Source organism: Lontra canadensis, unplaced genomic scaffold (assembly GCF_010015895.1).
Source record: "Lontra canadensis isolate GAN:19392208 unplaced genomic scaffold, GSC_riverotter_1.0 scaffold71, whole genome shotgun sequence".
Taxonomy (NCBI): Eukaryota; Metazoa; Chordata; class Mammalia; order Carnivora; family Mustelidae; genus Lontra; species Lontra canadensis.
In genome coordinates, this window is record NW_022631065.1 from 760,412 (window position 1) to 882,307 (window position 121,896).

The 121,896-nt window shown below is 38.7% G+C and overlaps 2 protein-coding genes and 1 long non-coding RNA gene across 3 annotated transcripts; 2 read left to right on the forward strand and 1 right to left on the reverse strand.

The window, feature by feature from the left end:
- Window positions 1-4,288: 4,288 nt before the first annotated feature.
- RNF103 (ring finger protein 103) lies at window positions 4,289-25,726 on the forward strand. The gene is made up of 4 exons (XM_032880622.1): window positions 4,289-5,041; window positions 7,362-7,501; window positions 17,149-17,264; window positions 23,709-25,726. The coding sequence occupies exons 1-4, from the start codon at window positions 4,816-4,818 to the stop codon at window positions 25,282-25,284; spliced, it is 2,058 nt and encodes a 685-aa protein (XP_032736513.1). The 5' UTR covers window positions 4,289-4,815; the 3' UTR covers window positions 25,285-25,726.
- Window positions 25,727-59,836: 34,110 nt separating this feature from the next.
- Window positions 59,837-62,009, reverse strand: LOC116881094. Its single transcript, XR_004385346.1, has 3 exons — window positions 61,981-62,009; window positions 61,430-61,629; window positions 59,837-60,299 (listed from the first exon to the last, which is right to left on the reverse strand). It is a non-coding gene; the product is annotated as an uncharacterized LOC116881094 (long non-coding RNA).
- A 54-nt stretch (window positions 62,010-62,063) lies between these two features.
- Window positions 62,064-121,582, forward strand: CHMP3 (charged multivesicular body protein 3). The gene is made up of 6 exons (XM_032880623.1): window positions 62,064-62,243; window positions 79,943-80,003; window positions 94,691-94,870; window positions 116,677-116,798; window positions 119,741-119,855; window positions 120,984-121,582. The coding sequence occupies exons 1-6, from the start codon at window positions 62,199-62,201 to the stop codon at window positions 121,124-121,126; spliced, it is 666 nt and encodes a 221-aa protein (XP_032736514.1). The 5' UTR covers window positions 62,064-62,198; the 3' UTR covers window positions 121,127-121,582.
- The last annotated feature ends 314 nt before the right edge of the window (window positions 121,583-121,896 follow it).

Here is a 121,896-nt window from a genome sequence, read left to right on the forward strand (position 1 = left end):
AAATTAATTCTTCATTTTAAATTAAATACAAGCAGGCTTCCAGTTATAGAATGAAGTCACAAGAATAAAAGGCAGAGCACAGGGAGTATAGTCAATGATATTATAATAGTGTTGTATGGTGACAGATGGTAGCTACACTTGTGGTGAGCATAGCATAACGTGCACAGAAGCTGAGTTACTATGTTGAATACCTGAAACTAATGGTTGTGTGTCAACTATATTCAAATACAAAAATTTTTAAATTATTTTTTAAAGATTTTATTTATTTATTTGAGAGAGAGAGAGAGAGCATGAGCAGGTTGAGGGGCAGAGGGAGAAGCAGACTCCCTGCTGAGCTGGGAGCCCCAAGCAGGGCTTGATCCTGGGACTCTGGAATCATGACCTAAGCCAAAGGCAGATGCTTAACCAACTGAGCCACCGAGGCACCCCTCAAATACAAAATTTTTAAAAAATAAATGAAAGTTATAAAAGAAAACAAATGATGAAATATATTCATTGAAACCCATAAAACCAGGAACTAGCTTCTATTTTTTTCTATATTTTCATTTGTACTTCTAAATAGATTCTGCACTTTATATTACTTTAGAGAACTTGTATCTGTATTTTTCGTGTATTTCTGCTATTAGGTCTATAAGAGGTCTATATATTTTTTTTAATTTTTAAAAAATATTCAATTTTGGAAAGTTTCCCCTTCTAGACTTCAAATAACCTGGCAACAAGATCCTGTTTGACTTCTTCTTAGTAACAAAGCTCGGTGATTTGTCGTAAATATTGCTTGAATAAAGGAATGAATGCAAAATACCTACCTACCTACATATAAGCAATATGTCTGTTTCGAAGCACTTTTTACACTCACTGCCTCATTTAATTCTTACAACTACTTCATGAGATAAACATAGCATCCCATTTAGCAGATGAGAAAAATGAGGTTCAGACAGATATTGTGATTTTCTAACAAGGTGATATAGCTAGTAGATACTAGGTGACACTGGACCAGGCCCACTAAAGATGGTTCCCATATTTTTGTCACAATATCAAATGATAAGGATTTATGTCATCCCACAAATAAACAGAATCTGAGAAGCAAAATCAAGAACTCAGGTTAATAGCATGGCTATTAGAGAAACAGATTATGAAAACCAATGAATAATTCAAACATCCTTCTGTCAGACTGGTCTTTGAACAGAAATTATAATTAGTCTGCCCAGTTAGGCATCGTGGAAACTGAAATCACCCTTATGGAGAGACAGCCCACCCCTCAGAGTCTCAGAGGATAAATCCCTGCTGCAAACCTCCAGACCAGCGAAGCAGTCTTTTTTTTTTTTTTTTTTTAAGATTTTATTTATTTATTTGACAGAGAGAGATCACAAGTAGATGGAGAGGCAGGCAGAGAGACAGAGAGAGAGAGAGGGAAGCAGGCTCCCTGCTGAGCAGAGAGCCCTATGCGGGACTCGATCCCAGGACCCTGAGATCATGACCTGAGCCAAAGGCAGCAGCTTAACCCACTGAGCCACCCAGGCACCCCCAGGGAAGCAGTCTTAATGGTTGTTTTATTTTTTAAAACATATCTTAAAATTATAAAAATAATGCATGATTATTTCAGAAAAAAATAATGAAATAGAGATAAAACACGAAATTAAAGAATTTCAATTATCCAAATCCCATCATCTAAAAATGAACGTGGTTTACATTTCAGTGTATATATATCTCTACCTTTGTCTAATACTAACACAAAAAATAGGATCATATGATCCAAAATTCTTAGTAACCTGCTTTCCTCCTTCAAACACTCTCTCTTTTGGACATAGGTTCATGTCTACAATCATTTGTCTATATGGTTCTTAGTAGCTGCCTAGTAGCTCACCACTTAGATTACTGTATTTGACTAGTCTTCTCTTGCTAGATATTTGGGTTGCTTGTTCTTACTTTTTTCCTATTATTAATAATTAATAATTTTTTTCTATTATTTTCTATTTTTTCTATTATTATTCTTTTACAGCAACAACAAAACTCTGCACACACATCTCTGTGCACATGTCCAATTATTTCCTCAGGATAACTTCCCTGAAGTGGGATTACTGGGCCAATCATCATGTATTTCAGGGCACCTTCTAACTCCTATTGTATATTGCCCTCTTGGAAAGTTGTACATCCTATTGAAAAAGGATGTAATGCCTGTACCACTGTATCCCACCAACCCTGTTCATTCTTTGATCAGTGCTGTTATCTTTTCTCAGAGCTTAACCAGGAGAGAACAAGGCAAGGGGGTTGAGATCCCAGGCAGTTGAAACAAAAAGAAATGCCAAAAAGAGTTCTTTACTTCCTTCTTTGGAGTCCCTCCCACACTCTAGTATTTTTCCAGTTTGAAACTCTAGCCTGGATGGTTCCCTCCTCAGCTCACAGTCCAACTTTCCCCACCTGTCCCTCTTTTATATTATTTGATTTGGGGTCAGTCTCTCTTTACTAATGAGTACATTGCTTTGAGATGAGGGTTCACCTTACATGTCAAGGTTTGGACAGCAATATTGCCCAGTCACAGGGTCACCTTTACATGCCTAAGGATTCTGAAATTTCAGAAACAATCTTGTTAGAATGAACTGTTTAATATAGCCTCCCATGTTGATCTGCCAGCCATGGAAACAAAGCCACATTGAAGCTAGTTAAGATGCAGGAGCAGAGGCCTAGAGCAGGGTATACATTCTTACATCTGCTCCTCTGATTCTTCCTGCCTGCTCCCTTGGGCCCATCCCTTCCCACTTTCTCCTCCACTTGCTGGCCACTGAAGTACCTTTGTGGGCTTTGTTTTAAAGGGGTGCTGTTCTGAGGCTACATTCTCATGGTCCATTTTTTTGGTTTCCATTTCTCATTTGCTCCATGATGGAAGATTACACCTTCATTCTTCCTAAAACTACTCCCTCTCCCCTCCCTGGTTCAGGACATTTGACGGCTTTGCAGCTTTGCACAATTCCTGGGTCTTTTCTTTCCTGATCAAGGGAGCTGGTAGAAGCCAGCCTCCTCAGTTTAATTATGCAACCTCTTTCTCCCTCAAGACTGGCACAGGGTTTGACAGAAAAGAGTATGCTCCACGGAGGTTAAATACAGAACTGGATAGTGCATAGTCACCCACATCACTCACTTTATATATGTTTCTCTTGCTAGCAGTGGCCACACTCAGGAAAGGTAACAAAAGAAAGACATGTAAACTTTGCACAAGGACATATCAACACTCAGCAGTGTTTGTCCTGGGAACTCACCCGGTTTTTAACACCCCTAACATTGAAGAGGGGGAGGAAAAATTATAACAGGAGGAACAAATGGGCCTGGTTCTAACTCCCGTTTTGGCCAAACCTCCTCCAATACACGTTGAGCACAAACTACATTCTCACTCGAGAAACGGAAAGTCATTGTTTTCTACCCTCTCAAACGACAGGGCCCCAATTTTTCCACTGCACCAGGACCTAGCATGAACGTACTCATCTAGTTTTACTGATTTTAAGAGGATCATTAACTGCCCTATTTGTACGAAAAATACACAAAGTGACAGAGTCCAAAGTCCAACCCTTAGCCCAAAATCATGTGCTGAACATCTTCAGGGCAAAAGGAAAGAGTGAAGAAGGCACTGGACAGGCAACTTTGGGAGCTGTTCTGAAGCCCAACCGAGGTTGCGGGCCCGCACGGCTTTCCAGACCCCTGCTTTAGCCGCCCGCTTCCCCCTGCACGCCCACTTCTCCTCAACGCGGCCCGGGCGAGCTCTCCATCGTGGCCCCGCCCCGGCCCCGCCCGAGGCCCCGCCCCGCCGCCGACGTCAGTTGTTATGTCTCGGCCCGGGCCGCGGCCCCTGCTGATCCTCAGCTCCCGAGGCGACCGCCGCGGCCTCGCGAGGTGGCGGGGGCGTCGGGGACGGCGGCCGAGACCCGCGCCGCCCATCTGAGCGGGGCGGGCGCTCCGAGGCCAGGAAGCCGCCCCAGGGCCGCCCGGGGAGCCGTCTCAGGCCTGTTTTTGCTTTTCTTCTTCAGGACCGTCGGCCCTCGCGCCCTATTTCTCTCTGCAGAGACCGCGACGCCCCCTCCCGGGCCGGGCCGCGGTGCCCGCCCGCCTGAAAGGCGCCGCCCGCCGGCGTGAGAGAACCTGGAGCCGCTGCCGCGGTGCTCGCCGCGCCTTTTGCGGATCCTGGGTAGCCGGCGGGGCCTGGGGCCTGGGCTTCGGGCGCGGCGCTGCGGCGGCCGCTCCTCCCCGAGCTGGGCCCGGGGCCTGGCCGGGCGGAGCGCCGCGCCCTCCTGACCAGCCGCCGCCCGCCGCCGGTCGGCCCCAACCGCCTCCCGGGCTCGCCGCCCCTCCAGCCCCGGCCTCCCGCCAGAACCCCGCTTCCCTTGTGGATCTGAAAGATTTGGGGGGGCCTCCTCCCTCCCCTTGAGATTACGGTGCTGGAAGGCCGACCCGCCACCTCGGTCAGTGCCCCCCACCCGGGTAACGTCCCTCGTTTTGTTCCTCCCCGCCGGCCCTCCCGCGTCCCGCTCCTTTCGGTGTTTGACTGATGGGCTTTTTCTAGTTTTTTCCCTTTTATTCTCATCTCCTGACTGGCAGGCCCCGCGCGAGGCTCTGCGCCTGGGCCCCTCCTCCTTTTTTCCTCACCCCAGCACCGGGAGCCAGACCCCCAGCCCCGCGGCCGGCGATGGCGCGACAGTGAGGGCGGCGAGGCCGGACCACGCTGGGACAGTGCCCGCGCCCCGGCGGGCGTGAGCACACACTCCCCCGCTCTGCGCCCCTCTTTTTCGTCTTCCGAGCTCTCTGTAAAGAGAGAAGACGCAGGGAAAGATGTGGCTGAAGCTATTCTTCCTGCTCCTCTATTTTCTGGTCCTGTTCGTCCTGGCCAGGTTTTTTGAGGCCATTGTGTGGTATGAAACTGGCATCTTGGCCACCCAGCTGGTGGATCCGGTGGCGCTGAGCTTCAAGAAGCTGAAGACCATTCTGGAGTGCCGGGGGTTGGGATATTCAGGGCTACCGGAGAAGAAGGATGTCCGGGAGCTGGTGGAGAAGTCAGGCGAGTATCGGACGCCCCTCCACCGGGTGGAGGGGGTGACTTGGGCTTCCTCGTACTTGCTGTTTCCTCCAGAATGAGACATTACCTGGAAGGGTTAAGCCGACTACTCCGAGAGCTGTCCAGGTTTTCTACCAAAAAAAAAGTGAATCCAGTTTTGAGAAGAGGTCAGGAATTATTTGCCCGGGTGTTGCTGTGTCTTTTTAAGCTTTGTTTTTTAAATAACAGATATAAGTGCAAGTTCTTAACATTGTTTACTGAGAAGCAATTTTTTTAAAATTAGGGAATGTCACCCAGTTGCAGACAAACTAGAAAGCATTATTTGTCGGTTTAAATTCATAGGGATATAAGAAAAGGAAAAACCCCAAAACGTTGTCTGTAGATAGCAGTATTTGTCAGGATAGTAATCATAGCATAATGACAGGAGGAAAAAATGTTGGAATCCTTAATATGAAAGAGGCATTTAGGGCTAAGATTTAAATTTTAAATCATGAGTTTATAGAGTAAGCATTAATTGTATACAGTATTAGCTTTTCATACTTTATGGTGAAAATAAAGTGAATATGTTTTGTGAATGCCTACCTTGTTTTGTTTTGGAAGAGTTTATATTTCTGTCAGTGTTTAAAGAAATCTTTATGTTTTGGATGTAAACTTTTATTTTTCGTTTTAGAAGTCGGATACAGCTGCATCAACTTAAATGGATTGAGAAATAGAATGGAAATAGCTAAGAGAATATTTATTTAACATCTTAAGCAGTGCATTGTCAGTGACTGTGGGTTTGGGGGTAGGATTGAATGAGAAATATGGTTAATTTTTTTTTCACCCCTGGACAAAATATATCTTTGTTTAGGTAAATGTCTAGAAGGGGAATGCACTGTAACTTGAGAAAGACATTCTGGGTTGCTGTAGGAAGCAGTTGAAACTGATGGTTATCTTTACTGTTGTTTCAAATATATCTGTCTGCTGTGTCCTTTACAACACAGTTTTTTTTCTTTATTTAGTACCCTGTAGCCATTAAGAATACTAACTCCAGACGACTTTAGCACTATATATTTTCAGGTTGAGGGTTGTCAAATTTGTATCTCACTACTGGAGTAGAGGAGGGAACCCTCTGTAGATGTGATGCCCTTTTTTTTTTTTTTTAAGAAAACGTAAAACCCATTTTTTTCCCTTGCCTCTTGTTTACTCACTAGTTTATGGTGACTTCTACCACAGGGGTGGGGGATGGGAAATGGAGTAAAGTAGATCTCTAATAAATGAATTTTCTAGGTTTAGAAGTATCAGAACTACCAAAGCCCAATTATTTTTCATGGTAAAAAAACTTAGTAACACTTTTTTCTTTTGACTTTTATTTAGTGTTGCTTCCTTTGGGCCTAAAAATACTTGTCACTGTGGGTATACGAGGAATGCACATATCATTTAAAGAATACACACAGCTCACAACAATATGACTAGGATCACACATTTTATAGCAGAGAGGTCTTGGTGTAGTAATTTAACTTTATAATTTAAATGTTTGTTGTAAATGATTTTGCTGCAGTCGTGCTTGTTTTTACATTAAGGCAAAAATTAAAGTAATTTGACAGTAGTGTTTACTTTTTATTTGATGACACAAGTTCTCAATTTACACTGTAAATTTGAGTATTAATGTGGAGTTTTTTTTCTTACAGGTAATATTTTGTATCTAACCTTTAAGTCTTAAAAGCCTTATGCTATTTTAAGCAAGTGATAATGGCAAACTCTGCAAACCCATTTCTAAATCTTGTAAGTCAGAAGTATATAAATCATACTGTTTAAAAAATTATTTGAAGCCCAGCATGTTACACACAAAACTAAATAATACCGTGATGGCTTTTTGGACTTAGCAGGAAATTAAGTAATTTCCTAACAGGTTATGTGATGACCCCACTAGAATATAAGCTCCATGAGAAGGTGGATTTTTGTCTGTTCATTTTTGCCTGACACTAGTAGGTTCTTATGACATATTTACTGAGTGAATCTTAAATGGGTATATTCAGGTTCTACTTTTCTTTTTTATAGACTGAGATGAAAGTGCTGTGATAAGATTTTTAACAGTGTAAAATGGAATTAATTATTGAAGTTGGGAATGTGGATTTTTTTTTTTTTTAAGATTTTATTTATTTGAGGGAGAAGAAGCACAAGCAAGGGGAGAGGCAAAGGGAGAGCGAGAGAAGCAGACTACACTGACCTGGAAGCTCGTGACCTGAGCCCGAGGCAGACGTTTAACCACTGAGCCACCCAGGTGCCCTGGGAATGTAGAATTTTTTAGATCTAACTGGTGTTATTTTTTTCATTTCTTCAGGTGACTTGATGGAAGGTGAGCTCTATTCTGCCCTCAAGGAAGAAGAAGCATCTGAATCCGTTTCTAGTACCAATTTCAGTGGTGAAATGCACTTCTATGAGCTTGTAGAAGACACAAAGGATGGCATCTGGCTGGTTCAGGTATAAGAAACAGTGATAGAAGTAAAATTATTTTTTACCAGAATAGTATTCACTAGCCAGCTAGTGACACTTCTGTGTACCTGTGTCATTTTTCTTAAATATAAGTCAGCCCTCATAGGGAGGCTCCAGTGACCTCTTAAAAGAGGTTTTGCAGACCAAGGAAAATGAAAATTGAAGAGTGGGGAGAGAAAGCTTTGGGAAAACAGAGTTGACAAATCCATTGTAGTTGTTGGATCTTCATTAAAGTAAGAAACACACAGATATATTCCTTTTGTTGAGCTATTTGCACTGTTTCAGTTTTGGTTAACAGTTTTTAATTCAGTGATCCAAGCGGTTTTTGTATCTAAAGGAAGAACCTAGAAATCAAAGTAAGAAAATCCTTCTATTGGGGAAATAGACAACTTTGTGACTATAGAGGATGAGATATTATGGGGAATGGTGGGGAGTGCTCATTACTCAGCTTGTGAAATTGATGAAATGATCATTTTAAACCCTAAACTCTTGTGATATCAAAACTGTGAAATTTAATTAGCATATTAGAGCTATGTAGAGCTATGAAGGGCCTAAAAAATAGTCTTTCATGCTTCACAGAGTGTGCTTTATATATCACTCATGGTAAATGAGTGGGCATACATTATCATTTATGGATTTTAATGCAAATTAGTAAAGTCAGTATTATATTGAACATGTAATTTCATAAATATTATTTAGGGCAAGGCTAAAGTTAAATTTTTAAAAATATAAGATCACTTAAAGTAAAATACCAAATAAATTAACAGCATGATTTTGGCTAAAATTATGATTATTGAATCAGGATCAAATCCCAGGGCCCCAGATTTCTTGTCTAGTACTCTTGTCATTTCACTCTGGGGTTGGCTGAGTTTGATTCACAGTATAAAAATCAAAATCGGGGCACCTGGGTGGCTCAGTGGGTTAAAGCCTCTGCCTTCGGCTCAGGTCATGATCCCAGGGTTCTGGGATCGAGCCCCACATCGGGCTCTCTGCTCAGTGGGGAGCCTGCTTCCTCCTCTCTCTCTCTCTGCCTGCCTCTCTGCCTACTTGTGATCTCTGTCTGTCAAATAAATAACTAAATAAAATCTTAAAAAAAAAAATAAAATAAAATCAAAATCGCTTCTTCATATTTCTTTCTGAGGACAGTAATGTCAAAACACAGTAAAAAAAAAGCTAGGAGTTCAGAAACCTTAGATGCAGATCTGGTCCTGTCGTAGATTTGCAATATAATTAAGGATAGACAGATTTTGTCTTTTACCTAGCCTCAAATAAAACATATACATGTAAAGAGAATTGGAATAATACTGTGGTCCATGGAGTTAAAGATTAAAGAGTTGAGGTTTGGGAATTCTTCGGGTGATTACATAAGCTATTCATCACTTTCCTTGACATGCAGTCTTTCTATTGTGTTTGACCTTTTACCTGTCAAATAATCTAATTCTGTAATTTTTAAATTCAGCAAAGGGAGAACCTGGGAGGTTATGGGTGTAGTCTGTGCATTATCCATCAAATTCTAGTTTATTTCTCTGTCAATTAATTGTATTTGAAAAATAAACTAGCATCTCTAAAGCTTTAATTTATAAGTAAATACTTATTCCATTTCCTTTCCCAGATATTTATATCTGATGGTCTGATCAAGAAAGACTTGTTGGCTTTGATAATTTTTAATTTTATTTACTGATACTGATTTGAATAGCCTGTCCCATTTATCTGTATTCTCTATCTAAATGTTTCTCCATACGTTGAGTGATCCCATAAAGATGAATGATAAATAGATGCTGAACACCTTCCAAACTTGAAAAAGCCATGTCAAAGTTCAAATATTCTTTTGGTATATAGGATTCTGCCTATAGACAATGAACATATTCTGGTTCACTAATTAACATATGTTCTAGACTTATAAATGATCTACTGTTTTTTAATGTTCTTTTTTTTTTTCAAAGACTTTTTAAAAGAAGTTTTTATTTACTTATTTGAGAGAGAGAAAGACCATGCACAAGCAGGGGAGACTGGGCAGAAGGAAAGGGAGAAGCAGGCTCCAGGCTGAGCAGGGAGCCCAATGTGGGACTGGTTCCCAGGACCCTGAGAGTTACCTGAGCCAAAGGCACACACTTAACCCACTGAGCCACCCAGGCACCCTCACTGCTCTTTAATGTTAATTAAAGATAACCGTCGGGTGGGGGGGGGCGCCTGGGTGGCTCAGTGGGTTAAGCCTCTGCCTTCAGCTCAGGTCATGGTCTCAGGGTCCTGGGATCAAGCCCCACATCAGGCTCTCTGCTGAGCAGGGAGCCTGCTTCCCCTCTCTCTCTGCCTGTCTCTCTGCCTACTTGCGATCTCTCTCTCTGTCAAATAAATAAAATCTTGGGACGCCTGGGTGGCTCAGTTGGTTAAGCGGCTGCCTTCGGCTCAGGTCATGATCCCAGCGTCCTGGGATCGAGTCCCACATCAGGCTCCTTGCTCGGCAGGGAGCCTGCTTTTCCCTCTGCTTCTGCCTCTGTCTGCCTGTGCTCTGTCTGCCTGTGCTCGCTCACTCTCTCTCCCTCTGTCTCTGACAAATAAAATAAATAAATAAATAAATAAAAAATAAATAAATAAATAAAATCTTGAGGGGGAAAAAAAAAAAGATAACCATGGGGGCGCCAGGGTAACTCAGTTGGTTAAGCTTCTGACTCTTGGTTTCAGTTCAGGTCATGATCTCACAGTTGTGGAATCAAGCCCCTCATGTGAGCGTGGAGCCTGCTTCACATTCTCTCTCCCTCTCCTCCTCTGCCCCTTCTTCTGCTTGCGTGCTCTCTCTCTCTCTCTCTCAAATAAATAAATAAAATCTAAAAAATAATAATAAAGATAAACATAAATTAAACTCTGTTAATAGGTGACAAAATTCAACTAGTTTATTTAGCAGTTAGTTGTATGCCAGGCCCTGGAGATATACCAGGAACATACATCAGGCTAAGTCCTTGCTTTCTCAGGCACCTCACATTCCAGTTGGGAGAGGTATGTAGTAAATAAGTAAATATTTAATATAGCATCAAGTTAGTGGAAAATGCTAAGAAGAAGAAGAATGAGATAGAGAGTGGCAAAAAATTCTGATAAAGGGACACCTGAATGAAATGTAGAACAAATAATGAATGATAGTGAATGTTAGCATTATAAATTCTAATCTCTAAATTATTTTCCTCTAAAATATTTTTTAAACCTCATAAGGTATTAGTAGTTGAAAAATGACTCCTAAGGAAAATGGAATGTATTTATGTGGTTTTCCATGTGTTAATGATAGTAGGACATACATTTAATTTTTCTAATGATGTTCAGGGTTTACACTGATCACCAGTGTCTGGCTTGTGTCCCTTGGTGCCAGTCGCTTACATCTGTCAGATGGCTGGCTTGGGTTAGAAGAATAATCTCTGGCAGGACAACTGAGAAGATTGAGATTGAAACCCTGTCTTCTGGCATTCTGAAGTCACCAGCTAAGCTAATTAGCACAAACGTTGGTTTAAGCTCTTAAAAGAGGGCTGTTGGTTTTTTGTTTTTAAATTGAAAATGTCTGCTAGAAACAAGATAAGTATTCTCTCGGTTGCTTGTCATTCTTTCAGCTCAGGTCATATTTATGATAACTTTAAAAAATTATCTTCTTAGTGATTTGAATTATTCGTTTCTATTTACTTTAAAAGAACCTGACTAATATCAGTTTGCTTTGTCATTTTTTTTTAAATTTTTGATCATGCATAGATCCTGGCCAGTTCAGTCCTCCTTAGATTGCTTTTATTTTAGGTATGCTGTGTAAGAAATATTTAAGCATATCAGAGTTCTTTCCTTTCCTCCCATTTTTCTAATATTATTCTTTACTCCCATGAGTTGTGGTTTTCTTTTGCATTTATTGAGAAAAAAATGTAGCTAGATGGCATATAACTGATAATAAACACTTTAGATTTATAAATCATGTCATTGAAAGGATGTCTGGATTTGCTTATTTAGGGAAAATGTAACTTTAATAAATGGGTATATGACTTAGCTATTCTATCACATGGTCATTTCATTTTTCTGGAATAGATTAGTAATCTGGGTTGATTATAGATTATAGATTGGTAATCTATGTTGATTATCTTTTTTGGTGGCACCACATGTGGAATTGTGATACTACACAAGAAAAATTGAATTTGTATAGTTTATTTAATTCTTCCTGTATTTCTTATAATTTGTATCTTATGTGCAATTCATGCTTTTATTTTCTGCATGATACATGTTAATGGCCTTTTTATTTTTCTCTTCTTAATTGTTTAAGATGTATTAAGGCTCATGAATTATCCTTACATTGAACCAGAGTATTAGGATTCTCCTTTTCATGTCAAGCTTTTCCATGTCTGTCCTGTATTCTCTGTAATATGAGGTGAAAAGAAAAGAACTAATTTTAGTTTTCCAGGCAGCAACACATATGGGACATCTTTATCATCAATATACTATGTAACCCATGGAACAACTGAGTCCTCTTTTTTTCTAACAGTTCTTTGTAACATTCTGAGCTTTCCTACTTTGTTCCTAACCTCAGCTCATATCTCTCATCAGTTATTTATCTCTTCGTGTTGTGGATTCTTTGGTTTTTACCACCACCCAATCTTCTGAGCGTCACAAATTAAAGATAGTTACTTTTTTTTTTTTTTTTCCCCTGTTCAGAAAACACTTAGGCAGATGGAACAGTGGCTAGGCTTCTGAAATGGAAAAGTTAGCATGCTCTGTGGGTTTTATGGGTTCATCCTTATCTTAACATTTCTATTTCTCCTTTCTCAGCTTGTTCGAAGAAGGACTGTGATATTTGTTCCCTACTGGCTTTATCCCCAACATAAGGAATTTAACGTCACTAGAATTGAGGTAGCAGTGAAAAAAATCATGTGATTTAAAGTAAAGCTTTGGGTCAATATTTGCTGAAGTATTATGTTACTATATTTCAGATTTGGCTAAAAAGAGTTAATAGCTGTCTTAAAACTTGTTTAGCTTTGTTCTAGACAATCGTTTTTTCCATGGAGAGTCTAACCTATTAATAAATAAATAAAAGTAAGTGTCTTTCTTGACACTACCCTAAAGGTAAAATACATGGTAAGCCATTTTATCATTTATTTTATACTGGTGAAAAACTTTTACTTTTGTTTACTCGTAAAGAAAGCTAATTGGGATGCCAAAGAAATCATTAAATGCCATTTAATTTTGTTTCTGTCAATCAATCACTCATCCTCACTTTTAATGATCTTACATAAAATTTGCATATATTTATTTAAGTTGGGCTATGATTTTGAAACTAGAAACTCCCCATTAGTAATGAAATATAGGGGGACACCTGGGTGGCTCAACTGGTTTAAACATCTGCCTTCGGCTCAGTTCACAGTACCACAGTCCTGGAATTGAGTCCTGCATGGGGTCGGGGAGGTGGGGTGGGGGGAAACCTTGCTCAGCGGGGAGCCTGCTTCTTCCTCTGCCTCCTGCTCCCCACTGCTTGTGCTTTGTCTTTCTCCCTCTCTCTCTTTCTCTGACAAATAAATTAAAAAATCTTTAAAAAAAAATAATGAAATACTGACAGATGCAGAAAATATCATAGCCCAGCATTCCTGTTCTGTGGAGTTTTGTTATTTAATTTAACCTAGATTTATATGGCAGATGTTCTGATTAGTAATAAAACCCACCTCTAAAAATTAGGCAAAAGTATATGGGTTTTTTTCTTATACAAATGTAACACCTGTAATACAGGAGGAAGGGAATAGACGATAACCTGAGGTGCAGTTTTTCTTTGAAAGTTTAACCGGACCACACTAGGTTGACATCAGAGAATATGGGCGGTTAGCATCACACATTATCCAACAGAGTTCCATGCATGGTGTGCTGGAGCCAGCTTATACTGCTTCATGAAGGGTGATTGTTAACATCTCTTCCCAGCTCCATGTTCAGAGATAACATGTTGGGAAATTGAAATCACCATATGGTAGTATTTATACCAAGGAAATCAACAAGTAATAGAAATAAGAAGTTCCTTTTTCTTTTGGAGAGCTAGTTATTAAATGTCTACCAGCAAACCACTGGTTTCATCCATTCATCTAACCATGTAACGAATATTTTTTGAAATTAATATGAGCCAACTGAACCTTGGGATTAGCACTGAGGGTACAAAAGTGAATAAACTATAGCCTGTGCCTTAAGACAGCTTAGAGTTTGGTTTACTAAAATGTGTAGACCAGTAAAAATCTTAGTATATGATTATCTTTCAGCTGAGTTAAATGGCCCGTGATGATGCTCGCATTTTAGGAGATCCTAAAGAACTCTAATAGACTGTGAAGTGGAACCTAGGAAAATTGTGGTGATTTTTTTCCTGGAAAAAGCGCATATATGTATAAATATATATATATATATATATATATATATACACACACACACACACACACATATATATATATATATAATTTTTTAAGGGTTTTATTTATTTGACAGAGAGCACAAGTAGGCAGAGCAGCAGGCAGAAGGAGAGGGGGAAGCAGGCTCTCTGCTGAGCAGTGAGCCCAATGCGGGGTTCAATCCCAATACCCTGGGACCATGACCTGAGTCAAAGGCAGCCACTTAACTGACTGACCCACCCAGGCACCCCTGGAAAAAGTGTATTTTTAAATTCATTGAATTGAAAGTCCTCATATCTGACTGGGGTCCAAAACATTAATATACAATTGCATAGCAAGGTACTGTTTGTGCTAATGTTTGTCCAGAAAATATTCCAGATGATAGGTTGCTAGGGAAGGGACTTATAACACATACCAAAAACTTGGTGGCTTTAGAGAACTTTAGTCAGATATAAAAGAATGAAGTTACTAAGCTGTAAAAAGCTGAAATAATTTAGGTCAGCATACATGTTTAATGAGTACCCAAATGAATTAGACACTGTACTAGCTGCAGGAAATGCAATGGTGAGCAAGTGTAGGGATGCCAGTTAGAGAGGCAGATACCTAGGGAAGAAAGAGGGTAAGATTCCTTCACTTCCAGCTTATGCTACCAACTCTGTTCCAGACTTGGAACTCAGGCTGCACTTTGATCTAGTTTTTTTCTAGTCCTGAAAATATTTCCCGCAGAGAACACAACATCTTTCCTGAACTGCCAAGGAATATGTCTCTACTTTTAATAAGACCAGCAATGTGAGTGCCACTCAGAATCATCATGCATACTTTTTGATATGAGCTGTAAGTTGGGAACTCTTACTGGTGTGACACAGTAGTAATAGGCCTAGAGTATTTGTTAGTGCCATGTGACTCAGCCAGGTGGGTTATTTTGTGAAAATATTAAAATTTTTAATGGTGATTTAATTCAACTTCTATAAAATTTAATTTATGCCAAACCTTAAGTTTTATAATAGAACTATATAGGACATTGAACAGAGCAATTTCTAATTGCATAACTATAACTTCAGAGTTAAATAAAATGCTTTCATGCGATGAATGCCTACAGGAGTTTTCATTTTTGTGTGGCCCTCTGTGTTAGGGATGATTAAACTCTGCAAAAGCAGGTGTGGGTATAGCTTGCTGAATAAATAAGGCCCTGGGGTTACACATTGTCATGTACCTGCTCAGATGTTCCTACCTCTGATCACAAACTTGTGTTGTCTATGCTGTAACCAGCAGTGCCTGCCAATGACCCCCTCTCATTCCTACTTCCTTTCCTAGAATTGAGCTCTTAGAAGTCTGAAAGATACTTGTACAGTGGTCAGGATATTCACTGAAAGATGCCCCTAGATTTAGGGCCATACCTTACATTGATTAAAACAACCTCTTAATCAACCCCTTGATGCAATGTCATTATAAACACTGACCTGAAATGTTTGGGTCATTTGCAGCCTTGATCAGGAAATGGGAGTGAAAAGAAGTTCTTTACGAGTTATTTTTAGAAGTAGGGAGTAGGGTGGTATATGATTGCATGGAGACTTCTTAAACCTTCTTAGTAATCTGAAAAATAAGTTCGTGATTTCTTTGATTACTTGTTGGAAAGAAGAGCTACCATATTGACTCTTGAGTAGTAGGGGGAAAAGGAAAAGAAATGCCTGCCCTGCTTTTTCTCCTGATTATTCAGATAAAATGTATCCAAACCTTTTGGACCGTGGAAAAATGAAAACTAGGGATTTAGTGGGTAACATAACTGGCATGAACCTCCTCAGAAAGAGCTTTCATGTCCTCAGATTACCCTTTTTCTGCTTACCTCCACCATCTGAGCATTTGAATAAATAATTCATGTCTCCCTCAACAAGACCTCTATTTTTACTAAAAAGCACATTATAACCATTTGTTTAATGCTCTAAATTGTGTATATGTTTGTGTATTTATGAAGCATCAGAGTTACTACAAAATGTTATGTATAGCATGTAAGTCTCTGTAGATGTGGGGATGATAGTAGCAATGGTGTAGGGCAGGGATTAGTGGACATAAAGTGAATTTCAAGTCACTTGCCACTACCACGTGCTCTTTCTGCTGCCCTTTGTTAGGCTTCCCAGCAAAGAGGCTACAATGAGGTAGCTATACCACTCTTGTGTCTCCCAGGGGTATATATTGGCACTCATTTCACTCATGCACCTGGGATTTCATTTACTGGAGGCATTGTGAACATGAAAATGGCCCTTCCTCCTAGAAAGGACCCCCGAGTATTGTGTTGTAATTTTGAATTAGATAACATCAGTTACATAGCCTTTGTAAAAATAAACTTGGCCTATATACCCTAGGTTTAAAATAAATCAAACAGATGGTTTTGTGAAGACTAGAGACATTTTGACTTTCCTTTAAGTTCCTATTTGTTTTTGTGTTTTTGTTTTTACATGTAATTTTGTTTTTTATTGGTGTGTCTGTTGAAGTCCTGCCTTCATTCAAAGCAGAAAGATTAGGGAATAAAAGGAAAAGGTGTTAAGGATTAGAAAGTCTTAAGAAGCCATGACTCATTTTGGAGGTTAATTTATTAGAGTTTTTTCTTTTTCCTTCTTTTCTTTTTTTAAAAACCTCTTTTACTTCTCCCAGTCTTAACTTGTGTTTAAAAGCTATTTGGAAATTTGAAGTAGAGGTTCAAGAGTGTAGAATTCATTATGATAATTTTTTTTATGTTAGAACCTTTTCATGATTGTTAAAGAAAAAGCTGTAGAAGTAATAGTATTGGTTTAGTTAAAGCATAGTTTAATAGAAAGCATATGTTTGACTCTCGGATCCTTAATAACACTTTAAAAAAGTGAAATTTGGACTCATTGAACCCACATATGGTAATTTCTAGTAAGCTTTATTTGGATTATTGTTTAAAATTTTTGGAGCAGAGAAATGCCTCCAAAGGCCATTTACTTCCTGTGTAACTTATTTCTAGAGAATAGACCTGCAGGGTGAAGAATGTGGCTAGCTTTTTAATATGGTTTTGATTCCCCTTCTATGTAACTGCCACAGAGTGTGGAAATTTAATGCACTGTATTCAGTGTTTTAAGCCTTGTCCGCTGGACAGTTGTTCTTTCTACAAGAATTGCAGTGATGATGTAATTGGGAACAGAATCTTTTTGCAAAAGATAAAAGTGTATTATAGATAGTAAGTGGTTAGTTTGATTTCATTTTAGGTAATTAAAGTTTCTGTTTTTCTTTATGGGCAAACAGGTCATAGCAAATGACAGAAGTCCCTTGGTTGGTAAAATCCACTGGGAGAAAATGGTGAAAAAGGTGTCAAGATTTGGAATACGAACAGGCACTTTTAATTGTTCCAGTGACCCCAGGTGAGTTGATTAGGCGTTTCTTAGAATTTGAGTTCTGACCAGAATTGTCTTAACTAATGAAGACAATGATAGGAGAAGCCTATTCGAACTAAAAGCTAAGTATAATGTTTCGCGCACTCTTAGTTATACTGGTGCTTGATTAATGGTGTTTGATAAACTGGCAGCTATTTACCTTCTTTCCGAGGTGACTTTCTCTATCACATTCTTCTATATTCTTTCTAGTGGGGGTGACTCAAGACTATGTCTTCAGTCCTTTTAGTTTCACTTTTCTTCCCAAAAAGACTACAGCACATTTACAACTTTGTACTGATTGAAATCTTTTGTCATAATTCTAACCTCTAGTTTGCATGAGGATGCTCATTTCCATCTGCCCTACTCCTACATGTGTCCTTTTCCCTACACTGTCCAAATTCAGATTCATCCTTTTTTTCTTTCATCTGGCATGTACCCTTTCTACCTTTCCTTTTACTGTTGTGTTTTGTTTTGTTTTCCCATTTTCTCAGACAAGAATCCTTGCAGGCATTTCTCTTTTTTCTTTTGTCGTCGTCTACAGTATTTTATCTGTTGTGTTATTTCTTGTTTCATTATTAAATTATTTCTTTGAAATACTTTTTATTTTGGGGCACCTGGGTGGCTCAGTGGGTTAAAGCCTCTGCCTTCAGCTCAGGTCATGATCCCAGGGTCCTGGGATCAAGCACCGCATAAGGCTCTCTGCTCAGCAGGGAGCCTGTTTCCTCCTCTTTCTGCCTGCTGCTCTGTCTACTTGTGATCTCTGTCTGTCAAATAAATAAATGAATGAAATCTTTAAAAAAAAATTTTTTTAAGAAATGCTTTTTATATCAACTTCTAGTGCCATCGTTTTAACTTTTACATATACTCATTCATTTAATTACTCTTTCAGTAAATATTTAATAAAAGATTATCATGTACACCATGTTCTGTTTAGTGCTGAGGATGGGACGTATGGTGTGTATGTAGAAAACCCCACAACATTGGGTAGTTTCTAAAGTAAGTAATAGATCTAATTTATCTATGTCCCTTATATGTGGCCCCAGTGAGAAGCCCGTTAGCTGTAGAAAACCCTTCAATACTACTGTATTATACTACTCAGATTTTCCTTTCTTCTTTAAATCCATGTTTGCTTCATTTTACCTCAAGATTGTTTTGCTTATTGGTATTATAGGGTGTGATCCACACCCTAAGGTGTAGAGTCCCCCAAAGAACTAGATATAAGAAAAAAAGTTGTATCTCCTAATTCACAGTCTCCTCATCTACCCACAAAATTTGCATTCTCAAAAAAAAAAATTTTTGCATTCTCATCTTCACCACAGAATCTTGATCATATCTAATGTCTTTTGTTGAAATGTCCAGAACAGCCCTAGTGTTAATGTTCTAATGAAAAGGAAATTGTTGTTATTTTTGTCCTTTATTTATCAAAGACAATTGCATTTGGTCTGATCTCATCATTCCCAAATAGTCTCTGAGTGAAAGATCTTTCTCCCCCGTACTAGTGATTGCTATACCAGAACAAATGAAAGTACCAATATTTTGATTTTTTTTTTTTCAGGTAATCCCAAAAGTCAGTATCACTATTGTTTTTTTAATATTTTATTTATTTGACAGAGATCACAAGTAGGCAGAGAGGCAGGCAGAGAGAGAGGAAGAAGCAGGCTCCCCGCGGAGCAGAGAGCCTGAAGTGGGGCTCGATCCCAGGACCCTGGGACCATGACCTGAGCCGAAGGCAGAGGCTTTAACCCACTGAGCCACCCAGGTGCTCCCAGTATCACTGTTTTTCAAAAAATATTCAGAATTGATTGTAAAAAATCCATGAGCTAATTAATACATTTCAACACTGTAACTTATAAATATATTAGAAAATATAAAGGTTAAACATATAGTCTAATATAAATTGTTATATAACATTAAGAACTCAAAAATAAACCAAGCACAACAGAAAATGATAATCTATTAATATGAAAAACTGAAGGAAACAGTAGTATTTGACTTTTTTGGTGTAATCTTATAAAGCAGAATGCATCAGAAGTATCATAATTGAGTCTAACAGGTTTTAATGCAACTTTTTCTAGCTTTTCTTTGGAAAAACTCTGAGTCTGTACTAGCTGAAGAATGGTAAAGAGATAGTAAAAGCAACCTCCATATATTTTTCTCTAAATCCTTCATCTTCAAATAATCTCACCTCTTATTTATGATAGAACAGATCATTTTTTAGAAAATTTGCTTTTTTTGTTGATTGCAACTATTTTTTGTTATTAAAACACTTTTCGGGGCACCTGGGTGGCTCAGTCAGTTAAGCGTCTGACTTGTTATTTCCATTCAGGTCATAATCTCATGGGTCATGAGATCAAGCCCCGTGATGGGCTCTGTGCTCAATGCAGAGTCGGCTTGGAATTCTCTGCCTCTCCCTCTCCTCCTTCTCTTCCCTCTGCTCATGCATGTATGGTTCATCCAAAGGTGAAGGTTTTGATGCATAGTTACTCTTCAGTTTCTTTTTTTTTTAAGATTTTTTTTTTTTTTTTTTTTTTTACGGGGAGAGAGATCACAAGTAGGGGGGGGGGGGGGGGGGGGAGGTAGCAGGCTCCCTGCTGAGCAGAGAGCCCGATGTGGGACTCGATCCTAGGACCCTGAGATCATGACCTGAACTGAAGGCAGAGGCTTTAAACCACTGAGTCATCCAGGCACCCCTACTCATCAGTTTCAATATTGTCATATTCATATTTCCTTTTATTGGGAAGGTCTTACAACCAGAGTAACAACTATTATTGCCATAAAAGCTGTGCTTAGTCAGGATCATTTTTTTTTCTCCTTTGGAGGATTTTGGAGATACAGAAGAATAAAATAGATATGGAAAAGTGTGTTCAGAATGTCAATGCAGGGGTGCCTGGGTGTCTCAGTCTGTTAAGTGTCCACCTGTTGATCTCAGTTCAGGTCTTGATCTCAGGGTCGTGAGTTCAGGCCCTGCACTGGGCTCCATGTTGGGCGTGGAGCCTACTTTAAAAAAAAAAGGAATGTATAACTGGGCAGGGAATAGTGTTTTTCAGCAAGTGTTTTAATCATATGTTGAATAATTGAGTCATCATCTTCATTTCAGATTTTTATAGACACCAAGCTCTCTGCTCCACTATTTGTATTGGTTTCTTTACTGGAGTTCCTTCTCTGGGGTGGTCTCAGGGCACCCTCTTCTGATGTGCTGGTCCCATTGGATAGCAGTACTTTCCTGACCTTGTTAGCTGCCCTAAGAATATTCAGGGCCACCACCTTCGGGCAGCACCTGACTCTGTTGGGCAGCAGTTTTAATTTCTGTGTTCACATACTCAACTTACCTCTCATTCCCCAATCAAGCAATATAGCTTACAGGGCTAAAAAACCCTCTGTTAACATTTATTCTCTTGTCTTTTCTTGAAGAAAGTAGAAAACAAGGTGGGGTATGTCTTTGAGGGGTTGGAGAGATGGGAGATAGTAAAGAGCAGATGGAGAACATTGAAATTGCAGTAGCTGAAAGGCAAGTGGGTCAGGAGGGCTTATGGTGAGAGTGAAAGGGTAGAGGGCCGGTGGAATAAGCAGAGAAGGGAAAGTGAAGGGGAGATTGGAGAGCAGGCCTGCAAGGTCAGTGAGGCCAATGACCTCATCTGAAGAAACCACATTACATAAACAGAAACACTAAGGTTTCTTTTTAAGTACTGAATGTCACACAAGAAACTGGAATAACAAACTAACCATGTTTTCTATCATTTTTAGTCTTCAAATTCTCTAAGAGATCTCAAAAGGCTTACTTGAAGAACTAGAGGTTATTTTTATGGTATTATCAATCAGGAAGGTTAAATCTTAAAGCCATCACCCAACTGTGAACTGAAAAGAAAGCACGTGATACATTTTTTTTTTTACATGAAGAAATGTATTCACTAAGACCTTCTTTGCCTATTTTATACAGTAAGGTTTCCTGTCAGAAAATTGGCATTTAATTTATGGCACAACTCAGTAGCCAATATTCTCTGAGGTAGTTATAGAAAGATTAAAAAGAATGACCATGAGTAGAAATGTGTCATCACAAGTATCATATGAAATTTAAAAATTAAAGCTACTTAAAGATATTTAAGATGTAAATAAGGCAATTATCTATTTGACTTATTGCTTTTGGGGTGGAGGGTAAAAATAGAATTCATGTCAATGAATTATTACTTTGCATTATACAAATACAGGGTTAAGAGATACAGGATATTTTCTTTGTAGGAATTCATAATTCTAGAACCATTTCACTTAAAGCAGTATTGATATTAGTGGAATCTGTATTGTTAAGGAAGTGAATCAACTCAACAAGAAGCTGAATCATGGTCTGTGATTCTGAGTCACCCAGGTAGTTTCTCAGAGTCATTACTAACCTTGTGTTTATGATATAACATACTCTTTTCATTTATCTGAAGTTATATCACAAAATTCCTGAGATACAACTAATTTATTATCAATACAAAACCATATGACCTATGTTGAGACTTTCAGTCTGATCATATAAATGTTAGTGTGCTTATTTCAATAAAATATAATCCATGCTGGGGCACCTGGCTGGCTTAGTCAGAGGAGCATGTGACTCTTGGATCTCAAGGTCCTGAGTTTGAACCCCATATTGAGTGTAGAGATTACTTAAATAAAACTTAAAATGTGTGTGTGTGTGTACACACATGATGAAGCATACACACACACACACACACACACACACATAATCCATGTTTACTAAGTAAAGCGTAACACTTAGGATTTTATTATTTTTTTTAAAAGATTTTATTTATTTATTTGACAGAGAGATCACAAGCAGGCAGAGAGGCAAGCAGAGAGAGGGGGAAGCAGGCTCCCCACTGAGCAGAGAGCCCAATGTGGGGTTCGATCCCAGGGCCCTGAGATCATGACCTGAGCCGAAGGCAGAGGCTTAACCCACTGAGCCACCCAGGTGTCCTGATTTTATGATTTGTATATCAATATTTTAAATAGCAAAATAAGAGGTTAAATATTCATTACTATCCATTTACAAATCTGTAATGAAAAAAATGTACTTGCTTGGTAGATTTTCTTTTTTCCAACTTTATTGAGTTAAATTTACATATCATAAAACTTCACATGGTAGGTTTTTGGGGAAAAAAAATACTTTTTTTAAAAAATGGGAAATGCTGCACCTACAATCTCTCCACTGTCCTACAACAACTGTTTTTGTTTTTCAGTATTTCCTTTCATTTCTCATCTAGTTTTTTAGGGGGAAGGTGATGTCACAAATAGCAAGAACTTATCCATTTCCAAAAGGATTGGAGTCATGACCACACTGGTTAAATCTAACAAATGGGGGTGCCTGGGTGGCTGTCAGTTAAGCATCTGCCTTTAGCTCAGGGTATGATCCCGGGGTACTGGGATTGAACCCCGCATCAGGCTCCCTGCTCAGTGGAGAGCCTACTTCTCCCTCTGTCCCTCACCCCACTCATGTTCTCTCTTGCTCTCACTCTCTCAAGAAAGAAAAAAATCTTTAAAAAAAAAAAATAAATGATTTAAATTTAGTTAAATTCTTCTATACTTACTCATCCTCTAACTGAATCTCTTCTTAATCTGAAAATTTACTTTGTTTCATCTGCATTAAATACTCCTCTTCATGATCTTCATTAAAGGGATGAAAGAGTACAAGAAAGTATGGGACTTGCTCCTTCTTAGGTGAGCTTTTGTATGAATTGCTTTTTATCATGCCCATGTGTGTCAGGTATCGGGTGGGTGCTTGGGTTAATAAGTGGGTAGAGCTTGGCTCCTATCCTCAAGGAGCTTGCATTCAAGTCGGGGACTTGGCATGTAGGATAATCTGTTCTCTCTTCTTTGCCCATCTGAATCTAACCACCTTCAAGACCTCATTCAGTTCCCAAACCTTTCATGACATCTTCACCAGCTCAAACTCTCAGTGATACTCCTTTATTTTTACCTTATTTAGTAATTGAATATATACGGTTTTATACTTCTGTTTTGTTTCCTTATTAGGATTTTAAATTCCTTGTGAACAAGAATTATTTTCCTATTTTTTTGATCTTATAAGCACATAATGAAGTAGTAGGCACATAAAAGATGCTGAAGTATTTACTGATATCCTTGACTAAAGCCTTTTCTTAAAAAAAAAAAAAAAAAGAAACAGATATGAAACAAAACTACAAAAAGAGAGCTTGCTTTTGTTCTTGTATGACTGCCAGGTATTTTTTGATTATTGAAAATAATCAAAATATTGAATTGAAAATATTGAAAAGCACTGCCAGGCTTTTGATTATTCGGAGGTTATTTGGTTTTGGGGAGAGAGTATCTTTCAGTGCCAAAGAAGTTCATTCGGGGAAAATAAATTGTGCAACAGTGAAGATGAGCAGCTAGCTCATCCGTGAGCCCACCTTTCACTTAAAGTTTACTCTCTTACAGATACTGCAGGAGAAGAGGCTGGGTACGATCCACACTCATTATGTCTGTCCCACAAACAAGCACTTCTAAGGGGAAAGTCATGCTTAAAGAATATAGCGGACGCAAAATTGAAGTAGAGCACATTTTTAAGTGGATAACTGCTCACGCAGCTTCTCGGATCAAAACCATTTATAATGCTGAACATTTGAAAGAAGAATGGAATAAAAGTGATCAGTATTGGGTAAAAATATACCTATTTGCAAACCTTGACCAACCCCCAGCTTTCTTCTCTGCACTAAGTATAAAGTTTACTGGAAGAGTTGAGTTTATTTTTGTTAATGTGGAAAATTGGGACAATAAGAGTTACATGACAGATATTGGTGTATATAACATGCCATCATACATTCTTAGAACTCCTGAAGGAATTTACAGATACGGAAACCACACAGGTGAATTTATATCCCTTCAGGCCATGGATTCATTTTTGCGCTCATTGCAACCTGAAGTAAATGATCTGTTTGTTTTGAGCTTGGTTCTAGTTAATCTTATGGCGTGGATGGACTTATTTATCACACAAGGAGCAACCATAAAGCGATTTGTGGTTCTCATAAGCACTTTAGGGACATACAATTCTCTATTAATTATTTCCTGGCTACCTGTGTTGGGCTTTTTACAGCTCCCTTACTTAGATAGCTTTTATGAATATAGCTTAAAATTGTTGCGATATTCCAATACAACCACACTGGCTTCATGGGTGAGGGCAGACTGGATGTTCTATTCTTCACACCCAGCCCTGTTTCTCAGTACGTACCTTGGACATGGTTTACTAATCGATTACTTTGAGAAGAAGAGACGGCGCAACAACAACAATGATGAAGTCAATGCCAATAACTTAGAATGGTTATCAAGTCTGTGGGACTGGTACACCAGCTACCTCTTCCACCCGATTGCTTCTTTTCAGAACTTTCCTATAGAATCTGATTGGGACGAAGACCCTGACTTATTCTTGGAGCGGTTAGCTTTCCCTGACCTTTGGCTTCACCCTCTGATACCAACTGATTACATAAAAAATTTGCCAATGTGGCGATTTAAATGTCTTGGAGTCCAGTCTGAAGAGGAAATGTCGGAGGGTTCTCAAGATAATGAAAATGACTCAGACAGCGAGAGCACAGACACTTTTAGCAGTGAAAAGGAAGTATTTGAAGATAAGCAAAGCATAGTTCACAATTCTCCAGGAAGAGCAAGTCACTGTGATGCTGAGGCTTGTTCATGTGCCAATAAATATTGTCAGACCAGCCCATATGAAAGGAAGGGGAGGTCATATGGATCATATAATACTAATGAAGATATGGAACCTGATTGGTTAACTTGGCCTGCTGATATGCTGCACTGTACTGAATGTGTTGTTTGCCTAGAGAATTTTGAAGATGGATGTTTGCTAATGGGGTTGCCTTGTGGTCATGTGTTCCATCAGAATTGCATTGTGATGTGGTTGGCTGGAGGCCGACACTGTTGCCCTGTTTGCCGGTGGCCTTCTTATAAAAAAAAGCAGCCATATGCACAACACCAGCCCTTGTCAAATGATGTCCCATCTTAACTATGTGCAATTTGTCCTTTATAAGCTTTGAGTATCTTACAGCTTGCCTTTTTAATGTTAGTCACAATGTTTTTGTGGTTTGAAATTTAGTTTAATGTTAGTGCAGTGACAGGAAATACACATTATGCTAATGTTGATGACAATTACTTGGTTGCCTTGTGTGTCAATTGAATGCATACTTAATTGTAAAAATTTTTATTTACAACATTGGAAATTCAGAAGTTAATGTTTTTTGTAAGCACAAAAGAAGTATGATAGAAATTTATCCTAGCAAGACTTTACAAGGTAGGATCAAATTCTAATGGAACTGAGGCAGTTTCTTATCCTAAATGTTTCCTCCCTTTTTACAATCTCTGTCCAGCACCTCTTGGTTAAATAATGTATGCTCTGAGACATGAAATTAAAACAGACCTATGAAATAAATTATTTTAAAACCAGAAGATTATAGCTTTTCCAATGTTAAATTGTTTTGATGAGGTGGCTGAATGCTATAGGTGTTTTGCTAGTTTGTTAATTTTACAGGTAAGTCAAACATGATCCTTGACTCATGAGGAAAAACAAAAAGATGAATTAAGTTGCCAATACTAGCCAGAGGTGGCATTAATCAGCCTCTTAGCTTGGTTAGCTTTGATGGAGAAGAATTTCATGGTGGGCTTTTTTTTTTTTTTTTTTTAAGTATTAAGTCATTTATGAGTAGTATATTCATCTAAGTAAAATCAACTATAGCATATTAGCCACACATTGATTACTTATGTTTTTCCTGACTTTGATTTTTAAAAATTACAAAACTACAGAAAAATTGGAAACCATACAATGAGCATCCATTTTTCTAATTCACAAAGTATATTTTGTTACCTTTGCTTTATCTTCTCTATGTGTATATTTATCTTTTTTCTTTCTTTTCTCTGAATGTTTTTTGTTTGTTTATTGCTGATCCCTTTGAAAATAAATGTTAGTCATCTTAGTACTGCTTTACCACTGAATATATCACCATGTGTCTCCTAAGAACAAGAATTTTTTACCTAACCACTGTACCATTATCACATCCAAGATGTTTATTAACATTGACTCAGTAATACTTAATATATAATCCCTACTTCCCACTTGCTCCCAAAATATCCTTTATATCTTTATATGCTTTTGTTTTATTTTTGTTGTGAACCTCACACAAGGTTCATGAATTGGGTTTGGTCTTCTTCCTTTCATGTTCTCTCTAGAGCAGTTCCCTGCCCTTTTTTTTTTTTTTTTAAAGTAGTCTTCCCTGATAAATTTTTGAAGAGTAAAAGCTAGTTAGTTGGCTTATAAAATGTTCTACATTCTGGATTTGTCTGTTTCCTCATGATTAGATTTAAATTAAACAATATTGCCTGGGTGATATGTACCTCCCATTTGTATGTCATCAGTAGACACTTTGTATTAGTTTATCCCATTACTGGTGAAGCTAAATTTGGTTAAAGTAGTATCTATCCATTGTAAGATACTTTTTCACTTAAGAGGGAACCTGTGAGGCTATGTGAATATCCAGTTTTTTAAAAAATTAATTCCAGTGTAGTTAATGTTTAGTGTTATGTTAGTAACCCAAAGTTTTTAACACCCACTGATGATTATTAGTCTAAATCAGGTATTAAATAGGAGTTGTACCATGGGAATTTTTTCTTTTTTTTTTTTTTTAAGATTGGTTGATTTATTTTAGAGAGTGAGCGAGAGTGGGGGCGATGAGGTGGGATTAGGAGGGGCAGAAGGAGAGAGAGAATCTCAAGCAGACTCCCCGCTAAGCATGGAATCTGATTCAGGGCTCAGTCCTACGACCTTGAGATCATGACCTGAGCTGAAATCTAGAGTCAGATACTCAACTGACTAAGCCAGCCAGGTACCCCATAACATGGGGATTTTCTTTTCCTTTTTTTTTTTTTTTTTAAGATTTTATTTATTTGACAGAGATCACAAGTAGGTGGAGAGGCAGACAGAGAGGAGGAAGCAGGCTCCCTGCTCAGAGAGAGCTCGATGCGGGGCTCAATCCCAGGACCCCGAGATCATGACCTGAGCCGAAGGCAGAGGCCTTAACCCACTGAGCCACCCAGGCACCCCAACATGGGGATTTTGTAATTGCATCCTTTATTCTACATTTTTTAGGTGGCATTTGTGTGTGTGTATGTATGAAAAACAGCTATTTTTCCATTTTTCTTTCTCACATACTTTGAATATTACTGGACTTACTTTCTTTTTATAGTCAGTTTGTAAATATTCATTGTTCTTTTCTATTTCCAAATCATCCCAAATCTGGTAAGTGGGAGCTCCTCTAGGCCACTCTTCTGTGCTATTGATATATCCCTTTTAATCTTGAAGCACTTGCTTGCTTTTTGACCAAAGGTGTTCCAGACTCATTTTGTATTTTCCCTGGCCCAGCGCTGAGATCAGGTCTGAGTTTCATGGTGCACTTTTAAAATCTTTTCTTGACTGTCCTCCAAAATGGTAAGAAAATGTAATTTTCTTATTCTGAATTACTGCGGGGTTATTAGCAGAAACTTTTTTTTCTCCTTCATGGTAGACTGAACCTAATTTTCATACGTTAATGACAATATTAAGGACCAGCTATTACTTAATGTTTGGGAGCTCTTTTTATTTTATTTTATTTTTTAAAATATTTATTTATTTGACAGAGAGAGATCACAACTAGGCAGAGAGGCAGGCAGAGAGAGAGGGGGAAGCAGGATCTTTGCTGAGCAGAGAGCCCGATGCAGGGCTCGATCCCAGGACCCTGAGATCATGACCTGAGCCAAAGGCAGAGGCTTAACCCACTGAGCCACCCAGGTGCCCCTGGGAGCTCTTTTTAAATAAAAATGCAAACATTGCTCCTTGTGCTTTTAATTTTCCTTTTGAAAAAAAGGTAATCATGTTATTGTAAATGTTAGTGTTTCTTAGAGTTCTGCCATTGGTCCACTGTTCTTTCTTGTTTTCAGTGGATGTCCCCAGTCTACATTTCCAGACAAAGGCCCCTCCCCAGACCTCCAGTTTTGTATTCAGCCATCTGCTGAACAGCCTCTCCTGGATGCTTTTCAGTACTTAGTAAAACAGCTTTTCATTGTGTCTCCTACCCCCAGTCCTCTTAGGGTCCTGATTTCAGTTAGTGGGTCATAGACCTATAATATTGTCCCATTATGAGATGTACACAAAAGCATAGACATTTTTAAAAACAATTAAAATTTCTTTAGCTTCCTAGGGCACATCATACTTTGGAGACTACTACCCTAGAAGATAAACCAATCTCCTTAAAATCAGCTTTCAAGGCCCTTCATGATCTTCCTGCCTGACTTCTTAGAGACATCACCATACTCTGGGCTGTTTATCTCTCCAGGCCCACGCTCTAGCTTTTCTCAGCTTGCTGCTTTGTTCTCAACCTCTGCCTAATGTTCTCCACACCTTCTCTCGTTTGTCTGGCTAGATCCCACTTCATCCAGAATTTCTATACCCTCCTACCTATCTTCCTCGCCCCCAGGCTTATAAAGAGATAAAGATGTCTTTACACTGAAAGCTCAGCCAGCTGAAAGCTCAGCCAGCTGTCCTCTTACTCAAGTGATCAAACTTAGTATCACCAACAGTGGAGCAGATTGATATGTGCCCTTCTTCTAATCTCAGTGATACTTGCCCTTTCTTGATATGTGCCCTTATATCCCACTGATACCTTGCACACATCTGTCATACTTAACTGCATTGTGTTGAAACTATGCATGTGCCTCTTTTGGGTGAACTACTTTAAGGTAGCACCTGTGCACTATTCATCTAAATATCAACAGGGCAGGGCATAAAATAAACATACATTTAGAATGTTAGACATACAGTAAAAACAATACAATGAAGTTGAGGAGGAAATAATTGCCAGAAGATCAGATCTCCAGGGAAGCTTAACTCTTCCCTTAATTGTTAAGCATAGCAAATAGTGCTTTTTGTCAGATTTTCCTGGAGGCAGTGAATTGAAGGAAATAGTCAAGGTTGACTCTACACTTGAACTGTGTTTAAAAAGAAAGTTTGAATTCATAGAGCTACCTATTGAATTTAAAGAACTAAATTTTCCAAGTATGTGGGCTTTGTGGTTACTGAACTCTGGTTAACTGTATAGTAGGATACATGATTGTGTTCTGTTCAAAAGTTTTTTCTACAGTCTTCTCTCATGTTTTTGTGTAAGTCTGCTTTAAGGATAAGAGATCCTTGAGGGCAGGAGTAATGCTATAATCTACTGTTTAGCCTTAACATGTCAGACCCAGAGTTGATAGTCAGTAGGTAATTATTGGCTTGAATTTTAAAAATCTATTTTAATTTGGCCCTTTACCAAACTTTTTATCACCCATCTAGTATAGGTAGAAAAGATAAATTATATTTTTATTAGTACTGACAAAGACATCAGTATTTATGGCCTGCTCCAAGACAAAAAAAAATCTTATTTTTTTTCTTTTTTAAAATTTTTGTAGTCCCATACTTCTTTTCATCTCTAGAATATTTGGGAACCTGAAGATTATTTATGTGCTCTTTCTTCTTGCTCCCACATTTTCCCCCTTGGCCATTTTATTGTTACTTTAAAAACTATCCAAGGGACAAAAGGTAGCAGAGGTGAAGTGTTGGGTCCTTTTTGCTACTGGATTTGGTTAAAATTTAGAGACGAGAAAAAAAAAATAGAGAAGAGAGTGCCTGGGTCGCTCAGTTGTTAAGCGTCTGCCTTGGATTGGGTCATGATCCCAAGGTCCTGAGATTGAGTCTCATGTCGGGCTCCTTGCTCAGTGGGGAGCCTGCTTCTTCCTCTCCCACTTCCCCTGCTTGTGTCCCCTCTCTCGCTGTGTCTCTTTCTGTCAAATAGATAAATAAAATCTTTAAAAATAAAATTTAGAGAAGAAAGAATGGAAATTTCATTGTTAAAATGACATTTTGAATCATCTGTGTTATAATCATTCTATTCTGGTTCTTGTTGCAAAAATTTATACCGATTAATGATCAATTTAGACAATCTCTTTGCTTAATTTTTTGTGCCATCTTCTCAGCCAAAGTTTTTTTTTTTCAGCCAAAGTTTTTATTGACCTGTATATAATAGATCATTTTACTTAATAATATCCATGTGCAACAGGTAGATGAGAAGGAATCCCTGCTTAATAGGTGGTCGAAATTCAGAACAACCAAGATAGTTAAAGATGTGACTAGGACACAGCTTCCAGATCTGAATGTCTTCAGGGCCCAGTGAAACATTTTGAGAAGGAGTGGTGGGGGCAACAGTGTGTGTGTGTGTGTGTGTGTGTGTTTTTAAAAGATGACATCAGCCAGTCAAAGCTGTGGTGGCTTCTTTAAAACCTCTGGATAAGATTCTATCTTGTTCAAGGCCATTGTTTCACTAAGAAATAAGTGCATCTGTGGAAAAGACAATAGGAACAGTCTTTTGTCAAATTTACATTATCCTTTATGCTGATGCTAAATTGCATACTTGTTACTGTCAAGTTCTCTTAGTTTATGTGATGATGGATTAAAAGGTGCTTTATATTATATGCTAAACAAATAGGGCTTGAATATTCTCATATACAGTCTGTTTTAAAACACACTCTTAGAATTGATAATACCTAAGTGAATTTATGACATATTTATCTAATAACAAAAATAAGCTTAAAAGTAGAGAGGCACCCAAACAGATGTCAAAGATCAGGTACTACCTGTTTTCTTTTTTTGTTTGTTTTTTAATTTATTTTTCTAACTTTATTGAGATAAAACTGACATATAACATTGTGTAAGTTTAAGGTGTACAACGTGTTGACTTAATAGATAAATATATTACAGTTTAATGGCCATGGTATCATTAGCTAACGCCTCCATCACATCGCATAATTATTTCTAGTAACATTTAAGATCCACTCTCTTAGCAACTTCCAAGTGAATAAATACAATATTTTTAACTATAATCACAATGCTGTGTGTTAGAGCCCCAAAACTTACACATCTACTAACTGAAGTGTGTACTCTGTTTTTTCTTTTAAGATTTTATTTAATTATTTGACAGAGAGAGAACACAAGCAAGGGGAGTGGCAGGCAGAGGGAGACGCAGACTCCCTATGGAGCCTGATGTGGGGCTCGATTGTAGGACCCTGGGATCATGACCTGAGCCAAAGGCAGATGCTTAAGCAACTGAGCCACCCAGGTGCCCCAGTCTGTACTCTTTGACAAGCATCTCCCCATTTCCCCCACCCTCCAGTCACTGATAACCACCATTCTACTTTCTGTTTCTATGAGTTTGGCCTTTTTGTTCTCTTTTGGGTTTTTTTCCCCCTTTTTTTGTAGATTCCACATGTAAGTGATATTGTATAGTTTTTGTCTGACTTATTTCATTTAGCATAATGCCCTCAAGAACCATCCATGTTGTCATTAATGGTAAGATTTCCTTGTTTCTTGTAGCTGAATAATATTCCATTATGGTATATACAATGTAGGGGTACAAATATGGTGGTATATATACCATATTTTTAGCCATATACCCATTGATGGACACTTAGTGTTTTCTTTCTTTTTTTTTTTTTAAGATTTTATTTATTTGTCAGAGAGAGAGAGGGAGAGAGAGCGAGCACAGGCAGACAGAATGGCAGGCAGAGGCAGAGGGAGAAGCAGGCTCCCTGCCGAGCAAGGAGCCCGATGTGGGACTCGATCCCAGGACGCTGGGATCATGACCTGAGCCGAAGGCAGCTGCTTAACCAACTGAGCCACCCAGGCATCCCGACACTTAGTGTTTTCTTAAAGCATCTACTGAATGAAGAGTCACACAGATGCTTACTCAGAATTTATTCTTACTTTACACAGAATTTGAATGAGTGTGGTGATTTAGCTTCCCAATCTATAGAACAGAAGCTACACAGATAGAGATTTTGGAAGGCTGCTATGCTCACCAGTGTACCCCCAACGCTAACAGATAGAGACTTAGAAGTAGGAGGTGGAGCCTGCTAGAGGCAGGGCAGGCAAAGAAGTCATAGTTACAATAGTTTGACAGAGGTTAAAGGTATTAAGAAACAAACAAACAAACAAACAAAAAAACAGTAGTTTGTGGCCAGTAAGTACAATGTCAGTTTCCTGAATTTCACTATCTCACTGACAGTGATTCTGTGTTCATCCAGAAAAACATTTTACCAGTGCCATTTGCAGAAGAAGTCAGGAAAATTCATTTTATTATATTCAAAATAGTTTTAAAAATAGATATTATTTATCTAGTCACTGTCACTACTGTTGGTAAAATTCTATGAGCTCTTCTCATTTGGGAATGTACTTTGAGACCATCGTCTATTTGTTGATGAAGTGGGGTCTGGTGACATATTTCCACATGGATAACTTACTTGGGGTTTTATGAAGTCCTTGCACAAAAACAAAATAGTTGGATTTCAGACCAGTAAAACAGGAGTTAGAATTCTGGTATCTTCAGGACCGCTTTTGTTTTTATTATTTAAATGCTCCCCATTTAGTTTTACTTAATTCCTGAGTCAAGTGGCTAAAACAGTAGGTTTCTGGAACAAAATGCCTCAAGCTGACTCCCAGCTTTGTTGCCAGAGGCTTGGGTTAGAGACCCCTCCTGCCAAACACAGAAATATTTTGGGCTTTTAAAACAGTATCGTTCAAATTATTTGTTAGTATTGAACATGGTGGACTGTGACCAAACTTGATGTATATTGCTTTGCTTTAAAAGCACTTTAACTTGTGTTATGAGAAGGAAAAATAAGAGTGTCATTCTTTTTTTTTTTTTTAAGATTTTATTTATTTGACAGAGAGACCACACAAGTAGGCAGAGCAGCAGGCAGAGGGAGAGGGAGAAGCACACTGTCGTCTGAGCAAGGAGCCTGATGCAGGACTCAATCCCAGGATCCTGGGAAGACGACCTGAGCTGAAGGCAGCTGCTCAACCGACTGAGCCACCCAGGTGCCCCAGAAGAGTGTCATTCTTAACAGTTTTCCTGTTTAAAATAATAGAATCTGAGTGCCAGAAGCAAATGTAAAAGCTGTTTTGTCCAATCTTCTACCTTAGTTTAGGTTGTGAATGTCCCTGTCAAGAATAGATTGGCACACTCATCATCTAACAAAAGGCATGCTACATTTGCAAAAATCTATAAACAGTCCACCTGCCAGGATCCACAGAAAAGCATGCAGTTACCTGGCAATATAGCCGTAACAGGTGCTGAATGCTCAGATTTGGATACATTCCGTGTCACCATGGGAAGGAGAATGAAATCTGTTAAAAAAAAAAAAAAAAAAAAAACCTAGTTCTAATATAACCTCACTCTGAAATATATTGTGATATCTACATCTATTCATCAAAATGGCACATATTTAATCAGGATTTTTATTTAGAAAGAAACCTGTGAACTTTTAAGGTATTAAAGCCCAACCTCATGAGTCCAGCGACCAACTCATCCAGTTACCCTGAATTATCTCCAAAACAGGGAAAAGGCGACATGAGATCAGCTTTCTTCTACTTCCGCTGAGCGTATTCTCTGCTATTACCAAATCAGGGCAGATCTACACAGACTGCTGTATATTCATGACTGTGGAAACATTGAGCGGTAAAAGACAGTTACAGCATGATATGCACCAGACTGGGTTATATAGAAATTGGAGAAAGGACCCTTCATTTCAGAGCTTTCTGACGGCTAAAAAAGACTACAGAAATTCATTTAGTTATGTTCTCTTAATGGTAAGGAGGAATATATGTAATTAACCCATTCTGGGAAAATACATGCATTGTATTTAGAATCTGTAACAGAGACCTAGAGTTTATTCAAACGGCTTGGAGTTCTTGGTCCAGAAGAATGTGGTGACAGCTGTAGGAAGCTTGTTTATCCGACAATTAGTACATAGTCTGAGTGCAGGACAGGTGTTTTCTGAAATAATATTCCTATATGGTGAACCATAGGTAGGAACCAGAAAAGACTTTTGTGCCTCATAACATTAGTGATCAACTAAAAAGGGGAGAAGTAGGACAAGAGAAGGATGGAACAAATGGACGGTACCTTCACCATCTATTTCTTCTTTAACCACTTCTAGTCATCCAAGGAAAATGCTTTCTATTTTCCATTTAGTTGAAGTTTTTACTGAAAGGCAATACATCTCCACAAAAGTATATAAACATTAAATGTGAGGTTATTAATTTCTCACAAACTCAAAACTCACATAACCCATCACCCAGATCAAGAAACAGCAATTGTCACATCCCAGAAACATTCCTTGGTTCCCTCTTTGTCACAACTTCCACACACCTTCCCAAATTTAATCTCTACAACAATGTCTTAAATCCTAGGGTAGTTTTGCTTATTCTTGAATGTTATGTAAATGGAATCCTATAGTATGTCGTATTTTGCATATAGTTTCTTTCATTCAAAATTGTATTTATGAGGTTCATGTCTTATGTAGAGCAGTCATTCATGCATTTTCATTACTGTGTCGTGTTCTATCATCTGAACGTACCAGTTTATCCTTTGTATCATAATAAACATCTAACTTATTTCCATTTTTTGACCATTGCAAATAGTACTGCTATGAAAAATCTTGTACGTATCTTTGGTTCACATTTTTGTTGAGGATAGAATTTTTTTTAAGGTTTTATTTATTTATTTGAGAGAGAGAAAGTGTGAGCACAAGAAGGGGGAGCGGCAAGCAGAGGGAGAGTGAGAAGCAGGCTCTTTGCTGAGCAAGGAGCCCGATACGGGACTCGATGCCAAGACCCTGGAATCAGGACCTGAATTGAAGGCAGACACTTAAGCGACTGCACTACCCAGGCGTTCCTGGGCATAGAATTTCTGAGTTACTATGCCTATGTTCAATTTTGGTAGATACTGGCAGTTTTCTAAAGTAGGTGATCGATTTGATGTTATAATTTTTTTCATTTCTGAAGTTCTGATGGGTATATATAGATATTTCTCTGTGATTTTAATTTGCATTTTTCCAGCAACTAATGAGGCTGAGACCCTTGTCCTATGTTTACTGGCCATTTGGATTACCTCTTTTTTGAAATCTTTTGCCCATTTTTCTATTGGGTTGCTATTGGCCTTTTTTGTTAAAATTATAGGAGTTCCTCATATATTCCTTTTTAAAAAATATTTTATTTATTTATTTGACAGAGAGAGATCACAAGTAGGCAGAGAGGCAGGCAGAGAGAGAGAGAGAGAAGCAGGCTCCCTGCTAAGCAGAAAAGCCCAATGTAGGACTCGATCCCAGGACCCTGAGATCACGACCTGAGCCAAAGGCAGCAGCTTAACCCACTGAGCCACCCAGGCACCCAAGTTCCTCATATATTCTGGATATAAGTTCTTTTTCAAATATATGCATTGCAGATATTTTCTCTCAGTCTGTGGCTTTCCTTTTGGGAAGAAGGAGGGGATTTTTTTTTTTACGTTGTTTTTGGTTTTTGTTTGTTTGCTTGTTTTTTAAGATTTTATTCATTTATTTGAGAGAGAGTGAGTGCTCAAGCAAGGAGGAGGGGCAGGAGAGGGAGAAGCAAGCTCCCCTTGGAGCAAGATTGCAGGACACAATCCCAGGACCCTGAGATCATGACTGAAGCCAAAGGCAGACGCTTAACTGACTGAGCCACCCAGGCACCCCTAAACCATTTTTTTCCTCAGAAAATTGCCTAGGTGGCTCGGTTAGTTAGACATCCAACTCTTGGTCTTAGCTCAGATCTTGGTCTTGGGGTTGTGAGTTCAAGTCCTGTTCTGGGCTCTATGCAAGGTGTGGAGCCTACTAAAAAAGAATTTTTTTTTAAATCACACACAAAAATGTAAAGATTCATATAATGAATTCCCATGTATCCCAATTTCAACAAGTCTCAACTCATGGCCAATCACATTTCAGCAATTATCTGCGATAGAAGTCACTCTCTTGCATTGCCCTCATCTCTCCTTTTGTTTTCATTATTAACCCTTTAGGCCTTTATTTCTTTATTCAACATTCATTTCTTTATTTTTCGTAACTATTTGGATTAATCCCAATTGAATTTTTAAAAAGATTTTGTTTATTTGAGAGAGAGAGAGAGAGAGAGAGAGAGCATGAGAAAGAGCAGTGGGGGGTAGGAGGGTGGAGCAAAGGGAGAGGGACAAGCAAATTCCATGCTGAGCATGGAGCCCCAGGAGGGGCTCAGTCCCACAACTCAGATCACGGCCTGAGCAGAAATCAGGAGTCTGGGACTTAACTGTCTGAGCCACCCACACAGCCCCCATTGAATTAATAATTAAATCTGATTAATGCATTTTTGTACTTACAGTACTTTCTGCATATGGTGACTTTATTCACCACTCCCTCCTTGAAATTCCTTTCGCTCAGGTTTCTCTGGTACTACTCTACCTGATTTTCCTCCTACTTCTTGGATCCTTTTTTAAAATAATTTCCTTCCTGGGATGGTCCTCCCTTGCTCCATCAGAGTCATTGTTCCTCTAGAGTTCTGTTCCAGTTCTCAATTCATTTGGGCGATTTCATCGATATTCATGTCCTTGCCTCCTACTCATAGGCTGACCGCTTTGGAGTCCACATCTCCAGTTCAGATCACTCTACTCCATACCAGGTCCCCATATGGAGCTATCTGCTGGGCATTTCACTTGGATGACCCATACGCATTCATGCCAGACTTGCTGATTGTTGTTCTCCCCCTCCCTGCTATCCATTCTCCCATTCTTCCATTATACTAGAATTTTAGCTGAATAAATTCCTAGCTATCAACTATATTTCTCAGCCCACATTGTAGTTAGGTGTGACCAGTGTGACTAATTCTTAACAGTACAATGTAAGCAAAAGTGATACACGCCACTTCTGGATCTTGACTTAAAATATTGGGTATATGTGTTATCACTTTCTCTTTTCTACTTCTAACCTGCCAGGTATGGTGACAGCCGATGCAACCTTGGAAGTTAGGTGAGATAATTACACGGAGATGCCTCACCAGCCTGGGTTCCTGAATGACCTCAAACAGAGCTACCTGGCTATAGAGATTACTAGAATCTTCCACAAAACAAACTTCCATTTAATTTAAGTCATTGCATTTTGAGGCCTTTCTGTGACAACAGATTAACCTTTAACTATGACAGCAACCCAGTCACAACATATCCAAAATTTGCTGATCATCATTTCACCTAAATATCCTATGTCTATAGTTCCAGCATGCATAAAGTCTCCTGCAGTTACCTAGTCAGTGTTCCTCTCTCAATCGTTTTTCCTAGGTGCAGTTCCTACTACTTCTTAAAATAACTCAGGATTTCTACTCCTGACCATGATGCAGTAACTGGTACTGGACTGGTCTTCTTACCATAACTATAAATCCAGACAAAAATACATGAGCAATTGTTTCGGGGCAGTGGACAACAGGGAATATGAGGCTGAGATTGCTGAGAGGAGGGAAACAGACAGGGTAAAGCCCCTGATTACTCGGCTCTCTGCACAGGGCAATTTCTTGACTACTTTCCACAGAATTCAAGTCCAAGAAATGCACAATAAGCAGTTCCACTGAGATTCAACTATGATGTTGTGTCTACAGTTCTTTTTTTGTATTGCTGTATTAATTAGTATTATATGAATATATCACAATTTGGACATTTATTTCCAGTTTTTGCCATTATGAATAAAGCAACTTTGAATATTATACATGTCTTTTAATGGACAAACACTTATGTTGAGTATATAATAAACCATGGAATTGCTATATCATAAAGTTAATATATATAGTAGCTTTAGTGGCTACTGCTAAAGAATTTTCCAAACTAGATGTACCAACGTATACTTTAACCAGCAGTTTATGAGTCCCCATGTTTTTTCCAGCACTTGGCATTGTCAGTGCTTTTAATGTTAACCATTCTTGTGGGGATATAGTAGTATTTAATTATGGTTTTAATTTTTATCTCGCTGATGAATCATGAAGTGGATCATCTTTTCATAATCTCAATAGCAATTTGAAGATTCTCTTACGAAGTGTCTATTCAAGTATTTTGCTCATTAAAAAATTGGGATGTGTCTATTGTTATTAATATGTAAGTGTCCTTTATATATGCTAGATATGAGTGTTTTTATTTTGAAAATATTAAGCAGTTTTTGGCTTCCCTTTTCACCCTCATCTTTTGATGAATAAAAGTTCTTAATGTTAAAAAATCCAATTTAATAATTGTTTTATAGTTGTTTAAAATTTGTGTTCTGTTTAAGTCATCTTTGCCTACCCCAAAGTCATGAAGATATTTTCCTATGTTTTGTTCTAGCAGCTTTACTTTTTTACCTATCATATTTTAGTCTATGGCTCCCTCTGAAATGAATTTGGCATGAGGTAGGGACCAAAGATCTTTTTTTGTTCTTTTTCTTATGGAGATCTAAATTGACCTTGTGGAATTTAATGGAAAGAATATAATTTTCCTTGATGAATTGTGGTGGTGTTTGTTATAAACCAGGTTCTGCTACTGGGTTCTCTATTCTGTTCCATTAATCTCTATAATAATTTTACACCAACACCTCACAACATTAGTTATTAGAATTTTATAATACTGTTGATATCAGGTAGCATAAATCTTCCAATGTCAGTATTTTGCATTTCCACATAAACTTTTCAAATTGGCTTATCAAAATTCACTGCAACAAACCCTTCTAGGTTTTGGGATTGCATTAAGTCTATAGATCACTTTGGTGGTGAACTGATGTCTTTACAATACTGAGTTCTATTTCATGAATATGGGATATATCTCCATTTATTTAGATATTCTTTAATTTATATCAGCAGTGTTTTGTAGTTTCCTATAAAGGGGTCTCGTATATTTTCATTCAATTTATTCCTACTTGACTGACTTTTTGTGACATTGTAAATAATAGTGTTTTTTTATAAAATTTTTTAAGTTTTTATTTAAAGTCCAGTTAGTTAACATATAGTATATGAGCTTCAGAGGTACAATTTAGTGATTCAACACTTACATACAACACCTGGTGCTTACAACATCACAAGTGCACTCCTTAATCCCCATCACCTACTTAACCCATCTCCCCACTGACCTCTCCTCTGGTAACCATCAGTGTGCTCTCTATAGTTAAGAGCTGGTTTGCCTCTCACTATTTTTTCCCCATGCTCATTTGTTTTTCTTAAGTTCCACATGTGAGTGAAATCATATTGTATTTGTCTTTCCTTGAGTGACTTATTTCATTTAGCATAATGCTGTCTTGCTCCATCCCACGTCATTGTCAATGGCAAGATTTCATTTTTTGTATTGTTGAGTAATACTCCATTGTATTTATATGCCACATCTTCTTTATTCATTCATCAGTCAGTGGACAGTTAGGCTCTTTCCACAATTTGGCTAGTGTAGATAATGCTGCTATAAACATTGGGGTGCGTGTATCCCTTTGAATTAGTATTTTTGTGTTCTTTGGGTAAATACCTAGTAGTGCAATTACTGGATTGTAAGGTAGTTCTATTTTTAACTTTTCAAGGCAACTCCACCTTGTTTTCCAGAATGGCTGCATGAGTTTGCCTTCCCACCAACAGTGCAGGAGGGTTCTCCTTTCTCCACATCCTCACCAACCCCTGCTGCTTCTTGTGTTGTTGACATTAGCTCTTCTAACAGGTGTGAGGTGATACCTGATTATAGTTTTGATTTGTATTTTCCTGATAATGAGTGATGTTGAGCATATTTTCATGTGTCTGTTGGCCATCTGTATGTCTTCTTTGGAAAAATGTCTGTTCATGTCTTTTGCCCATTTTTCAATTGGATTATTTACTTTTTAGGTGTTGAGTTTTATAAGGTTATATACTTTGAATACTAACCCTTTATCAGACATATCATTTGAAAATATCTTCTCCCATTCTGTAGGTTGCCTTTTAGTTTTGTTGATTGTTTCCTTTCTGTGCAGAATTTTTTTTTTTTTTTACATAATCCCAACAGTTTAGTTTTGCTTTTGTTTCCCTTGCCCCAAGAGACATACCTAGCAAGAAGTTGCTAGGGCCAACAAATTTTATTCTTTAATTGTTGATTGTATACAGAAAGAATGTATTTTTGTAGTTAGCTTTTTTCAAGGCAAGAATTGTGTTAAACCTGTATATTTATGTGGAGAACACTGATATCTTTACCACATTGTGTTTCCAATCTGTGAACATTGTGTGCATCTCCATTTTATTTAGATCTTTGATTCTTTCATGATTCTGTCAGTGTTATCTAATTTTCAGCATGCAAGTCCTATACATGTTTTGTTAGATTTAAACTTAAGTATTTCATTTTTTGAGTGATTGTAAAGGGCATTGTATTTTTAATTTTGGTGTCCATATGTTCACCACTAGTATATAGAAATATCATGTAAAATATTTTTTGTACATTTGTCTTTTATTCTGTGACCTTACTGAAATCTCTTTTAGTTCTTTAGAGGTTTTTGGTAGATTTCTTGAAATTTCTAAATAAGCAATTATGTCATCTGTAAATAACAGTTTAATTTCTCCCTTTCTGATTTGTATGTCTCTTATTTGTTTTTCTTATCTTATTGCAGTGGTTAAAACTTTCAGCACTAAATTGAATAAGAGTGGTGAAAGTGGACATCACAGTCTTAGGGGAAAGTATTCAATCTTTCACCATTATATTTAATGTTAATAGGATGCCGGGGTGGCTCACTTGGTTAAGCATCTGACTTCTGCTCAGGTCATGATCTCAGGCTCCTGGGCTCAAGCCCCATGCCAAGTTCTATCCTCAGCCAGGAGTCTGCTTGTCCGTCTCTCTCTGCCCCTCCCCCTGCTCATGCACTCTGTCTTTCTCTCAAATAAATTAATAAAGCCTTTTAAAAAGTAAATTTAATGTTAGCTGCAGGGGTTTTTGTAAATGATTTTTATCAAGTTGAAGAACTTCCCCTGCTACTATTTTTTGAAAGTTTATTTATTTATTTAGTCACAAATGGATATTGAACTTTGTCAAAATTTTTTTCTGCATTCAGTGATATGGTCATGTGATTTTTTTCTTTTTTAGCCTGTTATGGTAGATTATACTGATTAATTTTCAAATACTGAACCAGTCCCCCCCAATCTTTGGAATAAACCCCTCGGTCATGATGTTTAATCTTCTTACATATTCCTGAATTATCTTTGCTGTATTTTGTTAAGAGTTTTTGTGTTTATATTCATGAGAGATATTGATCACTAGTTTTCTTATTTTATACTTTTTTTTTTTTTTTTGGTCTGGATTTGGCATGAGGATAATACTACCTGCATAAAATGAACTGGGACATTTGCTCCCTTCTATTTTCTAGGAGAGCTTTTGTATAGTTGGTGTTAATTATTCTTTCTTTTTTTCTTGTTTCCTTTTTTAAATTGAAGTATAGTTGACAACCAATGCTTACATTAGTTTCAGGCATACAACATAGTGATTCCACAACTCTATTCAACATCTTATGCTCACCACAAGTGTAGCTACCATCTGTCACCTTACACCACTATTACAGTACCACTAACTATATTCCCTATGCTGTACCTTTCATCCTCATGAATTATTCATTCTACGACTGGAAGCCTGAACCTCCCATTCCCTTTCACTCATTTTGCTACTCTTGGCAACCATCAGTTTACTCTCTGTATTTATGCATCAATCTTTGCACTAAATATTCTTCAAGCATTCGATAGAATTCTCCAGTTTATCCATCTGAGGCCAGAAATATCTTTTGGGGGAAAAATCCTTTTATATAGATTTTTTGTATTTATTTGGTAATTGTTTTTAAATTATGATTCAGTTTTCTTAATTGAATATTACATCATTCTACCTTGAATACTATCTATCATATTATCCATTTCATGTTAGGTGAGTTGTGGTAACATTTGTTTTTCTGGAAATTGGTCCATTTCATCCCTTGTTAGCTCTTTGGTGTCTGTAAGTCCTGTATTGATATTCTACTTCATTCCTGATATTGGTCATTTGTGTTCTCTCTTTTTAAATTTTTACATATTTTTTTCTAGAAGTCTGTCAATTTTGTTTGTATTTTCAAAGAACCAGCTCTGTTTCATTAATTTCCTCTATTACTTTTCTATTTTCAATTTCATTGATTTCTGTTTTTTATTTTGTCCCTCCTTCTGCTTTAGGTTTACTTAGCTCTTCTTTTTTTATATTCTCAAGGTGGAAACTTAGATTATTGATCAAACTTTTCTTCTTTTTTAATGGTACATTTAATGCAATAAATTTTCCTTTCAATAATGATTTAGCTGTGTCCCACAAACATTGTTATGTTGTATTTTCTTTTCTTTTATTAAAGATTTTATTTATTCATTTGAGAGAGGGCGAGAGACAGAGAGAACACAAGCAGGGAGAGAGGCAGAAGAGGAGGGAGACACAGACTCCTCACTGAGATGGGAGCACAATGTTGGGGCTTGCCAGGACCTGGAGGTCATGACCTGAGCTGAAGGTAGACTCTTAATGACTGAGCCACCCAGACACCCCAATATGTTGTATTTTCATTTTCATTCTATTCAAATGCATTTTTTAATTTCTCTTGAAACTTTCTCTTTGTTCCATTAATTATTTAGAAGTGTGTTGTTTAGTTTCAATGTGTTTGGAGGATTTTTCTGTTCTTGATTTCTAGTTTGATTCCACTGTTGCTAGAGAACATACTTGGTATGATTTCACTTATTTTAAATTTCTTGAGATTTACTTTATGGCCCATGATATTGTCTCCCTTGATATGTGGTCTGTAGGCACTTGAAAAGAGTATGCATTCTGTTGTGTGTCGAGTGTTCTATAAATGTCATTTAGATCCTATCCAGTTGGTTGATGATGTTCTTCATCATGAGGTCCTTGTTGATTTTCTTAGTTGTTCTATCAGTTGTTGAGACAGTGGTATTGAAATCTCAAACTCTAATTGTGTATTTGTCTGTTTCTTTATTTCTGTTCTATCAATTTTTATTTCCCATTTTTTTCACTTCTGTTGTTGGTGTGTACACATTTGGGATTGCCATGTCTTCTTGTTGGATTGACACTTTTATCATGGTATAGTGTACATCTTTGTTTCTGGTGAATTTATTTGATCTTAGGTGTAAATCTTCTGATAATTTAGCCACTCCTGCTTTCTTTTGATTAATGTTTGCATGAAATAACTTTGCCATTCTTTACTTTCATTCTGCCTATATCATTTTATTTGAACTGAGTTTATTGTACTGACATATAGTTGTATTTTTTAATCCTTTCTATCAATCTCTTTTAATTGTATTTAGACCATGACATTTAATATAATTCTCGATATGCTCAGACTGAGTCTGATTGTTTTTATTTTATTTTGTTTGTTCTCTCTGTTTTCTTTTCCTCTCGTCCCATGGATTACTTGAACATTTTTTTTAGAATTCCATTTTGATATATCTATACTGTTTTTTTAAAAACTGCTTTACTGAAACAGAATTCACATACTACATGATTTGTTCATTTAAAAATTTTCACAATATTTAATGTTCACCATAATAAGCATAGTTATCATTTGTCACCATACATTATTACAGTATTATTCACTCTATTTTCTATGTTGTACTTTTCATCTCCATATGCACAATTCAATAACTTTTACTACATTCACAAAGTTGTGCAACCATCACCACTATATAATTCCAGAACACTTTCATTACTCCAAAAAGAATGCCCATACCTATTAGCAATCACATTCCATTCTGCATTTTTCCTATCTCCTGGAAACCACTGATCTATGTTCTCTCACTATGGATTTGCTTATTCTATGCGAAATTATGTGTCCTTTGGCTTTGGTACAGTGTTTTCAATTTTTCCTCCACATTGTAGCATGAATCAGTATTTCATTCCTTTTTTATGACCAAATAATATCTAATTACATGGATAATATATTTTATGTATCCATTTGCCAGTTGATGGACATTTAGGTTAATTCTACTTTTTGACTATTATGAACAATGCTGCTATGAGTATCTGTGTACAAGTTCTTATGTGGAATATATTTTCATTTTGATATGTATGTTTCTATAGTAGAATTGCTAAATCATATGGTATCATACTTCTTGTGGAACTGCCAAACTGCATCATTTTACATTCCCACTGTCAGCATATGAGAGATCCAGTTCTTTGTATCCTCAATAACACTTTGTCTTTTTTTTTTTTTTAATTATAGCCATTCAAGTGTGTTTGAAGTCATCTCACTGTGGTTTTGATGTTCATTTCCCTGATGGCCAATATCTCTATGGTATTTTTTAGTGTACTTCTTTGTATAGTTTTTTAGTGGCTGCTCTAGGTATTACATTATATGTATATAACTTATCACGGTCTACCAGTGTCACCATTTTACCAGTTCAAGTAAAGTATAAAAACCTTATTTCTTGGGGCGCCTGGGTGGCTCTGTTGGTTAAGCATCTGCCTTCGGCTCAGGTTGTGATCCCAGGGTCCTGGGATTAAGCCCCATATCAGGCTCCCTGCTCAGCGGGAGGCCTGCTTCTCTCTCTGCCTGCTGCTCCCCCTACTTGTGAGCGTGCGCTTTCTCTCTTTCTCACTATCAAATAAATAAATAAAATCTTTTTAAAAAACCACCTTATTTCTCTTTAGATCTCTTTTCCTTCCCCCATTTATAATATAATTATCTTAAGTATTTCCTCTACCTTTATTTAGAATCACATTAGGCAATATTACAATTTTTGCTTCAATCACTGAACACAGTTTAGAAAACTCAAAAGGAGAGCAAAAGCCCATTGTATTCAATCCATATTTTTGCCTAGTCTGTTCTTTTTTGCTCCCTAATGTTCTTAGATTCCTTCTTTTATTGTTTTATTCCTATTTAGAAAATATCTTTTCTTGAGGCACCTGAGTGGCTCAGCCAGTTAAGCATCTGTCTTCGGCTCAGGTCATGATCTCAGGGTGCTGGGATCAAACCCTGTGTCCAGCCCTGCATCCAACCCCACACCAGGCTCCCTGCTTTGCAGGGGAGTCTACTTCTCCCTTTCCCTCTGCCCCCACCTCGTGTGCTCACTTGCTCTCTTTTTTTCTCTCTCAAATAAATAAAATCTTAAAAAAAAAACAAAACCATTTTTTCTTTTAAGATAGTTTTCTGGGGACACAGTCTCTTAGTTTTCCTTCAACTGAAAATGTCTTCATTTCCCCTTCATTCTGAAGAATATTATCTTGGGATATAAGAGTCTGACGATTTGGGAGGAGTCAAGATGGCAGAGAAGTAGCAGGCTGAGACTACATCAGGTAGCAGGAGATCAGCTATATAGCTTATCTAAACATTGCAAACACCTACAAATCCAATGGGAGATCGAAGAGAAGAAGAATAGCAATTCTAGAAACAGAAAATCAACCACTTTCTGAAAGGTAGGACTGGCGGAGAAGTGAATCCAAAGCGACGGGAAGATAGACCACAGGGGGAGGGGCCGGCTCCCGGCAAGGGGCAGAGCAATGGAGCACTAAATCAGGATTTTTAAAAGTCTGTTCCGCTGAGAGACATCACACCAGAGGCTAAACGGGGGTGAAACCCATGTGGGGTCAGCGTGGCCCCACGTCCCGCAGGGTCACAGAAGGATCGGGGGTGGCTGAGTGTCACAGAGCTCGCAGGTATTAGAACGGGGAAGCTGGCTACAGAGACAGAGCCGAAGAGTGAGCTCTCAGCTCAGGGTTACCTTGAACTGGTTGCAGGCTGGATGAGCTCGGAGTGCGGCCAGAGGCCAGGGAGACAGGATTGATTGGGCGCTATTCTCTGAGGGCACACTGAGGAGTGGGGCCCCGAGCTTTTGGCTCCTCCAGGCTGGAGACAGGGATGCTGCCATTTTCATTCCAGTCCTCCAGAACACTATGGAAAGCATTCAGGGAACAGAAGTTCCTGAAAGGAAACCCAAGCGGATTACTCAGCCCGGCCCCTGGTAAGGGTGGTGCAATTCCGCCTAGGGCAAAGACACTTGAAAATCACTACAACAGGCCCCTCCCCAAGTAGATCAACAAGAAATCCAGCCAGGACCAAGTTCACCTACCAAGGAGTGCAGGTTCAATACCAAGGAGAGGAGCAGAATTCCAGAGGAGGAGAAAGCAAAGCACGGACCTCATGGCTTTCTCCCCATGATACTTTAGTCTTGCAGTTAATTTAATTTTTTTTTCAATTTTTTTTCTTTCTTCTGCGAAATTTTTTTTTAACTTTTACCTTTTTCTTTTTTAATGTTCTTTAACTAGTTTATCTAATATATATGTTTTTTACCTTTTTATATTTTTTCTTTATTTGTTTTCTTTTTTTAATTGTTTTTTTTTTTCTGAACCTCTTTTTATCCCCTTATTCCCCCCATGATTTGGGGTCTCCTCTGATTTGGTTAAAGTGTATTTTCCTGGGGTCTTTGCCACCCTTTTAGTATTTTACTTGCTCCTTCATATACTTTTATCTGGACAAAATGACAAGGTGGAAAAGTTAACCACAAAAAAAAAAGAACAAGAGGCAGTACCGAAGGCTAGGGACCTAATCAATACAGACATTGGTAATATGTCAGATCTAGAGTTCAGAATGACGATTCTCAAGGTTCTAGCCGGGCTCAAAAAAGGCATGGAAGATATTAGAGAAACCCTCTCGGGAGATATAAAAGCCCTTTCTGGAGAAATAAAAGAACTAAAATCTAACCAAGTTGAAATTTAAAAAAGCTATTAATGAGGTGCAATAAAAAATGGAGGTTCTCACTGCTAGGATAAATGAGGCAGAAGAAAGAATTAGCAATATAGAAGACCAAATGACAGAGAATAAAGAAGCCGAGCAAAAGAGGGACAAACAGCTACTGGACCACGAGGGCAGAATTCGAGAGATAAGTGACACCATAAGATGAAACAACATTAGAATAATTGGGATTCCAGAAGAAGAAGAAAGAGAGAGGGGAGCAGAAGGTATATTGGAGAGAATTATTGAGAGAATTTCCCTAATATGGCAAAGGGAACAAGCATCAAAATCCAGGAGGTGCAGAGAACCACCCTCAAAATCAACAATAGGTCCACACCCCGTCACCTAATAGTAAAATTTATAAGTCTTAGTGACAAAGAGAAAATCCTGAAAGCAGCCCGGGAAAAGAAGTCTGTAACATATAATGGTAAAAATATTAGATTGGCAGCAGACTTATCCACAGAGACCTGGCAGGCCAGAAAGAGCTGGCATGATATATTCAGAGCACTAAACGAGAAAAACATGCAGCCAGGAATACTATATCCAGCTAGGCTATCATTGAAAATAGAAGGAGAGATAAAAATCTTCCAGGACAAACAAAAACTGAAAGAATTTGCAAACACCAAACCAGCTCTACAGGAAATATTGAAAGGGGTCCTCTAAGCAAAGAGAGAGCCTAAAAGTAGTAGATCAGAAAGGAACAGAGACAATATACAGTAACAGTCACCTTACAGGCAATATAATGGCACTAAATTCATATCTCTCAATAGTTACCCTGAATGTTAATGGGCTAAATGCCCCAATCAAAAGACACAGGGTATCAGAATGGATAAAAAAACAAAACCCATCCATATGTTGCCTACAAGAAACTCATTTTAAACCCGAAGACACCTTCAGATTTAAAGTGAGGGGGTGGAAAACAATTTACCATGCTAATGAACAACACAAGAAAGCAGGAGTGACAATCCTTATATCAGATCAATTAGATTTTAAGCCAAAGACTATAATAAGAGATGAGGAAGGACACTATATCTTACTCAAAGGATCTGTCCAACAAGAAAATCTAACAGTTGTAAATATCTATGCCCCTAACGTGGGAGCAGCCAACTATATAAACCAATTAATAACAAAATCAAAGAAACACATCAACAATAATACAATAATAGTAGGGGACTTTAACACTCCCCTCACTGAAATGGACAGATCATCCAAGCAAAAGATCAACAAGGAAATAAAGGCCTTAAATGACACACTGGATCAGATGGACATTACAGATATATTCAGGACATTTCACCCCAAAGCAACAGAATACACATTCTTCTCTAGTGCACATGGAACATTCTCCAGAATAGATCACATCCTCGGTCATAAATCAGGTCTCAACCGGTATCAAAAGATTGGGATCACTCCCTGCATATTTTCAGACCACAATGCTCTGAAGCTAGAACTCAATCACAAGAGGAAAATTGGAAAGTACCCAAATACATGGAGACTAAACAGCATCCTTCTAAAGAATGAATGGGTCAGGGGCGCCTGGGTGGCTCAGTGGGTTAAAGCCTCTGCCTTCAGCTCAGGTCATGATCCCAGAGTCCTGGGATCGAGCCCCGCATCTGGCTCACTGCTCAGCAGGGAGCCTGCTTCCTCCTTTCTCTCTCTCTGCCTGCCTCTCTGCCTACTTGTGATCTCTGTCTGTTAAATAAATAAATAAAATCTTTAAAAAAAAAAAAAAAGAATGAATGGGTCAACCAGAAAATTAAAGAAGAATTGAAAAAAAATTCATGGAAACAAATGATAATGAAAACACAACGGTTCAAAATCTGTGGGACACAACAAAGGCAGTTCTGAGAGGAAAATATGTAGCGGTACAAGTCTTTCTTAAGAAAGGTCTCAGGTACACAACCTAACCCTACACCTGAAGGAGCTGGAGAAAGCACAAGAAATAAACCCTAAACCCAGCAGGAGAAGAGAAATCATAAAGATCAGAGCAGAAATCAATGAAATAGAAACCAAAAAAACAATAGAACAAATCAATGAAACTAGGAGCTGGTTCTTTGAAAGAATTAATAAGATTGATAACCCCCTGGCCAGACTTATCAAAAAGAAAAGAGAAAGGACCCAAATAAATAAAATCATGAATGAAAGAGGAGAGATCACAAATAACACCAAAGAAATACAGACAATTATAAGAACATATTATGAGCAACTCTATGCCAACAAATTTGACAATCTGGAAGAAATGGATGCATTCCTAGAGACATATAAACTACCACAACTGAACCAGGAAGAAATAGAAAGCCTGAACAGACCCATAACCAGTAAGGAGATTGAAACAGTCATCAAAAATCTCCAAACAAACAAAAGCCCAGGGCCAGACGGCTTCCCGGGGGAATTCTACCAAACATTTAAAGAAGAACTAATTCCTATTCTCCTGAAAACTGTTCCAAAAAATAGAAATGAAAGGAAAACTTCCAAACTCATTTTATGAGGCCAGCATCACCTTGATCCCAAAACCGGACAAGGATCCCATCAAAAAAGAGAACGACAGACCAATATCCTTGATGAACACAGATGCGAAAATTCTCACCAAAATACTAGCCAATAGGATTCAACAGTACATTAAAAGGATTATTCACCACGACCAAGTGGGATTTATTCCAGGGCTGCAAGGTTGGTTCAACATCTGCAAATCAATCAATGTGATACAACACATTAATAAAAGAAAGAACAAGAACCATATGATACTCTCCATAGATGCTGAAAAAGCATTTGACAAAGTACAGCATCCCTTCCTGATCAAAACTCTTCAAAGTGTAGGGATAGAGGGCACATACCTCAATATTATCAAAGCCATCTATGAAAAACCCACCGCAAATATCATTCTCAATGGAGAAAAACTGAAAGCTTTTCCGCTAAGGTCAGGAACACGGCAGGGATGTCCGTTATCACCACTGCTATTCAACATAGTACTAGAAGTCTTAGCCTCAGCAATCTGACAACAAAAAGAAATTAAAGGCATCCAAATCGGCAAAGAAGAAGTCAAACTATCACTCTTTGCAGATGATATGATACTATATGTGGAAAACCCAAAAGACTCCACTCCAAAACTGCTAGAACTTGTACAGGAATTCAATAAAGTGTCAGGATATAAAATCGATGCACAGAAATCAGTTGCATTTCTCTACACCAACAACAAGACAGAAGAAAGAGAAATTAAGGAGTCAATCCCATTTACAATTGCACCCAAAACTATAAGACACCTAGGAATAAACCTAACCAAAGAGGCTAAGAATCTATACTCAGAAAACTATAAAGTACTCATGAAAGAAATTGAGGAAGACACAAAGAAATGGAAAAATGTTCCATGCTCCTGGATTGGAAGAACAAATGTTGTGAAAATGTCTATGCTACCTAAAGCAATCTACACATTTAATGCAATTCCTATCAAAATACCATCCATCTTTTTCAAAGAAATGGAACAAATAATCCTAAAATTCATATGGAACCAGAAAAGACCTCGAATAGCCAAAGGAATATTGAAAAAGAAAGCCAAAGTTGGTGGCATCACAATTCCGGACTTCAAGCTCTATTACAAAGCTGTCATCATCAAGACAGCATGGTATTGGCACAAAAACAGACACATAGATCAATGGAACAGAATAGAGAGCCCAGAAATAGACCCTCAACTCTATGGTCAACTAATCTTCGACAAAGCAGGAAAGAATGTCCAATGGAAAAAAGACAGCCTCTTCAATAAATGGTGTTGGGAAAATTGGACAGCCACATGCAGAAAAATGAAATTGGACCATTTCCTTACACCACACATGGAAATAGACTCAAAATGGATGAAAGACCTCAATGTGAGAAAGGAATCCATCAAAATCCTTGAGGAGAACACAGGCAGCAACCTCTTCGACCTCAGCCACAGCAACATCTTCCTAGGAACATCGCCAAAGGCAAGGGAAGCAAGGGCAAAAATGAACTATTGGGATTTCATCAAGATCAAAAGCTTTTGCACAGCAAAGGAAACAGTTAACAAAACCAAAAGACAACTGACAGAATGGGAGATGATATTTGCAAATGACATATCAGACAAAGGGCTAGTGTCCAAAATCTATAAAGAACTTAGCAAACTCAACACCCAAAGAACAAATAATCCAATCAAGAAATGGGCAGAAGACATGAACAGACATTTCTGCAAAGAAGACATCCGGATGGCCAACAGACACATGAAAAAGTGCTCCACATCACTCGGCATCAGGGAAATACGAATCAAAACCACAATGAGATATCACTTCACATCACTCAGAATGGCTAAAATTAATAAGTCAGGAAATGACAGATGCTGGCAAGGATGCTGAGAAAGGGGAACCCTCCTACACTGTTGGTGGGAATGCTAGCTGGTGCAATCACTCTGGAAAACAGCATGGAGGTTCCTCAAAATGTTGAAAATAGAACTACCCTATGACCCAGAAATTGCACTACTGGGTATTTACCCTAAAGTTACAAACGTAGTGATCCGAAGGGGCACGTGCACCGGAATGTTTATAGCAGCAACGTCTACAATAGCTAAACTATGGAAAGAACCTGGATGTCCATCAACAGACGAATGGATAAAGAAGATGTGGTATATATACACAATGGAATACTATGCAGCCATCAAAAGAAATGAAATCTTGCCATTTGCGATGACGTGGATGGAACTAGAGGGTATCATGCTTAGCGAAATAAGTCAATTGGAGAAAGACAACTATTATATGATCTCCTTGATATGAGGAAGTGGAGATGCAACATGGGGGGTTACAGGGGTAGGAGAAGAGTAAATGAAACAAGATGGGATTGGGAGGGAGACAAACCATAAGTGACTCTTAATTTCACAAAACAAACTGAAGGTTGTTGGGGGAAGGGGGTTTGGGGGGGGTTTGGACATTGGGGAGGGTATGTGCTATGGTGAGTGCTGTGAAGTGTGTAAACCTGGTGATTCACAGACCTGTACCCTTGGGGATAAAAATACATTGTATGTTTATAAAAAAATAAATAAATAAAAATAAATTTAAGATTCTGACAATTCTTTTCTTCTAGTACTTGAGAAATATTGTGCTACTTCCTTTTATCTCCCATGGTTTGATAAGAGATCCACTGCCATTTGAATTGTTTATCCCAGATTGGTAAGATGCCATTTTTCTTTGGCTGCTTTTGAGATGTTTTTAGTTTTCAAAAGTTGAATCTACCATTCATCTTGAGGTATATTTCTTTGTATCTTTCTTGGGGTTTGCTCAGTCTCTCAAATCTGCAAGTTTATGTTCCTTGCCAATTTGGAGTTTTCAGTAATTATTTCTTTTCTTTTCCTTGGCCATTATTTCTTTAAGTACTTTTTCAGTCCTGATATATTTCTTTTCCTCCATGAATCTGATGACATAAATGCTTTATCTTTTGTTACAGTCCCACAGGTCTCTGAGGTACTATTCATTCTTTTTCCGTTTATTTTCTGTCATTCAGATTGGGTACTGGCTTATTGTTCTATCTTCCATTTCACTGATTCTTTCTTCTGTCTTCTCCATTGTGTTGTTGAGCCTACCAAATGAACTTTTTAATTTTAGTTATTGTGTTTTTTAATTCTAAAATTTCCCTTTGGTTCTTCTTTGTGTGTTCCTTTTTTCCTGTGATTTTTTAAATTTGCTTCAGTCATGTTTTAAGTCACTTGTTGAAGCATTTTAAAAATCACAAAATTTAAAAATCTTTATTAAGTAATTTGAACATTTTTGTTATCTCATTCTTAGCATCTATATTACGTTTATTGGGACTGCCACAACAAATGACCACAAACTAGGTGGCTTAAAACAACAGACATTTATTCTCTCATATTTCTTCAGAAATTAAATGAAATTAAAATTTAGTGAAATTAAATTAAATTGAAATTAAAGTGAAATCAAGGCTGAAATCCAGGTTTTTGGCAGAGCCATACTTGCCTCTTTGAGCTTTTGCTTCCTCTAGCTTTTGATAGTTCAGTGTTCAGTGTTTCTTGACTTACAGGTACCCACTCCCGTCTCTGCCTCTGTCTCCACATGGTTTTCTCTACTATGTGCCTCTGTCCAAATTTCTCTCTTCTTAAAGGACATCAGTTTTATTGTATTTAAGACCCAACTTTATCCCATATAATCTTTACTCAATTTAATTTATGTGCAAAGACCCTATTTTTTTTTTAAGACCCTATTTTCAAATAAGGTAAAACTCAAAGTTTCCAGGGGACATGAATTTTTGGGAGACACTGTTCAACTTAGTAAAGCATATATTGATTTTATTTTTCAAATTTTTTTAAAGATTTTATTTATTTATTTTTGAGAGAGAGAGAGAGAGAGACCATGAGAGGGGAGAGGTCAGAGGGAGAAGCAGACTACCCCCTAAGCAGGGAGCCTGAAGCAGGACTCGATCCTGGGATTCAGGATCATGACCTGAGCCAAAGGCAGTTGCCCAACCAACTGAGCCACCCAGGTGCCCCGATTTTATTTTTCATTTAGTTTGAGATGATCTTGATTCTTGGTATGATGAGTGATTTTCACTTGAAACCTGGACATTTCCCATTATGTTCTGAGATACTGCATCTTATTTAAACCTGTTTCTGCTATTCTTTTCTGCAGCCGTTTTGGTAGGAAAAGTGGAGGCACCACCTCATTACCTACAAGTGAAGGTAGAAGTCCAAGTTCCCTACTTAGCCTTCAGTGAGACATGAGAGGTATTCCTCTTTTTTATTTTTATTTTTGTTTTAGTTTTTTTAAAAAAATTCATTTGTTTAAGTAATCTCTACACCCCACATGGGTCTTGAACTCATGAGCCTGACTGAGATCAAAAGTCACATACTCTTCCATCTGAGCCAGCCAGGGACCCTGAGAAGCATTCCTCCTAAATGCTAAGTAGAGATAAGAGTTCCAGTTCTCCACCGACACTATGGTGAGGGTCATCTCAGTATCACAGGGTGATGGTGAAAGTCTTGAGTCTCTATTAGGTCTCCTCTAACACCATCCCAGTGGGGAGAGGAAAGGTTGTCTTGTGACTACCTGGTGTGGTAGGAGTCCAGGCTCCCCAATTTCCATTAAGATTTATTCTTTGACTTACGAATTACTTGGAAATATATTTTCACATTTCAAAAATAATTTAAATTTCGTTTTGTGTCATTGATTTTTAACCCAGTTGAAATGTGGTCATATAGTGGGGTGTGTATCAGGATGGGTTCTTCATTTGTCTTATATTCTAGTACACAGTCAATTTTGTTAAACCTTTGATATGTGATAACTTGTTTTGTCTGTTGTATACAAAATGTGACAATTAGATTACCAATTCATGTCTTTCTTTTATGTCTTCTCTGTCTTTATCAAATGTTTGTCTTCCTGATCTATCAGTTATTGAAAAAAAAGTTCAGATTTCCCCTTATGATAGTGGGTTTAGGTATTTCTCTATGAAATTGTCAGTTCTTGGGGTCCCTGGGTGGCTCAGTCAGTTGGGTGACTGCCTTCAGCTCAGGTCATGATCCCAGGACCCTGGAATAGTGCCCCATGTTGGGATCCTTGCTCAGGGGAGAGTCTGCTTCTCCCTCTGCCGCTCTTTTTTTTTTTTTTTTTAAGATTATATAATTAGCTTCCTGGTGGATTGAAATTTGTACATTATAAACTTCTTTGTACATAAAAAGCTATTTTGCCATAAAATAATATAGCTATAACAGCTTTGTTTGGGTTCATAATTGCCTGGTAAATATGTTTGTGTAGGTCTTTCTTCCATTTTTTAAAAATTTTATGTTGCATTTGTGTCCCTTTTAAGTAGCTTAAGCCTAAATGTAAAAAAACCTAGTCTGGAATCTCTTTTCAATGGTGAGTTTAGTGCATTTCATTATGAATACTGATATGTCTTTATTTCTATCATTGTCTTTTGTGCCTCCTACTTTTCCCAACTTTTCTGTCTCCTTTTCTACCTTATTTTTTTTTTAAGGATTTTAATTATCTGAGAGAGAGACTGAGAATGTATGAGTGTGAGGAAGGGTGGAGGGAGAGGGAGAAACAGACTTCCTAGTGAGCAGGGAGCCTGATGTGGAGCTCAAATCCAGGAATCCGAGATCATGACCTAAGCCAAAGTAGGACACTTAACTGAACTGAGCCACCCAGGCATCTCTCTACCTTATTTAGATTAATATTCTTCTTTTTTTACAAAAGATTTTTTTTATTTATTTAAGAGAGAGAGAGTGTGTGAGAGAAAGCACAAGTGCAGTGAAGGACAGAGTAAGAGGGAGAGGAAAAGCATACTCCCTGCTGAGCAGGGAGCCTGCCATGAGTCTTGATTCCAGGACCCGAGGATCATGACCTGAGCCGAAGGCAGCCGCTTAACTGACTGAGCCACCCAGGCACCCCTAGATTAATATTCTTAATTTTATTTTTTACTCTACTATTTTGGAAATACTGCTTTTATTTTAGTGATTATCCTTAAAATTCTAACAAATTTACTTAATATTTAAAATTATTCAATATCTTTACTCCTTCCCAAAGAATATTAAATTATATCTTATTTTCATTATCTCACTGTTATGGGGAAATAAGGGAAGATGTGTAACTCCCCTATGATCATTTTAATTCCAATGACTTCCCACCCATTTATTTCATATTATTGTTGTAGAATGACTTAGTTTTACTCTTTTAATCTCCCCAAATTCAATATTATTATTGTTTATTCAATCAACTCTTTTCAGATTGACCACAGTATTCACTAAATTATTTGTTATCGTTTTTCTTGTATCTAAGGCCTTCCTTTTAAGATCAACACTATTATCTGTAAAGCACATTCTTTAGATTTTTGTTTAGTGTTGATCTATCCATTTGTGGATTTTTTTTTGGTCTGTTAAAGCCATTTTTACTCCCAAAGATGTCTTTATTTTGCCCCCATTTGGGAATGATAATTTAGCAGGTTATACAATTACAAGTTAACAGTTAAGTCCCCATAAAGTTCTCAACAGTTTAAATTAGGAACAGTTTAATTAATTAAATTAGGAACAGTTTAATTTATTATCTAGGCCTAGGATTTGCAACACAAAGGAAGTACTGTTTATTTAAACCCACAGAAAGGCAGCCTTATAATTATAGTTTCTCAAGGAAGCCTTCTAATTTTATTTTTTCACCAGATATGTGGCCTGAGACAAACATTTTCTTCTTAATCCTCTTTGTCAGCAGATAGATTTCTCTCGTAGTCTGTCCTTTTACTGGGAGTGAAGTCTGGGAGGCTCTTCTCTTCAGGGAGTCTCAATTTTGCTTTACCATTTCCCACCCTTTAAAGCCTTGCCTCCTATTCCTCTGTGCAATCATTAAAACCAAGCATACTATTTGATTTCATTATGTGACATCAAGAAGAGAGAAAACTAATCTATGGAGATACAAGTCAGAATAATGATTATCTTTGGTAGGTACTGACTGGAGATAGGCATGATAGAGCCTTCTAAGATTTTGGAAATGTTTTAAATGTTGATCTATATAGTAGTATATGTAAAACTACATAGTTAGTAGTAAGACTACTTACTATGTAGTTTTACATACACTTATGTAAAAATTTACATATACATATGTAAAAAATTTTACATATACATATGTAAAAATTCAACAGAAAAATTAAACAGATCATACACTTAAGATCTGTGCACTTTACCATCTATAAGCTATGTAGAATTTTTAAAAACACAAACACAAGGTTCTAAGTTTCTGTTATTGGCAGATATTACCAATTTCTCTTACTTTTTTGGAGATCAACCATGCACATAAAATAGTTCTGGTTATATTTTAACAAGACTCTGTGTTTGTATCTAGTTTTTCAGAATATTCAGCCTAGCATCATGTTGAATGTGTGAGTCACATGCTACTCTTTCAATTCTGATATTCTGATACTATTTTTGGCAACTTTAGTAAAGTATCACTTAAATATTCCAGCTGGATCTGCCAAAGTTCAGGCTTTGTCTCTGCTATGCTGTGTGGAAGTAAGAAAAGTCATGTGAGTCTCCCATGAGAATATTAATGGTGGAGATGGTACTTTAGAGGGCAATATGTGGTGGCCGTAGTAATTACTGTGATTTCCTAGGGAAAGTACATCCTTCAGGCTAGACTCAGGCTTCAGATATCTACTTACCCCTTCCAAGTGGAAACTGTCCCTACTCTTGGGCCACTCAGGGAGGATAGAAGTCTATTTTGAAAGGATTCAGCTAAACATTTTCCACCCCTCTATCCCCTTCTCTCTTCTCCAAAGTTGAGAATTCATGTATAAATGAATTTGTATCCTTTCAAAAGATATGTTGAAGTCCTAACCTCCAGTATCTCAGAATGTGATCTTATTTGGAAATAGGATCATTGTAGATATAATTAGTTAGGACTAGGTCGTGGGGGATTTGGGTGGGTCCATAATGTGGCTGGTTTAGTTATAAGAAGAGGAAGAGAAACACAGAGGGAACATTGCTATTGACTGAATTGTGTCATCCTTTAAAATGCATTTGTGCCCAATGTGTTGGCATTTGGAGATGGAACCCTTGGGAGATAATTAGGTTTAGATGAGATTATGAGGGTAGGGACCTCATGATGAACTTAGTACCCTCATTAGAGAGGGAGATACCACAACTTGCTCTCTCTACTATGTAAGGACATGGCAAGAAGTCCAAACCAGGAATAGATCTCTCTCTAGAACCTGACCATGCTGGTACTTATCTCAGACTCCCAGCCTCCAGAGCTGTGAGAAAATAAATTTCTGTTGTTTAAGTTGTCAAATTTATGGTATCCTGTTATGGCAGCCCAAGCTGACTCATATAAACACCATGTAATGACAGAAGCAGAGATTGGAGTAATGCACCTACAAGCCAAGGAATTCCAATGATTGATAGCCATCAGCAGAACCTAGGGAAAGGAAAGGACAGATTCTATCCATAGTCTCAGATGAAGCATGGCTGTGCTGACACCTTGATTTTGGATTTCTAGTCTCCAGAACAGTGAGAGAATGAATTTCTGTTGTTTTAAACCACCTGTTTTGGTGTACTCTGTTAGAGCAGCCCTGGGAAACCAGTACAGGGTAATCGCAGGGTTGGTGGAGGAATGCTGGAAATCGGCAGATGACTCAAAGTCTTTCTTAGCCTTCTCTCAAGTCATAAGCTGTGGCTAGGAGCCCCTGAGATCTGAAGATTAGCCTGAAATTTAGATAGACCCATCCCCAAATTATTATATAAGGCATGGAAAGGAATTCAATTTTCCATAGATAAGTTTCCATCTAACATTTTCAGAATCCATCTGTTATATAAAACGAAGTGTATTTTGGTTTTATTAGGCCAAAATTCCTGCTAGGAATTGGGTTGTGATTTTCTTGCACAAAACATTTCATTTAACAGTCTACCTGGTGAATGGGGAGCAGTTGTGAGCTACAATGCTCTGTACGATGGGAAATATTGCAAAATGAGCAAGGACAAACTGGGGAATGGAGGAAAAACAGTTCTTTCTATTTTTTGTTCAGGGAAATTTTTTTTTCAGGGAAATATTTAAAGCCTCAGGCATTGCAGTACCTTTCAAGTGAGGGATATGCATCTATTTATAATATTTTTCAGGGATCAGGAGAACGCACATAAAACCTTTGAAATTGTGTGTGAATAAACGTCTTTGTGAACATATGGCAAGGGAGTGTGATCCTGTTAAACACTTGCTGTGTTTGGCAGGAGCAGAGAGCTAGAATGCCTGCTCACTTAGTTCTTCCCACCCCCTCAGATGTGAGTCTTAGCAGGTGGGAGGATCTGGTGCATGCTTCCTGAGGTCCATGCATGAAGGACAAACTATAGCTATAGCCAGTTTTGTCTAGTGCCAAAGCAATATCAGGACACATGTAGAGGGTATTTTGCTTCAACGGTGGAGCCTGGAAAATGTGTGGAAGATGCACGGTGCCCTTTTAGTTACTGAGGAAAACTGCATTGGTGTTTTACAGGGCTCTCTCAGTAGCTATGGACTCTGCATTTCAGTTAGATGCCACATGCCCAGTCCAGCCTTCCTCCACACTCTCTTTGGCCTCTCCACCCTTGATAACCAGCTTTAAAACAAGTGCAGCTTTAGGAATTGAAGTGCCTGTGGCCCAAAACCCACCCCCAGACCTGGGAAGGCTCGTAGGCACATGCTGTTTCTTTTGTACTGGATATTTCTCATACCTCTGCTGGCTCACCCTTCAAGGCTCACTTGTATATGACCTTCAGGGATGACTCACTAACCATCGTGTTCTTCTTAGGGTCAGAATTTTGTGCATTTGTAGTTATTCACTTAATTTTATGGATCACCATTGTTTAATACCTGTCCTCACCAGATTGTATGAGGTTCTTTTTTGTTCACTCTAGTTTTCCTAGAGCCTATAGAATGTTTGACCCATAGTAGGCATTTGATAAATATTGTTGAATCAACGGAAGTTCAGTATCTTTCTACATGAAAATTTGCTACCTTATAGTTCATTCAAAAAGAAAGAAAAAGAAGAGGAGTGATATGGTGAAGGAAACTTTAAAAACATGTCTGCAGGGGCGCCTGGGTGGCTCAGCGGGTTAAAGCCTCTGCCTTCGGCTCAGGTCATGATCCCAGGGTCCTGGGATGGAGCCCCACATTGGGCTCTCTGCTCAGCAGGGAGCCTGCTTCCCTTCTTCTCTCTCTGCCTACCTGTGATCTCTATCAAATAAATAAAACCTTAAAAAAAAATGTCTGCAGATTTCTCATTTTCAAAGAGTTCCTTCACATTAAGAAAAAAAAAAAAGGAGGAAAGGAAAGAAGGAAAACAACTCAATGGAAAATGGGCAAAGGATAAAAGAATTTAATTAACAGAATTTCAGATAGCTAATAAATATACAAAAAGATGCTCACCTAGACTAGTAATCCTAGAAATGAAAATTAAGAACAATATTTTATACCCTCAGATTGGCAAAAGTGCAAAATATTGATTAACATTTCTTGTTAGCAAGGGTTTAGGGAATAGGATGCTCTCATACACCGTTGGTAGTTCAAAACTGTGCAACCTGTATGGAGAACATTGGTTGTATTTTTAAAATTTAAACTATGTCTACATTTATTATTTAATAGGGAAAATTTGGAAAGCACTTGACCTCATACAATAGTGAAATGATTTTAAAAATTTAGTGCATTCCTGCCACAGAATTCCTTAGCTATAAATATTAACAGCAATGAAAATCTATGTAAAATATTTTTTTAAAAAGAGATTGCAGTGGCACATGGGTGGCTCAGTCTTTGGGCATCTGACTTCTGGTCGGGTCATGGTTCTGGAATCCTGGGATGGAGTCCCCCATGGGGCTTCCTGCTCGGTGGGAGGCCTGCTTCTCCCTCTCCCACTCCTCCTGCTTGTGTTCCCAATCTCGATGTGTCTCTCTCTGTCAAATAAATCAATAAAATCATTTTTAAAACAAGGACATTGCAAAACAATACATGTAATATGATCCCAACTGAGTAAAAATATATAAAAGCATATGCTCTGAAGGAAAAGATCTCAAATGATTCACACTATGTATACTTATATTTTTTTAAAGATTTTATTTATCTATTTGAGAAAGAGAGTAAGAGAGAGGACATGAGCAGGGAAAGGGAGAAAGAGAAGCAGACTCCCCACTGAGCTTGATCCCAGGACTCGGGGATCATGACCTGAGCAGAAGGCAGACACTTAAACAACTGAGCCACCCAGGTGTCCTTATAATTACAATAACTTAATTATAAGGTCCTTTGAGAACTTTTCCCCTGAGTAACTAAGAATGGGATTTTAATGTTTTCAATGAACCTGTACTGCTATTTTTAAAAGAACTTTAAGTATGATTGACATAAACTACACGTATTCAAAGTATCCATTTGTTTTGACATTGTATACATCTGTGAAACCATCACCACAATTAAGAGAATATCCATCACCCCCAAAAGCTTCCTTATGTGTCCCTGTAGTCTGTCCTTACTGACTCTTCCTAAACTAACCCGTCTCCTAGCAACTACTGAGCTACTTTCTGTCACTATAGACTAGTTTGCATTTTTTAGAATGCTATATAAATGTAATCTTACAGTACTACTCTTTTTTTTTTCTGGCTTCTTTCAGCATAATTATTTTGAGATTCATCCATGTTGTCACGTGTATCAATGGTTTATTCATTTTTAGTGCTGAGTAGTATTCCATTGCATGGGTCTATCACAACTGATTTATCCATTCATCTTTCGATGGACATTTGGACTAGTTCTGGCTTTTGGCTATTACAAATAAAGGTGCTACGAACAGCCATTTATGTTTTTGTAAAAGACCTATGCTTTACCTCCACTAACTAGCAGTGGAATGGCATAAGTTAGGTGTATGTTTAGCATTTAATAAGTTGCCAAAACCTTCCCAAAATGGTTGTACCATTTTACATTCCCACGAGAGACGGAGTATGGAGTTGTGGGCACTAAATGAGTGGTCCCTTCACCAAGACCTTTGGTAATGACAGCAACCATCAGCTCACTGCACAGGTTCAATCAGCTTACCAGGCTAAAATGAGTCTGGTCCTTTTTAATCACAGATACCTTTGAGAATTTGATTAAGGTCATGGTCCATGCGGCGCACAGGACGACACACACACAAATGCCAGGCAGGAATCATCCACGTGGGAAATGACGATGGCTTGAACATTGTGACACTGTGACGGCGGGAGTTCGAACACATTGAGAAGTTACCATTGTTGAGACTTGATAAGAGGAGGAGAGAAGATAATGCCCAGGTTAGAAAGATTAGGTGATGGGGGCGACAACACAGGGTAGGAGTAGGTCTAGAGGGAGGAAGAAGCGGTCATTTCTGGCTTTCTGCATGTGATGTGCCTAGGAGATACACGCCGTTCGCAAAGTGGTTGTAACTGGACCTCGTCCAGGCGGAGATACAGATTTCTGTGCAACAACATACAGGTTTAGCGGAAGTATGAGGAGCAGCTGCAATCACCACGTGTAGCTAATAAATTCGTATCTTCAAAAAAAAAAAAAAATCACTTCCACACCTGGCTAAAACACGCCTAACTCGTCGGAAGGATCTACAAATCCCCTACCAGAAGATGCGCAACAACACCGATCTTTCTGACGAAACCCCGCCCAGCTCAATTCTGCGCATGCGCCGGACGCGTGCGCAAGACCCTCCCTGCGGCCGCTCCTTTTTCTGGGAGTCTGGGTTCCTTCCCTATCGCCTGCCCCGCCCAGGCGGCTGCCCGTGACCTGCCGGGGCGCAGGGAACGGAAAGCCGGAAGGGGCAAGACGAGTTCGGTTCGCCATGGGGCTGTTTGGGAAAACCCAGGAGAAGCCGCCCAAAGAGCTGGTAAGGGATACGGGGATGGCAAAAGAGTCGGGGGATTTGCGTGGGGCGTAGTGGAGTTCGTAAGCGACTGGCCACTCTCCCTCCCCGCTGGCCGCGTTCCGCTCGGCCCCCATTTCCGGGGCCTTCCACTCCACCGAGGGGCCAGAGGAGGAATCTCTAAGGAGGCGGCTGTGGCTAAAGAAAGCCCTGCTCCGTCAGAAATCCACAGAGGGGCCGAGGGCCGGATAAAGAGTTTCGGAGCCCCGGCACCGGGCGCGGAGGTAGCCTGGCGGTCCTGGCCGCTGGAAAGCCTTTCCCCTGCGCGCGTTGGTACGTCCCGCCCGGAACCTTTCCCTGGCCGACGCCCCGCCCCTAATGCCAGCCTCCAGACAGTTGGCAGACCTGCCCGTAGCCCGAGAGTTGTCCCCAGGGAGCCCTGCCACCGCCGCCCCTTCCCTCTAACCTGCTGTGTTAAGTGGGAGGGTCTCCTTCCTTTTTCCTCTTTCCCTGCGCTACAACATGATGTTGACTGCAGGCACGTTAATTATAGTAAGGACCCGACTAGTGGGAATGGTACTAAAGCTAACTCAGGACCTGGCTTCGAATTCAGCCTCTACCTGTAAACTGAGATAATGGTGTAGTGTAGCGGTTCAGTGCCCCGCAGAGTCAGTTTTCCTGTTTGAATCCTGGTTCCCCAGGATTGTCATCTGAGGAAAGTTCATTTCTTTGTGCCTTAGTTTTGTCGAGTAGAAATGATGAAAGTTTCACTTCAGAGTCATGGAAGATGAAAAAAAAAAACTGTAAAGTTTTGTTAAGTTTTTTAGTAGTGCTAGTTAGGGTTAATTCTTTTTATTAACTGAAGACTGCAGACCAGCCTCGTCAGCATCACCTGGCAGCTAGTTAGAAATCTGAGGCCCTGCACAAGAGCTTTTTAACCATAATTTGAATTCTAACAAGATCTTCACTGATTTTTGTGAACGCTAAAGTTTGAGAAGCATTGCTTTACAACACCCAGTACAAATTTACCCATAATGAAGGGGAAAAAAAAACCCAAAATCCTGTATTTAATTAATGATCTTACCTGTGCAGCTTTTGCAGGCATGTTTTTAACCCACTGAGCCATCCAGGCGCCCCTGCGGGCATGTTTTTAAAAAGCAATGTCCTACATCATGAAGTTGCTTACACATAATGTGTGTTAATGATGGTTATATTTGTTAACCATAGGTCCTAGAACACTACATGCTCTATAAATGTTAATTTCTGTAGGCAACTTACTCAGTTTTACTCCCTGGTAAAATAAGAATTGTGGAGCTGAAATAGGTAAGAGCGTGTGACATTTTGTAAGCTGTAGAGCATTCTACAGATGCACATTTTGTAGTGTGTGTGTATTCAAAGATGCTGTTATTGTAGAAGTGTATTTTTGATGTTAGGGAAAGATTATTTTCCTCCAGTGTTTGACCTTAGCTTTGCCATTCATAAAACAAGATTCTGGGAAAACCGTTCCATTACTGTTTAAACTGATCTTTTGTATATATGTTTCTTGTATAACACTTGGGGTATTTTTAAATGCTAAGAACATGTCAGAATACCTTCCAGTATGGCATCCTACCTAGGAAAGTGAGTCAACAACCAGAACATTTTAGGGTTTATGCATGAGATTGGTTTTTAAAATAATGCCGGTCAGGGGGCACCTAGTGGCACAGTCAGTTGGGCATCCAGCTTGGTTTCTGCTCAGATTGTGATCTTGTGGGTCATGAAATCGAGCCTCATGCAGGACTCTGCTCTCCGTGTGGAGTTGTCTTGGGTTTCTCTGTGCTTGGGTTTCTCTCTCCCTCTACTCTCTCTCTCTCTCATAAATAAATATATCTTTAAAAAAAATATATGCCCACCAGTGGGATTTCACTAAAGATGAAATAAACACCGAAGGAATGTATCATCTAGCAAGTAAGATAAGCATTTCAAGAACAAGTCTGGATTGGGTACTATATAAACGGTTACAGGAGCTCAGAGGTTGGAGTGATCACTCCCAGACTGGGATGTTCAGAAATGATTTGGCCCTTTACTATCATTTTTTCCACACATCACCTTCCTATGAATTGTTCTTGACTATTTATAGGATTTTTAGTATTATTTAATTGGTGGTCAAATATTCCTAAAGCCAATGGTCTTAAGATGAACAGTGTTTCAAGGGATATATCAAGGAGACATTATAGCTACTTAAGGAGCCTTACAGACAAAAGTTATTGCCCCCAGGCATCCCTGATGCATTGATGGAGACTTTTTAGTGGTGAAACTTGTTCTACCTTAAAGTGCCCATTTGATGAGTAGATTGGGCCTGCTAAGGATGAAGGAGCCTTGTAATTTAGTTAGAAACCTGTGACTATGTTGTGATGGGAATCAAGAGGACATGAGATTGTGTTGGAAAGAGATTTTTCTGTTGGACTTAAGGTACTGCTGGAAAATTGTGCTATCCTTACACAGGGATTTCGCTGATTTACCCTTTGGATAGAGTAGTACAGTCAAGGCATCAGAATTCCTAAATCCTATGACTAACTTATATCCTTAAACTAAGTCTCATGGTTGTGGGTTGTTGTCAGAAAAAAAGGATGAGACAGGGAGATGAAGAGAAGGGTTGTTTTACTTAGTTCATACAATAAACATTTATTGAGATATTTTCATGTGTATTGGGTTGGATACCAGGTTTTCAAAATAAGACACTGGATTACAACATCAAAGAATAACAAGTTTACTGGGGGAGACTGGCATGTGAATAAATACTCTTATTTTAGAGTAAATAAGGGCAATGATGTAAGTGTATACAAGATCTGTGATATCACAGTGGGGAGAGTGATTAACTGTTCATTGCGGGGAAGAAGACCTGATCAGGGAGGGTTTCTAGATCTTATCACAAGATCAGATGGATGATTAGAAAAGAGGGGGCATCCCAAGGAAAGTAAACTGCATGTGCAAGGCATGGAAGTGTGGAACATAGATTGGAGGAACCAGAAAGAACTCAGGTGTGGTTAGAGGATGAAATAACTGAATGGGATGCAGGGGGAAGTGATGGCAGTGTCAAATATAAAATTGCAGAGGTAGATAGAGGGTAGATTAGCAAAATCCTGTGAGTCATACCCACTAGAGATGGGAGCATTCAGAATAGTGGTTTGGAGCAAGAATTGGAGGGAAGAGAATTAGGTATGGGGGTCAGTTTGTGGTCCAGGTGAGAGATGAAGCTGGTCTTAACCAGTAGTGGAAATATGGGGATAGAGAGGATGGATTTTAGAAATATTTAGGATGTGGTCGGAATTTGCTGATCTACTGGGTGTGGAGTAAGAGTGCAAAGCTGTCTTAGGGTTGAGTGGAGGTGAGTTTAAACAGCAACCCATTATTCCCCTCAGTTTGTTACCATGAACTGAAAATAGGAGAATTCAGGAAGACAGCAGGTTTAATGGGATACTGATGGTGGAGGGGAAGGAACCACAGTGTCCAGTTTTGGAGAGAATTCAGGATATCAAGGAAAACAGAGAAAAGGTTATCCTGGGAGAATATTTTTCTACTTGTGTCCGCTCAGCAAAATTGTAAGCTTCTTGAGAGCAAGTATCATGTTTTTATCATTCACTGAGTCAGCGTAGTGTTGAATTCCCTTAACAAGAGTAAGGTGCCTATCAGATATTTGCTTGATGAACAGAAGTAGAGGTAATGAGAGAACAGTTACATATTTGAAGTACAGCCCACTTGTCCTTTTGTATATCCATCTGACAGTGATCACAGTAGGCACATTTTGACCTAAGTTCAGTTATTTGTTCCTTTTGGTGAATTTCTAGTTATATGTATGTTTTAAATCTTGAAGAATATACAGAATCCCAGTTTACAGACATCACCTTTAGGAAGAGGTGCTAGGAAGCTAAGGGTCAAAAGTAGGGGGGAACTTAGTTTTCACTATATATACATATATATATATGTATATATATGCCTGTTTTAGTTTGCTCAGGCTGCTGTAACAAAATATTATTGACTACACTAGATAGCTTATACCCAATAGAAACTTATTTCTCACAGTTCTGGAAACTAAGAAGTCTTAAGACCAAGGTACCCAGCGATTCAGTGTCTGGTGAGGACATGATTCTTAATTATAGATGGCTGTCTTTTCACTGTGTCTTCATGGCAGAAGGAGGAATCAGGCTTTCTGGGGTTGCTTTTCTAAGGTCACTAAACTCATTCATGAGGGCTTGGCACTCATGACCCAGTCACTTCCATAAGGCCTGGTATCCAAATACTATCACATTGGGGATTAGGTTTTAATATAGGAATTTTGGGGAGACATAAACATTCTGTCTGTAGCAGTGTGATTAGAATCTCCTAGCCTGGGACCTGGAATCAGCCATTTCTCTAAGGAGCACTGGTTTCTTTTAGAGGGAATGGTATTTAGAAACCAAAATTTAGGTGTTTATGGTACTTAATGCTACTGGAGTGTTCTTGCTTCTAGGCCTTTTAATTGGACAGAACTAAGAAATCATCCTTTAAAAAACACATGAGGTGATTAGAGACAAGGTTGTTTGGAACCAGCCCTTCTGCCAAATAGAACTAGAAGAGCTAGATAAAAAGCCTAACTATTTGTAATCACTTAAAATTATCAAAGCAGTGAAGAATTGCAAAATCAAAATCCCAGAAAAAAAGGAAAGCTCGATTACATGAGCCCAGTCATTTGGGACCACTTTCCCACTAAAGAGATCCTCTAATTCCTAATGCAGTGGTTAAGAAACTGAGAATTTGAGTGGAGTTCTTCACAGACCCTATGGTTAGATATAGTTCCAAGATTAGAGTTCAGGGCATACCAGTGATAATATGATTCAGGTAAATTCCCAAGGCTTTTGGTTGGGTCTCTGAGAAGGGTACACTTGAGCAGTGGCAGTGAGCTGGGAGTAAAATGGCTTTCACAAAGACTGAAGTCCGGTTTCAAATTTCTGATTGCATTCATTAAGTTTAATTAAAAACCAATTGCCAATGCCCTTAGGCTAGGTGTTTGCCAAAAGCAAATATAAGTCTTCTCTGGAAGGAGATAACATTATCCAGAGACAAATTATCTTGTGGATTTTTCATATAGTGTGCAGAATTCAGGAAAAAAAATTGACTCATAGGAAATCTCTATTCTGAATGTCTTTATATATTCTGGATACCAACTTTTTATAAATGCTTTTTATTTGTAACCATTTATGTGGTAAGATCTCCAAATTTGTGGTCTTTTTCCTTTCTTTAAATAGTGTCTTATGATGAATAAAAATTCTTAATTTCAATGTAGTTAAAAATCAGTCTTTAACAATTACTGATTTTTTTTTTAAGATTTATTTATTTGTCAGAGAGCGAGAGAGTGCACGCACACGCGAGTGCGCCCTCATGAGGGAGCAAGCACAAGCAGGGGAAGTGGCAGGCAGAGGAAGAAGCAGGCTCACCTCTGAGCAGAGAGCCTGATGCAGGACTCCATCCCAGGACCTTGGGATCATGACCTGAGCCAAAGACAGACGCTTACCCAACTGAGCCACCCATCGGTCCCTGATTTTTGCTGCTTATTTAAGAAACCCTTTCCTAAATCTAAAATCATAAAAGGTACTCTCCTGTACTGTCTTTTTAGAGTAACACAGTTTTGCACTCTGTATTTAAATTATCAGTCCATCTGGGATTAATTTCAGTGATGGATGGTAACAGAATTCAATAATTTTGTTTTTCATTTATTTGGCTTACTGTTCATCTCTACACTGTTATTGGAAAATGCCCTCTTATTTCCTGTGCCTAGTTTGCTTGGCATGTTGTAGACTCTATGAATGAACTTGTATAAAGTGTTTTCTTGATAATGTGAAACTGTAGATTCCTCTTGGTTTTCATAGCCTATTGTCTACAGATGGATTTGTTTAATACTGTGTTCATTTTTTAATTTTCACCTTTACTTATCGATTATAAATACTTTTCATTTATTATTAAAATAATACCGGTACTAAAACGTTAATTTCCTTTTTATCTATTTTCAATTTCCTGTTTTTGTAGTGATCTTTACAGTTCTAAGACTTGTTTGATACATTTTCTTGAGCTGTTTGTCTTGGACTAATAGAACATTACCCTAATAGAACATTAGAATCACCTAGAGAGTTTAAGTCTATCATTTGGGCTCTACTACTAGCCCAGTTAAGTTGGTATTAGTTGCCCAGGTGACTTCTATATACAGTCAGGTGGAGAATCACTGGGGTATGGCTGGATAATTTTGGTTGTTTCCATTTCTCCCTAGGTATGTTTTTCTTTTGCAAAATCTCTTTTGATTTTTAAAGTTACTTTTTTTCTTTTTCACAAGATTTTATGAAACTTTGACATATAAAAACATATATAGAAAGTTTCTTTAGATTTTTCATTGTTACTAATCGCTGAAATTTTATGCCCCTTCACAACGCATATTCCATGCAATTGAATTCAACATAAGTTATTGAGCATCTGCTTTGTGCCAGACATTGTGCAAAGGCTAAGTGAATAAGAAAAGATCTTTGACCTTCTGGAGTGGACAGTCTGTAAGTAATTATAATATACAATTGTATACAAATATATAATATACAAAATATACAGGTATATATATATATACAAGTTCAGAAAACATGTTCTTTAACTATTTTTCTGACTATTGCTAACATTTGGGGAAAGAAATATTTTCTGGTGGTCATGTGAAATTGTTCTATCAGCTAGTTGCCACCTTCTTCTTCTTTAAAGATCTTATTTGTCAGAGAGCACATGCAGTGGAAGCAGCAAGCAGAGGGAGAAACAGGCTTCCCGCAGAGCAAGAAGCCCAATGTGTGACTTGATCCCAGGATCCTGGAATTGTGACCTGAGCTGAAGACCAACACTTAGCTGACTAAGCCACCCATGTGTCCCTAGTTAGCACCTTCTACATAGTTATTAAATTGTTCCAATTCACGCCTCAGTGCTTCTAGTTATCAAAATACTTCAAGTATAAATATAGGGTATAATTTATTATATTAAGATGTTATTAAAATGAAAATTGAGCTTAATCAGCATTATCTGCAAGATTTGAATTTAGACCATTTAAAAATGAGTTTGTTTCAGTTAATTATAAAAAAAATCTACTTTCAGGGGTGCCTGGGTGGCTCAGTCATTAAGTGTCTGCCTTCAGCTCAGGTTATGATCCCAGGGCTCTAGGATCAAGCCCCACATTGGGCTCCCTGAAAGCCTGCTTCTCTCTCTCCCACTCTCCCTGCTTATGTTTCCTCTCTCGCTGTGTCTCTTTCTCTGTCAAATGAATAAATAAAATCTTTTTTTTTTTTTAAATCTACTTTCAGTCCACAAGAGCCAAAATATGGAAAGACCCTAGGTGTCCATCAAAGATGAATGGTTAAAGATGTGGGATATATACACAATGGAATATTATGCAGTCATCAAAAATGAAATTTCCCCATTTGCAACAACATGGATGGAACTAGAGGGTATTAGGCTAAGCGATATAAGTCATTCGGCAAAAGACAATTACCATATCTTACTGATAAGAGGAATTTGAGAAATAAGAGAATCATCAGGCAAGGGAGGGAAAAATGAAACAAGACGAAAGGAGAGGGAGACAAACCATAAGAGACTCTTAACCTAAGGAAACAAACTGAGGGTTGCTGGAGTGAGGGAGGTGGGAGGAATGGGGTACTTGGGTGATGAACAGTGGGGAGGGTTTGTGCTGTGGTAGTTGCGTGAATTGTGTAAGACTGATGAATCATAGACCCGTACCCCTGAAACAATAAATTATATGTTAATTTTTAAAAATCTACTTTCATGTATATAGTTGAGTATATTTATGTGGGTCAAATTCTAGGACTCCATTCTGTTCTACTGATCTGTGTGTTTGGTCCTTGGCTGATATTATTCTGTTGAGTACTGTACCTTTATAGTAAGTCTTAAAGTTTGATCGTGGGAATCCCTCAGCTTTGTTTTTCTTCACTGTTATGTTGGCTATTCTTGGTCATTTGTCTTTACATATAGATTTTGGAATTTCTTTGTTGATACCTATAATTATAGATGGTGGTAATTTTTGATAGGGATTGCATTGAATCTGCAGAACTTGAGAAGAATTGATGCCTTAATGTTGAGTCTTCCAGTCCATGAACATGGACTGGTCTCTCCATTTATATCTTCTTTGATTTCTTTCATCAGCAATTTATAGTTTTCCAGTAGATCTTATCTATACATATTGTTTGATTTATACTTGATTGGTTTTTTTGTTTGGTTGGTGCTGTTGTAAAGGCTCCCCCCACACCAAATTTCAGATTCTAGTTATTACTGGTATATTGGAAAACAGTCAACTTTCATATATTTACATTTTGTCTTACAAATTTGCTATACTTTTTAGAACTGGGAGGTTTCTATCTTTTTTTTTTTTAATATTAATGATTCTTAGGGATTTTTTTCCCCCATAGAAAACAATGTCCTCTGTTTAAAAAAAAAAAAAAAAAAAGGCTGTTTAATTGCTTTCTTCCCAATCTGTATGCCTTTTATTTCTTTTGCATGTCTTACTGTATTAGCGGGGACTTCACTACAGTGTTGAATAGGAGTAGAGGCTTTGTTCCAACCTTAGGGTGAAAGCTTCTAATTTTCTACCATTACTTATGATGTTAGGTGTAATTGGAGGGGCTGCAATTTTTTTTTTTTTTAAGATTTATTTAGAGAGCAAGCACAAGTGGGAGGGGCAGAGGGAGAGAGAGTCTTAAGCAGACTTCACGCTGAGGACAGAGCCTGATGCAGAGCTTGATCTCATGACTCTGATATGATCTGAGCCAAAACCAAGAGTTGTATCCTTAACTGACTGTGCCACCCAGGTGCCCTGGGGGGTTGTGATTTTTTAAATTATTATTAAATTGAGGGGGTTTTCCTTCATTCAGGTTTGCTGTGAGTTTTTATTGTGAGTAGGTGTTGGATCTTGTCAGATTTTCTTTGTCAATTCTTATGATTTGTCAATTCTTATGATTTTTCGTATTTAGCTTACTGATGTGTGGTGGATTACAGTGATCGATTGTTGAATTTTAAACCAGCCTTCCATACCTGGAATAAATTGTACTTGATAATTATAAACTAAGGTTTATAATTATTTTTATATATTTTTGCATTCAATTTGCTAACATTTTGTAGAGGGCTTTTACATCTGTGTTCATGAACAATACTAACTATTTTGTACTTTTCCTTTCTTGTAATGTCTTTGGGTTTGGTATTAGGATAATGCTGGTCTCATAGAAATGAGTTAAACTCCCTGCTCAGTGGAGAGCCTGCCTCTCTCTCTCTCTCTGCCTGCAGCTCTGCCTACTTGTGATCTCTGTCTGTCAAATAAATAAATAAAATTTTATTTTATTTTATTATTTTTAAAAAATTTTAATTGAAATATAGTTGATATGCAATAAGTTTTAGTTATACAACTTAGAGATCAGTGATTGTATAAATTATGAACATCAGTAATAAATGTTTTATAATATTATTGACTGAATTCTCTGTTGAACTTTCATTCCCTTGACTCATTTATTTTATAATTGGAAGTTTGTATCTCTTAATCCCCTTCACCCATTTTGCCCATCCTCCCACTTCTCTTTCGTTTCTCTCTTTTTTGTTATTTTTTTGTGTTTGTTTTTTAGATCATCTATATAAATGAAACCATGTGATACTTGTTTTTCTTTGGCTTATTTCATTTAGGAGAGTACCCTCTAGGTCCATTCTTGTCACAAATGACAAGATTTCATTCCTCTTTACAGCTGAGTAATTGTGTGTGTGTGTGTGTGTGTGTGTGTGTGTGTGTGTGTGTATATCTTCTTTATTCATTTATTTATAGACAGACACTTAGGTTGCTTCCATATCTTTGCTGTTGTAAAGAGTGCTACAATAAACATGGGGTGTATGTATCTTTCTGAATTAGAGTTTTCATTTTCTTCTGGTAAATACCCAGAAGTAGAATTACTGGGTTGTATGGTAGTTCTGTTTTTAATTTTTTGAGGAAACTCCATACGGTTTTCCATAGCAGTTGGTCCAGTTTACATTCCCGCCAGAATGTGTGAGCACTTTGTTTTCTCCACATCCTCACCAATGCTTGTTTCTTGTCTTTTTGATGTTATCCATTCTGACTAGTATGAGGTAATACCTCATTGTGGTTTCGATTTGCATTTCCCTAATGATTGGTCATGTTGAACATCTTTTCATGTGTCTTTTGATCATCTGTAGGTCTTCTTTGGAAAAATTCTATTTAAGTCTTCTGCCTGTTAATCAAATTGTGTTTCTGGTGTTGAGTTATAGGAGTTCCTTATATATTTTGCATATTAACCCTTATTGGATATATCCTTTGCAAATATTTTCTCCCACTCGGTTGCCTTTCCATCTTATTGATGGTTTCCTTCATGGTGCAGAAGCTTTCTAGTTCAGTATCATCCTAATGATTTATTTTTGCTTTTGTTTCCCTTGCCTGAGAAAAATATTGCTGTAGTTGATGTCCAAGAGATTACTGCCTAAAATTTTCTTTTAGGAGTTTTATGGTCTCACATTTAGGCCTTTATCCATTTCGGGTTTATTTTTGTGAATGGTGTAAAGAAGTAGGCCGATTTCATTCATTGACATGTAGCTGTCCAGTTTTCCCAGCACCATTTATTGAAGAGATTGTGTTTTCTCCATTTTATATTCTTGCCTCCTTTGTCATAGATTAACTGGCCATATATGCTTGGGTTTTATTTTGAATTCTCACTTCTGTTCCACTGATCTATTTTTCTACCAATGCCATATTGTTACTACATATAACTTTGTGATATATTTTTAAATTGGGATTATGATACCTTGAGCTTCTTTCTCAAGTTTGCTTTGACCATTCAGAGTCTTTTGTGGTTGCATACAAGTTTTAGCATTAGTTCTTGTTCTGTGAAAAATGATGTTGGTATTTTGGTAGGAATTGCATTGAATTTGTGAGTTGCTTTGGGTAACATGGACATTTTAACAGTATTCTTCCAATCCAGAACCTGATATTTTCTTTATTCATTTTTTAAAAATTTTTTTGAAATAGATTATATTTGTACATACTGTAAAATTCAAAAGGCAGCAAGGTATATCTTTATGTATACTGAAAACTAAATCTGGGGCACCTGGGTGGCTCAGTGGGTTAAAGCCTCTGCCTTCAGCTCGGGTCATGATCTCAGGGTCCTGAGATCGAGCCCCGCATAGGGCTTTCTGCTCAGTGGGGAGCCTGCCTCCCCCTCTCTCTCTGCCTGCCTCTCTGCCTACTAATAAATAAATAAAATCTTAAAAATAAAAAATAAGTCTTTCACTCTTGTTCACAAATTATTCAGTTTCCAACCCTGAAAGCAGCCTAATTTCTTATGGAGTCTCCCAATGATAGTCTATAATATATGAACATATAAATATCTCTGTCTTTCCCTTTTTCCACCTCTTTTCCTCCCCTTCTCTGTTCCTTCTCTTTCTCCTTTCCCTCTTTATCCCTCTTTCTCTAACATATATGTCATACTGTAAATGCCCTTTATATTGCTGTTTTCCTTTATATTTCGGGAGTTAATTCCATGGGTAGTCCTCATTGCATTGCTTTTTTTCTTTTTAGTTAGAGCATAATGTCAGTTTATGGAAATTCTCTAATATGTTTAGTGTTCTATTGATATGTTAGGTAGTTTCTAGTCTTTTGCTACTATGAACAGTGCAACGGTGCATTTTTACAAAAGTCATTTCACCATTGTCATCTAATGTATTGGATTGAGTACTCACCCCTTGAATATGAGCAGTTAAGCACTGTAATGAGAAACTTTGAAACAAGTTTTTTTTGTTTTTTTTGTTTTTTAATTTAAGATTCATTTGTTTTAGGGAGAAAGTGTATGCACACGGCGCGGGAGCGGGAGGCGGACAGAGGGACAAGGAGAGAGAAACGCAAGTTGACTCTACGCTGAGCATAGAGTCCGATGTGGGGCTTGATCTCATGACCCGGAGATCACGACCTGAGCCAAAACCAAGAGTCAGAAGCTTAACCAACTATGCCACTTAGGCGCCCTAAAACAACCAGTTTTTAATGACTTATTTTGAGCTTCTGGGTTTATTTAAGCAATGGATAACATTAAGTTGAAAGACAAACTGTAGTAATAGCTATAAAAATAAATAGATAGCTTCTTTTTGAATTAGAATTTTCTCAATACTGGACATGGAAACAAAATACAGAAATAAATTGGATGCTAAGGTTGGTATAACACTGTAACAGCTCATTTAAAATTTTATCTTTCATCAAGACAGATAACCTATCATTTATTTACCTTATAGTAGTAAAAATTTTCAATCTGATCCTGCATAAGTGTGTATTGATATTATACTTCTTGTATTTGTGGAGTTTCATGTTAGATTTATTTGAAAGATTCCATTACTAAAAACAAGTTTGAAAATCACTGCACTGGTTCATTCTGCCTTGCATTAAGATTTGGATTTAAATTGTGAAACTTATCTTACATGTGGTTCCTGGAATTCTTGTAACTGCTATGGGTTTGTACTCCTGGGTGCCTTGCTTCCATCTGATTGGGTATCCTCAGGAATTAGCAGTTGAAAGCATTAGAAATAATAGGAGCTAATCATAATCAGTACTTTGATCCATGAGAATAAAAATCTAAAATTTATGTTTAGCTTTATAATAAACAGGATTAGGAGTAACTTGCTGCCTTTTAAAACTATAATATTAAAAGATAATTTTTTTTCCTTTTTTGCTTTCTTTCAGAGAGAGTGCACATAGGTGGAATTGGGGAGAGAGGTGTAGGGCGAGGGAGAGAGAAAATATTAAACAGACTCCATGCTCAGTGTGGACCTGGATGCAGGGCTGGATCTTACAACCTTGACATCATGGCCTGAAGTGAAATCAAGAGTCAGATGTTTAACTGACTGAGTCACCCAGGAGTCCCAGTATTTTTTCTATAAACCTGAATCAAATAGCTTTACCCATCCAGGTTGCTATTCAAACAAAAATTATTTAACCAAATTCATTTTTGGCCTACAGGGAAGGATACTCTTTTGTTTAGGTCCCTTAGTGGTGTTTGTTTTCACTCTATTAAAATAGGGTCCTCCCTGCCCCCCCATAGTGGATGGTCACATGGTTTCCTTGCAAATTTTTCGAAGTCTGCTCAAAAGTCACTTAGCTGTTGAGCTTTCTTCCACCACCCTGTATGAATTTGCGAACCTCCCCCCACAACAACTGCCCTCATCCTATTTTCCTTGCTTCATTTTCTCCCTAGCACTCATTTTGTGACAGAGTATTTCCTTGTTTATTTACTTACTGTCTTTGTTTCCTTAGAATGTAAGTTCATAAGGTAGAATCTTTGTTTCCTGCTGCATCAGTAGCACATTGAGCTCAGTGAACATTTGAATTGAGAGACTTGGATTTCCTTTTCTGCAGATTCTGAAAGTTCTGGTTAGATGATAACAGTGTTTTCAAATTTTTTCATATATCTCCTGAAATAATTTTGACTACTTGTGTGCCCTTTTGAATAGTTATAAATCATCATTTAATTTTTTTATCATAATGAGGTTTTAAGTAGAGTTGTACAGGTTGTAATTTTTGGCATATTGTAAATATTGTAAAATTATTACATCACTCTCTTAAAAGTATCACAGGAATGTGATCCCCATCAATATTCATTTAAAACATACATGCACACATTCTTATTTATAGTCAGACATTTTAAATTATTCTCTTTCTTCTTGAAAGGAGAAATGCCATTTATTTCCATTCTGTTTTTACCATATGGGTTTCTTTTAATGTAGCACTTTTATGCTTGAAATAAAACAGTCATCCTATTAGACTTGAAACAAAATACATATATACCTTTTGTGATAAAAACACTCAGCAAACTAAGAATAGAAGGGAATTTTCTTAACATGATAAAGGGCATTTATGAAAACCACAGCTAATTTTATAGTGAATTGTGAAAAACTAAAGCTTTTTTTCTAAGATCAGGAACAAGACAGAAATAACCTGGTTTTGCCACTACTATTCAACATTGTACTAGAAGTTCTAGCTAGAGCACTTGGGCAAGAAAAAGAAATAGAAGATACCCACATTGAAAAGGAAAAAGTGAAACTATCTCTTTGCAGATGGCATGATTCCATATATAGAAAACTCCAAAGAATCCTCACTAATACTTATAAGTGAATTCAGCAAATTGACAGGTTTTAAGACAAGCATAAAGTATTCGTTGTTTTTCACACCAGTGAAAAATCTAAAAAGGAAATAAAATCATTTATAAGGGTATCTAGAAGAACAAAATACCGAGGAAAGAATTTAACCAAGGAAGCAGATCACTTGTACACTGAATTACAATATATTGCTGGAAAAAATTTCAAATTCATGGATTGTGAAACTTAATGCTGTTATGATGGTAGTACCACCCAAAGTAGTCTGCAGATTCAGTACAATGCCTATCAAAATTCCAAAATAAATAGTTGATCTCCAACTTCATATGGAATACAACTGGCCCTGAATAGCCAAAACAGTCCTGAAAAAGAAGAAAATTTGGAGGACTCACAGTTCCTGATTTCAAAAGTTATTGTGAAGCTATGGTAATGTTAAGAGTGTGGTATTGGCATAAGGCTAGATGTATAGACTAAAGGAATAAAATTGTGTTTAGAAGCAACCCCATACATGTATAGCCAGTTAATTTTCTGCAAGGGTGCTGAGATCATTTAATAGTGGAAGGGTAGTCTTTTTCAACCAATAGTGCTGGGATAAGTGGATATTCAGAGGAGTGAAGCTCGACCCCTACATCATTCCATATACAGAAATTAAAACCCTTACTAAGCTATAAAAGTCTTAGATAAAAACATAGGGGCAAATCTTCATGACCTCCTATCTGGCAGTGGATTCTTAACTATGACCTCAGAAGCATGAGCACCAAAAGAAAAAATAGGCAAATTGAAAATCATCAAAATTAAAGCTTTTGTGCATCTTAAGGACATGATCAAGAATGTGAAAAGATAACGTATAGAATGGGAGAATTTATTTGTAAGTGTTACATCTGGTAAGGTTCTATTAGAATGTATAAAGAACTCATACAGCCAGCAACAAAAAGACAATTAAAAATGAAGAGACATGAATAGACATTTCTCCAAAAAATATGTTCCAGTGGCCAACAAGCACATGAAAAGATATTTAACTTCATTGATCTTTAAGGAAATGCAAATCAAAACCATAGTGAAATAACTACTTCATTTCATCCAGCAGGTTGACTGTTATTAAAAAATTGGAGGCTAACAGTATTGGCAAGGGTTTAGAGAAATAAGAACCCTTGAACATTCCTGGAGGGAATGTAAAATGGTGAAACTTATTTATAAAACAGTTTTGGAGTTCTTTGAAAAGATAAACATAGAATCACCATATGACCCAGCAATTCTGCTCCTACTGGATACATATTCCAAAGAATCAAAAATAGGAATTCAAGTAAATACTTGTATACAAGTGTTCATAGCAGCACTATTCACAGTAACTAAAAGATGGAAACAATCCAGAGGTCCATCAAAGGATGTATGAATGAACAAGTTGTGCTGTATAACAAATATTATTCAGCCATGAAAAGGACTGAAGTATTGATACATGCCACAACATGGATGAACTCCCAAAACATTACAGTATACTACAGTATACTGTATACACACTATACTACAGTATAGTGTGTTCTTCTGATGTGTTAATAAGTTTTTGAGACTAGGGAGAGTTGATGATTCTACAACATTATGAAGTCATTAAATGCCATTAAATTGTATATTTTGAAGTGGTTATTTTTAGGTTATATGAATTTTACCTTAAGAAATATGTAAACCTGATGTTAAAATTCTAAAAATCACATATCCTTGTAATTTTAAGTACCTTAATATTTCTTCTGGTTGGAGTTACTACAGCTTTTGCAAAATAAATTTTTATAGATTTTGTTAAATAATGATTTTAATGAAATCATTAAAAAGTGAAATTTATTGGAAGTATACTTTCTCTTAATTGTATAGATTTTTTTTTTTTTAAGATTTTATTTAGAGCAGTCAGAAGGAGAAGCAGGCTCCTCACTGAGCAAGGAGCCTGATGTGGGACTCAATCCCAGGACCCCAGGATCATGACCTGAGCCAAAGGTGTCCCAATATTTTTATAAAATTTTTAATGCTGTTTAGTTATGTCCCCATGGATGAAGGCTACAAGGCTCAGCATCAATTCTATTCCTGTTTCATTATTTGTAAGTTTAAATCTCGCAGTCATTGCTTTTTGTAAAGGTGAATCCTGATTCTCCTGATGGGCTTACTGGTTCGATTTCTGGTAGTGATCACAGGCAAACTTTTTGGATTTGCAGTGATAGGGGTCAGCTACCAACAGCATCTAGTCGTACTAGATGAAGAGGTCTTTAATCTTCTTGGAAGCCTAACTACCTATTTCTGGTAACAGGCCTCCCTGGCTTGGAGGTGGACTGAATGTGTGAATCTGTGTCTTATGACCACCACCCTTCATAGTCTGAGGGTTCCATGCCAGCTAATCACTCCTTGCCCAGAAACAGAAGAGGTTTCAGTAGCTTGGATTGCATTGTGAATGGTTGGATCATCTCCAGGGAACGCCCATCCACCTAATGAGGCTGTTACCCCATTGGCAGAGTGCCAGAGCTGTGCCCATCTTCCTGCCTCCAAAGACCTGCACCAACTGTAGAGAATCTGTGGACTGCATGGCTGTAGGCACAGATAAGAGAGCCTCATCACAAGCTGCAACAACTGGAAGAAAGCCCTGTTTTATGTCTTATTAGACTCCAGTGCTGAGAAACATCCTTAATATAAATAAATCGATGGTAATGGAAGTTTTATTATGTCATTGTCGCTAAGTTCTTTAAAATTCTGTGTCCTATGGCAAAGGGCATGTAGTTATTTAATGTAAATTTGATTTTAATGATTATCAGCTGACAACTCTGATTTTCAATTTCTTTTGAAACTGAAGAATTAGAAAACACTTCAGTTGCATAAGAATTCAATAGATATTAGAGTAGTTCAGTGCTTTTTCAACACTCACATTGTTATTTCCATTTGGCTCTATGTTTAGTGCTTTAGATGTTTTTGCCTCTAAGGGTAATATATCATTATAATAGACATAGGTCAGAGGAATTTCTGTCCTTTGTAAAATGAAGAAGCATTATTGTTGAAAAGAGGAAGGAAAAGGTGAGCTCTTGACACAGGAAGAACAGGTTTTGAAATAGGTTTCAAAAGATGTTTCAACTTTTATTTTTCTTATTAACGGATAATGTATTACTTGCTTCAGGGGTATAGGTCTGTGAATCATCAGTCTTAACACAATTCATAGCACTCACTATAACACATACCCTCCCCAATGAAAGATTTTCAACTTTTAAAGATCACTTTTTACTATGCCTGTGCACCTCCTGAAAAATGTTTATGTACCTACAGGGTCCTGAACTCTCTCTGAGGTCTTGTATAAAGTACTTCTTACTGCCTGCCTTCAGATAAGAATTTTTAAATAAATTGGGACTTCTGTACTGTGAATAAAAAGATAAAAAAAATAGAATTTGGCCCTAAAGCTTTTGTTTGAAATGGATTTATTTATTTTTTTTGTCTAGAATAAATGTAGAATTCTAAAATTCTTTAAAATTTGGTGAATTAGGTGTGTGTTGGCTTTTCTTACAATTTTTTTCTAAAATTTTTCTCAGGTCAATGAATGGTCATTGAAGATAAGAAAGGAAATGAGAGTTGTTGACAGGCAAATAAGAGGTAAATTATAATTTTGTCTCCTATTCCTTACCCTCTTGTTAATCTTCTATTCATAAAAATAAATTGCATCTACCCCATTGTAAGACCTAGTTGATTCTTATATTAATTATTTATGGTTGTCCTAATTATTTTGCTTTTTAATCATTATAAGAAAAACCTTTACATTTTATAAGAACTAAATCTTTCCTTTGGCCTGCAGTTCAGCTCAGAAAGGGGGAGGGGCCATGTTCATTTATCTCTGTTTTCCTAGAGATCAGGTTAGTGTTGGAAACAAAGCAGGTGCTAACATTATTGCGATTGGTAGAATAATGGCCTTCCAAAGATGTTCACATTCTCATCTCAAGAACCTGTGAATATGTTACCTTATGTGGCAAAGGGGACTTTGCAAATCTGATTAAATTAGGAATCTTCAGGTGGGGAGATTATGCTAGGTTGTCTGGGTGGGACCAATATAATCACAAGGGTTTTTACAAGAAGGAATTAATATGCTGAGAAAAAGTGAGAGAAAAGGAGAGGTAACCATGGAACCAGATGTTAGGAAAATGTCCTTTGAAGATGGAGGAAGAGGCCACCGGCCACAGAATGCAGTTGTCCTGTAGAAGTTAGAGAAGGCAAGATACTGATTCCTCCCTGAAGATTCCAGAACATAGCCTTTCCAACACCTTGATTTTAGACTTCTGACCACCAGAATTGTAAAAGAATTAGTTGTGTTGTAAGCCATTGTAAAACAAACAAAAAAACAAACACCTCTTCCTACTTATAAAGGAATGTTTTATGGAATTCAGATTAAATAAAGTGTGCATAAGTAAGGAATGGAATTCCATTTTCATGACTAATTGTTTACCTTAGCATGGCTGTAAATTGAGGAAAATATATATTTTTTAAGATTTTATTTATTTATCTGACAGATCACAAGTAGGCAGAGAGGCAGGCAGAGAGAGGGCAGGGGAAGCAGGCTTCCTGCCGAGCAGAGAGCCCGATGTGGGGCTCGATCCCAGGACCCTGGGATCATGACCTGAGCTGAAGGCAGAGGCTTTAACCCACTGAGCCACCCAGGCCCCCCTTATATATTTCTAAATAAAGTTGATTTTTAGGAAATAACAGCATAAAATTAAGGTGACTTGACACAGAGATAGTAATGTTTAAAACTTTTATGATTTTTAACTTTCACGATTGGAGAAAAATTAATACCATAAGGATATTTCAGTATCACTCCCTTAAGAAAGGAATTGGAGAGAGCAATTATATTCCCAGCCATGATGGAATAATGTTTTTGAATTTGCACTTGCACTCCCATCATAAATAAAAAACTGAAAAAAATCTGTGAAACACTGGTTTTCAAAACTTGGACAACTGAGTGAAGCATTTTGATTACCAGGAAGTGGGAAACAGTCTTAATATGGTCCTGATCTTCAGCCTGGAAAAACCTTCTGGATCATGGCACATGGAAGGAGGTTCTAAGCAGAGCATGGTGGTCGTGGGGTTGAGGAGACAGAGATCAGGATTTATAGAGGCTACAGTCACTGGAATTTGTGGGGCATAATATCAAAGAGAAGGGTAGTACCCAGAGAGAGAACTCTGATGTCTATACAGTGTACCATGGAGTCTTTAGCTGAATACTAAGCTGTGCAAATAAAGAGATTTCAAGAGGTTAGGCAAAGAACAATTACTGGGGAACAGCACAAATATCAGGACACTATAAGCTAAACAATTCTTAGAGGTAACAAAGCTAAACAATTCTTAGAGGTAACAAAGAATTAAGAGATTGCAGTGTTCTGATCAGACACAGGAAGAGACATTCAGTAGAGAACCTAGAAAGATCATGCCTTTACTATTAAGGCTAAGGTAGACCTAGATTAAAGGCTACCATAGCCCTCACCAACAGAGCTTAAAAACAGTTCTTAAAAGTTGATCTGCAGAGAGCTTAACTGCCTGTCGAAATAACGCTGAACACTCTTTAAAGGAAGACTCAAGAAAAGACCCTGAATCACCAGGGGAATATTGAAAAAGAAAACCAAATCTGAAGGTATCACGGTGCCTGACTTCAAGCTACATAGCAAAGCTGTGATCATCAAGACAGCATGGTACTGGCACAAAACAGACGCATAGATCATTGGTCAGAACAGCCCAGATCATGGTCAGCTAATCTTTGACAAAGCAGGAAAGAATATCCAGTGAAAAAGACAGCCTTTTCAATAAATGGTGCTGGGAAAATTGGGCAGCTGCATGCAGAACAATGAAACTGGACCATTCTCTTAAACCATACACAAAGATAAACTCTAAACAGATTAAAGACCTAAATGTGAGACAGGGATCCATCAGAATCCTAGAGGAGAGTACAGACAGTAACCTCTTGGACCTCAGCCAGAGCAACTTCTCTCTAAAGGCAAGGGAAACAAAAGCGAAAATGAACTCTTGGGACTTCATCAAGATAAAAAGCTTCTGTACAGCAAAGGAAATAGTATATAAAACCAAAAGGCAATCTACAGAATGGGAGATATTTGCAAATGACATAACAGATAAAGGGCTGATATCCAAGCTCTATAAAGAACTTACCAAACTCAACACCCAAAAATCAAATGATCTAGTCAAGAAATGGGCAGAAAACATGAACAGACACTTCTCCAAAGACATACACATTGCTAATAGGTACACGAAAAAGTGTTCCACATTACTTGCCATCAGGGAAATACAAATCGAAATCACAATGAGATACCACCTTATACCAGTTAGAATGACAAAAATTAACAAGACCGGGAACAACAAATGTTGGCAAGGATGTGGAGAAAGGGAAACCCTCTTACACTGCAAGCTGGTACAGCCACTCTGGAAAACAGTATGGAGGTTCCTCAAGATGTTAAAAATAGAGATCCCCTATGACCCAGCAATTGTACTACTGGGTGTTTACCCCAAAGATACAGACATAGTGAAAAGAAGGGGCAACTGCACCCTAATGTTCCTAGCAGCAATGTCCACAATAGCCAAACTGTGGAAGGAGCTGAGATGTCCTTCAACAGATGAATGGATAAAGAAGATGTGGCTCATATATATGATGGAATATTACTCAACCATCAGAAAGGATGAATACCTATTATTTGCATTGACATGGATGGAGCTGGAGGATATTATGCTAAGTGAAATAAGTCAAGCAGAGAAAGACTATTACATGGTTTCACTAATATGTGGAATATAAGGAATCAGGCAGAGGACAATAGGAGGGAGGGTAGGGAGGTAAACCCGAGTGGGAAGAAATCCGAGAGGGAGACAAACCATGAGAGACTCTGGACTCCAGGAAATAAATTAAGGGTTTCAGAAGGGAGGGTGGTGGGGGGATGGGGTAATTGGGCGATGGGTATTAAGGAGAGCACATGATCTGATGAGCACTGGATGTTATACACAACTAATGAATCACTGAGCACTATGTAAAAACTAATGAACTATATGTTGGCTGATTGGACTAAATAAGAAAATAAAAATAAAATACACAAAGTTAAAAAAAAGAAAAAAAAGGAAGACCCCCAAATTCAGACACTCAAAAATGAAACCGTTTATTAGGTAACTAACTCTAACATGGTATCAGAAAAAGATCATGGGTTTTGGAGTCAACACTGCCAAGTTTAAATCCTGTGTTTATTGTCAATTAGCCATCTATCCCTATTAAAATTCTTTGAATCTCACAGAATTGTTTTATTACCACTGTCCCTCTCCAGACTTTTCCTTCATCCCATACTAAAACTCTGTGCCCATTAAATAGTAACTCTCTGTCTACCCCTTCCACCCCACCTATGTAAATGACACCAAATCCCCTGGTAACCACTATGCTATTTTCTGTCTTTGTGTATAATATGACTATTCTAAATACCTCATATAAGTGGAATCAAAGAATATTTGTCCCTTTGTGCCTGGCTTATTTTACTTACCATAATGTTTTTGACATTCATCCATTATATATAGCATGAATCAGAGTTAACTTCCTTTTTAAGATTGAACAGTACTTCATTGTATGCATGCTTCATTTTATTTATTCATCTTCAAATGGACATTTGGGTGGTTCTACCTTTGGGTTATTGTGAATAATGCTGTTTTGAACATGAGTGTATAAGTATCTCTTTGAATCCCTGTTCTCATCTTTTTTTTTTCCCCCCTGTACCCTATACCCTATAGTGGAATTGCTGGGTCAAATGGTAATTCTGTATTTAATTTTTGAGGAAAATTAGTGCTTCCATAGTGCACTGCAGCATCTTACGTTCCTAATATCAAGGACTAAGACATTCAAAAACACAGATATGGCAGAACAGAAAAGGTCAGTGTGCAAATCCAAGAGAAGCTACAGCTCTGCAAAGACCTGAGAATACTTTTAAGTTTACAGTGTAGGTTGTTCCCCAGCACAATGATAACCTTGCAGCAGTAAAAACAAAAAACAACAATGGGGCGCCTGGGTGGCTCAGTGGGGTAAGCCGCTGCCTTCGGCTCAGGTCATGATCTCAGGGTCCTGGGATCGAGTCCCACATCGGGCTCTCTGCTCAGCAGGGAGCCTGCTTCCACCTCTCTCTCTGCCTGCCTCTCTGCCTACTTGTGATCTCTGTCAAATAAATAATAAAATCTTTAAAAAAAACAAACAAACAAACAATAAACCCTGTTAAAGTGGGAGAATCTGACTTCAGACTTATAAGATTCAAATGTCTCATTTTCAACAACAACAAAATCACAAGATATACCAATAGGAAAATATGGCCCATCCAAAGGAAAATAAATGAACAGAAAATGTCCCTGAGAAAGACCAGATGACCATTTTACTCAACAGATACTTTAAAACAACTTTTAAAGATGTGCAAAGAGCCAAAGTAAAATGTGGACAAAGTCAAGAAAATGAAACATGAATAAAGTGGAAATATCAATAAAAAGAAAACCTGAAAAGAAACCAAAAAGAAATTCTGCTGCTGAAAAGTACAATAACTGAAATGAAAAATTTATTAAAGTTACTTGAAAGCAGATTTGAGCAGGCAGAAGAATTGGTGAAGTTGAAAATAGTACAATTGGAATTATCAAGTCTGAGGAGAAGGGAAAAAATTTGAAGTAAACTGAGCCTAAGGGATCTGTAGAATACCATGAAGTAGACCAGCAGACACTTTGTGGGAGTCCCAGAAGGAAAATAGAAAGGGGCAGGGAGGTGATTTAAAAGACTAGTGACAGAAACATCTCAAATTTTATGAAAGACATGAATATAATCATCCGAGAACCTCCACATACTTCAAATAGTGTATACTCAAAGAGACCCATGCCAATGCACATTGTAATGCCACATTATAATAGCAAACTTCAGGTAATGTTCAAAGCAGTGAGAAAGGACTTACCATATAAAAGGATCTCAGTAAGACTTTAAGCAGATTCCTTACCAGAAGTGTTGAGGGTCAGAAGGCAGTGGGTTGATATTTTCAAATGAAAGAAGAACTCTCCTCCAAGAATCTTATATCCAGCAAAACAAGGGAGAAATCAAGGCATTCCTAGAAAAACAAAAGCTGAGGGAGTTTGTTACCACTAGATCAGCCTGGAAGGACTGTCGGGGTGTCCTTCTGGTTGAAATTAAAGTATGATAGTAACTTGAAGCCATATGAAAAAATAAATAGCTCTGTTAAAGGTAAATACATGGGCAATTATAAAAGCTAGCATTTCTGTAACTCATTTTGTAACTCCATTTTTTTGTTTTCTGCATGATTTGGGAGACTTGGGCATTTGAAAAAATATATATTAGGCTGTGTTTTTGAGCTCAGCCTACAGAAAGATGTACTTTTGTGACATGAGTAACTGGGGGTGGGGACAGAAATGTATAGAATTTATGTTTTTATATGCTTTTGAAGTTAAGCTCATATAAATTGAAATTAGTGTTATAACTTTAGTATATTAACTGTAATCCCTATGGTAACCACAAAGAAAATAGCTATAGCTTATACAAAAAAGCCAATGGAATAGGATTTGAAAAGTTTCACTATTAAGAGAAGTAAACAGAAAAGAAGACATTAGGCAGGAAATGAAAGACAAAAAAGCTGTAAGGCCTACAGAAAAACTGGCAAAATGGCAGAAGTAGGCACCTCTTTGTCAGTAATTAAATGTAAATGGATTAAATTCTTCAGTTGAAAGAGCTTGGCAAAATTGATTTTAAAAAATGATCCTATTCTATACTATCTATAAGGCATTCACTTTAGATCCAAAAGTACATAGTTGAGAGTTAAAGGACAGAAAAAGATGCCCCATGGAAATGGTAACCAAAAGAGAGTAGAAGTTGCTGTACGAATATAAAACAGACTTTAAATAAAAAAGATTACAAGTCAAACCCTTTATATTACTAACAGTTTCAGTAGAATAAGAGGATACAACAATTAATTATACATATCTGTGCACCTAAAAACAGATTGTCAAAATATGTGAAGCAAAAATTGACAAAGGGGGAAATCATTCTGCAATAATAGCCGGAGACTTAATAATAACCTATTCTCAAAAGTGAATATAACAGCCAGGCGCACCTGAATGGCTCAGTTGGTTAAGCCTTGATTTTGGCTCAGGTTATGATTCAGGGTTGTGAGATCGAGCCCTGAGTCAGGCTCCATGCTCAGTGTGGAGTCTGCTTGAGATTCTCTTTCTTCTGCTTCCTCTCTCCCTCCCCACTGCTCATATGCACAGTCTCTAAATAAATAAGTCTTTTTAAAAATGTGAATAAACAACCAGACTGCAGAAAAATAAAAAATAAGAGTACTTGAACAACACAATCAACTAGATCTAATAGACCTCTACAGAATGCCAAACAACAGAATACACATTTTTCTCACGTGCACATGGGACATTCTTCAGAATGGACCATATGTTAGCTCAAGAATCAAGTCTCGATCAAATTAAAAAATATGTAAAGTATCTTCTCTGACTACAAGGATTGAGTAGAAATCAGTAGAAGAAGGAACACTGGAAAATTCACAAATATTGGGGAAAAAACACACTCTTAAAACAACAGATGGGTCAAAAAAATTCACAAGGGAAACTATCAAGTATTTAGAGATGAGTGAAAACCACAACACAGTATATCCAAACTTGTGGTATGTACCAGAAGCAGTCTCAGAAGGAAATTATAGCTATAAAAATGCTGACATTAAAAAAGAAGGAAGATCTCAAACCAGCCACCTCTAACTTTATATCTTAAAGATTTAGAACAAGAAACTTAACTAAAATTAGCAGAATAAATGAAGTAATAAGGATTAGAGCTGAGATAAGTAAAATAGAGAATAAGAAAACAGAATAAGAAACCAACAGCAAGTTCTTTGAAAAGACCAACACAATTAGCCAGTCTTTGGCTAGATTGACTAAAAATGGGAGGAAAGAGAGAGAGGACTCAAGTCCCTAAAATTAGAAATGAAAGTGGGACTGTTACTATGATTCTACAGAAACTAAATATATAAGGTTACTATGAACAGTTGTGTACCAATGAATTGGATAACACATTTTGAAATGGACAAATCTCTAAAATCATAAAACCTACCAAGACTGAAACTAAAGAGCAAATCTGAACAGACTTGAATGAATTAGTAATGAAAAAATCTTGTGACAAAGAAAAGTCCCCAGCCATGTATTCACTGGTGATTTCTACCAAATATTAAAAGAACTTCAGTTCTTCTCAAACTTTTCCAAAAAACTGAGGAGAAAACACTTCCTTAGTTGCTTTATAAAGCCATCGTTACCTTGATATCCAAGTCAACTGACAGTACAGGAATATGAACACCAACGCAGAAATTAAAAAAAAAAAATGCAGAGACTTCAAAAGGATTATACACCATGACCAAGTGGGATTCCTGGAATGCAAGGATAGTTCAATATATATAAATCAATCAATGTAATAGAACACATCAACAAAATAAAGGGGGAAAAACACGTAAGCATCTCAGTTGATGCAGAAAAGCATTTGACAGAATTTGACACCCTTTTATGGTAACATTCAACAAACTAGGAATAGAAGGAAATTGCCTCAATGTAATAAAAGCCATATGTGAAGAATCCATAGCAAACATTACACTCAATTGTGAAAGAAAGGTTTTTCTCTACAATCAGGAACAATGCAAGGATGTCTGTCTGCCTTTGGCTGCTTCTCCTCAACAGATACTGGAAGCTCTAACCAGAGCAATTAAGTAAAAGAAAGAAAAGGCATCCAAATTGGAAAGGAAGATGTAAAATTACTTTTTTTTTTTTTTAAGATTTTGTTTATTTGACAGAGCAATCACAAGTAGGCAAAAAGGCAGGCAGAGGGCGGGGGGGGAAGCAGGCTCTCTGCAGAGCAGAGAGCCTGATGTGGGGCTCAATCCCAGGACCCTGAGACCATGACCTAAGCTGAAGGCAGAGGCTTAACCCACTGAGCCACCCAGGTACCCGTAAAATTACCTGTTTGTAGATAATATGATCTTCTGTGTATAAACCCTAAAGATTCCAAACAAATCTATTCTAACAAAAGTGTTAGAACTAATAAATTAATTCAGCAAATTAGCAGGATACAAAACACCCAAAAGTCTGTTGCATTTCTGTACACTAACAGTGAACAGTCTGAAAGGGAAATTAAGAAAACAATCGTATTTACAGTGGCAACAAAAAGAATGATGAAATAAGGAATAAGGAATTAACTTATTAGCCGAGGAGGTGAAAGACTTACACAGTGAAAAGTATAAAAACGTTACTGAAAAAAAATTTAAGATATAAATAAAGGGAAAGACCTGCTGTGTCCATGGATTGGAATACTTAATATTGTAGCACCCAATCTGATCTGCAGATTGAATAGACTTTTCTATTGAATAGACTTTCAAGTCCTTAGAACATTTCTCCAAAGAAGGTATACAAGTGGTCAATAAGCATGAAAAGATAGTCAGAATTACTAATGATTAAGGAAATGTGTATTAAAACCACAGTGAGGATGCCTGGGTGGCTCAGTGGATTAAGCCGCTGCCTTCAGCTCAGGTCATGATCCCAGGGTCCTGGAATTGAGTCCCACATCGGGCTCCCTGCTTAGCAGGGAGCCTTTTTCTCTCTCTGCCTCTGCCTGCCACTCTGCTTGCTTGTGCTCTCTCTCTCTCTCTCTCTGACAAATAAATAAATAAAATCTTAGGAAAAAACAAAAAACTGCAATGAGATAACACCTCAGACCCACTAGGATGGCTGCTATCAATCAAACCAAAACAGAAAATAATAAGTGTGGGCAGGATGTAGAGAAACTGGAACCAGTGGTCACTGTTGGTGGTAGTGTAAAATGACAGAGCAGCTGTGGAAAACAGTATGGCTATTCCTCAAAGAGTTAAAAATTGAATTGCCATGTGATGCCACAATTACACTTTCGAGGATTACTGTGGACTGAATGTTTTGCTCCCAAAATTCATATGTTGAATTCCTAATCCCCAGTGTGATAGTATGGAGGTGGTGGTAGGGGTCTGGGAATAATTAGACTATGAAGGTGGAGCCCTTATGGATGGGATTAGTGCCCTTTTCTGAAGAGACACAAGAAAGATAATGTGTCCATGATGTGAGGATACAGCAAGAAGGTGTCTTATGTGAAAACTTGAAAGAGGGCTCTTAGAAATTGAATTAGCCAGCACTTTCATCTTGGATTTCCCAGTCTCCAGAATGGTTTTGAAATGAGTTCTGTTGTTTAATTCACCAAATCTTCGGTATTTGTTATAGCAGCCTGACCTAATACATACATTCATACCACGAAGTGGGGTGCTGCTGTAACAAACGTCTAAAACTGTGGAAGCGGCTTTGGAAGTGGGTGATGGGTAGAGACTAGAAGAGTGTTAAGTTGCATGCTAAGAAAAGCCTACTTTGCCAGGAATGGAACTTTAATGGCAATTCTGGGGAGGGCTTAGTGGGGAAAAAAAAAGCTGGAGAGAAAGCTTCCATCTTGTTAGAGAACACTTAAATAACTGTACATAAATTGGTAAAGATATGGATGTTAAAGGTCATTCTGTTGCGGTGTCAGATGGAAATGGGGAACAGGTTATTGGACAATGGAGAAAAGGCATTTGTTTATAAAATGGCAAAGAATTTGCCTGAACTATGTTTGGCGTCTAGTGTTTATTGGAAGTTAGAACTTGGCAAGCAATGAAGTTATAGATAGCTAAAGAAATTTCTTCTTCTTCTTCTTCTTTTTTTTTTTTTTTTTAAGATTTTATTTATTTGTTTGACAGAGATCACAAGTAGGCAGAAGGGTGGGGGAGAAGCAAGCTCTCTGAGGAGCAGAGAGCCTGATGCGGGGCTCGATCCCAGGACCCTGAGATCACGGCCTGGGCTGAAGGCAGAAGCTTAACCCGCTGAGCTAAGCGAAGTATTGGAGGGATAGCTTGTTTCTTCCTGTTTATGGTAGAATGCAAGGAGAAATAGAGAAACTGAAGAATGAATTGTTTTTTTCTTTCTTTTATTGAAGTATAGTTGACACACGATGTTACATTAGTTTCAGCTTTACAACTTAGTGATTTAACTTCTCTGTACATTATGCTATGTTCACCTCAAATGTAACTACCATCTGTTATCGTACAACACTATTAAAATACCCTACACTGTACCTTTTAATCCCAGTGATTTATTCATTCCATAACTGGAAGCCTTCACCCATTTTTGCCCATCCTCCACCCCCCACCCCTCTGACAACCATAAGTTTGTTTTCTGTGGATCTGTTTCTACTTTTCTTTCATTTTTATTTTTTAGATTCCAGATATAAGAGAAATGATACAGTATTTGTTTTTCTCTGACATAATTCACTTAACATAATAACCTTTAGGTTCATCCATGTTGTCACAAATGACAAGATTTCATTAGTTTTTATGGCTGAGTAATATTACATTGTGTGTATATAGCCCGTCTTGATCCATTCGTGTATTGATGGATACTTGGGCTACTTCCAAATCCTGGCTGTTGTAAAGAGTGCTGCAGTAGACGTAGGGGTGCATATGTCTCCTCAAATTAGTCTTTTTGTGTTCTTTGGGTAAATACTCAGGAGTGGAATTACTGGATCATACGGTATTTCTCTTTTTAAGTTTTTGAGGAACCATACTAGTTTTCTCCTGTTTTCACCAATTTACATTCCCACCAGCAGTGCATGAGGGTTCCCTGTTCTCCATATCCTCGCTAACAATTGTTATTTCTTGTCTTTTTTTTTTATTCTACCCATTCTGACAGGTGTAAGGTGATATCTCATTGTAGTTTTAATTTACATTTCCCTGATGATTAGTAATGTTGAGCATCTTTTCATGTGTCTGTTAGCCATCTTGTATGTCTTTTGAGAAATATTCAGATCCTCTGCCCATTTTTTTCATCAGATTGTTTGGGGTGGTTTTTTGTTTGTGTTTGCTTGGTTTTTTTTTTTTTTTTTTTGCGTTGAGTTATATAAGTTCTTTATATATTTTGGATATTAATCTCTATTTGTATGTATTGTTTGCAGGTATCTTCTCCCGTTCAGTCAGTTGCCTTTTTATTTTATTGATGGTTTCCTTCACTTTGCAAAAACTTTCATTTTGGTATAGTCTTACCTGACGAATCTTATCTAGAAAAATATTGCTAAGGCCAATGTCAAATTATTGCCTATGTTTTCTTCTAGGAGTTTTATGGTTTCAGGTCTCACATTTAGGTCTTTGATCCAGTTTGAGTTTATTTTGTATAAGATACCTTTTGTATGAGTGGTGTAGTCTCTTTTTTTTCGTAAGTAGCTGTCCAACTTCCTAACACCATTTACTGAAAATAGTGTCTTTTCCTCATTGTATATTCTTGCCTCCTTTGTCATAGATTGACTTTGTGTGGGTTTATTTCTGGGCTCTGTATTCTGTCCTTTTGAACGATATGCCTTTTTTGTGTGTGCCAATACCATAGTGTTTTGATTACTATACCTTTGGAATAGATCTTGAAATCTGGGATTGTGATACTTGCAGCTTTTTGTTCTTTCTCAAATTTGCTTTGGCTCTTCAGGGTCTTTTGTGGTTGCATAGAAATTTTAGTATTATTTGTTCTAGTTCTATGAAAAATGCTTTTGGTACTTCGATAAGGATTGCAATGAATCTATAGATTGCTTTGAGTAATACAGACATTTTAACAATATTAATTCTTCCAATCCATGAGCATGGGATATCTTTTTATTTGTTTGTGTCATCTTCATTGAATTCTTCAGTGTTTTATAGTTTTCAGAATACAGGTCTTTTATAGTTTCCAGAATACAGGTCTTTTACCTCCTTGATTAAGTTTATTCCTAGGTATTTATTCTTTATGGTCCAGTTGTAAATGGAATTGGTTTTTTACTTTCTCTTCCTGTCACTTTGTTATTAATGTATAGAAATGCAACCAATTTCAGCATATTATCCTGCAATGTTACTGAATTCATTTATTATTTCAAAGAAGGAATTGTTAAACAAAAAGGAACCAGAACTTAAAGCTTTGGCATAGTTTCAATCTGTACATATCGTAGAAAATGAGAAAGCGTGTTTGCAAGAAGACAACAAGGGTATGGTTGACCAGCTGTTTGGTAAGGAGATTAGAATGTGTGTTAACCGCAGACTACTTCAGCGACCCCAGCAGGATCACTGACAGTTTGAACAGAAAGAGATGGATATAGGTCTGGAATGAAGGAGGGCTGTCAGACTTAGATTCTTCAGGACAGGACGATAAACAAACCATTAGACTTTGAACCTGCACTGTTTTTCAAGAAAGGAAAGAATGTTCCAAAAGCTGATTCAGAGATCATCAGGGCTACCATCTTGGTTCTAGTAATCCAGTCTGCTTCCAGCCAAAGCCATAGAGAAGGACTGCTGGCAGGGCGCTAAGGGTGTGACCCTTGCCTGGCAGAGCCTCAAGTTGGGTGGGTCCTCCACAGAAAGCCACAGCATGGTGGTGCCCCACCAAGGCATGGGGGTGATATTGCCACCTCAGTGGGTTTGGAAGTCAGATCACTGGATCAATGAGGATTCTTAAGTCTTAGGACCTCGTGGAGTTTTCCTTGTTAGGTTTTGGAATTGCTGCGGACTGTCACCCCCTCCTTCTTTCCTATTTCTCCCTTTTGGAATGGAAATGTCTATCCTATGCCAGTGACATGTTCATAGCTGGAGAGGAATTTTGCCTCAGGATCAATCATACCTTGAATCTTACTCATATTTGATTTAGATATTTATTAATTATTTTATTTTTCTAGTATTGTTGACATACAATGTTACATTAGTTTCACATGTAAGGTTTAGATGATATTTAGATGAGACTTTGGACTTTAGAAGTTGGAAAAAAAAAAGTTGAACTGTGCCTGGGTGGCTCAGAGGATTAAGCCTCTGCCTTTCAGCTCAGGTCATGGTCTCAGGGTCCTGGGATCGAGCCCCGCATCAGGCTCTCTGCTCAGCGGGGAGCCTGCTTCCACCTCCCTCTCTGCCTGCCTCTCTGCCTACTTGTGATCTTTTTGTGTCAAATAAATAAATAAAATCTTAAAAAAAAAAAAGCTGAAGTTGATGCTGGAATGAGTTAACACTTTTGAGGTTGTTGGGATGGAATGAATACATTTTACATGTGAGAAGGGCATAAATTTGGGCAGAGGTAGAATGCTGTGGACTGAATGTTTGTATCTCTTTGGCATGTGAGGCTACATTAATAAGGTATCTATCTGCAAACCAGGAAATAGGTTCTCAGCAGGAACCAGATTGGTTGTTGGCACCTTGATCTTCCAACCTCCAGAACAGTGAGAAGTAAATTTATGTTGTTTAAACCACCCAGTCTATGGTAACATGGTATGTACACAAAAGATTTGAAAGGGCCTCCAGGAGATATTTGTATACTTCTGTTCATAACATCATTATTCACAATAGCTCGGAGTTAAAAGCAGCCCAGATGTCTGTTGATGAATGAATAAACAAAATTTGGTATTTGGTATATACGTGCAATGGGGTATCAATTCAGTTTTAGAAAGAAAGGAAAATCTGATACGTGTAACAATATGGATCAACCTTAAGGATGTTATGCCAAGTGAAATAAGCTAGTCACAAAAAGACAAATAGTCTATGATTCTATTTATATAAGATACCTAGAGTAGTCATTCAGAAAGGTAGAAAGTAGAATGATGGATGGTTACCAGGGGCTGGTGAGAGGAGGGAATGTTTTGATAATTTTAATATGTTCGGGTTTTCCTTTAAGTTGCAGGATTTTATAAATCATTAGTGAATGTAGCGATTATACTCTCATAATCGTGGGAGCACTGCTGATTATTAGAGCAAGCTCTGGAATACATTTACAGTATTTTTAAAGGTCCTTAGTACCCATACCAACAAATGCCCTTGCCAGAGCAGTTTTGAAATTTTGCCTAATTATACTAGGATTTACTTTTACATTACTTTAAACTGTTTTTGGAAATAATGAAAGCCTATTATATTAATTATTCTAATTTTGTTTATATCTTCCTTTCTCTTTTCCTTTTATTTTTAATCTTTTTTAAGATTTTATTTTTAAGAAATCTCTACACCCAACGTGGGGCTCAAACTCACAACCCTGAGATCCAGAGTCACAACCTTCACAGACTGAGCCAGCCAGCTGCCCCTATTTTCTTTTTAATAGGCACACTTAGATCACCCTAAGAACAGATTTGAGTGCCAATACATCTCCTGGCTTACCTTTAATTTTTTGGTATTTTGTGTTGTTTCTAAATTTAGATATCCAAAGAGAAGAAGAAAAAGTGAAACGGTCAGTGAAAGATGCTGCCAAGAAGGGTCAGAAGGACGTCTGTGTGGTGCTAGCCAAGGAGATGATCAGGTCAAGGAAGGCCGTGAGCAAGCTCTACGCTTCCAAAGCGCACATGAACTCAGTGCTCATGGGAATGAAGAACCAGCTGGGTAAGAGGGCAGTTACCTTACAGCATCTGCATCAGTGCGGACGCTCTTGCTCTTGTTACCAGTCCTGGCTACTTGCCATGAGTAGGAAAAAGTCTTAGCTCTGGTTTTTATTCTTTATATTGTCTTTGGAGTGTTAACACAAATGCAAAATATGATTATTACAATCATTTTGTGATTCATTTTCCTTTGCCAGTGTTGTTACAATAATGGCAAGATATGCATATCAATCTGCTTTACTTGGAATATTTTCCCTCGTGTGAACAGTGTCTTAAAAGTGACCTGAGCATTGAGTTATGGGAGTAAGAAGTGCGTTAGAGGAGGAAGAGGAGCATTTCCCTGGTTTGGGTGCAGACCACCCGAGCCAGAATTTTTTTTTTTTTTTAAAGATTTGTTTATTTATTTATTTATTTATTTGACAGATCATAAGTAAGCAGAGAGGCGGGCGGAGAGAGAGGGGGAAGCAGGCTCCCCACTGAGCAGGGAGCCCGATGCGGGGCTCGATCCCAGTACCCTGAGATCAAGACCTGAGCCAAAGGCAAAGGCTTTAACCCACTGAGCCACCCAGGCGCCCCCTAGCCAGAATTTTAAAATAGTCCATGTTTGTCTTTAGCTTTCACCCACCTCCTTTTGTGCCTTATCTCTGGCCCTTTACCTAATGCTTCCTTACATCTTAGGAATTTGTAGACTATGTAATGGGTGTTCAGCTCACATGGGAACTATCAGTTTAATTTTAAAAACATGTTATAATATTTAAAACAAAATAAACATAATTGAGTTTTCTTTTATTGTCCAGTACAATACTGTTGTGATCTTTCACAGGTATCTGTCTCCAGGTCAGAGGCAGCTTGAGTCATAGATTAAATTTTATATCCAGTTGGTTTCTGGTTTTTTACTTAACTTCTGTTAAATTAAGAAGTCCTAACTCAGAAGTATCATTCTTTGAGAATGGCAGCAAGTGACTCTCAGATATTTAGACTTGAGTACTAACTCAGAAATTACAGTGAAATTTTTCACTAAGGAATATTTTCAGCTGTCAGATATGACATTGATGATACGGCACATTCAAAAGCTAGGAGACTTGAATGTTTCAGATTAGGGGCTGGTGCCAAATGAGTACCTGATCCATTGTTTGATTTTATTTGGTTCTGAAAGTATTCCTTTGGGTTCAATGTTAACACTGAGAAGTGGTTGTTAAAAACACCTAGTAATGAATAAATCATCAGTTTCTTTCTGAAGATACTGAAGATAGTAATAATGGATTGGGAAGGATGAAAAAAAAAACCAACCATACCACATCTTCTCAACTTTAAAATCAATTATTTCAGCTCTAAGTAATTATACACACACATATTTATACACACGCACACACACACACACACACACACACACACACTTCTCAAATACTAGATATATAATCTAGATACATGCCTTTGAAGAAGCCAGAGTACAGAGAGAGAGAGAGTGAGTACGGGGAAGAAATAATCTAACCTATCATTTTGAAAGCTTAAGTGTACTCTTGCCTTTCACAGCCAGCAAGGATTTCTTACTTACATCCTGTTCTTTCTGCAGCATACATGTTCAGTTGACCATGATGATCTTACTGTAAAATTTTTCAGTATCTCCTTTACTGAATCATCATTAGAAAACATACAGCTTACTGTGCTCCCCCGCTTCTCCCATGAATAAAGCACTATATGCACAGCCTCTTTCGTTTCCCCACTTGCAAAGATAAAAGTTCACCGGATAATATACTAGATGCTTAGGTTCCTATCACCCAGAATTAATAAAATTTGACACTTGTTATATTTGCTTCAGTTTTATATTATAGAAGAAGCCATATTACTACAGTTGAAGCTCCTTTAATAAGCCTTCCCAGTTCCAGCCCCTTCTCTCTCAGCCTCCCCACAGGTAACCACTGTCATGAATCTTAAAATTTGTAGAAATGGTATTATACTGTATAAACCATTCTGCATTTTTTCCCTATTTATCATTGTGTTTTTGAAGTATACCAATAATGATGTATTTTTAAACTACTGGGTAGTGTTCCATCAGGTGGATGTATCATGCTTTTTCCTTCTCCCATTGATGGACATTTAGGCTGTTTTTAATTTTTTGCTATTACAGTGCTGCTGTGAATGTCTTTTCATTTTCGCACACGCATTAAGATTTCTTTAGGACAGTTATATACTCATAAATGGGACTGTTGGTTAAAAATAACTGGGTTTAAATTTTGGTAGAATTGCAAAATTGCCCTCCAGAGAGGCTTTGCTAATTTACATTCCCACCAGCAGTGGATGAGAGTTCTTTTTTCCATACCTCTTTACCAGTCTTTGGCAGACTTTGTAATTTTTGAGAAATGTTACCTTGTTCATAGAAAATAACATTTCTCAGGGAACTAGTGTACTTGATCACAGTCTTCCTTTCACCTTTTCTTTCTGTGTACTGATTCCTAAAAACCTTTTCAGACAGTTACAGCTCACAAGTAATCTGCATGAAAAATCTCTTCTCCTATAGCGTGTTTTTTCAATAGTGAGCATAACGAAAGCTCTCGTATGTACTGCAGAGAAGTCAGAAGCCTGTTATCCTTTATACACCCATAATAATATATTTTATTGTTGGTTTCAAATATATATTATTTGTGGTTTTATCACAACCAAGAAGTAAGATACCTGTTTGGTCTTTAAATGTCCAAGTGCTCCAAAGCTCCGTTCTACATCCTCTGCTGTTTTCCATGTTCTCTGTCCCCGTATGACCTCACCTAACCTCATTCCTCCAGGTGTTGCTTTGCCCATTTTTATCTGCAAGCCCGACTTTGCCACCTAGTGTACGGGTGGTGTCTCCACTTCTGTCTTTGCGGGTGTGTCACAGTTGCCATGCCCGCACAGAAATCTTGGCTGGTGCACCTCAGCTGCACCCACACCTCCTCTCTGCATTTTCCCCTGGGAGCCCAAGACCTCGAACACTTTCATCTGGGAATATTTCCACATGGCTTCCTAAGACAGGGGTTCTGTCCCTTCTATTCCCTGTTCTCTTAGTTCTTGGATGTGTTCATGTGATTATTTCCTTGCCATTGTATTTTCTGTTTCTTTCTGGAAGCAAAAGATTTTAGTTGTCAGATTTCCCAGACCGATTCTTAAATTTCTTACCTTTCCTGTTTTCCATTTTGAAAATCAGAATAGCACCTTCCTCATAGGGTGGGTGTGAGGCTTATTCAACGCCTGGCGTGGGGTGATTGCTTTATATGTAGGTTCAGAATATCAGCTGTCATCAATTTTGTCACTGCATTTTCCTTTCTGAGAAATTTCCTCAACTTTATTTTCCATTTCTTTTCTTGAATTCTTTATTTTGGCTGTTTTAATTTTATTTACAGAAAAGAGTTCTCTATTTTTTTTTTAATCATCCTGTTCTTACTTCATAAACACAATTTGTTCCCCATACTGACTGTCTTCTTTCTGAAATATTCTAGTGTTCCTTGAACTGTGTTTCTCAGAGCTCCTTCCCACGACCCCCTTCTTCCCTTTTTCTCCTTTTTTTTTTTTAAGGAAGAAAGAGGGAGAAAAGGGTGGGGAGGCTAGATTGAGTGTAGACTGCGTGAGGACCTTCCCCGGTCTTCTCAGGCAGATAGACTAAGCTACAAAGAGCAAAATGACAATGTATTTGATGCATTTTTTTAGCCCGTATTATGTGCCAGATATATTGCTGGGCACAGGGGATGAATTAATCAACATTACAGGCACAGTCATTGCCCTCTAGAGTATGCGGTGGAAGACAAATAATCAGATAAATTTAACAAAAATAAAAATACATAATAAATAATAAATTTAAGAAGTAAGCAGATGTCCTGCAAATTCGCAGTAAGCACCAGGGGACTTGTAAAAGGGAACTGCAGTCACGGATGGCTCCTTTCAGGGACTGATGATACCTGAAGAAGGAAGTGGGTGGCAGGGGATGGGGAAGGGTCCAACCAGACTGCCAGAAAGCCCCAGGGCCAAAAAGAACTGTGCACTTAAAGCACTGAAGGAAGTTCTGGAAGGTTGGGGTGCCTGAGAGCAAGGGGGAGGTGTGGTCAGAGAGGCTGAGCAGGAAGGTGAAGACAGTTTTTACAGCTGTTAGGATTTTCAGAGGCAAGCTCCGGTTTAGACGACGGTGGTGATGGCACAGGTGATATGCAAGGGGAGTTCAGAGGAAGAGTATCTTGGGGAGAATCGGAGTCCTCTGTGTTGACCGGTTAGGGTGTACCGAGGCACAGGTGAACGTTTCAGGCTGTGTTCAGCAAACAGCACTTGATTCCGTTTGACAAGAGCACATTAAGGGGGGCAGTGGGAGGTAAAGCTCCAAAGGTAACGTGGAGTCAGTTTTATAAGTTAATCTGAGGAGCTGCCCTTCATCTCATAGGCAGTGGAGCGCCGCGGCCCTCTGCGAGCACAGAGGGCAGTGCTGCGAGGATCTGGCCCCGTGGAATGGTGGCAGTGGGTGGGGCCGGTGGTGGCTGGAGCTGCTGCAGCGGGCAGGGCCTGAGTGGCTCAGTCTGACGGCTCCCAGTGAAGAGAGGACGCTAGGAAGGCCTAGTCTGGATGCAGAGTAAATGGCCGTGGCGAAGGTATAAATGAGCTGGAAATGCTCTAAGCCCTTGAACCTGGGAAGAATGCAGGGCCATTAAAAGACACTGGAAACCAAGGGGAGGGAAGAGGCTCTAAAGAGAAAATGGAGATTCTGTTTGGGGCTGTCCAGACTGACCCCAGCAGGATCCCCCTGCTTCCCAGCACCTAAGCACAGTGCCTGGTGGGAGGAACTCCCAGGGAGGGTTGTTGCCAGGGTCTGTAGTAGGAAGTTCCTGTTGGCAAATTAATAAATACAGCAGAAAAGGTACTGAAGGTGGCATCAAGGACAAGGCAGGAGGGACGAGGGAGGAGTCTACATTTTAGAATGAGAAAAGAGAAAATCAGAAATACTGTACTGAGAGTTCCTGAGATATTAGGGTCTTGCCCTTGATGTCCGCCCCCCTTCCGCCCTCTGCCTGCTGCTGCTTTGAAAAGCCAACATTTGACGAAGTCATTTTCCTTAAGATGTTCTTTGGTTAAAATGCACATATGCCTGGGAGGGGTAATACATTAAACCTTGTCAGCTATTAATACACTGTCATGATTAGATGGTTTCTAGGTGATCGCTTTCTGACAGCATCTTCTTGCAGAATAAGACAGATGATGAGTATGTTTTAATTTGGGGAGTAAATTAAGAGAGAGGTTCAAAGATGGGGCAGGAAAGACAATTGCCTTGTGATCGAGAAATTCCAGCTCTGGGTATACACCTAAAAGAATTGAAAGCAGGGACTCAGATATTTGTACATTCATGTTCATAGTCACATTATTGACAGTAGGCAAAAGTTTAAGGTAATCTGAGTGTCCATTGAAGGATGAATGGATAAACAAAATGTGTGTACACACAGCAGAATATCATTCAACCTTCAGTTAAAAAGGAAGGAAATAACTGACGTGCTGTTACACTGTGAATGAACCCTGAAGGCATTATGCGACGTATAATAGGCCTGTCACCAAAGGATAGGTAGCAACTATATGTCACTTGCGGGAGGAGGTACCTAGAACAGTCAGATCTGTAAAGACAAAGTACAGTGGTGTTTGCTGGGCATTGGAAAGAGGGGACATGGGACATTGAGAGTTTAATGGAGACAGAATTTCAGTTTGGGAAGATGAAAAAAGATCTAGAGACGGTGGTGATGGTTGCACAACAGTGTGAATGTGACACTTAAAAATGATGAAAACAGTAAGTTTTATGTTATGCATATTTTGTCACAGAGTAAAGGTGGGCCAGGCCTGGATGCTGAGCCATCGTGGAAATGGGAGTTCTGAGCCCGTGGGTAGTTGGGGCAGAGTGACCAGAGGAGCAAGAAAGACAATGAAAAGAGAGGGTCAGCCTAGGGCAGCCCCTCCACCTAGGGACCTGTTCCGGTTTCCTTCTGTGGCCTCTCGTTTATTTGTTTTCTTGCTTTGATTGGAGCACTTGAAAGCGAGTTTGCCAAGTATGGATCTTTGAGGTGAAACACAGTGTTTGTGAAATTTAAACTGATAGTCAATCAGAAATTTTTAATTTAAAAGTTATGCAGGCTTACTGTATAAAAAAAAGTACTACATAAATATATAAAATAAAAAGTAAGTGTTCACCAATTCCCTTGTTTTGGCCTCAGCCCTCTTTCCACCAGTAACTACTATTACAGTGTCATTTGAACTTTCAGGCAGTTTGTTTTCTTTACTCTAGTAGTGTGTCATTTTATATATAAATGACCCGTAATATAAGGACATACTGTTCTTATGTACATAAACATAAAATTATATGTATTACATATAATGGATAATACAGTAATAGATATGCCTGCATACGTATTTCTTACCCACGTCTCCAAATCTAACCCCATAAATAAACACATAGGGACACATAGACTTTTCCCTTTATTTGGCATTTAATGTTTATATGATCTAGCATATACAAGATTAAAACTCAATTTCTATAAGATTTGCTGAACAATAATAATCTAAAATAAATATGTATCTGTGTTATGTGTTGTCCATGTGTTTATTCAGTGGTTTTAAATGTTTTCCTTTAAAACTTTCACAAATCCAAAATCTATAGAGCAAATGGTCTTTTTCAAATGAAATATTTTTCCTTTGCACAAACAAAATACAGTATTAGTAGAAGTTTTTAAATACCTCCCTAACAAATTGATTGACTGTTTTCTTTTTAATTTTAGTTATAGTTGATAGGAGTACTTTTACAGAGCTGTAAGCGTACAAGAACATATAATCGACATTAAGCGAGTGACATGACATAGTTGTCCTCGAATTTTTAAGGTCCCATCTGTAGGAAGCTGGATCATCAAAAAGCCACATTTTCACCCCTCTCAGCTTTGCTGCCCACGGAAATGCCTTTCCTGAGCTGTATTTGCACAATATTCTTTTGCTTGTTTTTTAGTGGATAAGATACAGCTAAATGAAGACTATTTCTATAACTTCTATACAATTACTGGTATAGTCAGTAAAGATTGGGGTTTGAGATTTCTGTTAGAACCCAGTGCTGGAAAAAAATGATCTTCCCTAGTGAAACAGAATGCTGCGACCACTGAGTGTCCTTACCGAGGCTCAGAACACTGTTAACCTCTTTGCCTCAGCTGTCGAGATGCTAAAGGTAAATTTATTCTCAGTTACAGTAACTCTACCAGTCCAAGTCAGTGATCCCAAGCAGAGAGCGGTTATGCCCTTCAGGGGACATTTGGCAGTGTTTGGAGACATTTTTGCCTGTCACAACTGGAGAGGGCCGGGGGGAAACGGTAATGGCATGCCATGGCGGGGAAGCCAGGGATGCTGCTGAACACTGAATGCGCAGAACACCCACCCGCAGCAGAACTGTCCAGCCCCAACCATTCATCGTGCCGTTGGTGAGAAACTGAGGCCTACATTTGTGGAATCAACTCACCCTTTTTAGCTTTTCTATTTATTTTTTTTAAGATTTTATTTACTTTTTTGAGAAAGAAAGAGCGATAGCAACAGGGGTACCAAGAGAGAGCACAAGTGGGGAGGAAAGGGGGAAGCAGACTGCCTGCTGAGCAGAGAGCCCAACGTGGGGCTTGATCCCAGGACCCTGGGATCACGACCTGAGCTGAAGGCAGGTGCTTAGTGGACTAAGCCACTGAGGAGCCCCACTTCTGTATTTTATCATACCTGCTAATGCAATGTCTTTGTAGTAAACTGTTTCAAATTATTTTTTCAAGTGGTAACATAAATTATAAACTTAAATTTTGAAAGTTTCCCAAATGTGCATGGTTCCAACAATTTTTAATGACTGTAATTCTCTTTTACAGCCTTTGGTTAAGTTCCCCATGTTATAGGATGTTTATTGTCTCCTTTTTAATTTTTATCTTTCTGTTCTTTATTTCTTATGTATCAGATGTTTCTTGTAAATCATTTATCTTTTAACTCTTTCTCTGAACCTTATTATAAGGAAGAAGTATCTTATTCTCTTCAAAGATACTTATTTTTGAGGCTTGATATTTTTGTCACTTCTCTGCGCTTTCACATGTTATTGTGAAATATTGTAAGATTCCATGTTTTCTCAAAATTGTATTCGTTCTGTTTGTGATTGTCATATTTGAATTGTCTTTTAAAAACCACTGTCAGTTCAGTTGATGAGTGTCTTCCCCCCCTGGGCCCTCGATATCAAGGAACTGCAGCATTTTGGTGTTCATGCCATTTTTGATACTTACTTTAATTTCCTTTTCTGTTTTTTTTTAAGTTTAACTGTAATTTCCACAAGAACCCATGATACCTAGAGTTTTGTGCTTTTGTTGTTTTTATTACTGGTGTCAAATTCTTTTCAGGATTTCTGCATTAGCCTTTGCATTGCTGATTATGAAGTGAAGACTGTATTTAGCTACTTTTGTTTCTGTCTTTGTTTATTGTCTTAGTAGTATTCATAGCAGAACTTGTATTTTTGTGTGTATAATATCTTTTTTAGCAGGCAGGCATGGGAATACATTACTGCTTTATTTTTATATATTCCTTTTTAATGTTTTACTTATTTGAGAGAGAGAGAGGGAGAGAACGAGCAGGGATAGAGGGAGAGGGAGAAGCAGACTCCCCAATGAGCAGGGAGCCTGATACGGGACTCCATCCCAGGACCCTCCGCCAAGGGCAGATGCTCAACAGACTGAGCCACCCAGGTCCCCCTACCTTATTGTTTTCTGAAGATTTTTAGTTAAGGTTTTTATTTTGACATAACTATAGATTTACATACATGCAGTTATGAGAAGTAATACATGGAGATTCTTTGTACTCTTTGCCAATTTTCCCCCAAATGACAACGTTTTACAAAACTATAGTGCAATATCCCAACCAGGATATTGGCATTGATATAGTCAAGCTGAAGAATGTTTTCAGTTTCCATCTCTACAAGGATCCCTCATATTTTTTATAACCACACCTACCCACCGATCTCTGGCATCTCCCTCCCGGCCCATCTCCGGCAACCACTGATCTGTTCTCCATTTTATAGTTCTGTCGTTTCAGGAATGTTATATAAATGGGATCAGTATGTAACCTTTTGGGATTGATTTTTTTTTTCCCCCACTCAGTTTTATTCTCTGGAAATTAACCTAGGATTTGCATGTATCAGCAGTTCATTCCTTTTTTATTGCTGAGTAGTATTCCATGGTATGGATGTGCCACAGTTTTACCATTTACCTGTTGAAGGACTTCTGGGTTGTTTCCAGCAATCAGCTATGTTGAATAAAGCTGCTCTACAAGTATACAGGTTTTTGCAAGAACATACATCTTTGAATAGATGGACAATTGCTGGGTTTGTGGTTGTATATAAGGAACTGTCAGACTGTTACCCAGTGTGCTGGTACATTTTAAATTCCCACATGCCAGTGTATGAGTGATCCAGTTTTTCTGCATCCTCCACAACATTTGGTAGTGTCACTGTTTTTTATTTTGGCTATTCTGATGGGTGTGTGGAGCTGATCATGGTTTTACTTTGCATTTCCCTTGTGGCTGATGAGTAGCAACATTTTTTCATGTGCTTACTTACCAACCATATCTCCTCTTTGGTGAAATGACACTTCTCTCCTTTTGTGTATGTTGGAAATTTCCACAGTGAACTGCTAAAAGGTTAACCCTTTAAATTCTTTAATTTTTTAGTGTTTATTCTTGGGTGTTAAATGCTTTTTGTTGTTGTTGTGTTTTATGTTTATTTCTGTCCCTGTTCCCCCCGCCCCAGCACTAGATCAAAATTCTGAAATCTTTATTGAGAGGGCAGTAATAGTCTTTGAAATTAAGCAGTTTACTGAGCGATTAGTTTTGTCCATTATTGCTATTAATAAGATACTCATAATTTCTCTATTTCAGTCTGAACACATAACTTGTAATAAGATACGGGTTCTAATACATATTTTCTAATTTGTTCTATGGCTCTAGACAAGCCATTTTTTTTTATTTTATTTTTTATAAACATATATTTTTTTCCCCAGGGGTACAGGTCTGTGAATCGCCAGGTTTACACACTTCACAGCACTCACCATAGCACATACCCTACCCAATGTCCATAACCCCACCCCCACCCCCCTCCCCCCAGGAACCCTCAGTTTGTTTTGTGAGATTAAGAGTCACTTATGGTCGGGGCTCCTGGGTGGCTCAGTTGGTTGGGCGACTGCCTTCGGCTCAGGTCATGATCCTGGAGTCCCGGGATCGAGCCCCACATCAGGCTCCCAGCTCCATGGGGAGTCTGCTTCTCCCTCTGACCTTCTCCTCGCTCATGCTCTCTCTCACTGTCTCTCTCTCTCTCAAATAAATAAATAATAAATAAATATTAAAAAAAAAAAGTCACTTATGGTTTATCTCCCTCCCAATCCCATCTTGCTTCATTTACTCTTCTCCTACCCCCTTAACCCCCCATGTTGCATATCCTGTCCCTCATATCAGGGAGATCATATGATAGTTGTCTTTCTCTGATTGACTTATTTCGCTAAGCATGATACCCTCTAGTTCCATCCACGTCGTCACAAATGGCAAGATTTCATTTCTTTTGATGGCTGCATAGTATTCCATTGTGTATATATACTACATCTTCTTTATCCATTCGTCTGTTGATGGACATCTAGTTTGGCTATTGTAGACATTGCTGCTATAAACATTCGGGTGCACATGGCCCTTCGGATCACTACGTTTGTATCTTTAGGGTAAATACCCAGCAGTGCAATTGCTGGGTCATAGGGTAGTTCTATTTTCAACATTTTGAGGAACCTCCATGCTGTTTTCCAGAGTGGTTGCACCAGCTTGCATTCCCACCAACAGGGTAGGACGGTTCCCCTTACTCCGCATCCTCGCCAGCATCTGTCATTTCCAGACTTGTTAATTGTAGCCATTCTGACTGGTGTGAGGTGGTATCTCATTGTGGTTTTGATTTGTATTTCCCTGATGCCGAGTGATATGGAGCACTTTTTCATGTGTCTGTTGGCCATCTGGATGTCTTCTTTGCAGAAATGCCTGTTCATATCTTCTGCCCATTTCTTGATGGGATTATTTGTTCTTTGGGTGTTGAGTTTGCTAAGTTCTTTATAGATTCTAGACACTAGCCCTTTATATGATATGTCGTTTGCAAATACCTTCTCCCATTCTGTCAGTTGTCTTTTGGTTTTGTTAACTGTTTCCTTTGCTGTGCAAAAGCTTTTGATCTTGATGAAATCCAAATAGTTCATTTTTGCCCTTGCTTCCCTTGCCTTTGGCAATGTTCCTAGGAAAATGTTGCTGCGGCTGAGGTCAAAGAGGTTGCTGCCTGTGTTCTCCTCAAGGATTTTGATGGATTCCTTTCTCACATTGAGGTCCTTCATCCATTTTGAGTCTATTTTCGTGTGTGGTGTAAGGAAATGATCCAGTTTCATTTTTCTGCATGTGGCTATCCAATTTTCCCAGCACCATTTATTGAAGAGGCTGTCTTTTTTCCATTGGACATTCTTTCCTGCTTTGTCGAAGATTAGTTGACCATAGAGTTGAGGGTCTATTTCTGGGCTCTCTATTCTGTTCCATTGATCTATGTGTCTGTTTTTGTGCCAGTACCATGCTGTCTTGAAGATGACAGCTTTGTAATAGAGCTTGAAGTCCGGAATTGTGATGCCACCAACTTTGGCTTTCTTTTTCAATATTCCTTTGGCTATTCGTGGTCTTTTCTGGTTTCATGTAAATTTTAGGATTATTTGTTCCATTTCTATGAAAAAATTGGATGGTACTTTGATAGGAATTGCATTAAATGTGTAGATTGCTTTAGGTAGCATAGACATTTTCACAACATTTGTTCTTCCAATCCAGGAGCATGGAACATTTTTCCATTTCTTTGTGTCTTCCTCAATTTCTTTCATGAGTACTTTATAGTTTTCTGTGTAGAGATTCTTAGTCTCTTTGGTTAGGTTTATTCCTAGGTATCTTATAGTTTTGGGTGCAGTTGTAAATGGGATTGACTCCTTAATTTCTCTTTCTTCTGTCTTGTTGTTGGTGTAGAGAAATGCGACTGATTTCTGTGCATTGATTTTATATCCTGACACTTTACTGAATTCCTGTACAAGTTCTAGCAGTTTTGGAGTGGAGTCTTTTGGGTTTTCCACATATAGTATCATATCATCTGCGAAGAGTGATAGTTTGACTTCTTCTTTGCCGATTTGGATGCCTTTAATTTCTTTTTGTTGTCTGATTGCTGAGGCTAGGACTTCTAGTACTATGTTGAATAGCAGTGGTGATAACGGACATCCCTGCCGTGTTCCTGACCTTAGCAGAAAAGCTTTCAGTTTTTCTCCATTGAGAATGATATTTGCGGTGGGTTTTTCATAGATGGCTTTGATAATATTGAGGTATGTGCCCTCTATCCCTACACTTTGAAGAGTTTTGATCAGGAAGGGATGCTGTACTTTGTCAAATGCTTTTTCAGCATCTATGGAGAGTATCATATGGTTCCTGTTTTTCTTTTATTAATGTGTTTTATCACATTGATTGATTTGCGGATGTTGAACCAACCTTGCAGCCCTGGAATAAATCCCACTTGGTCGTGGTGAATAATCCTTTTAATGTACTGTTGAATCCTATTGGCTAGTATTTTGGTGAGAATTTTCGCATCTGTGTTCATCAAGGATATTGGTCTGTCGTTCTCTTTTTTGATGGGATCCTTGTCTGGTTTTGGGATCAAGGTGATGCTGGCCTCATAAAATGAGTTTGGAAGTTTTCCTTCCATTTCTATTTTTTGGAACAGTTTCAGGAGAATAGGAATTAGTTCTTCTTTAAATGTTTGGTAGAATTCCCCCGGGAAGCCATCTGGCCCTGGGCTTTTGTTTGTTTGGAGATTTTTGATGACTCTTTCAATCTCCTTACTGGTTATGGGTCTGTTCAGGCTTTCTATTTCTTCCTGGTTCAGTTGTGGTAGTTTATATGTCTCTAGGAATGCCTCCATTTCTTCCAGATTGTCAAATTGGTTGGTGTAGAGTTGCTCATAGTATGTTCTTATAATTGTCTGTATTTCTTTGGTGTTAGTTGTGATCTCTCCTCTTTCATTCATGATTTTATTTATTTGGGTCCTTTCTCTTTTCTTTTTGATAAGTCTGGCCAGGGGTTTATCAATCTTATTAATTCTTTCACAGAACCAGCTCCTAGTTTCGTTGATTTGTTCTATTGTTTTTTTGGTTTCTATTTCATTCATTTCTGCTCTGATCTTTATGATTTCTCTTCTCCTGCTGGGTTTAGGGTTTCTTTCTTGTTCTTTCTCCAGCTCCTTTAGGTGTAGGGTTAGGTTGTGTACCTGAGACCTTCCTTGTTTCTTGAGAAAGGCTTGTACCACTATATATTTTCCTCTCAGGACTGCCTTTGTTGTGTCCCACAGATTTTGAACCGTTGTGTTTTCATTATCATTTGTTTCCATGAATTTTTTCAATTCTTCTTTAATTTCCTGGTTGACCCATTCATTCTTTAGAAGGATGCTGTTTAGTCTCCATGTATTTGGGTTCTTTCCAAATTTCCTCTTGTGATTGAGTTCTAGCTTCAGAGCATTGTGGTCTGAAAATATGCAGGGAATGATCCCGATCTTTTGATACCAGTTGAGACCTGATTTTGGACCCAGGATGTGATCTATTCTGGAGAATGTTCCATGTGCACTAGAGAAGAATGTGTATTCTGTTGCTTTGGGGTGAAATGTTCTGAATATATCTGTGATGTCCATCTGGTCCAGTGTGTCATTTAAGGCCTTTATTTCCTTGTTGATCTTTTGCTTGGATGATCTGTCCATTTCAGTGAGGGGAGTGTTAAAGTCCCCTACGATTATTGTATTATTGTTGATGTGTTTCTTTGATTTTGTTATTAATTGGTTTACATAGTTGGCTCCTCCCACGTTAGGGGCATAGATATTTAAAATTGTTAGATCTTCTTGTTGGACAGATCCTTTGAGTAAGATATAGTGTCCTTTCTCACCTCTTATTATAATCTTTGGCTTAAAATCTAATTGATCTGATATAAGGATTGCCACTCCTGCTTTCTTGTGATGTTCATTAGCATGGTAAATTGTTTTCCACCCCCTCACTTTAAATCTGGAGATGTCTCTGGGTTTAAAATGAGTTTCTTTGTAGGCAACATATGGATGGTTTTTTTTTTTTTTTTTATCCATTCTGATACCCTGTGTCTTTTGATTGGGGCATTTAGCCCATTAACATTCAGGGTAACTATTGAGAGATATGAATTTAGTGCCATTGTATTGCATGTAAGGTGACTGTTATTGTATATTGTTTCTGTTCCTTTCTGATCTACTACTTTTAGGGTCTCTCTTTGCTTAGAGGACCCCTTTCAATATTTCCTGTAGAGCTGGCTTGGTGTTTGCAAATTCTTTCAGTTTTTGTTTGTCCTGGAAGCTTTTAATCTCTCCTTCTATTTTCAATGATAGCCTAGCTGGATATAGTATTCTTGGCTGCATGTTTTTCTCGTTTAGTGCTCTGAATATATCATGCCAGCTCTTTCTGGCCTGCCAGGTCTCTGTGGATAAGTCTGCTGCCAATCTAATATTTTTACCATTGTATGTTACAGACTTCTTTTCCCGGGCTGCTTTCAGGATTTTCTCTTTGTCACTAAGACTTATAAATTTTACTATTAGGTGACGGGGTGTGGACCTATTCTTATTGATTTTGAGGGGGGTTCTCTGACCCTCCTGGATTTTGATGCTTGTTTCCTTTGCCATATTGGGGAAATTCTCTCCAATATACCTTCTGCTCCCCTCTCTCTTTCTTCTTCTTCTGGAATCCCAATTATTCTAATGTTGTTTCGTCTTATGGTGTCACTTATCTCTCGAATTCTGCCCTCGTGGTCCAGTAGCTGTTTGTCCCTCTTTTGCTCGGCTTCTTTATTCTCTGTCATTTGGTCTTCTATATCGCTAATTCTTTCTTCTGCCTCATTTATCCTAGCAGTGAGAGCCTCCATTTTTGATTGCACCTCATTAATAGCTTTTTTGATTTCAACTTGATTAGATTTTAGTTCTTTTATTTCTCCAGAAAGGGCTTTTATATCTCCCGAGAGGGTTTCTCTAATATCTTCCATGCCTTTTTCGAGCCCAGCTAGAACCTTGAGAATCGTCATTCTGAACTCTAGATCTGACATATTACCAATGTCTGTATTGATTAGGTCCCTAGCCTTTGGTACTGCCTCTTGTTCTTTTTTTTGTGGTGAATTTTTCCGTCTTGTCATTTTGTCCAGATAAGAGTATATGAAAGAACACGTAAAATACTAAAAGGGTGGCAACAACCCCAGGAAAATATGCTTTAGCCAAATCAGAAGAGATCCCAAATCATGAGGGGGGGGAAGGGGATAAAAAGAGGTTCAGAAAGAAAAAAAAAAAGAAAAAAAAAATAAAACCAATAATGAAAAAATATTAAAAGGAAAAATATATATATATATTAGATAAACTAGTTAAAAAACGTTAAAAAAGAAAAGGGTAAAAGTTAAAAAAATTTAGTAGAAGAAGAGAAAAAAAATTGAGAAAGAAAAAAAAATTAACTGCAAGGCTAAAGAATCATGGGGAGAAAGCCATGAGTTCCGTGCTTTGCTTTCTCCTCTGGAATTCCGCTGCTCCCCTTGGTATTGAAACTGCACTCCTCCTAAGTGAACTTGGTCCTGGCTGGGTTTCTTGTTGATCTTCTGGGGGAGGGGCCTGTTGTAGTGATTCTCAAGTGTCTTTGCCCCAGGCGGAGTTGCACCGCCCTTACCAGGGGCCGGGCTGAGTAATCCGCTCGGGTTTGCTTTCGGGAGCTTTTGTTCCCTGAGCGCTTTCCGTAGAGTCCGGAGGACGGGAATGAAGATGGCGGCCTCCCAGTCTCCGGCCCGGAGGAGCCAAGAGCCCGGGGCCCCACTCCTCAGTGTGCCCTCAGAGAACAGCGCCCAATTACTCCCGTCACCCTGGTCTCTGGCCGCGCTCCGAGCTGACCGAGCCTGCGACCAGTTCAAGGTAACCCTGAGTTTAGAGCTCACTCCTCGGCTCTGTCTCTGTAGCCGGCTTCCCCGTTCTAATACCTGTAAGGTCTGTGAGACTCAGACACCCCCGATCCTTCTGTGACCCTGCGGGACCTGAGGCCACACTGGCCCCGCGTGCGCTTCACCCCGGTTAAGCCTCTGGAGCGATGTCCCTCAGTGGAACAGACTTTTAAAAGTCCTGATTTTGTGCTCCGTTGCTCCGCCGCTTGCCGGGAGCCGGCCCCTCCCCCCGCGGTCTATCTTCCCGTCGCTTTGGATTCACTTCTCCACCAGTCCTACTTTTCAGAAAGGGGTTGATTATCTGTTTCTAGAATTGCTGTTCTTCTTCTCTTCGATCTCCCGTTGGATTTGTAGGTGTTTGCAATCTTTGGATAAGCTATCTAGCTGATCTCCCGCAACCTGAAGTAGTCTCAGCCTGCTACTTCTCCGCCATCTTGACTCCTCCTCCCAAGCATCTCACTCTTGATCTCAGCTCAGGTCTTGATCTCAGGGTTGTGAGTTCAAGCTCTGCATTGGGCTCCACCCTGGGGGAGGAGCCAGTCATTGACTTTACAGCCCTTGAATCCCTCTGATCAGGGGAGCGTGTCCTCATTGACAAGACAAGAAGCATAGCCCGTGTCTACCTCGATGAATGGAAACGAGTCCTCCTGTACGACCAGCCCATCCTTTGGCACCTAGACAAGCCATTTTTGATCTCTGCCTTCACATACATCTAACAGGGAAAAATAATACCTTTTTATTTTTATTTTTTTTAAGTTTTTTAAGATTTTATTTATTTGACAGAGCGATCGCAAGTAGGCAGAGAGGCAGACAGAGAGAGAGGAGGAGCAGGCTCCCCACTGAGCAGAGAGCCTGATGCGGGGCTCGATCCCAGGACCCCAAGATCACGACCCGAGCGGAAGGCAGAGGCCTAACCCACTGAGCCACCCAGGCGCCCCGAAAAATAATACCTTTCTAAAACCTAACTTACATGTAATTAGGCATAAGGTTTAGGTGAAAATATCTTGCTAAAGTTGTTAAACCTAAGGTAAAATATGTAAGGTTCTATAATATTAAGTATTTTTTAATATTTGATTTGCTTTTTATAAGTTGACCAAAATAAAGGTTGCATACTTTTAGATAGTTATGTAAGGTCAATTAAAGTGGTAAAGCTAATCATAATAAACCCCTTCACCCATGTTCTCATGTAATTACATTAAGAAATAAGAATTATAAAAATAGGTAAAATTTTGTGAAAATATTCCAATTTATTCTAGCTTAGCAGTTCTTGCCCATATCCACGGCTTGTCAGGCATCAGCCACAGCATCAGGAACTCCAACTGTCCTGTTTTCCATAGCCTTCGTCAAATAGATTTGGCAGCCCAGTTGAGATCTCTTAATCTGCGTGCCAGAGCGAGCATGCCATTCTCATCAGTGACTGCCTCTAATTTCTCCAGTATGTGCTCTTCAAAGATGAGGTGACAGGTGGAGCAAGCCAGGGTTCCCTCACATGCACCAGAACCATCAATATCTAGATTATTTTCCCTCACCACGTCCAGTAGAGAGTCACCAACTTTTCCTTTGGCTGTTAATGTCTTGCTGGCACAGTTTACAAAGTGAACTGTTACTCTGTCTTCTGAGCTGCTCCTTGCCAACCTGACACGGACACGCTGAGCGAGGCGGGGGTCCGGCAACGAGCAGCCAGCGAGGGCCCTGCCGCCCTGGGCCGCAGAGACAAGGCAGCATGCAAAAGCCGGGTGCCCCCCCACGGCAGCTTGAACACGGTGGTCGTCGGGTAACGACTGGAAGCGTCAACGACTGGAAGCATCGCCGGCCGCACCTCAGTGATGGCTCCGCGTTGGAGTGCGAACCAGCCGCTGCACCGGCGTTGGACGCCTGGGGGTCCGTGGGGAGGAGCACTGCGGCTGGGGTCCTGAGGAGGAGCAAGGTGGCTGGGGTCCCAGTGAGGGCCAGCTCCGTGTGGCAGCTGCCTGTTTCTGGGTTTTAAATGCTTTTTTTGTTTCTTATGTTTATTTCTGGATTTTAATTTCTTTCTCATTTGGTCTGTTATTGTCACCAATATGTAGCCATTCTATGTCTAATTGAAAATTTGGGGAGAACTAGTTACTTTTAGTCCCTCCCCTTTTGCCGTATGAAATTGATTTTCTGTAAAAAAAAAAAAAAAGTTCTTGAATTTTAATGTAAGTACAAGAAAGGAAAACCACATTTTTTACTTAAATATGTCGTTATATGTAGGTGCACTTGAGTCTTATTTAACTACCAGTGTGTTTGCTATTAAGACATGATGATGTTTAACATTTTTTTAAAGTCAATTTTTTTTTTAAAGATTTTATTTATTTGACAGAGAGGGAACACAAGCAGGAGTGGGAGAGGTAGAAAAGCAGGTGCCTCGCTGAGTAGGCAGCCCGATGTGGGGCCCGATCCAAGGACCCTGAGCTGAAGGCAGACGCTTAACGACTGAGCTACCCAGACACCCCCTAAAGTCAAATTTGAATATGATAGTTTTCCTTGTCTTCTGAGTTCATTTGTTACTTTTTCAACACATATTTGAGTGTTAGCATGTCAGGCACAATGTTAGGCACTGGGAGTAAAATCACGAATCCACTTCAGATAAAACATCTTGTCCCTTTGGCAAACATGAATTACCAGAATGGTACCATAGTGAGATTTGATGGTCCTTGTCCCCACTCTATAGAGCTGCTCGCAAGGCCCTGCACTGCACGTTGAGGGAGGAGCATGCGCAGCGACCCCACAGCGGGAGGAGCCTGGAACACTGCAGAGCAACAGGAAGGCCTGGCAGTGGGCTGGGGAGGAGCTAGCAGAAAGAGCTGTAACCAGGAAATGCTTATTTCTGTGTGACTTTGATCTAATTTTAAATGCCAACTGGTTTTTGTAATGCTAACTTATTAATGTCTTCTGTGTTGTTTTAACCTTTTGGAGGTTTTTTTTCTTTAGAAAAAGAGCACGTGTGCACGGGGTTGGAGAGTAGAGGGGGCAGGGGGAGAGAGAATCTTAAGCAGGCTCCATGCCTCGCGGCTTAACTGACTGAGACACCCAGGTGCCCCAGAGATCCTTTTTTGTGAAATGTGTGTAGCGAAACATGTTCCGTGTTCTGCCTGTTCACACACCCTTTCTCCCCCATAACCCCTGGCAACCACTGGTCTTTTTACTGCCTCCCTAGTTTTTGCCTTTTCCATAATGGCATATGGTTATAATCATACAGTGTGTAAGCCTTTTAGATTGGCTTCTTTAATTTAGTAATATGCATGGAAGTAAGTCCCCTTCATTTGTTAGTGGCTTGGGAGTTCTTTTTGGTAGTGAATATTCTGATGTCTGTATGTACTACACTATCTGTTTCTCTTCTTTTTTTTTTTTTTTTTTTTTTTGTATTGCTAACTTCCAAGCAACATTTTGGTTGCTTCTGAGTTTTGGCAGTTAGGAAGAAAGCTGCTGATCTGTAGGTGTGTAGGTGTAGACCTACATTTCAGCTCATTTGGGTAAATACCCAGGAGTACAGTTATTAGATTATATAGTAAGAATATGTCTAGTTTTGTAAGAAATTGCCATATTGTCTTCCAAAGTGGCATACAACCATTTTGCATTCCCACCAGAAATGAAGTAGAGTTCCTATAGTTCAACATCCTTGCCAGCATTGAGTGTTGTTAGTGTTCTGGATTTTGACAATTTCAGTACATGTGTGGTATCTCTTTGTTTTAATTTGCAGTTCCTTAGTGACATGTTGATTATATTTTCATGTGGGTTTTGGTGGTTTTTTTTTTGTTTTTTTTGTTTTTGCTTTTTTGTTTTTTTTTTGCCCTTGCCATCTGTAGATCTTGGTGAGGTATCTGTTTAGGTCTTTGCCCATTTTTTTTTTTTTTATTTTTTTTTAAAGATTTTATTTATTTATTTGCCAGAGACAGAGGGAAAGAGAGTGAGCAAGCACAGGCAGACAGAGAGGCAGGCAGAGGCAGAGGGAGAAGCAGGCTCCCCGCCAAGCAAGGAGCCCGATGCGGGACTCGATCCCAGGACGCTGGGATCATGACCTGAGCCGAAGGCAGCCGCTCAACCAACTGAGCCACCCAGGCGTCCCTCTTTGCCCATTTTTAATTGAGTTGTTCATTTGATTATTGAGTTTTAAGAGTTATTTGCATATGTTGGATAATAGTCCTTTCTCAGATAAGCCTTTTGCAAATACTTTCTTCCAGCTTGTAGCCTGTCTTCTCCTTCTCTTGTAGGGGTAACCAGTTTTATAATTTTTATCTGCTTCACATGCTTCTTTTCTTATGGAACATAGAAACTACATCATAGTCTAGTCTTTTATTTTTCTCTGTATATGTAATCTTCTTTGAGTTTTCATTATACAGTGCACATACATTTATTTTTGGCCTTTTTAAAAATCCACTTGCCGTAATCCTGATTATCAAATTAAATCTTTTGGAATTTTATTTCTAGGTTTATTTTTGTTTCCTCTTGTCCCCACTATATTGACTCTTCCCTTTTTTGACAATCAGAAATTTATACCTTTTTCAAAGTACTAATGTTTTAGTATTTTAACACTTCGGTCGCACCATTTTTTTTTCTGTCTCCCATCATTTTATTTGTTTTTACTAATTCAGCTCAATAAAATATTGAACACATGGCATGTTCAAGCACACTCTCTGGCATAGACTCAGGATCCAGGTTAGGATAAAACTTGGGCCTGTGTGGACATCAAACATGACAGTTCAGAAAGAAATGTATGGAATCAGCTTCATTTCTGCCCTTCTTCCCATCACTTACCTTTTTACAATAATGAATTGTAACTAATATTTTAGAACTTTCTTGTATCATTGTAATGGCATATATAATTTATTATTTCTGCCATACAGATTCTTGATATTTCTGCTGTAATCTCAAGAAATAGGTCAGTATTTTACTTCTTCATGCTCATGTGAAGGGGATGAAGTATTCTCCAACTAGCAAGCTTCCTTGCTCCTTTGGGAGAACCGCAAAATTGTGTGTTAGTCATTTCCGCAGTCACTCATTTCCTTGCCTCTTGTCTTCCCTTAGATGTGAAAGCAGTTGTTGAACAGCTCAGAACTTTGTCTCATGAAAGTCCAGAACAGATTTGGCAGGGGGCGAGATCTCTATTTGGACACATTGCAGATGTGTGTGTGGCCGGGAGGCAGGGCAGAGGGATGATCGGCTGCTGTGTTTGTGATTTCTTAGGTAGAACATATAGAATGGATATGCTCAGACTACCAAAAATGTCTCCTTAACAAGGAACTGTAACCACCGTATTGTGACACATGGACTCACTATGGATCTTGTCCTGTATTTCTCTGATTTTCCTGAGGACCAGTGACGGGTCTCTCTCAGAGCAGCCACTGTCTATTGGCTGGTGTATGAGGAGCACCGGTTGGGTAGCCTAAAGTGTTGAATTTTTCAGTGTGGCTCTTCCTCCTGTAGGTGACTTGTCTTGGGTGTAAACAGTCATTCCTAGCTGACGTCTTCCTTAAAGATCAGGTGCATGCCTTCAGGCCACTCTCTAGTCTGTGTGCATGCTCAGAGAATGTGTACCTGTTGTAGCCAAAGTCCCATACAATTCGGAAAAGTCAGTCTCTTGGTCAGCTAGCAGAGTAATGTAGTCTGTAGGTTCGTAAATAGCTTTGGGAGTCCACCTGTTGCTGTTCTATTAGAATACCTTATAACTGTTACTCTTTGTACCAGTCCTGTGTCACATTCTGTTAAAGAATCCTGTTACTTTTCCCCCAGCGGTTTTGCGAGTGGCTGGTTCCCTGCAGAAGAGCACAGAAGTGATGAAGGCCATGCAGAGTCTCGTGAAGATCCCAGAAATCCAGGCCACCATGAGGGAGCTATCCAAAGAGATGATGAAGGTGACTGGGGCCACTCCTGCATCCCATTCCTAGCAGTTACTCCTAGCGGATGTAGGGGGCTAGGACCAGGAGTAGGCAGGAATGGATAGACCACTGTTGCCAGACGCAAAGGATTTTGAAGACAGAGGAGCAGCTCTTAATGCTGGTTGAAACTGTTTGAGTTGACCATGGCAGAGTCTGGGTCGTATTGCCAGTGTCCCAGGATCAAGGCCTAAAAAGGACTTCTACGGGTGGCCTTCAGACAGGGACAAGGCCCAGGAGAACATTGTTACTGAGCCCCCCTGCCAGCCAGTGGTATATCACACATGTGGTCCTAGAGAGTCCTCCTAGTGACCCTGTGAGGAAGCTATTTTTTTTTTTACCCCATTTTACACAGGAGGAAATCAAGTCTTCAGATTGCCAGGTAATTTACCTAAGTGACTTTGGTAGTAATGACAGATCTGGGGTTGGAGCACACACGTCTGACCTTATTGCCTGAGCTGTGTCACAAGTGGTGATAGTAAGTTCCTCAGACAGATGTGTTTCTTACTTTGGACTTGTGACCTGAGCTCCAACATTGGATACCTCAGATTCTTATATATTAGCTTATGTAGAAAAATTTCTTTTCTTCTTCCTTGGGAATTTCATTTATGAATTGAAATCTGTGCGGAGCTCTAGGGCATGGGAGAGAGGAACCGGCGAAAATTGATGGAATGACAACATGTAATAATGCCCAGAACCTAGGTCTTTGCAACCAGAAGTGCATGGGCAGTAAGTAATAGGGAGGAGGAAATGGGGTCAGGAGTGTGTGTCCTTTCAAAGTGGTGTGTGGATCTTTTTTCCCAAGTTGTGATGACTGTCCATGTAGAACTGGATTAAAAAGTTCTACAGAGAAGTCTTAGAATGACTTCAGGCCACTCATTCAGCCACCAGGATCTGAGGGGAAGCCCCTTTTAGAATCCGGGGTCTTTTCCACAATGATTTCTTCCCTTTTTTTTTTTTTTTTTTAAGATTTTATTTGTTTATCTGAGAGAGAGAGATACGCGGCGAGAGAGTGAACAAAGCAGTGAGGGTGGTAGAGGGAGAAGCAGGCCTCCCGTTGAGCAGGAAGCCCGATATGGGGCTCGATCTCAGGACCCCGGGGTCATTACCTGAGCCTGAGCTGAAGGCAGACGCTTAACAACTGAGCCACCCAGGCGCCCTCCACAACGGTTTCCGAATGCTGAAAGTAATACAGATTGGGAGGAAAACCTGCATGTGATACCCGTTCCAGGCTCCATCCTCAAGTACAAACTGAAGCCTCTGGTAGGGGCCCAGCTCTTTGAGGGCAGGGACGTGATGTTAGTCATCCCGTTTGTTCCCAGACCCTGGCCTGTTGTGTGGCACAGAGCAGGCATTTGACGAATGGTTGCAGATAGAGTAAGTGAATAAATGACTGAATGACGTCTGCCTCCGGGATGTGGAAGGCTGTTAGAGTCAGGACTCCAGTAGGCTCTGTCAGCCGGTTATGGAGCACGTCCTGAACCTCCTGCAGTAGCCTCCAACACCAAGCTGACATCCATTCCTTCAGGTCCTAGGGCTCCACCTCTGCATTTGTTGATTTCTTCATTTAGGTTGGGAGGAAAGGATCTGAGAATGGGTAGAACACGGTTATTAGTCTGATTCATGTCAATAAGAATGGCCTGGCAGCAGAAAGGCAGGAGAAAGGGCTTGCTTCACATCTGCTGTCATCGGCATGGTCCATGAGCACAGCACCGTGCCCTGCCAGTGCCGGGGAGCCAGGGCCAGAGCTGCCACAAGGGACCCTCTACTCCATAAGTCTCTGGATCAAGGTACAAAGCAAAGGGGCTCAGCTCTTGCAAATGGCAAAGGAATTAGGATTTTTCTGTCTGGCTGCTTCTCAGAAGCCTGAGCCCATACTTTCCTTCTGCTTCTCATCCCTTCCTATCTCTTCTGCCCGGGGATACCAGGGGCCTCTTTCATTAGAGGGTGCTCTTAGGACCTTTTGCTTCAAAACCAAACAAAAAACAGTAGGGTCTCACTTGGGAGCCGAGGACACTGCTCAGCAAGGAAGGCTGTGGGTCCATTCCGTGTTGGGCAGTGCTTGGGAATGGTTTTCTTTTGCCTGGTGGTGGCGCCGTGCTACCTCGAGAACAAAGGAGGCTGAGTGATTGGCTTCAGGCTGCCAGACTGAGGCTTCCAGTAGAGTCTGGGAGTGACCTTGTTGGGTCCAGAAATCTTGTCTTATTCTCTCAGGAATGGAGTCAGTCTTTGGTGAACCAATTGATCCTTGCCAGACTCCCCTTGGACTGGCCTGTACCAGCAGCTGTAACCTAGACACGCTGAAGTACTCTTTAGGCCTTTTCAGGGTTCCATGGAACCCTGCTCTACTCTTAGTACTTGTTATCATAGAGTCTACGAAGACTCCACTCCATTTTCTTTCGTTTTTCTTTTAAGATTTTATTTATTTGACAGAGAGAGACAGAGTGAGGGAGAGCATAAGCACGGGCAGTGGCAGATGGAGAGGGAGCCCAGTGCCGGGCTCAATCTCAGGACCCTGGGATCAGGACTTGAGCCCAAGGCAGATGCTTAACCAACTGAGCCACCCAGGCGCCCCAGGGAACATGCTTCCCAAGAGAGCTCAGAGCACACTCATTTTCAGCAGGTTCTTCCCAAGTCTGTCTAATTACAGTCTGGGTTACTACGAGGCTCTGCTGAGAGAGGCCCCTCACTCCCAGCCCTGGTGCTGAATATGGACAACAGTTTCCCTGTGGCCTTTGCCTTTTTTCAGAGAGGGAGAGAGCATCGTTTTTTCCCTGTGGCCATCTGTCTTGGTGTTAGTCTTCAGAAGGGTGGTCTGGACTTGGAGACACTACAGCTCGGGTGGAACTGGACCCACAGAGGAGTCCCTGGGGACCAGATTGACCTATTGAGGGAAATGATGTGATTTTTTCTGTCTTTAGGCTGGTATCATAGAAGAAATGTTAGAGGATACTTTTGAAAGCATGGATGATCAGGAAGAAATGGAAGAAGCAGCAGAAATGGAAATTGACAAAATTCTTTTTGAAATCACAGCAGGTATAGCCTTGAGATTCTTCCTCTTTTTCCCCTCCTTCTATGGTCATTCTCCTTGCAGTCACTAAGTTATCTAGTAGCTTTTTCTTTAGGACTCTCTTATGTCTACACTTTTTAGATTATAAACTTAGTATTTGAAAAAGAAGCACAATATCCATAACCATTTTTTAAAAACGCCAAGATTTTTAAAAAATTCCTAGAGTTTTCAAATGGTAAGGAGAAACAGTGCTTTCACAACACTGCCATTGGGAGCTTAAGTTGGTAAGACTTTCTTGAAAGCAGTTTGTCAGTAGCTGTCAAAAGCCCTGGATCTAACAAATTGATTTCCAGGAGTTTATTCTGTATTTAAGGATGTGAATGAAAGATTTAAATTCAAGGACGTCTATAGGAGCATTATTTATCATACTGAAAACTTTGAAACCAGTTAAGTGCCTAATAATGGAGTATTGGTTAAACTGTATTGTATCTGTTTGAATGGAATACTTTATAGCTGTGGTAATGCAGAAATACATTCATTGACATGGAAAGATGTTCACAGTACAATGTGTGAGAACAGTCTTGTTTATTATGATACATATTCTGGTGCGAAAAACAGGCCTATAGAAGAAGTCTGGAAAGGGAATAAACAAAAATAGTAGTTATCTCTGAAAGATTGTTAATGAGGTTTTAAACTTAATTTTTACTTCTGGATTTTGGGACTTAGGTTTAATAAAAAATTGGTGACATTTAATTTTTATGTTTTAAAATTATTTCTTTCTTTTTGAAATTGTTGGGAGAAAGACTAGTTGCTCCAGGAAGGCATTTTTGTGGAGGTTTAGAAACCATTTAGCTTTACTGAGAGACATTTAACATCTTCATGAATCTTGAAAATTAAGTATTTGGTGTTTAGGATTTTCAACCAAGAGTGTCAGAACCAAAATTCTAAAACTCAGAATCCTCAGTTATTGTAACCTTGGTCTCCTGACAAGCTGGTGTTTGCATGTTTGTCATAGTGAGCAAAACCCCATGCAAACAGCTCGTTCATTGCCCCTTTTCTGTTTCTTGTTGGCCTCGTCCAGGCATGAAAGGCAGAGAGGATGAGGGACCACTTTAAAAGGATACTTGGTTAATTGATTTGCTATTTCTCTTCAGGGGCTTTGGGCAAAGCACCTAGTAAAGTGACCGACGCCCTTCCAGAGCCGGAACCTCCAGGAGCCATGGCAGCATCAGAAGACGAGGAGGAGGAGGAGGCCCTGGAGGCCATGCAGTCCCGGCTGGCCACACTCCGCAGCTAGGGGCCGCCCCGCCGGGCCCTCGCACTCCTTCCCTGCCCGCCTGCCAGGAGCCGGCACACTCCTCTGAAGCGGCCACCATTTTATGTGTCTCTTGCACTACACCTCTGAACAAGCACTGCATTCTGAGAAGGTTCTCTGCTCATATCTCTCCATCTTTGCCGAGGTTTTGGGATCTCAACGGGTTTGTCCTTGAGAGGTGGGGTTATAAATGCATCATTTTCAGGGGTATACGTAGAAGTATCTTTTGGGGGGCGCAAAGGAATTGGTCTTCTCGCAGTGCATCATCTTCAGGAATATAGACAGAAGTTTCTTTTGGAGGAAAGGGCAAAGGAATCAGTCTCTCCAGAAGCACTTCTGAAATTAGAGTTGATTGCCTGAATGTTGAGAACTCTATCTTTTTTGTCCCTAAAACACTATATAAAGTGGATTTTAATAAATTTCTGCTTTAACACTTGGTCTCATCGTAGATTGTCATGTGCAGTCAATTTTCAAGGTGTTTGCAGTCTCAAATTATATGTTGACCTTGGAAAGAAAGGTCTTTGTTTACATTCAAAAGCATGTAGAAAGCGACATGCATGTCCAGCACAGGAAATATCAGAAAAGATCTGAGAAGACACCCCACCCCCCCCGCAAAAAAAAAAAGCCAGTCGTACGGGATGTGGGAACTCAGCACAAGAGGCTTCTGCTCCAAGGATGCTGCTCCCCAGCCTTCACAGATGTGGTGTGGTGCCACACTTCTGCTTTCTGTCATCTGTTTAATCAAAAGGATC

Bases quoted from the DNA above. Each gene is read 5' to 3' on its own strand.
- CHMP3 (XM_032880623.1), top strand. From the start codon at position 62,199: ATGGGGCTGTTTGGGAAAACCCAGGAGAAGCCGCCCAAAGAGCTG. The intron at 80,004-94,690 runs GTAAATTATAAT...TTCTAAATTTAG, and splicing joins TGTTGACAGGCAAATAAGAG to ATATCCAAAGAGAAGAAGAA. The intron at 94,871-116,676 runs GTAAGAGGGCAG...CTTTTCCCCCAG, and splicing joins GGGAATGAAGAACCAGCTGG to CGGTTTTGCGAGTGGCTGGT.
- RNF103 (XM_032880622.1), top strand. From the start codon at position 4,816: ATGTGGCTGAAGCTATTCTTCCTGCTCCTCTATTTTCTGGTCCTGTTC. The intron at 5,042-7,361 runs GCGAGTATCGGA...TCATTTCTTCAG, and splicing joins GGAGCTGGTGGAGAAGTCAG to GTGACTTGATGGAAGGTGAG. The intron at 7,502-17,148 runs GTATAAGAAACA...ATGGGCAAACAG, and splicing joins ATGGCATCTGGCTGGTTCAG to GTCATAGCAAATGACAGAAG.